The 102365-nt window shown below is 38.8% G+C and overlaps 4 protein-coding genes and 1 long non-coding RNA gene across 6 annotated transcripts; 2 read left to right on the forward strand and 3 right to left on the reverse strand.

Moving 5' to 3' along the window:
- The first annotated feature begins 6860 nt into the window (after positions 1–6860).
- On the forward strand, positions 6861–28490 carry glud1b (glutamate dehydrogenase 1b). The gene is made up of 13 exons (XM_053639879.1): positions 6861–7419; positions 11407–11487; positions 12189–12244; positions 12905–12968; positions 14641–14735; positions 18857–19036; positions 20118–20255; positions 20346–20483; positions 21669–21749; positions 21915–22038; positions 23302–23393; positions 24321–24383; positions 27459–28490. The coding sequence occupies exons 1-13, from the start codon at positions 7023–7025 to the stop codon at positions 27576–27578; spliced, it is 1629 nt and encodes a 542-aa protein (XP_053495854.1). The 5' UTR covers positions 6861–7022; the 3' UTR covers positions 27579–28490.
- Positions 28491–28577: 87 nt separating this feature from the next.
- Positions 28578–29711, reverse strand: LOC128616972 (uncharacterized). The gene is made up of 3 exons (XR_008387499.1): positions 29506–29711; positions 29061–29132; positions 28578–28837 (listed from the first exon to the last, which is right to left on the reverse strand). It is a non-coding gene; the product is annotated as an uncharacterized LOC128616972 (long non-coding RNA).
- A 4639-nt stretch (positions 29712–34350) lies between these two features.
- Positions 34351–42940, reverse strand: sncgb (synuclein, gamma b (breast cancer-specific protein 1)). 2 transcript variants are annotated; one of them, XM_053640562.1, is made up of 6 exons: positions 42515–42940; positions 38515–38556; positions 38292–38419; positions 37449–37466; positions 34885–34929; positions 34351–34794 (listed from the first exon to the last, which is right to left on the reverse strand). In XM_053640562.1, the coding sequence occupies exons 1-6, from the start codon at positions 42633–42635 to the stop codon at positions 34786–34788; spliced, it is 363 nt and encodes a 120-aa protein (XP_053496537.1). In that variant the 5' UTR covers positions 42636–42940; the 3' UTR covers positions 34351–34785. The 2 variants fall into 2 exon arrangements, with proteins under 2 accessions (XP_053496537.1, XP_053496538.1); XM_053640563.1 differs by lacking the exon at positions 37449–37466 and having other exon boundaries at positions 42515–42937.
- Positions 42941–48250: 5310 nt separating this feature from the next.
- Positions 48251–59381, forward strand: mmrn2b (multimerin 2b). Its single transcript, XM_053640444.1, has 6 exons — positions 48251–48507; positions 53388–53510; positions 54137–54243; positions 54710–54800; positions 55969–56377; positions 56499–59381. The coding sequence occupies exons 1-6, from the start codon at positions 48251–48253 to the stop codon at positions 57987–57989; spliced, it is 2478 nt and encodes an 825-aa protein (XP_053496419.1). The 3' UTR covers positions 57990–59381.
- bmpr1ab (bone morphogenetic protein receptor, type IAb) lies at positions 59369–99595 on the reverse strand. The gene is made up of 13 exons (XM_053639465.1): positions 99261–99595; positions 90538–90694; positions 81397–81610; positions 71599–71767; positions 71326–71428; positions 70836–70935; positions 69990–70086; positions 69650–69785; positions 69002–69194; positions 66315–66612; positions 66011–66186; positions 65501–65631; positions 59369–64805 (listed from the first exon to the last, which is right to left on the reverse strand). The coding sequence occupies exons 3-13, from the start codon at positions 81458–81460 to the stop codon at positions 64680–64682; spliced, it is 1593 nt and encodes a 530-aa protein (XP_053495440.1). The 5' UTR covers positions 81461–81610; positions 90538–90694; positions 99261–99595; the 3' UTR covers positions 59369–64679.
- Between the last annotated feature and the right edge of the window lie 2770 nt (positions 99596–102365).

Below are 102365 nucleotides of genomic sequence, written 5' to 3' on the forward strand. Positions count from 1 at the left end.
GTAGCTCATCATGTCTTTAATGCATTTGTATACAATACATGCAGATATAAACAGTTGCCCTACATAATAGAATTATAAATATTACCGAGATATTATTGCAGGCATGTCTGAACATTGGATTTTCATGATTTTGAGATATACTTAGCTAGTAGTACAGCTGAAAAATATTTATTGACATATAGGAGGCTCTTCCTTTACCTAATTACAGGGGTAGTATGTGTAGGAGAGTGGGTTTTTATATCATGATTCCATCCATAGATCCATCCATCCATCCATCTTCTATACCGCTTATCCTTTTCAGGGTCACGGGGAACCTGGAGCCTATCCCAGGGAGCATCGGGCACAAGGCAGGGTACACCCTGGACAGGGTGCCAATCCATCACAGGGCACACAATCACACACACATTCACACACCCATTCATACACTATGGACACTTTGGACATGCCAATCAACCTACCATGCATGTCTTTGGACTGGGGGAGGAAACCGGAGCACCTGGAGGAAACCCCCACAGCACGGGGAGAACATGCAAACTCCGCACACACAGAGCCACGGGAATCAAACCTGCTGTGAGGCGAACGTGCTAACCACTAAGCCACCGTGCGCCCTACATTATGATTCCTTCTGTTTTAACTAGAACCCCAGTCCCGGTTGAAGAGAAGCAGCCACATAGCATAATGCTGCCACCATGCTTCACTGTGGGTATGGTAATATTTGGGTGATAAGCTGTCTTGTTTTTGCACCAAGAATATCTTTTAGAATTTTGCCCCAAAAGTTCTACCTTGGTCTCATCAGACCATGACACATGGTTGGGGTGATTTAGGCAAGTTTAGATGTTTTGTTTTCCTGAAAAAGGGCTTCTGTCTAGCCACCATACCCCACAGCCCAGACATGTGAAGAATACAAAGATCGTTGCAGGGAGTGACCAGTACTTGCCACATGTTCCTGGAGCTCCTTTAATGTTGCTGTAGGTCTCTTGTAAGCATCCCTGATTAATTGTATTTATGTTTTTTGTTTTAAAGGGATGTCCCATTCTTGGTAATGTCATCATGGTGCCCCATTTTCTCCATGTTGTTGATGATGGCCTTCACATGGTCTTTTTTTTTTTCTTGCCTTCCCAACTCTATAAAATGTTTCTATTTGTTTTTTGTTGGTTGCTATATCACATTAAAGGTGAAAAAAAGATTTGACATGGTTTACCATGGTTGAATTTTTTTTACATCACAAAAACCTGCAATTTTAACAGGCATGTGTGGACTTTGTATATCCACTATATGCCCACAATACTCCTTTGCTGAGGTTTGATGAGTTGAGAGATGAGTGAAACAGTAACTAGCAAGTTTTTCAGAACTATAGACATACTGATCAAACCCATGATGCTTGCTGAAAGTATTTGTGTCAGCTTTATATATTTGTTCTTATTATCTCATTATTGATCTCCATGTGAATTGGTCAGTAGATTCACCCAACAGCCTACTGGTTATTGGTGAATAAACAGATCACTTGTTTTCATTGATTTTTGTGTTGAAGTCTGATATTAAACAAAGCAATACCTTTAGAATAACCTCAACAGCTAATCAAATTACCAGTCAATCAAGACAAAGGAGGATTTACACATGGAAGTTATATTTTTGCTTCTTAATGCCACAATTTTAATACTTTAAAATATATTTTAGCCTTTGGGTGACTAGTGTCCACTGTAAGAGGCTCAAGCAAACTGGTCAAGAGCTCTGGTGTGTTTGCTGTGGAAGAATATAACATGTGCCAAATGCCAACCGAGTGTCATATTTCTCTCTCTCTCTCTCTCTCTCTCTCTCTCTCGCTCTCTCTCTCTCTCAGTTAAACTTGTGTATTCATTTGTGTATCTGTATTAATAAGTTTCTTTGAGTGCTCTGTCACCTCAATAAGTATTTCCCTAAAATTCAGCTATGAATAAGTTTTAATAAGTCAAATTAAATTAAACCCTAAAAGTAAAATATGGAGATTTTATAAATTAGTTGATCTCCTGTATCAAATTCTGATTTCATGTTGATTAGGTTTTAATACTTTTCACACATATCATGCTTTTTGTATCCTGTATTGCCTCCTTGGCATTCCATATACAGAATGTACATTTCTTTTATTATTGTTTCAAATATGTCATGTTTTATATGAGATCTTTTTTAATATATAAGAAATAATGCAGCATAATTAATTTGTATTCACTCTAATAATGTACTGGCTATGGCTTAAGAGGCCATTAGTGCCTTGTAGGCTTACTGCAGAGTGCTGATTTTCCTCACACTGAGAATAGCAGCAAGTAGGACATTGTAATTAAACACTGCTGCCAAACAAACACTCTTCCCAGGAAATATATTGGTGAAAGCCTGTATTAAACATGTACAGAACTGAGTATTATTGTCTAGCCGAATCTTGCGTGTGGAGTGGGTCAAAGCATGGTAATTTACTGTCTCCCCACCTTCCCTCTCATCCAACCACATGGTGGGTGTTGTCTGTGTGTGAGCCAATGATGTGCTCACACTCCCTTCAGTGAAACATAACCATGATGAAACACACACGCAGTGACAGGCTACTGAACAGGAGGACAGAGTGGAGAGGAGAAAAAAAACAAGGCATACTGGGAACGTGTCCTTTATTACAGGCTGTACTTTATGACTGTTTTTTTTATGGTTGTACTTGATAAAAATAAAATAAAATAAAAAACAAAAACAAAAAAAAAACACATCAGGGTTTCTTTGCCATCAGATGAAGGTCCAGGGAATAAGTCAACTTATATAGTTGCATATTTTAAAATATTAAAATAAACATTATATATTATTGTAACCATTCTAGTATTGGTGACAATATATAAGGTTGACTGACCTTTTAAAGGGCAATCAGTGTGTATATATATGCAACATTTTTCCAATTTTTAATTGTTAACTTGAATCTGTGCACATTGTAGCCTGCCTCTCTCTCTCTCTCTCTCTCTCTCTCTCTCTCTCTCTCTCTCTATATATATATATATATATATAGAGAGAGAGAGAGAGAGAGAGAGAGAGAGAGATGTGTATGTATATATACAGGTCCCAGAGTTAAACCTAAACAGTTGCTCAAAATAACACAAGTTAACACTGGATAGTTTAGAGTCAATATTGGTGAGAAGGTTCTTTTCTAGTCCAAAAAATAATATCTTTAAGTGTTGGACATGTCTATGTTAACAATTTTTCTCTTTTATATGCACCAAATTGTAATAAGGAACAAAAAGTTTCACTAAAATGAAATTGGTGAACATGACATTAACCAGTAATATAATCTAATATTTGATTAACGTAGAGTGCAAATTTAGCACTTGACACTTTGGCACTGTAAGATCTCATTCTTATCTTGCACTTTGAGAGTCCATAGAAACCTGAGATCCTATCACTCCGGACAGAACCAGACTTTACAGGTCATCCCCACTGACTTGTGAAGCCGGCTGGTGCAGGAAAGAGTGTAACGCTGCGTTTCCCCAAGGTTGCTCTCTTACCTATCTTATCTGCTGGGCAGAGTCCATGCGGGCCAATTTAGGGTCAGTGCAAAAATCTGTGTAGTCAGCGTCAGCAAAATGCAATTCCTGTTTTCACTGTTCACTGAAAATATCGTTTGACTATGACAGCCTGATACAGAAGTCAGTCTGTCATTGGGTTTTATACTATAGAGCAAGGGTTCTCAACTTTTTTTTGTCAACTGAGCACCTTCAAGCTAAATTATTTGCCTTAAGCACCCCTTGAGATTTCAGGCAGGCTAACATTAAGTGAAACATTTACTTTGTGAAAACTTTTTAAGTCATATTTTTACTGATGTTTTAAGCTATGCAGCCTTCCTTGAAACATTCAACTGGTTTTGTGGACAGGTTTCCATGTTTTGTTTTCAAGCACGCTTCCCACTTAGGAATTTTTGTTGTCTCATTTTTGTGCTTCAGTGTTCCTCCTCTTGTGATATACTTTTACTGACAACATATTTGTCACTTTTCATAGATTGTAAGGCATTGTAAAGATGAAGATGTTTTTAGTCATGTAGAGTGTAATACCACGCTAACACTGTATTTTATGTTGAAATCTCACGTGCTAAGAACTATTATCCCATGACATGACCCATGAGTAATTCAATCAAATAGTATCACATTTTACTTATGAGGTTACAATAAAATGCTGGAACGAATTGTTCATTCCAGCATTCATTTAGTTTTAACTTATTATCAGTGTTATTATTATTATTATTATTATTAGTAGTAGTAGTAGTAGTAGTAGTAGTAGTAGTATTAACTAGTATATTATTAAAATTTTACTTAATGTGACATTGACATTGTCATCACTGTCTCGCAAACCCCCTGCAATGCCACCATGAACCCCTGCCTGAGAAACCCTGCGGTAGAGGATTCATTGCCCAGCTTAGTTATTAATATTTAATGTTAGTGTTATTGTGATCGTTAGGTTTGAATCGTTATAAAACATGCCGCTTTAGAGGTCTCCTTGAATGGAAGCATTGTACTGATTGACTTTGACAAACAGGTAATGGGTAAAGGTCTTGTCTGTCAAACAGAATTAAATCATTAACCACAAACTAATGAAGGAGAATGACTTACCAAGCAAGACAACCGTGAAACTTTCTATACAGGGCTTTTTGAATTTCTACATAATTTCTGAACCTGGGATGACATTCTGTTATCTATTTAAGAGGGGATTTTTGTGTCCACCAGCCACTATTGATTAGTAACAATAACACACACACACACACCTTTTCTTTTTCATTCAGAAAACTACAGCAGCACTACAGCAGGTCGTAGTGCCAAGTAGTGAAATACAATGGGATTTTGACATTCTTATCATGTAGAACATAAAATAGAGGTGTGCACGATTAGCCTTTCCTGCTGCAAAGCTTCAACATGCCTCAATGCTGATGCTCTTCCATGTATCTTTATTGACACTAGAGCAAATGTGCTTAACCTTGATTCATCTAAACCACCAACAAGACTTGTAACAGTGTCCTATAATAACCCAAGAATAAGAATAAATAAAGCATTCAGACACTCTGACAGAAGAATGGGTTCAATTCAATCAAGCAAGTACACCAATCAGCCATAACTTTAAAACCAGTGAGAGGTGAAGTGAATAACTCTGATTATCTTTTTACAAAAGCACCTGTTAAAGGATAGGATATATGTAACAGCATGTAACAGTCCGTTCTCAAATTGGTGTGTTGGAAACAGGAAAAATGTGCCAGCGTAAGGATCTGAGAGATTTTGACAAGGGCTAAATTGTGATGGTCAGAGTTTTTCCAAAATGTGTGGGGTGTTCCCAGTATGCAGTGGTTAGTACCTACCAAAAGTGGTCCAAGGAAGGACAACCAGTGAACCGGTGACAGGGTTATGGGCACCCAAGGCTCATTGATGCATATGGGGAGTGAAGGCTAGCCCGTCTGGTCTGATCTCACTGAAGAGCTGCTGTAGTACACATTGCTGAAAAAATTAATGCTTGTTATGATAGAAAGGTGTCAGAACACACAGTGCATTGCAGCTTGATGTGTGTGGTGCTGTGCAGCTCAGACCGGTCAGCATGCCAATGCCGACACCTATCCACCACCAAAAGCGCCTACAATGGGAACATAAGCATCAGAACTGGACAATGGAGCATGTTTTCTTTTACATCATGTGGAAGGCCGGGTGCGTGTATCACTTGCCATTTCCCTAATGGTAGTATCCTCTTTCAGCAGGATAATACACCCTACCACACTGCAAAAATTGTTCAGGAATGGTTTGAAGAACATGACAGAGTTCAAGGTGTTGACTTGGCCTCCAAATTCCCCAGATTTCAATCTGATTGATCGTCTCTGGGATGTGCTAGACAAACAAGTCCAATCCATTTAGGCCCCACCTCCCAACTTACAGGACTTAAAGGATCTGCTGTTAACGTCTTGGTTCCAGATAACACAGCACACCTTCAGAGGTGTTGTGGAGTCCATGCCTCGCCAGGTCAGAGGTGTTTTGGTGGCACAAGGAGGACCTACACAATATTAGGAAGATGGTTTTAATGTTAAAGCTAATCTGTGTATATTAAGCATGTATGAAAAATTTTAAAACAGGCAAAAACAGCAATCTCAGTTTGTGGCCACAACAAAATTTTTCAACAAAAAATATAAATAAATAAAATCAAATAAAAATAATCAACAGTGTAAATGTTTTATTTTATTTTATTTATTTATTTATTTTTACTGCATCCCCCTCCTTCCATCCCAGGACTACACATTATAACTCTGAAAATGACATGGTCAGACTGCTGAACTACACTACATGGCTGAAAGTTTGTGTACACCTGACTGTCACACCCATACCTGCTTTTAAACATCGTATTCCAGATTTAATCCCCTTTTCGCTGTTATAATAACCTCCACTCTTCTGGGAAGGCTTTCCACTAGATTTTGTAGTGTGGCTGTTGGGATGTGTCCTCATTCAGCCACAAGAGCATTAGTGAGTTCAGGCACTGATGTTTGGTGATGAGGTCTGGAGTGCAGTCAGCGTTCCAGTTCATCCCTAATGTGTTCCGTGGGGTTGAGGTTAGGATTCTGTGCAGGCCACTCGAATTCTTCCACACCAACCTTCTCCATGTCTTCATGGATCTCACTTTGTGCACAGGAGCATTGTCATGTCATGTCCTTTGTGGCAAAAGTTTTGGGAAGAACCACATATGGGTGTGATGTTCAGATGTCCACATACATTTAGCCATACAGTGTAGTGTATTGGGGAAGGTGCTCATCCCCTAGAGAAGCGCCCCCTAGTGCCCTTTGTGCCGAGTGCACTAGCTTTGCGCACTTCGCAGTGCCTTTTAAAGCGAGGGGGGATGGCACCAGGGCTGTCATTTCAATACTGAACGAAGCGCAGTGAAGAAGAGATCCCGCAGTCCTTGTTCACTTTCGTTTCCTTTGCAGACCTCTTTGTTATCCTTTTGTTTATTTTAATCTTCCATTAAAAAAATAAAAAAAATAACCGCTTTCCTTGGTCGAAATGTACCGGTATTTCGGAGAGCTTGTGAGCCGCGGAGCAGGCAGCGCTCTTGCGGCGGGGTGTGTGGAGGCAGCGATGCCGGCTTCATCATCTGTAATGCGGCTAAGGCACTATAGCGACGCCGCGGATAAAGAGGACGACCCCAACTTCTTCAGGATGGTGGAGGGCTTCTTTGACCGCGGCGCCGCCATCGTGGAGAACAAGCTAGTGGAGGACCTGAAGACGAGAGAGACACCGGAGCAGAAGAGACACCGAGTCCGGGGCATCCTGAAGATCATCAAGCCGTGCAACCACGTCCTCAGCGTGTCTTTCCCCATCAAGAGAGACAACGGAGAGTGGGAGGTTATCGAGGGCTACCGGGCACAGCACAGCCAACATAGAACTCCCTGCAAAGGAGGTATAATATGTTTGTTTGTTTCTTTCTTTACAAATACTTTCACATTTTCGCTGTTTTTCTTTACAATGAGTCAGGTTTGGTAGATAACCTCAAGTCTGGGAGCTAGCATACGCCTATAACGTTAGTTAGACAAATAAGTTTCAAATTGCTCCTCACACACTACATTCGAACACTACTTAGGGTATGACATAACGATTTGTACACCGTACATAGTGCACTCAACTTTCATTAAGGGTTAATCAGGACGCAGTCAGGGGCTCTTTGCTAGTTCCTGGGACTAGCGTGCTATTTTCAGGAGCTAGTCAAATAGCTTTAGTTTTAATTACTGTAATATTGTTCTCACCATTTGCACTAACTTAAATGTATACTTATAATATATTATATATAATATGCAGCATTCGTTGTATTGTATAATCTAATCTCATTTCATAATGTAATAAATCAGGGTCATGTTTATAAACTTGACTGTCATGGGACGTGGAGACATGGAGACAAGGACATGGAGTTGTCCTTATGGCATTGAAGAGCTACAAGACTGTTTCCCCAAATGCCTTAAACTTATTTAAAAAAGAAAAAAAATAATACCAATCAAATCAAGAACTCAATCCTATCCCTTTGTTAGAGGACACTTGGTTGGATCTGTGTGTGTGAGAGAGTGTGTGGGATTAATGTCTATATTACAGTGACTGAAATCAGGTATGGTAAAATTTGAATGGACAGAACACTGCTCCAAAGCACGTTAGCCGTCTGTAACTCCTCATGAATCCATCAACACAGTGCTCTTGTGTCCTTCAGACTCTATTAATAACTCCATAAGAAAGTATCTCAAAATACTGGAATAGAGAGGTGTGTAATACATGTTGCGCTGATGTTTAGGAACAGTGGTGCATTCCTGTGCTCGAGCATATGAGGTGTAGAAGGAAGAAGATCGCAATGGGTTATGGGTAAATTATGAGTTGAGGACGTGACGTAGTCTGTCCAGAGTGCGTTTTTGCGAGGGTGGGTTGGGGGAGGGTGGATCGTACTGGCCCAGGCACCCATATTTATTAGCTGCATGACACAAATGCATTTGTAACCACAGGGCCTCAGAGTTCCTGGGTGTCTGGCTCACGAGGGTGGTTGTTTCCATGTTCAGGGCAGGTCGTATTCAAGTTTTCCAGCTGGTGAATAAGACCTAAAGATTATTTTCCGGTTTGACCGTATCCAGGTTTCTGTAAAGCAGACTGTTAACAGCACAAGAGAAGCCAGACAGACCTGTAATACTGTTCGGCTATTGTATAAAATTAGCTATTCATTTTATTCCTATAATCCTTTAATTATACAGGTATTTGACTGACAGTGGCTCATTGTGGGTCTGCAAAAAGCAAAGCAAGCTTGCTGTGCAGTTATGTCTTCTGCAACAATGATATTGTAATGTCCTACATGTTGCTCAAGCATTTATTATCATGTAATCAGCAAATTTCTGGCCATGAGATAAGGACAAACAAGGAACAAAGTAAGGACTAGACAATATGACACTTATGATATGATATGATATGAAATATGCTTTTCTGAGGCTTTTATATCTGTGACCGACTCCATGATGTGAACATGACTTTCAGGTAAGTTGAGTGATTGTCCAGACTTGTGTTTAACCAGTGGATGGCAAGCAGAAGAGTCATTCCTCTCTCTCTCTCTCTCTCTCTCTCTCTCTCTCACACACACCCACCCATCAACCTCCCTCCCATGCTTTCTGTCTTCCAAAGTAGTTCTTTCTAAAATGCAGGGCATTGAAATCATTTCAGAGAAATTTGTTTGTAAATGTTGGATCTTGAATTAAATTGTATTGTTTTAGATCATTTTTCCTTCCCTGTGTTACAGTGCAGAACATTACTGGGGTTTGCATGTGTTTAAAATCTGAGTTAGTTAGTTACCGTTACATTTATATAGTGCTTTTCTAGACACTCAAAGCGCTTTACATAGTATGGGGTGGGGGAGGAAGGGGGATCGATCTCCTCAACCACCACTAGTGTGTAGCATCCACCTGGATGATTGGATGATGCGACGGAAGCCATAGTGCGCCAGAACACCCACCACACACCAGATATTAGTTGAGAGGAGAAGGTCACTGAAAGGCTGCATGTAGTGATTCCATTATACAGAATGAAAAAGCTTCATTGGGGTATGTGTACTGATGCCATAGCATGTCGGTCCTTTATTGCCGGTATTTTATTGAGGGTATAACACGATGTTTCACAGCTTCATTTCTATCTGAAATATAAGTTGCTGTCCTGTGTTGCACAGTGCTGACCTGCGAAATTGGATTTGATATAGCTGTCAGGATCTGCTCTCCACTGTAGTAGACGTTTATTACGATTTATGATGGATTTGCTTAGGAGAGTAGCTGCCACACACACACACACACACACACACACACACACACACACACATCCAGTACACTCACTCCTCAACCTGATTAAGTTGGCATCAAAGCAGATTTTATAGAGAGTATAAATGAAAATAAAAACTGAAATAAAGTTTTGTTGAAATCTATTTACGTCTGTTAAATGTTTTTAATCGCCTTAACCTTTAACCCTTTCTCGCAGTAGCTTGCTTGCCTTGGGAAAGCAAATTCCAAGTAAATGATATATTCTCTTTGTTGAACCTTCACATGCCACATCCTTTACCTTTTAAATTAAAGGGTTAATTTCCGAGCCAGAAACAAATGTAAAACAGAATGCCTTGAAAGCTTTAAATGAAGAAACTAGTCAGAGCTCTTGTATTTGTGAATTGTGGCTTTTCTAAAGCGTATTTTAAAATGTAATGTTTATTATAGCGCCAACACTTAAATATTACAAACCACCCCTTTAATTTTGGCCACATGAATGTGTCACATCGCAGGTTTTACCAGTTTGTTTAAATAAACTGCATGACGGATGTAGGAATGGGCGATATGGACTTAAAACTATATCACAATATTTTCGGGTATATATTGCGATAACGATATCAGTGATGATATAAATATAGTACCGTGCACCGTTGTTTTTGGCTGCAAGTGATAGCCGTGATCTTGAGAGCCTCAGAAACACAAACATTGATCTAAAAGTAAACTGATTTTCTGTAACCGAAACAGTTCCAGATTGTAGAGGTACAGTAGCTCCTCGTTTAGCGATAAACTCCTCCTCAGCTTCACGTCCGCCTTCCACCGTACTTGTTTTCGCTCGGGTCGCAGACCGTCGCACACAGAAACACGTCATCAACTAGGCTTTATCATTATTATCGCAGGAAGACAGGTATATCGCAAACGATAAGATATCGCCCATCCCTAGACAGATGTGGTGTGTACTGTGTAGTAATAAAGTTGTAGTATGCTATTTTTTGTCTGTATTGTGCAGACCTGCTGTAGCAGCCTTGGATGTGTGTCACTGATTATAATAATGAAGTCTGCTTCTCGAATTCATCCTGTACTGCGAGTGCTCCCACACTCTGCACAATAATTGTTTTTTGTATAATTGAATCGTTGTCGAATCATGACGTAAAGCTCTCAGTTTTCAGCATACCAGTATTCTGCATGGAGATCTGTTTCTATTCTCTTCCTCCTATTAGCCTCATTCAAAAGCATAAATGGCCGTAGTGATTTTCGTTTCTTTCTCTCTGTCATGACTGAGTTTGGCTTTTTACAAAGCAGCAAAATGTTAGTTGAGGACACAAGCGTGCTGCTTCATCACCAAAGACCTTGTCCAGTTCTCTCTATCAACACATAACCCATCTCTTTAACTATTCTGGGAGAATGATTTAGCACGGCAAGAACATTTTCATCAGTCTGATTACCGAGCTGATTGTAGCAATTACATGAAGCTGGTTTAATTGGAGTGAGATATTAGTCCAGTTATTAACAGTGATTAACTTTCATTTCCAGATGAAAGTAGCGAAAAGAGAATTCAGTCTTCTTCAGTTTCACCTTGATAATACTGGCTTTTCTGCATTTCTATTGTTGCGTTTTTGTAGGTATCCGGTACAGCCCAGATGTGTCTGTGGATGAAGTCAAAGCCTTGGCCTCGCTGATGACGTATAAATGTGCTGTTGTGGGTAAGTGGCTCTACAGTTTGTCCTGGACAAATCAGTAGTTTGGGCATCTCGGACAAGTAGATTTCATGTACAGGCTATTAGTTTTTTGTTTGTAGTTGCCTGACACAAAAGTAGGTTCAACATCTAGAGAAGGGGGGGAGCGTTCTCCTTACTGAAGTTCATAATAGTTCCCACCGCCTGTTGCATTATACACCTCAGCTGCAGCACAATCTATTTTATCAGTCTCGCCAGGATTTCGCGATTTTGCAATCACAGAAGTTAACGTAAAATCAAGCAAACTCCGCAATATTCCGAGGAGCTTGCAATTTTTCAAAATTACCACAGATTTTCTGCATATTTGGGCCGAGACGTGTCATGTGGCCCCATCACAACGTGCATTCAGCCAAAGCCCTCTTCGATACACCTGCGTCGAATATGAGAACAAGTAAAGGGGCTCATTTACCAACAAACATCACCGTGAAAGACCGTATAAAACGTATAACGTAAAACGTATAAAACGTTTTTGTGCAATTGTGACTTCACCAATTCAAGTGGTTTTCCACAAACAAAGCACAAAAAACTCATCATCACAAATTTCTTTAAAAATAGATGCAGTATATTCAAGCAGTAGTGGTTTTGTTATTGTGCCATGTTATTGTCTGTGTGTTATTAATGATTTAAAAGTATATAAGTATTTAAAAATGCTTGCAATTCTTCCCTAGATGTGCCATTTGGAGGTGCTAAAGCTGGAGTCAAAATCAACACCAAAAATTTCTCCGTAAGTACAACGCTCCAGGGAAATGCATAGTAACCAATGCATGAACGTCTGATCTCCAGGCAGCTTGCTCTCTACAATCTGAATTTATAACACAGATAGTCTTTTCTCCGATTTCATGTCCTGATTGTATTCCTGAATAAATGCCGCATGATTATTTAGGTGAACTCTGTGAACTTGTGTTTTTGTAGACGTGGATCTCTCTCTTTTTATAGACGTTATTGTTCCCACTTCTTTGACTTAATGGAGGCGATCAATACAGAGACAGAGGAAGCGCATTTAGACCTCTTCCTTGTCCTAAATGTACTTTCCAATAATCTCTCTTTAGATCCCTGTTCAGCCTCTGTTCTAAAATACAAGCAGATTAATTAGCTTTTTTGCTTTTTATTTAATTTGCATTTAATGAAATGTTGCACTCTGCTAGCTAAGCAGTCCTTATGCCCTCCAATGTGAAAGTGCTGATCAGCGCCAAAGCTGGAACAAACTAGCTGGGTTAATTTTTTGTATTTTTGGTTTATTTTTTATGTTTGACATGACATGCAAAGTGCAACCAATGTTCTTATATATTCATAATGCAATTTTTAATTTTAATAAAAACAATGATTTGTTTTTATAATTTGAATATGATTTCATTTGGCTAATTTGGTTGTTGATGCTGTGTAGGACAATGAGTTGGAGAAAATCACAAGAAGATTCACCATTGAGCTCGCCAAAAAGGGATTCATCGGTGAGTAGCATTCACACTGATAATGTTTGCTCTTTCTCAGACAAATGCTTTAGAAATCATTCAGCTCCCAGGTGGTGCCGAATCCATCCCAGTGCTTTTATTGCTTAGCAAATAAGTCATGTGTCCCTTTAAGCAAACCTTTTTTTGTTTGTAGAGCAAGCTTCATCCCTGATTAAAAAAATAAAATAAATAAAAAACCCTGCTCTCTGGTCCCTGATTATACTGAGATAAATGGTCATGGATGTATTACCAGAAACATACCCGAGGATGTATACTCTTACAATAACGCTACCTGTAATCCTGCCGTAGAAGTTACGTTCTTTTACGTCTTCTTGTTCTGGTCTGGAAGAGCTTTTCTCTCTGCATTTGTTCGGAAGTGACCTCCTGCTTCCCTCCTCCACCAGAGCTGTTTTTGGGATTGTGTTTATCTAGATGCCTCATCGGTGACCCCCGCCTATGACAGGTGGCAGTAGCAGAGTGAAGATTCGAGTGATGCAGAGATTAGAAACTCTCATACGATATCAAACTGAGCAGTAACCTGAGTGTAATTAATAAATTAGTAATCAGCCCTCCCACCAGACCCTTAAGGCTGAACAATTTAGCAATATATCAGCAATATCAGGGCTGGGCGATTATAACGATATAATATTGATATAGTGATATGATTACATGATACACTTTTCTGAGATATCGTTGGTATGGCAATGTATTTTTTAAAATGTTTTTAATAATTACAAATTAAATGGTACTGAATGGATGCCGTTGATTTGACATAATAAAAACAAATAATAATCCTCTTTGACTCTGTAGTCAGTAAAGAAAAGTACCATCAAAGTCAGTTTAATGTTGTTGTTTTTTTTGTTTTTGTTTACTACTGTTTTGCGGACAGTTTGTTAGCTAAATTATATTTGGTGATGCGCATCGTGTTGTAGAAATGTCCTCAGGTATCGTGATATGATATTTTGTCATTTCGCCCAACCCTAATCAATATCACGATTAAGATACTCTTCAGAGATATCTGAACTATCGGAGATATCTGTATTCTGAGCAATAATTTTGAGCCGACATGGTGATGTGTGATCTCTCCTTCTCTCCAGTCACATCCGTATATCAGCGACCATAGACTGCAACCTTATCCATGAAATATTGTCATTTTTGTAATAGTTATTAATTTTTGTCATTGCAATATACAGTAAGCTACAATTCCAAAATATGAGCACAGGAACTAAAGAAGAAATTTCACTGATACTGGCCTCAGATTGAGACTTTCGGTGGCGACACTTTTTAGTCTCGCTATATGTATATATACATATACTATGAACGCTTAATTACTTATTGTAGTGCCATGATTATGTTTAGTATTTATTCAGTGATTTACTTCTATATTATAAAGTTAAGCAATTTATATGAATGATTTCTACATCTTGTTGACTTAATTGAAGATATGAGTAGTAAGAGTTATAATTTAACCACAAATTAATTATTTCATCCTGCACAATGAAATTTGATATGCACTCATGTTGCCTTTGTTTGTGCTGCGAGTGTAACTCGTATACCATACCTGTTCACATGGTGTGTGTGTGTGTGTGTGTGTGTGCGTACACGTGCGTGCCACTCTTGGGTAGCTGTCAGGTTAATAAAACCTCTCACCTCCCTTTCTGTCTCCTCTCAGGACCGGGTATTGATGTCCCTGCCCCTGACATGAGCACCGGTGAGAGGGAGATGTCCTGGATCGCCGATACTTACGCCAACACTATTGCTCATACTGTAAGTCACTTTGCATAGAACAACTTCTATATTCACAGACTTTTGTGAATTTTCCTGATGTTGACCTTTTTGCACTTTTCCAACTTTAGAGCTTGCTGGGCAAGTGTTAGTTTGTAAAGTAGATGGCATTGTTCAGAATATATTAGAGCTGCAACAACTAATCGATAATAATCAATTATGAAAATCGTTGTCAACAAATCTCATTATCGATTAGCTGGTCTGCACGGCACGGGGTATATTTACTCACTACGTTACTTCTGTTCCTGAAAACACGCTTTGGAGAGTAACTACTACAGTTGTGTCCCAAATGAAGTACTATACACTTACACTATGCACTATGTACTCTACTGTCTAGTGTATGGATTTTAGAAAGGTAATATCGTCTGAAATGGAACACTAGCGGTTTTTTTACTAACCGGAAGTATAAGCCGCTTCCTAGTCGACGGCGCATGACGTCTAATGCACGTAACGTGACGCCGCTAGCTTTAGCCTAATACCCAGAGTCACCGACAATGACTTTCTTTGGTTTACTGTTTGTCAACGTTACTTTTTATAAAAAGTAATGCATAAATACTATTATATAATATAAACTTGTGCATTAGTTTATATCATATACAGTCCTAAATGAATAATATGTGTTCTGGTATGTGTCTGTGTGTATTGGGTTCGTTTCAGTCGTATATATTTGGACAAACAGTTGTGTAAAGTTTTAGTCTGAAGTTTATATTTGTAACACTAAGTTTGTAGATTTTATTTTAAATGAACAAAAAAATGGCACTGAAAGTTTGCCCCCCCATCCGATTAATCGAATAAATAAATAAATAAAATAATCGGCCAACTAATTGATTATGAAAATGATCGTGAGTTGCAGCCCTAGAATATATATATAGCAAGCCCTGCAAACAATAATGTCACCAGCTAACAGTGATTCAGATAAACGTTTGCCTACATGGGGAAGCTCTTTCACTCATATGTAGATATTAAAGCTAGCTTTGCCAGACAAGCTCTGTAATGTTAGCATCAGTAAGTGACAGCCACATAGATTTCTGTCTGAGTAAACAGACATTTAAAACGAGTCTCCATGAACACTCCAGCATGTGTTCACATTAAAATTTGTATTAGTGATTTGTCTGAAACATGAATACACCTACTGATAGAGAGCAGCAGCTGGCATGAATGAACTTACTCTCATCTGGAGTCACGCGATACAGTATTGACATTAGGGCATGAATACAACACAACATGCCAGCTTTTATATCCATCAACCAAATCAGATAAGATCATTTGAAGATAATGAGGCCATAATGAGGATATTTGATGAAAAATATCTGTAAGCCTGTTTCCAGAAATTTGTACTAGTGTCAATCTTAAAATTATTTTAGTGGAAGATCATGTTTATTTTAAGCCTGGGTCCTCTTTGTGTTTATATACAGAAGCAGATTATCTGAGAAATATTAATACTTATTTATTTTTTCTGTTTTTTTTTGCAGTTTTGTGTAAAAAAAAAAAAAAAAAAAATCTTTATGTATCAACATATGATATTCTTGCCACCCCTAATGTGACCTTTTTCTTAATTAAATCCTTTCTTTTTTCCATTTTCTCTCTCCATAGTCTGTTTTCAAGGAGGTTCTTGTTTTCAGGCTCTTATACAGGGTTCATGCACCAGCAGTGCTGTTGCCATGGCAGCTTGGGGGAAATGTTCTTTTTAAACATAGCACAATTTCCTTTTGGATGCGAAAACTGAAGCGTGCAGAAGAGCAACTGTAAGTGTTCCACAGCAGGATGCGTCTCTGTGCTTGGCTCGGCAGCAGAGAGGAGAAGAAACTGCTGGCGTTATTCTTTCGCTCTACTTGAATACAATGAAGCCAGCACAAGCAATTCGCTTGCATAATGTGCCACTTCATCTAATCCCTTTAGTGCAGAGATAGATTTCGTATTTCAACCGTTTATCCAGATATATCGTATGTATGAAGAGTTTTATTCACATTTGAGCCACCTGTATTGTGCACAGGATAAACATGCATTGCTTGTGCATGAAGTTAACTCAAATGAACAATAAGAGCCATTGTTCAGCTCGGCCTCTGAATAGGACGTGTCCCAGATACAATGTTGATGGTCCTTATGATTCTTTGTGATCTTTTGGGATTTTTAAAAGCCACATGATCCTTGCTTGTATATACAAAGCTTTCCAGGTTATTTTTAGCTTCTTTCAAAGAGCTGATTTCTGACTAGATTAGATCTGGGACATTAGATGGCTGTTGGCAGTGTTTCTGTTGAAGTGTTCCTTTATTTGAAATGGCAGAGAGACAGTGTGGTGCTGACCCACAGGTGAACAGTAAGTGATTAATGATTCTGTGGAAAGGATCTGAGTGGGCTGGACTTGATCCAGGTTTGAATGAGGACAGCTTTTAAAAAGACAGGTATGCGTGTTACCAGCCATGGTAGAGCAGGAAAAAAGAGTGAATAAATAGAATTATGGGTGGAGATATGACCAAAATATATCATGAGTGAAATTGCTAGCAAAACTGTATATAACAATGAATTGTCGGTTGAGGACAAAGAAGTAGAATTTGAAAAATGGCACAAAAATAGATTTTGACTTCCAATCAGCTGTGAGTAACTGTGGTCTGTATTAAAGTACTGACAAAACCTGTAATACTCTTAGTGTTTGGCATTACGATGTTGGGGAAGATTATTTTCGTATTTGGCCAGCTTGCAACAAATGAATGAATATGAATAACACCGCTAAAGAATAATGTATAAATTATAATATAATAATATTCATATATATGAGCCTCAGCTTACTGTATGAGAGCTAGCCCTGCTTTTAGTTGACTGTCTGTTACATTTGGCCTGTAGTGAAGGAATGTTTCTATGAGTGGAATGCCATTTAATTCTGTTAAAAAATGAAACTTTTAAAAATCATTTTTCAATATTTAATCAAAGAAAACTTGTATTCAAAAAAATGTATTAACCCATCTCGGGCAATCGTCGGCATGTTCTTTGCTGACAGCAGCTACATTTTGCTCTTAAATGAGTAAAATGGTTGAAAGTACCAGTGTGGAGATTTTTTTTAGCATAGAATTATCAAATGTACACTATGTCAACTAGCATCCATGCAAATGGCATGAAGATGGTAAGGACATTCTGATCATTTACTTGAAGGTAACTTTTAATGAGGAATGTATCTATCATTTGGGTAACAGGGTTGTACTTTCAAAATGGCCTCGTTGGTAAAGATCACTATAGTGAAAATAAAGGAAAACTTCCCATGATCTTCAGGAAATTTGTATGATGCAAATTCTTGTTGAACATGTGACCTGTGATATATTTGTGTTGTCATTGAACTTTGTGCTAAGTGAGTGTATGTTGTGGGACACAACTAAAATGGACATTTTTTCATAACCTATTATTGGTAACTCATGGAGAAGGATGTTTCAAACTCAAGCATGTTCAATTAATGCGAACAGTATCATTTTCGAAGTATTTTAATGATTAAATTTTTTAAGCTGAAGTGTTGTTCTAGTGGACGTGGAGCAGACAAACTACTTTTTTTTTTTTTTCTAAGTGCTGTAGGTTTTTATGAATATTTTAAGTTATTTATCTAAACACAAATACACATGTGATGTAGACACTTTATTTATGGTTAAAATGTCTCTTTTTTTTGCTTTACATACTTATTTGTGTGTATTTGATTTTACATTTTATTAAATGTAAAATCACCGAGACACAACTGGCACCCCAGTCATGGAACTGCTTGCATGGACTTCTGGGATTTTTAGTTCAGTCCTGGTCTTTGTGCTAAATCGTTTAACCGAGAGCCTGAGAGAAATCCACCATGGATTTCATCTGAGTGTTAGAAATGTGTCAGTTTTTAGCATGCCTGTGTGTATACCTCAATAACCACTTATCCAGCTACTCGGGTGTAGATGTTTCACTATGCCATGACAATTTTCCTCCACTGCAGTCTGCTTTTTTTCCCTCTTTATAGTAACATAATCTGAAGTACTCGTGTGCACAACAGTGAATTTGGTAGTACAATTTTTTTTTGTAATTGTACATGCTTTTTTTGTACTTATATAAAGTATATTAATGTGTATAGTGTGTTTATCTCTATAAAGGACATTAACGCTCATGCCTGCGTGACTGGGAAGCCCATCAGCCAGGGAGGAATCCATGGCAGAGTGTCAGCCACAGGGCGTGGCGTTTTTCACGGCATCGAGAACTTCATCAACGAGGCGTCCTACATGAGCAAGGTCGGACTGACACCAGGCTTCGCTGACAAGACCTTCATCGTCCAGGTACAGTGAGTGAAGGAAGGGTTTAACAGCAATGTGTATTGGTAGTTTAAAAAGAAAAGTCTGTTAATCACCCAAAGTGGTGCAATCCCTCATTAGATATAACTGTTAAAATAATAATAATAATTTTATTATAATTTCATTTCTATGTCTACAAACAGACATACACTAAATTAGAGTTCTGTGTTGAATTTATCATTGTTCCTGTAATGGTCACGGGAAACAGGAATAGAGATTTAAAGCTCAGCATCATGTGTAGCTCTCAGTTCCTTCTTGGTTCAGACATGCGGCTTCCTCTCATCTCTGCTCTCAGTGTAATCCTCTCGTCTCTGCTCTCAGAGAAGTGAAATCCAGCTGCTGTCTTTTCTCAAGATTAAGAATCAGAGTCAGAGAACAGTAGCAGACCGTGACCTTTTCACTTATCCACTGACATTTGTTCTTATTTGCATTAGAGATAAAGCTGCTGTGAACGGTGATGTGAAAGAGAAATCCCCTAACCGTACCTCTTTTTTTACACACTGACTTATCTGACGCTTTTCTGTAGGCATTAATGCCTTGTTGTATGAAATTCTGTTTGAGATTTTCTGTTACATTTACTGTTAGGCAGGACACGTACAGAAAAGGGATTGCAGGAGTGTATTAAAAGGACATGGTGAATAGTAATGTAGATTTCTGTACATGTAGCTAATGCTGTAACTTCCCTCTAAAGGACAAGTCCACTTTCTGGTGGACGCCCTTGCAATGATAATAATGATAATAATGCAATGATGATGATAAAATTATATCTGGGTGGTTGCTTTAACTCCTTGAGAACACATGGTGGCACTAGAGATCACTTACAAACTAGGCAAGTAGAAATGCTGATTCATTAGCAATACAGTATATTTCAGCTTCCCAGTAGTCTAATTCAAATAATAATACAGAGACTGATAATTAAGTCCTTTTTTTTCAGACGGTACATATTTATTTGATTTGTTTGATCTCCTGCTGCTTCTGAGCAGATTATTCATTTTCTTCTTCCTTTTACTAGCAATAGCAATAAAAATAGCGTACATGATTTAATGGAATTTCTTTTCTTTCATAGGGTTTCGGAAATGTTGGCTTGCACTCTATGCGTTACCTCCACCGTTACGGCGCTAAATGCGTGGGTGTTGCCGAGATTGACGGAAACATCTTTAATCCTAATGGCATCGACCCCAAGGAGCTGGAAGACTACAAACTGGTGAGCAAAGAAGAAATGTATAGTCCTAGGTCAGGCTCAACTGTGCCATCCAATACCATGCCAATGAGTGTCTGTCTGCTTCTCTCACAGCAACATGGCACTATTGTGGGCTTCCCTAATGCTCAGCCCTATGAGGGTAGCATCCTGGAGGCAGACTGTGACATCCTCATCCCAGCCGCGGGAGAGAAGCAGCTTACCCGGAAGAATGCTCCTAACATCAAAGCAAAGGTCAGAGCAAAGGTCACCAACAAACCCACTGCTTCGAAATCGCCACAATGTAAAGTCAAGCACATCCCATAGATAATTATCTCTACTGTTTATGCTTCAAAATCCTGTCCGGTTATGTAAATCTGTTCAGGTGAAAGGCTGGAAAGTTTAAGCATGGATTTGGTGGCTGTCTTTATCCAAGGTGTTTTTGGCTTGATAAATGTGACTGTCAGACCGTTCTACTCAGAATGCAGGCGTCGAGGGTAGCCTGTTTATCTAAATGTGATCTTCCCTGTGGGGATTTAATGAAAACCATTAATCCTGATGACACCTAGCATCTCATAACACATGACACAGAGGACTAATGGAGAATCACTACATTTAACTCTTCAAGAGTGGGTGTTGTAGCCAAAATTTTATATTGCAAACATTTTTTTTGCAACAAATAGTGGATAGTAGCAATATATATTAGTGTACGTTTTTTATTATTATTTTATTTTATTTTTTACAAACATAAGATATGACAATTGTTGGTTTTGAATTTTTTTTTTTAAGTGAGTCCTGTAAGATAAAGCAGATAAGATAAGAACTAAACCAGAGAACAAGAACAAATACAGTACTGTGAAAGTCTTTACATAGCTTGTCAGGAAGCTGGAGCTCAGGGTTAGCCATGATATGATGCCCCTACTGCCCTTGCTCGGTGGCAGCTTGGTGCTGCTGTGATTCAAACTCAAAATCTTGGATCTGTAGCCCAGAGCTTTAATCACCGAGCTACCTGGTCTTTACCACAAATGAGTCTGTCAGCAGTGCAAACAAAGCTCTTATTTCTTGATGTCCTATTAAAAGTCCCATATAAATCCATGTGGTAGTTCAACGTGATCTGCACTGCATGGTCAAAGTGGTATAATCCCAGTCATTTTGGTGGTGCGAATGTCAGCCTGTTTCGTACACCAAATATTGTGTAACTACTATTTGATCACAGGAACCATGTAATGATTGTATGTGCAGAAGTTTTGCGTTTTGTGTTACCTTTGTCGTTGTGCTCCACTGTGACAAAAAAGGTATTCAAATTATATCAGCTGCTAGAGACAATATTCAGTTTCTCATTTATACTGGTATAGCACCCATCAATATATAATGCTATCTGTAACACTGTATTTGTGCTTAGCTTAATACACACTTAACCTGTGTATTGCGATGGTTTAGATCATTGCTGAGGGAGCTAACGGACCCACCACACCCGACGCTGACAAGATCTTCTTGGAGAAGAACGTCATGGTCATCCCGGTAAGATTCTCCCCAAATGTACCTTCAAGTAAACACTGATGTTACTGCTGTATTATTTATGTTCACGAAACATTTCAAGTTCTTCCTCCATTGCGGTTAGCAAGTCAAAGGCTGTTTGACGTGAGTAAATAGTCATTGAACTTTGTGCTTCGGATCGAACTACAGGACATGTACCTGAATGCCGGTGGTGTGACCGTCTCCTACTTCGAGTGGCTGAAGAACCTGAACCATGTCAGTTATGGTCGTCTGACCTTCAAGTATGAGAGGGACTCCAACTACCACCTGCTGAGTGAGTTTTATACAAACTCCCGTCCTTACTACACTAAAACACAGTGTGCATCACCTCTGCTTTAATCACTGAAAACAAGAAGACACCTGCGTCCATCTCAGCACAATCAGTGTGTCTAAGGCAGACATTCAGCTCTCTTCTAATTACTGTTTGAAATAAGTCATTAACGAGGAGAAAAATAGGGGTTACTTCAATTACTCCTTGTACTGTATGTTGTCTGTAGTTTGAGCTGCTTCTTTCATTTGAATGTGTTTTTTAAGAGAGGAACAGCATAGGCTGTGGTGCTGGAATCAGAACAGATAGTGACATTGTTTACATTGGCTACAGTCATTTAAATCATTCATTCATCTTCATTAACTGCTCTTTGGAGCATCTTTGTTTATTAGTATCCCAGCAGTGCAGAGCTGAAAAAACAGATTCCGTCCTGCACAACATGTTCAGCATTCTCTCACGTTAGACTCTTTGTGTACACCTTTGTGACATCAGGGTGGTGCCTTATTCCCCGCAGCAACACGAACATTCCAACCTTATAAATGCCAAGTGCTTGTGCATTAAAACACAGACATGTATATTTTTTCCCTATCTCACTTTCTCATGTAAATCTTATAAACTCGTAGGAAACTGAAGGATGACCTTTGTCAGAGGAGCCTATTGTTCATTTTGATTATATGGATTTTTGTTTATTTATAGTCGCATAAACAGATAGAGGCGTATAGTATGTGTGACCATGATTAGATTCATGCCATGGTCTATTTTTCTGCCTATTGCCATGTATCATATTCTATTATATATTTGAAGGAATAAAAAATAATTTTTAGCAGAAATTAGAGAGTTGCATATCTGTGTCTCTGTTATTGTTGAAAATGATTTGGTGAGTCATTAAATAAGGGGGGCGGGGGGGAGCACTATTACTTTAAACTCTGATCTGCATAGTAAATCATATCACCTCGCTGTGGACTTGCTTGTAATTAAAATTTTTAAGAGTGTCCTGCGTAGGCTATGAGGAAATATTGTTACACGGAATTCATACAGCTTACAGGTACATGTGAATTTCATTGCCATTATCACAATGTTGATACACTTTATCATGCAAAAGCAATATCATAAAGCATATCTTCCTTCTTCTTGCCAGTGTGGGAATATTTTTAATACTCTCGGATTATCGCTGAATTACTGCTGCGTTACCTCCGTCGCGATCCTCCTGCAGCTGTTTTGCAGGAAACCACTCATCATTTAACTCATTCTTGCATTCCTGTCTTCCAGTGTCTGTGCAGGAAAGTCTTGAGAGGAAGTTTGGAAAGCAAGGTGGTCCCATCCCTGTGGTTCCCACTGCAGAATTCCAGGCTCGTGTAGCAGTGAGTATCAGTACTATGTTTGTGTGTTTGTGTGTCTGAAAACAACGTGGCACGTTAAGAGAATTATTAAATGCGAACCAAGTGTTAATGATGCTAATGAAAGTACAGAGAACAAGTGTGATATAAAAGTTTATATATTTTATATATATAAATAAAATATTGAAAAGAGGCAGGTTTTCTCACTGACAGATGATGTCTTACTGTGCAATTTGCACATCCACTCATTTTCATGACCCCCCCCCCCCACCCCCACCCCCCCCCTTTTTACTGTCTTATTACAGTATCTGATTGTTTCACAAATAATGGTCATGTCATGCGTGTCGTGCATGAGGATTGCATCCAGATGGAGATTATCCACAAAAATAAAAGTGCAAACAAACCCGATTCACTATGATTAAAAATCATATCTATCTGATTGCCTGAAGCATTTTAGGCATGTTATACAAGTGTAACTGCAGCTGTTTCTCCAAGCCACACTGAACAACAGAAAACCCGCCCATCAGGTGACACACATGACCTGTGAATGACATGCCTGACTAATTTGCATATTGACTTGAAATGCATTTCAGTCGGGCCAATCAGAGGTTGCTTGAAGTGTAAATGCATGTGGTTAAAATCTTTTCAGGATAAGATGTAAATGAGGTATAAGATTATTTCATTTTAATTTAGCTGCTTATTGAGTAAACATGGGTTAAATAATTTTGTGTATAGCAGTTTTCAACTGGCTGAAGGCTTTTAGCTATATATATAAGTCTTGAGGAAACTGTCTCACAATCATGCTTGTGAAATCCGTTCTATTCCATTATGTTTTAACGAACTACTAATGAACATGTAGCTGTTTTAGATGTCTCATTTACTTGATAAATGATTGAGTGCTGGTCTATTATATAGTATGCCGATCTAATATAGCTTTTCTGTAATGTGTAGGGTGCCTCTGAGAAGGACATTGTGCACTCTGGTCTTGCCTACACAATGGAGAGATCTGCAAGGGTAAGTTCCCCTTTACATTCATATATATGTGTGTGTGTGTGTGTGTGTGTGTGAGCAAAGAAGGCTGTGAAATACTCTGCTCTCATGGATATCAAACAGTTGCAAACACAACACATGTTTATCCCCCCAGAAATATATTTGTTAATTATAGGTGTACAACAGTTATTGGCACCCTTATGAATTCATATGAGAAAAATATATCTGAAGTATATTCTCATTGATCTTGAAAAAAAATTTTTTTTCAAAAAAATTTCACCTGGGTGACTAGGAACAGGAAATTGTTCAAGCTGTTTCACAGGGTTATAAATATGAGGTAACACATAAGCCAACTTCCCTTAGTCATTCATAACAATGGGTAAGAGCAAGTAATATAGCGGTGATGTGCGGCAAAAGGTTGTTGAGCTTCACAAAATGGGAAGCGGCTATAAGAAAATAGCACAAGCATTGAAAATGGCAATTTCCACCATCAGGGCAATAATTAAGAAGTTCCAGTCAACTGGAAATGTTATGAATCAACCTGGAATTGGACGTGTGTCTATATTGTCTCAATGCACTGTGAAGAGGATGGTTCGAGTAGCCAAAAAATCTCCAAGGATCACAGCTGGAGAATTGCAGAAGTTCGATGCATCAATGGCAATAAACACCAGAGGTGGTTTTGGAACACACAGAGAGGTAGCTGTATGGAAAAGTATCAACCGATATTAAATGAAAACCTGACTGCCTCTGCCAGAAAGCTTAAAATGGACCATGCTTGGGTCTTCCAGCTGGACAATGATCCAAAACATACATCAAAATAATTTTAAAAAATGGTTTACTGACCACAAAATCAAGATCCTGCCATGGCCATCCCCATCTCCTGACTTGCACCCCATAGAAAACCTGTGGGGTGAACTGAAGAGGAGAATCTACCAGTGTGTACCTCAAAATTTGAAGGATCTGGAGAGATTCTGTATGGAGGAATGGTCTCAGATCCCTTGCCATGTATTCTCCAACCTCATCAGGCATTATAGGAGAAAACTCAGAGCTGTTATCTTGGCAAAGGGAGGTAGCACAAAGTATTGACTAAAACTGTTATCCACCTATATTTAACAAAGATTTTTATATATATATATATATATATATATATATATATATATATATATATATATATATATATATATATATATATAAACCTGTTTTGTTTGCAATTGTTTGAGATTCATAAGAGCATTTTTGTGAATTGTTTTCATATAATTTTTCACAGCCTTCTTTGCTCATATTTACCAAGGGTGCCAATATTAGTGGAGGGCACTGTATGCTTTGTGACAGAAAGAGGAGAATTCACTGTATGTTTTTTCTACAGTACGTGCTTTCTTTGCTTTGACAAAGTGAAAATGTAATGATCATTAATAAATAATGCTAATATGAACCTGTGAAAAATGTAAAGGAGGTTTTAGCTCTGTTTATGCAACCTTAAACACATGATTAGAAAATGAGCTTGTATTCAGCAGTAATGGACGCTTGGCTGGGAAAAGCTGTTCAATGCCATTGCAGATGAATTCTGGCAACCAGCCAGTTTCCTAATATAGTAACATAATAGCCACTTTAGTAATGTAATGTGCTTGGTTAATGATGATTGTCATCGAGCCACTACCCCTACTGCAGGCTTGTATGAGTCTTCTTTGTGGAATGATAACTACAGTGTATACAAATGCTTCTGGGGCTTTTCATGCCCTTAATGTTGAGCTTGCTTTAGCAGTCTTCAGCATCTGTGACTAAATTGTCTACACTCCTGGGCAAAAAATAAGAATAAAAAATGGCACAAGCTGAAAATGGCAAAATATTAAGCTTTTAATGTTCTTGTCAACAAATCATTGGTCAAAATTAGCAAGAATGAAAGAACTCCTGAGAGCTCCTGTGCCACCATTTGCTCCTTACTTTTGCTGCAGTGAAGTGAAGAGCTAGAAACAGGGAAATTCACTTATATAGTCTTCTAGTATGCAAAGGTAAAATCATAATAATGATTAAAATGTTTGACATAAAATTCAAACTGACACATGTCTGGGTGTACAAAATTAAAATAAAGTAGAAATAAAATACAGTGGTGCTTGAAAGTTTGTGAACTTTCTCTGCCTAAATATGACCTAAACCATCAGATTTTCACACACGTCCTAAAAGTAGACTAGGAGAACCAGTTAAACAAATGAGACAAAAATATTATACTTGGTCATTTATTTATTGAGGAAAATGATCCAATATTACATATATGCGTGGCAAAAGTATGTGAACCTTTGTTTACAGTATCTGGTATGACCTCCTTGTGCAGTGATCACTGCAACTAAACATTTCCAGTAACTGTTGATCAGTCCTACACATCAGCTTGGAGGAATTTTAGTCCATTCCTCAGTGCAGAACAGCTTCAACTCTGGGATGTTGGTGAATTTCCTGACATGAACTGCTTACTTCAGGTCTTTCCACAACATTTCTATTGGATTAAGGTCAGGACATTGACTTGGCCATTTCAGAACATTACCTTTATTCTTCTTTAACCATTCTTTGGTAGAACTCTTGTATGCTTAAGATCGTCGTCTTACTGCATGACCCACTTTCCCTTGAGATTCGGTTCACGGACAGATATCCTGACATTTTCCTTTAGAATTCACTGGTATAATTCAGAATTCAGTGTTCCAGCAATGATGGTAAGTCGTCCAGACCCAGATGGAAAACAGGCCCAAATCATGATATTACCACCACCATGTTTCACAGATGGGATAACATTCTTATGCTGGAATGCAGTGTTTTCCTTTCTCATCCATCCACAAAAAATTTCCCCAGTAGCCCTCTGGCTTGTCCACGCTTTATCTATTTGTTTAATTCATGATTTCCTGATCAATGGTTTGTTGTTAAGACCATTAAAAGCTTAATATTTTGCCATTTTGGGTTTGGCACATGTTTTTGCCCAGGAGTGTACACTGATTAACCAGACTGTTGTAGTCTTTCAATTGGAAAGTCTTATTTTAATCAATGCGTTCTTAGTAGTTATTCAAGAAGAACTAATGATTTATAATTTTTTTTAATTCTTTCTGTCTTTAATAGCAAATTATGCGTACGGCCAACAAGTACAACCTGGGCTTGGACCTCAGGACAGCAGCTTACGTCAATGCCATTGAGAAGGTCTTCAAGGTGTACAGTGAGGCTGGCCTGACCTTCACATAAATCCTCAAACTCCCCTCTACTCGCTTATTCATTCTCTCTATACCGGCCTTAGACCAACCCTGTACCCCATTATACCACAGTCTTTTGTTATTTTCACTTTTGTCAGTTTACAATGACCCCTATAGTATCCCCACATTATTAAAGTAAATTAAATAAAATTTTAAATTACCCCACTCATACTTTGTCAAGTTTTTCCATATAGTTTGTTCTAATATAGCTATCATTTCTGTATACTCCTGTTCTGTATGACATGGAAACAAGCTGCTAGTTCTGTCATGGAGTATGTCATGCTACGATGTTATTCAGTTCAGTATATCACATTCGATGTGTTAGTTTTATACAAATTTGTCGTTAACTAATGTTTGCAGTATTGATTCTGCTTCCACTGTGCAAATGAAATGTATATCATTTTCATTCGCCAGCCCTCAAAACATGTTCATATTCGTTTATTCATATTGTTTGTTGGCCCAAAGCTTGTGACTCCACATTGAGTATTGAAAGAGAACACTAAAGATGCCTTAGACCTTAGAGCAGGAGTTTTATACTCGGAGGAATTCTGTCTGTATACAGTAGTTAAACCTTCATAAAATACCTCATAGGAAAAATCCATCCAACACACTGGTCGTGTTCAGCAGTTTGTCTTGGAGACGTGCTAAATCTTAAATCTTCAATTTAAATGAATATTAAATCCAGTGGATTTAGTGACACTCTAGAAAAGTGTGTGTGTGCGTGTGTGTGTGCGTGTCCGTCCGTGCGTGCGTGCGTGTGTGCGTGTCCGTGCGTGCGTGTGTGTGTGCACCTCATAGGGGAACAAAACCATTCATAACTCATCTACACCGTCATGTAGAACTTTGCTTTGGAAAATTTGTATTGCTTTTTTGTTGTTGTTGAGAATAAAGAAATTAAAACACATTTTTGTTCCATTGGTGTTTAATTTAACTTGTTATGCACAGGATGATAATAACAGGATAATAATCAGACAATTAATGTGCCTTTGTTCCATTACAACAGAAGCAGGATTTGTTTGTTTATGTCTGGTTTAGATAGCGAAAGTATTACAGAGATGATGTGTGTTCCGGGTTACAGGTGTGTGTGTACGGGACTGAAGGATAAATTTTCTTTGTGAGGAATTGCATTAGAAAAGATGCAACAAATGAATGCAAATCATTTCATCAGGCTCTTCCCAAAATTGAGTGCCTGATCTGCTGCGCTGTCAGCTGCTGCTTTGCCAATCGCACCGCTCACCATATCGCCAATACCTGTTGTACACATTGATCATAACAAAGATTTATTCCCACCCTCAAACACAATCTACCACCGCTTTAGTATGTTTTCTAAATGAGAATTGAGAAGCTTTTAAAGTGACTCTGTAATACAATTAACAAAGATAATGAATGCTAATACTAAACAGAGAGAGATTCTGTTTTGTTTTGTTTTTTCAATAAACAAATGAGAATATCGGCCAAAAAATAATATAATTACCTCCCGCCTGTTTCTTGTCCTTGTTTTTATCTCCTCCAATCGCCTCGCCAATTTTCTTTTTGGCAACCCCAGCTTTAAATGAAACAGATTTTAATATTACAAAGACTGTAATCCTATGAAATGAGCTTTGAGAAGCAGATACTGCGTAAACCTTCATGCAAACTTTTAGTAGCGTGCAAAATGGCTGTCATCTACAAATGTCATGGAACTGTAACATGTTTTGTAAGATTTTAATCAAAACAGAATAATGGGCAAATAAAAGTAGGAGTAATAATAATAATAATAATAATAATAATAATAGAGAACACATCTAATTGCATTACAAGTAGTATTTGTATAAATTATTTTATACAAAATATACATAATTATTTTATACAAAAATTTATTCACATCATGTTAGTAAATGTATTCATAAATATTTGTTTAAATGTTTTTACCAACTCACCTGCCTGATCGATGACCTTATTGACCTGTCCATCAATGCCGCCCTTGCCAAAGTCCATGTTGGTGAGTTTAGCCTTACTGTCAACAGGTGATAAGTCAGAGTGTTTTCGTGTGTGTTTGTATGTGTGTGTGTGTGTTAACCTGAGAACGGCATACTTTTTATAGAAACATAATTCCCAAACACACCCCTAAGAGCACAAAACACAACCACTCATAGTGGTTCAGCCTTCGCTACACACACACACACACACAGTATCCCCCATCCCTGTTTAATGGTAAATAGGTTGACACACATTCTCAGTATGGGTGGTTTTATGTTGAACAGGAATTGCAGGTTTTTCTTGAATGGGTAGTAATGCCCTTCTATGAGAATTCTGACTTGTAAAGCATCATTAAAAAGACGCCCAAAACAAACACACCCAAGGCCATTTCTAGGCATAGGCGAACTAGGCGGTCACCTAGGCTGCCACCAACTTGGGGGTGCCAATGAGTTCGCCAAAGCCCTTGTCTGACTCACCCACCCTTGACAAAGATATTACCAGGGGTGTATCCTCACCTGGGCATTTATTTAAAATCTTCAATCAGGTACCTGATTGCATGCCATTATCTGGTATCCCTGATGATAGTGGGTTCTGCTGTTAGGAAGAAAGATAGAGATGTAGAGAGCTGGGAACGTTAATGCTGTGGGAGTGGGGGTGGGGGTGGCACCAATAGGAATCTCGCTTAGGGCACCAAAATGCCCAGAAACGGCCCTGAACACACCTGATTAGAATCCAGTGATTATATACAGTTAGATATGCACTGCAGTGCACGTAATGTGGCAGTTGTAAATAGTGTAACATTAACTAAATAAACATAAAATGATCTAAATAGTAATTGATTATTGATGAATGATTTAGGTATCTCAAAAAGTCCTCAACTTATATCCTCTGACCTGATTTGTTGTGAACAGGACGGAGTATCTCTCATTGTGTTTGGCTCATTTTTCACACGATGTCTGGCATTTGTGTTTGGGGTGCGGTGTGCAATTATTTTGTTTTGATGTTGGTTTTCTTTATGGACTTTACTGTGGTTTAAAGATCCTGCACTACCAGGTTATAAAACAGCTTCACTGATTGCTAACAGAAGACTATTCTACTGTAGTCTGTTTCAAACCAACAGAAAACAAAACTTCTGATATATGTGAGTTTTTAGGTTTAGATTCAGCTCTTACACTGTGTGATTCTGCTGCACATTGCAACTGGAGGAGACAAGACAGGAGGAAAATATTATACATAGTGTATAGATAGCCAGTGGCTACTTTATCAAGGTAATCATAGTACGTTTTGCTGTGCCTAAAATATGAATTTCAAGTTGTAGTTAACTTCTTTGCAAGAGTCTTGGACAGCTGGATATAAAGTGAAGATAAGATTTAATAGGACATCTTAATACATGCTTAATACATGGCTTGGTAAGTAATAATGAACAGACATTAATTAGTAATTAATTGGCAGTCAAATTTTTTTCACCTATTTGCAGTAGACATTACTGATTTATTCTTATTTTCTGTCTCTTGATTTCCCTGTTTTCCAGCTTTCACTTTTAATGTTATTAGACAAAAACTAATATACTGTCATGTCAGCGGCAGAATCGGCATCAAACTCTGATTCCCAGAACACCTTGTGGCCTACAAACATGGCTGTTCGAGAGAACAACACCAAGCGCAAAAGATGACTGTCACGTTCCCGTTCACCTGATTACTGATTGCACTCACCTGGTGAAGTGCAGGATTACAAACCACACCCCTTACAAGCTACGCCCACAACAAGTACGGTTAGGGTTAAGGAAATTGACAAAATTCATGCGCCTATCTTCGAGTGAGCGTAGTGAGATTTGCTAGTAGGTGTTCCTTGTAATGAGCATGGTTTGTAGTCATGCAGGAGGCAGACAGACCCTTCTCCGTCTGGTTTCCATTATCCATTACCCTATATATACAGACCTTGGACAGTCAGTTAATTGCAAAGTAATGGTCAGTATATTCTAGCCTGACTTACCAAACCATATTTTCCATGTTGAGATATTGATTATATCATATTTCAGGTTTCTGGTTTCCTAATAAACATCTTTCTGCAATTGCTACCTGACATTTACAGTGTCTTTGATTATTTATAGGAAAAAAGTGTTGAGAAATAGTACTTAAGTGAAAGTGTAGATAATGTGTCAAAGTTGTAGTCAAAAGTGGAAGTATTCAGTGAAAAATATACTCGTGAAAGAGTACTTTTAAGATAATGTTATGTTTTTATGTGAAGTAACTTTTATTTACATATCTAAAACTCTGTAAGTTTGCTGGTTATATGCATGACTAATGCTATGTTGTTTGGTAATGCATTCAACAGAAGTAAAATATCTTGTAAATAACCTATACTTACCATTAACTAGAATGTGACGTGTGGCCTAGCTAAGTTCTCAGCTACTGGAATTGATGCTAGTCTAACCTGACATTAGCAAAGAAAACAGTCGAACAAATATAAATATAGAGAGTTAATGTTAGCAAATTAGTCAAACTTATCTCAGTGGAAGGCAAAGTTGGCGTCATTTTAAATGAGTCTTTGCTAACTTTAGCATATGGAACCATTTTATTGAGGTAAGGCCTTCATCCTCATGTTTCCGCACGTTGGTGGTTTATTCGTATTCAAACACACACGGATAGCTCTAGCATTAACTCCATTGTGTAGCATGAGAAGATCACAGATCTTGGTGACGAATTGGCACAATTCTTGATAGTTTTCTCTACATGAATAAACTTGACTAGAAGTTGTTTTTTTTTTATTGGAAATGTAATTATTTAAGAGTACAAGCATTCAATTTTGATAATACTCAAATAAAGTATAAATACAGCAAAATAATACCTAAGAATAGCAATGAAGTATTTTCCACCCATGGTTATTTCTCATTTTGGAGCTTAGAACTTCGACTTCTCTTGTTTTTCTAAAAAGAATGCAATTAAAATGTAATTATTTTGGATTGTATTACATGAAAAAGTAACTTGTCCTGATTTAAATATGTATGTAATAGGGCAGGTCATATACTGTACACGTAAAATATTTACTCACCTTTGAAACTCAGGTGCATTTTAAGTACATTAGTATTAACTCAAGTGTGCCCGCTTCTGCACCATCAGAGGCAAAAAAAAAAAAAAAAAAAGGCATTTGCTCCTGTTTTGGAGTGCTCGTGTTCAGCATTGAATTTATTTGTGATGTCACACACCACAGTAGTGCTTAATGGCTCATATGAAAGTAGACATCCAGGGCTTTAAGTATTTGACATTTTTCGTAGCTATTTCTTTTTTTTACCTAGCCTATAAGGTTTAAAACTTATCATTTTATTGTGGCAGTTATATACAGTGTTTTACTATATATAAAAAAAAAAAGCTTTAGTTGTGTCTGTTTTATCTTTGTACCAGTATTATTGTGGAGAGGTGTGCATTGCTCACCAGCAGCTAAACACAGAGTCATGATACTCTACACACAGAAACCCAAAGGTGTCCTGACGAATCTTGTAACAGACTTGCGGCGATAAAATAATTCATTTGTTTATACTGAACGAAAATGTCCAACAAATCGATTTCCCTTCCACTGGCGAAATGGAACGCCAGTGTACTGCGAGAAAGGGTTAAATGTTAAAAACATTTAACAGACGTAAATAGATTTCAACAAAACTTTATTTCAGTTTTTAATTTCATTTATACTCTCTATAAAATCAGCTTTTCTGCTTTGATGCCAACTTAATCAGGTTGGAGAGTGAGTTTACTGTGTGTGTGTGTGTGTGTGTGTGTGTGTGTGTGTGTGTGTGTGTGTGTGTACATGTGGGTCTGTGTGTGATTTTGTGTAATTTTAGGAAATGAGTGTGAGGAAAAACATCAGAATTTGTTTGCACATGTGTGATGATTAGATTGCTCATAAGGCAACATGCAGTCTTCAGGTTCCAGTGGCTTCAAACAAAGAACACACGGCGATATTCGAAACATTTTCCCTGCTAAAAGCCAACATAAGCGTACATAGACTGAGCTGGGACACACTGTCTGAGGGATTTCAGTTGGAGAGGGAATAAACAGAGATTGATAAATCAAATATCATCAAATATCGACACATCTTGGCATTCAGTTAATAAAACACAGTGCTAAAACATCATCACTGCAAAATGCTACAGAACAAACCATTGACAAACTCTGCAGTGGTAGAACTATTGCTTCACGTCACAGGCATTAGAAATCTCTGCTATGCTGACACACCGAATTCACAACATGCGCTGCAGGAAAATAAAAATTTAACCGAATGAGATGTTTTTTTTTTTTTTTTTTTTTTCTATTTTCCCTCCAGCTCGCATCATTTTTTTTTTCAGACACACACTGCTTCTTTTAAATAAATATCAATACTCACATCTCGATTTCTGCCTTTTCACAAATGTACAAAGACAAGCGAAGGAATAGATGCAAGTCTGCCAGTGCTACATAAAGACTAATCAAAATAGCGTTGTATTGAAATGTGGATAAATATCCCTTTATTTCTTTATAGAATTCTCTATACAATAAATCTGCTATTAGTGATCAAGCACACACCGAATCTGTCACTCAGTCTGAGCTAAAGGAATGTGATGTATCTGAGTGTACACACCTCACACAGCAACTTAGAGACAAAACAACTCCAAATATGACTGCGTTCATGAATTACAAGGACGCAACAATGATTATTACATGCTCTAATGGATGTCTTGAAAATGTCTTGCAAAACATCAACCATCTTTCACTCACATGTGATCATTCTCCTACAGGTTCACATCACTGACCTTATTTGTTTCAACTGCTTGTAAGAAAGATATGAGACTGTCAATTGTGATGTTTGTTCATTTAGATGAAGGCCTAGATGAAGGTTAAATCACATTTTTTGGGAGTCAAAACGCACCACAATAATTTTCACACAACTACACATAGCCAAGCATGATCTCCTCTTCATATTTGCCATTTAACGCAACATTGCTTGTGTATGAAATCTGTAACTGGATTCAGGGTGACAACACCAGGAAAACAGCATGACGACACCAACACTGGAGCTTTGAGGGAACGAGAGCATTATACAGAGCAAACGGGAGCCCAGGAAAGACATGTTCTGTTCTGGTTTTCCATACTGTCACAAAAAGAAATCTCAGAGGTGTGGGAAGTGTTGCTGGGATGAGAGGACAGGAGGGAGGAATCTGACGGGTTGTGTGTCTGAGAATGGAAAGGGTGTTGTTTCTGACTCCAGGCCTAATATCCCTGTTTGAAAGAGATTAAAAAAAAGATTTTTATTAGCATCATACTATGTGTGGGTGTTAGATAATGTTCAACTGTACTTGTGGAATTTACCTGGCCACCGTCTCCACCCTCCATCCCGCCCTGGGAGAAGTCTGCCTGAGGACACAAACAGATACACCCACGTTTGTCTTACTATCCTTGTGAGGACCTTCCACAGCTTATTAATGCTATTCTACACCTAAACCTATAACCTTAACCTTAACTCCAGTAACCAAAAAGAAACCTTATGACTCAAAATTTTATGGCATGCTGGGACAGTGGGTAGCATTGCCTCCTCAGAGCTCCAGGGTCCCCGGTTTGATCCTGTGCTTGGGTTACTGTGTGTGTGTGTTGAGTTCTGTGTATGTTCTCAATTCCTCTGAGTTTTCTGGTTTCCTTTCCTATCCCAAAAACCTACATATAGGTGGATTGGCTACACTAAATTGCCCCTGTGTGTGAATGAGTGTGTAAATTGTGTGTGTATGGTGCCCTAAGGTGGATTAGCACCTTATACAAGTATTCCTACCTCAAACCTGGGGAGAGGTTCTGGATATGCAACTGCAGCCAGGATAAAGTGGTTACAGATGAATAAATGAGGGTTTGTTTTGCAGCAAGAGTTTTGGGGGCAAGCTAAATGTCCCTACAATTTATCCAGCCCCCCCCCCCCCAGCCCCCCGCTCACTCTTGCTCTGTCTCTGCGGTGCAGCTAGACAGTTCTGCTGAGTCACTGATCCAGGAAAATGGATCCAGACGCCCATTTTCCATTCTCTTAAATCTCACACTGTCAATCTAACCCCTTTTCAATGCCTTATGTATTATACTACTTGCTCAGCATTTTGCAGGATGGCCTACATCACCATCATTTAACAGAAAAATTAAAAGCCTGTCAGACCTGCTGGATAGTTGGTCAAACGAAAAACACATCATCTCTAGAGCACTGATTTTTCTAAGGTATTTGAGTTTATCGATGCATTTTCCCCATGTATATTGCTGTACGTATCTGAAATATTTCCCTCTGTCATCAAACTACTGTGGAAATTTGCAAAGAAAATAAATAAATAAATAAATAAATAAATAAATTGTCTTGCACTCTGTTGTACCTATTTACAGAGTGGTTTTCACCCACCATCTTGGTTGGAACAGTACAGAATGATTACATTAAGATGTTTTGGAATATTTCAGCTTGGTTAGGTCCCACCACAGCAAATTTTAATGTTATTCATCATTTTAAAAATCACAAGCATATTTTATTGCCTCTGGTGGGTGCATCACAATCAGAGTGTCTACATTCTTATAACTGACACACGACACTTATTTTCTAATAAAACTCAAAGTTTAAGACGTTAATGTACTATATATCTGAAAGTGATAAAAAGTAAAAAAAAAAAAGTCCAAGTTAGGAGGGGGAACTAGTGAAAACAGTCCAGATTGTCACAGAAAGCAACAGTCTTTCTTGCCCATGTCCAGAACTGTATTTCAACGTATCTCACTGTCTGCTCAGTTCAGTGCAGGCATGCATTATGAATCTATTAGAGAAAATCAAGGCATTTACAGAAGCAAGTATTCATGCATCCACTATTCACTAAAATGATGTTTGCTTGTTTTTAACCTAGTTCCATCTTTGGTATTAATTGATTCATTTGCTGTATGTTAGCTAAATATACCTGCATTACCTAATGTTTGTTCCATCCATAAATGAAACTCTACACGAATGACCATAAAATAAAAGTCCACATGAATGATTAAAAAATTACATTTATGATCAATTAAAACCCAAATTTTTGGGTGTAAAGATCAGAACCAACTATTTTTTTTTTTATACATTATACCAATCAACTACAATAAACATGTTAATTAAGGTGTTAATTCATATCGGTTGTCGTGCACTTATTTGTGCATTAATAAATAGATAAATGTTTAAATCAGGCGCTTGTTATCTGTCTTCCAATGTTATAAAAAGTGTTACTTAAAGGTCTTTTTTTTTTTTTTTTTTTTAACAAACATTCCTGAGTGCATGTAAAAGGAACAAAACATATAGAGTGATTTATTTTCTGTGTTTATTCTATTGTTATGTGGCTTTGTGCAGATTAGACAGTGTGATATTGGGAGCAGTAAGCAATCTTATCTGGCAGATTAGCAGATAAAATGTTATTTCTGGATTCAAGCATCCTTGCATCTTAGTAATGAAGATAGAATTAATTCAGTGGAAGAAAATTGTGTGGTAAACACTAAAAAACAAAAAAAACAAAAACAAATGCACATTGATCTATATGTAGGTAGAAAACACAACCTGTGTAGTGTTAGTAGGATTTCTAGTTACTGGGTGTAATAGTAGTGATGGATTAAAGCACTGTTAGAAACTAAAAGGCAACACAATGTAAGATTTTGTTATACACCAGCCTCAAGGCTGCGTCTGCATATATACAAAAATAGAGATAGCATGAATTTGCTCTAGACAGTAAGACATGCATACATCAGTATGATGAGAAATATTATAAGCATAGGGTTATTATCTGTATGATATACATTAGCGCTGACATTCCTGCATTCTGCTTCATCCTCTATGTTAGCATACATGCTATGCATTCAGTAACCATACAGTTATGCGTCCCCTCCCAAACCCATAAAATTGGCACCTCATATACAGGTTCATCCTGTTATCAGCATGGACATAAAGACAGACAAAAAGGGTTAATCGCACATTTTTCAAAACACACGAGAAGAGAAACACCCCACTGGACCAGTTTTAGAAAACTGGATTAAGTGTTTTATTTCCTGCTTGGCACTTACTCATACACATTGTAAGTCTATAAAAATGGGTTCGAGTTACACTCTAGGTTAGTAAATACATACTTCTACTTACCAAACTGCTCATCTATGTCATTTTGTCATGTATAGTAGTACTAAGATAAAGCAACTTGTATGATAATCTTAAAATCGTGCCTCATATGAGTTTGATGAATAGAAATGAATAGCAAAACATCTTCAGAATTGTATAGAAGATATATCTAGTATGTACTTTAAAATAAGCAGCCTTGTTTTAAAGGTACCGTTTGCATTGTATAAAGGTGTTTCTAGACTTATAATAATGATATCATTTCAGAGGCATAATTTAACAGAAAAAAAAGAAAAGTTTCCTCATTTCAAGCTTCTTTTGACATTTTTTTTTCCAACCCTGAGCTCTACCCCTATACAGAATAGAGTTGCTCAGCTTCTAATAAATCAGCAACTAACAAGGCATACATAGGTTAGTTTTAACAGATGGGGTGGGGTCTAGTGGGAGGAAGAGAAAGGCTTATGGGTGGGTTCATTGAAATTGCAATTCACATTAAAGACAGCAGAGGGCTCTAAACATTATGAACTGCTCCTTAAACAAAACACTGCAGTTCAAGCAGGAAATAGAACTCATTTTGGGGAAAGTGTGTCATCTGCTGGAACTGAGAAGGAAAGCTGCTTGGTTCAGATTGACATGCACTTACTGGATTCACCAAGCCGGTTGATGCGGCCACGTTCTCCACTCCCTCCACAGTCTTCTGTCCCAAATCATTAGCATTCGCCACTGCTGCATCGCCAACTATGTTTGCCTGCTCTGTAGTCCTCTGTGTCACTGGTACAGGTACAAAGAGACAAAAGTTTGTTTATTTATTATCCTACCACAGTTATTTCACACAGTTAACCTACTACACTTATTGTTACTCTTACCTGTGTTGACACCTGATACAACTCCCTCCTTTGTCTTATTACCTGTGACACAAAAGACAACAATTACTGCCTCAAGGTTTGTTCAGACAAAGTAATATAATTACACTCATCTTGAACACCACTTTATCTGAAACATCTGCATGCCTGCTTATTCACGTAATTATAGAATCAGCCAATCATTTTGCAGTAGCACAGTACATAAAACCATGTAGATTGAGGTCAAGAGCTTCAGTTAATGGAGATCAGAATGGAGGAAAAAATGTAATCTCAGTGACTTTGACCATGGCATGGTTGTTGGTACTAGACGGGCTGGATTAAGTGTAAAATGCTGATCCCTGAGACTTTCAAGCACAATAGTCTCTAGTGTTTACATAAAATGGCATGAAAAACAACAAAACCATATAATTAGTAGCAGTTCTGCAGGCAGATCATTCTTGCTGATAAGCGAGGTCAGAGGAGAATGTTCAGACTGGTTTGAGCTAACGTGAAGGCTATGGTAGACCAAATAAGTCATCTTTGTGACCGTGTTGATCAGATAAGCATCTCAGAATGCATGTTGAACATTGAGGAAGATGGGCTACGACAGCAGAATACCACATTGGGGCACCATGTCAGTCATGAACAGGAATGTGAGGCTACAGTGGGCACAGACTCACCCAAACTGGACAGTTGAAGATTGGAAAAAGACCAAGCAATATTTTTTGAAACTTCAACATACAAACATATTTATGACTTTTACATTATCGAGTCAGTACAAAAACATTAGTTTTCCAGCACAAAATTAAATGTAAGAGACCACTTTTCAGACAAAAATACACAATGGATGCAAACTATGAACCAAATGCGACAGTCAAAGTCTCCAGAAGAACTGTGCAGATTCTCCAAGATGCTCAGTAAAACTTACCAGCTAATTTCTTCATAAAACTGCACAAATTATACCTGAGACTACTACTAGGGTTGTCAGAAACATATCATTTCATTATTTACGAAGGCATCTTTGCATTTCTTTGCATGCACCTAGGACTTTTGCACAGCCTAATTAATATATATATAGACATAAATACGGCATGTTAAATGTTCTTTTAAATAAATAAATAAAGGATTAGTAAAAGAAAGGTAAAGAAATCACACCTCTAAAATATGAAAATAAATGTTTCTGATGGAGTGATGTGTTACAATCAAAAAACCCACATATTTGTTTGCTACTGATGGCTGAAAAAGCATTCTGCCTGTTTACGTGACTGTCCACAGGCCTGCTTTCAGATGCATCCCTGCTGATTAAATGGCAGTTATATAACAGGCTCTAGGGAGGCTGAGAATATGGTTGTGAGGAGAGGGGAGGAGGAAAGATGGAGATGGATGGCAAGAGAGAGTGAGAGCGAGAGTGAGCGAGAGAGAGAGAGAGAGAGAGAGAGAGAGAAGAAAGAAATCTACCTCAAGGATCCAGATTCATGGAAAATACCAATAATAATGTCAGTAAGCTATTTATCTAATCACATTATTTGTTCAAGTATAATCAGCTGTAATAGGAAGAACCTGTGACCTTTAAGAAGCATGTGTTTCAAGACAGAAGCATCTGTTTTTGTTTTCTCTCACACCCAAATGTGATGGCATCTCTCTCTCTCTCTCTCTCTCTCTCTCTCTCTCAATATATATATATATATATATATATATATATATATATATATATATATATATATATATATAAGCACACTCAGTGCTTAGTAGGAGCCATGTGGTTCTGTCTGCCTGAGCAGGCCTGTGTGACAAGCGTCTGAATGTCTGCACCTTCTGCAGTTTCTATTCCTGTTATCCCTGAAAACTGCATCACACTGTCCTAGCCTGCATTTCCTCAGAAGCATGAGCAAGTTCTTTTTGGTTTTCCATATGCCTTAGCATCAAATGGGGGCACCGTGTTTATTTAACTGCTTTTTTAACCCTGCCACAGGAATGTTTCCATTTAACCATTATAAAAAGTTAGTCATGGTGAGATATTGTGAAAAGCACTGGATTCCTGGAACGTTAAAACAAGACTAACCTTTTAAGCTTCCATAGAAATCTAACTAAAACATATCACTTTACCATGTCATCGCTTGTTAGCCACCAAGTAATAGGACTGATTCAAACGTATATTAGTGTCACACATAAGCACATCCTTGTCTTTTTTTTTTTTAACTAAACAAAAAAAGATTTAACTCTAGAGTGTCTCAGAGAAGACAAAATCAACAGATAAGTAGAATATGTTAAAACACAGAGGAATGTGAGCAACAAATATGAAGGTAGTAACACACCTTAAATGGTTTGGGCCCCAGAGAGTTATTAAAATATTACGCCATGTACATTGGGCCATATCAGTGACAATCATGTTGTCCTGTTCTGACTCGTCCTTGGAGTGAATCAAATGGAGGCATTTTCTGCAGAGCTACAGAACTACATTTTATCCATTAGGTACTTCCCAGACGTGTGGTCTCATTCCTATCCTACATCATACAGAACTAAAGCTGGAACCTCGGGACCTGCAAATAATATCTACACAAATTTTGTTGTGATGAGTCAGTATACTGTTTTCCATATATTGTTCGATTATACAGCATAAGATTATAAATACAGGAGAAATGACCTTGGCGAGAGGAGTGGTGCAGTCCGGAAACAGAACACGCAGTCCTTTACTGCAGCGATTGGACATTAACGCTGATGCAGGCTGGTAAGCATGACTGATTTAATTGGATTAGTTCATTTCATCACAGAAGAGGTATAAATGAGCAATAAATCATTATCAGTTAAAGGTTTAAAAGCATTAACCTTAGGAGTATGTAAATATCATATCCTGGAATTAAACTATTGGGTATGTAATGCTTCCTGTTGCTTAGGTACAGGCGACAATCCCCTAATCCTGTTTATTGACTTTTTCAACATGCGCTAAGGCCACAGTGAAGATGTGGCAAAGACGTTCTTTGCATTTTTTTCTATTGCATTACGTTGCTGGGCTAATGAACATGTGGACACAGCTGGAGCTGCATGCCTGCCATACACCACACTGCATCTCTCATTCCTGCTTCCGTCTCTCTTTTAGTGGCGGTGAAGCTACTGAGCTCAAGCAGGCTAGCAAACCCTGCCGCAGAGGCATGCATGCACGCACGCACACACACACACATACACACGCATGCACACATTGGGTAGGGAGGAGACACAAAAGAGGAGGGGGGATGACTGCAGCAGTGCTAGGCTGATCTTTAGTTATCCACAGACAGGTATAGTGCTAGATGTTGCACAGAGGAATAATAATAATAATACATTTTTTAAAAAAGCATATCCCAGTCTCACAACTTTGTATCTTTGTATAAATGGATTTGACACACCGCATTCTGCAAAGTCCCAGTTAACAAATGTTATCATGCAACATTCCCAGTTAGATAACATGTAATATTATGGGAATATTAAGGTTAAAAACTGTCCTACAATTACGAATGCTGCAGATTTTTTTAGCCTATGAAAATATTTAGCACATTTTTGCATCACAAGTCACAAATCAGGAGCCTAATTTGCTACCTATAATTGTATCATTTGTATTAATTTTTCCTTTTGGCATTAAATCTGATCTTCAATTCGTTCCATCTGGTTGCATCTAAAGCCCGCTTGTCCTTTTCTTCTCCCTTGCACTGGCTCTGCGGTACCATAGCTCATCTGCCATTCTAATTTCCTCCAACCTACTGAGACATGCAGCAAATAAACCTGCATTATCATATTTAGCATCCCCATGAGATCCCTATCATACACATTCACATTACAGAATGAAGTCATTATTCACATGCCCTTTAACCCCACAGAGCAGAGACCACATCTGAGTCCTCTGCTTGGGTTCTTTTAAATAACAAGCAGATCACCACTGTATCACAGCGCTGCAGTGTGGTATACTACATCAGGACACATTATAATACTGCACCTGCAGCAGATAGACAAGCCAGCACTGCTCCGCTTTCTATCCCTCACCAGCACTCACCTACATACATGACGCCCTCTTTGGTCTTGAGAGCTGCTTCTTCGACGCCAGCTTTAGTCTTCTCTGCGGCAGCCACCATTCCCTCTTTGGCCATGGAAAATCCCTTCATTAGTACATCCATCCTGGATGCTGTGTATGGAGGCTGAGATGGAGCAGAGAGACAAAAAGTAGGGACAGCTCTCTGTGGTAATGTGTGTGTGAGTGTTTGTGAGTAAATAGAGCAGTACAGACGGGGAGAGAGAGAGAGAGAGAGGGAGAGAGAGAGAGACAGAGAGAGGATTATGGGGCGATTCTGTGCTCAAACAGAAACACACTGAGCCACCTTTGACGTAGAGATTGGTGTATTTAGCACGTGAGAGAAAGAGAGAGAGAGGGGGAAAGCGAGCGAGAGCAGGCAATCCAGGACTGGGTGCAGAGAGACAGAACCTGCTGGATGCTGCAGCGCATTTAAGTCAGGCTGGGGCTACAGACCACTCCCTCCCCCCATTCCACATACACACACGCACACACGTACACGTCAAATAAATTGATTGTGAGTGAAATACACTGATCTGAAGTAGGCACTTTTACACCACAGTTTTTAACATATCATTATCATTTCATCAAAACCTTTTTGTAAACATTATAAACTGGTTATTTCTTGTTGATTGTTTTGCCTGTTACATTTGTGCTTTATGTACTGTGACGTACCATCTCAGCAGTTTCACACTGCTTCTTAGTTGCTTAAGAGTGAAGGTGATTTTACTATCTGATTATACTTTACATAGTGAAACTATGCTGTGAAATTTCTTTAGGCTTCTATTAGTATTCTCCAAGCGTTTTTTTTTTGTTTTTTTTACCCCTTCTAACAAATACTGCTACAGATGATACATATGAAGAATCTCTAAAGGACAATATTCTGGAGGAAAATCCTCAGTGATGAAATGCAGCCATGTCTAAAACCTGACCAAAATCATAACAGTAGAAAACCTGACCACCAAAAAACAGCTGAATCACTCTGTTTTTATCCCGGGAAAGGATATGACTACACAGCAATATTTTTTATCCAGTGTGCTGTAGATTGCTGAATGTCCACCCTCTTGCTCACGGCTGATTGGTCCATGACGGATGAGTGGGTGGATTTGACGGAGGCAGAGGCAGTCTCTCAAGGCCTGTAAAATGGAGTGAGCCTTGATGACAGCAGATGGGATCTCTCTCCTTCTCCAGTGTTGGGCTTCCAGTCGGCCAGCTGGCTACCATTACCACCAGACACAGCATGAATAGGATAGCATCAAACACATGACGTAAAGCAGACAAAACATGAAGCATGTTTGTGCTCACTTCTGCAGTGGCTACAAACATGTTACAGACATAACACCCCATTACATGACAGAAATTCAGTGCTGTGTACTGCAAAACACCATGTCATTTAGTTAACAATATCTGACCATTATACGAGTAAAAACTCTTAGACAGTGCTTTTTACTGTCAATTAAACCATAAATACTGTATGTGACATGTATTCCATATGTCTCAGGTCGACATGTCTGTATTATAAATTCTTTATTCTAACATTTTGAGATACTGGATTTTTGATGTCCATGAGCTGTAAGCCGTAATCATCAAGATTAAAACAAAAAAAGGCCTGAAATATTTCACTTTATGTGTAATGTAATGTAATAATCTAGAATATTTGAAAGTTCCACTTTTTGAATTAAATTACGGGAAAAAAATGTACTTTTCCACGATATTCCATTTTTTTAAAATGCATCTGTATATATATATATATATATATATATATATATATATATATATATATATATATATATATATATATATATCTCGGCCTAGCTGAGAAGAGTCTTCTTGGTGAAGCTTCATCATGAAGCTATTTGAGAAGATAAGAGCATACAAGGGTTCAGGAATACTCTTTTTTTTTTTTTAAACACTTTTTATGACATTAAATTAGAGAATATTTCTTTAATGAAGCTAAACCCTTCTATTCTAGCAGGTGTGTCCAATCTTTTATCTGGTAGTGTATATTCATAATATTCATAATATGTTTTAAGCAATATTTTAGTTATCATATTCTCATATAAATACATTTGTAAAAGCTTTAGCATATAACACTATATTTTTTTTATTATCTTCATTTTGGTGATGTTTTTAGTTTCATTAGTTTTAGAAGTTTCATTACCACTATATGAAAATGCTTGGAAATACTGGTTAGTATATTGGACAGTGAAATACTGGTATACTTTTTGTGTAAAGACCATCCTTTTGAGCTCCCCCTCTCTGTCTCATGTAGAGTATATGTATGTTTTAGACCAGGTAAGCTTGAAGCACAGCTTTTTTTCTGTCTTGAAATTTCAAAAGAAATTCTAGGCTTGGCTTCTTAGTTTTCGGTCAAAAAAATCACGTGCAGCAACCGAGAGCCACTCATGGTTATGAGATCAGCATTCCCATTTTCAGAATGTATTTCAAATACAATTTTAATAATCAACTCTGAGAAATAAGCACAGAGCCACAATGAGGTGGGAATTTCTGTCTTTATACTTCAGTGATGCAGTTTTTGGATCTATTTGGATGGTTTCAATCCCACAGTGAAAATGGACTGAATCCAGGTAAATTAACATAGACAATATAGGCTCAAAGAATGAAGTTTGTCCAGGACAATTAAGAATTCTTACAGAACTATGACTGCACTATTTTCTCTCTGTCTGTCAGTCTGACACCACCAGTTCTCGTCTCTGCAAAGAAATCTCAGTTCCCAGGGAAAACTGTGTAGGATAGGAAATGACTAGCAAACCTCAGGGACCATATTCTATTCATGTGGCAATAATTAATGTTTTGCTCCATTTTCTTATGATTTAGTTTCTGCCAATTCCCACCAAATAGCTTTCCTACTGCATAAGAGTTACCAGTCTGAAAGGGTGAAGTCAGTGGGATTCCTCTGAGTTCTGAGAAGCTAGTGGTTACACTCATGCAAAGTTACATGGTAGCTGAGCATGCTTGATTGGGAGCACTAACTTTCCTATTCTGTATATACACTCACTGTCCACTTTAATAGGAATACCTGCACACCTGCTCATTTATGCAGTTATCTAATCAGCCAATTATGTGGCAGCAGCACGATGCATAAAATCATGCAGATGCAGGCCAAGAACTTCAGTTAATGTTCACATCTAGCATCAGAATTGGGAAATATTGTGATCTCTGTGACTAACTGTGGAATGGTTGTTGGTACCAGATGGGCTGGTTTGAGTATTTCAGAAACTGCTGATCTTCTGGGGTTTTCAAAAAGCAGTCTCTAGAGTTTATACAGAATGGTGCGAAAAACAAAAAATATGGAATCGGAGACACTTCTGTGGGTGGAAATGCCTTCAGAGTCACTCACCCAAGCTATACAGTTGAAGACTCGAAAAGACCAGGTCATTTAAAAAAAAAAAAAAAAAAAAATATATATATATATATATATATATATATATATATATATATATATATATATATATATATAATCTGCAGCAACTGTTCAGTTTGGGTGAGTCAGTGCCCATGATAACCTCATATTTCTGTTCTTGGCTGACAGGAGTGTGGCCTGACGTGGTCTTCTGCTATTGTGGCCCATCCACCTCAAGGTTTGAGGTGTTGTGCATTCTGAGATGCTTCTCTGCTCACCACAGCTGTAAAGAGTGCTTATTTTAGTTACTATAGACTTCCTGCCAGTTCAGACCAGTCTGGTCATTGTCCTCTGAGCTCTCTCATCAACCAGGCTTTTCCACCCACAGAACTGTCACTCACTAAATACTTTTTGTTTTTTTTTTTGCACTATTCTGTAGAGACTGTTATGTGTGAAAATCCCAGACAATCAGCAGATTCTGAAATACTCAAACCAGCCCATCCGGCACCAATAGCCACAGCATGGTTAAAGTCACAAAGATTACGTTTTTTCCCCACTCCCCATTCTGATGTTTGATGTGAACATTAACTGCAGCTATTGACCTGAATCGGCATGATTTTATGTATTGTGCTGCCGCCACGTGATTGACTGATTGGATAACTGCATGAATGAGCAGGTGTACAGGTGGTACACTCTTATTAAAGTAGAAGGTGAGTGTATACATTACAACACACTGGAAATTGGCTAGTGCTGCTCTGAATGAGCATGGCTATTCTCTCATGGATTCCCAGACACAGATGCCTGTAGCATCACTGGAATTTGAAGTTTTGATCAAAGTGAAGTTGTGACCGAAGTGCATGTGGAAGTGGGTAAACAGTGGGTAAACTCCTTTTTTAAATCTTTTTTTTAAATAGAGATGTGTGCAGGACTGTTAAAATTACTGTCATGTAGGTATTATGTTTGTTTGTATCTGGCTGTGTCCCAAAATATAAACAAAACTAATAGCCAAATTTAAACTACTGTGATCCTGACCAGGCAGTGACTAAGGATAAATGAATGAAATGCATCACTTCATATCTGAAGAAGAAACCTCCCACTCACATAACTTTTTGTTGTGTGTCATGGGATCTGAGTTGTAATTAACTCCTCTAGTCTCAACCCAATGAAAAGTGAACCTTTTTCGCAAACATTCTTAACCATAAATTAGTGTACCTCCTATTTGTATCTGTATTAAAAACATTTATTTTCATTCCAAATAATATAACATACTTGCTTACATCCCAACTCCAGACCACTGCACCACTTGATTACATTTTTTTAAAATGGCTCCCAAGTTTTCCATTCCAGGGACATAACACAAATAAAGGCTAAAATGGGATGCCACAGTGGTTATGAAATGTTAGGTCACTAAGGCTCTGCTCAGCAGACAGGAAGCTCTTGATCAGCGTGCAGGAAACAGTGAAGTTTTGACAGGGTCTGAGGCCAGCAGCACGCGTTTGTTGTCACAGCTGAGCCGCACATGATTGAATCACTCAGACGGACATTGAACCCGTGGCTCTGAGGAGCACCACACTGCAGATCTACACTGAAGCCTGCCTTTCTTCAACTTATCCACACAATTGGACCCTTCTCCCAGAGATTGTCATTATTCCAAACAGGGCAAGCCCTGCACAGCTGCTTCACTGGTGGGATGTTGTCTGTTCAGCTTGAGAAAGAGCAGCAGCTGATGTCTGCTAAAAGGGTCTAGGGTCAGTACTGAGAACAAGGCCTCCAGTGTGTGAGCATGCTCATTTATAATTGAGGACACAGCCGTGAAACCAGGCATTGGTCATGGTTCATTTTTAGCTCTTTAGCTCTGTGTGATGTTAAAAAACACCTGATGAAATGAAAATCTATTCTGAAAAATAACATAACAGACAGCAAAATACACTCAAAATTTAAACTCAACTGTTTTCCTACAGGTTAGAAAGCATATGAAGGGCACATGCGTGTGTGTGTGTGTGTGTGTGTGGCCGTACAAGCCCAAGCCCAGTATATATTTGACAACTAGCTTATTGCTCCAGCACCTTTAACCCTCTGAAGCAGGCAGCCTCTTTCCTTCAATTGTCTGAGGGTGTGATACTGTCAAGGGAGAGGAGGGGGTGAGAGAACAAGAGACAGGAAGTGGGAGCAGAGAGGGTGGGGACTGAGAAAGTTTTATGAAAATGCTTGAACTCTGAAAGAGAAAAGCACACAGATAGAAAGGCAGAGGGAAAGCTGTTCAAGGCTGTTCTCAGAAGCAAACCACAAACTGGAGAAAGATTTCCAGTGCCTTTTACCCAATGCTGCCTGTGTGTTTTTATGTAAGAGGCAGGAGGATGGACCTCACAGTGCTCATGTTGCTGCTGGCCATGCTGCTATGCTCATCCTGCTTAAGTGATCTGAGAGCCAGGGATCCAGATGTAGAGGAAAATGAAAAGGCAGGGCTGGAGAGCAGTTTTAGCACAGCTCACATTCCAGTATCTCTTGGATATGAGCATCTCAGCAGATCTGGACAACTGGATACTCAGCTGGAGACATCTCAGAACCCTTTGCCCTTCTTGAGAGAGAGTTCACACCAACCTGCACGCAGAGGGTAAGTAACTTATTACATCAACAATAATAATTAAAAAAAAACAAAAAACAAAAAACAGTATACACTGAGACCTGGAAAAAGTGAAATACCATACCAGACTATTGTTGCTTCTCAGTTCTCTAAGTAAAAATGATGCAGTTTATTACCCATAAAACTACAGACAACATGGCTAGTTAGAATGCCTCAGTTTGTTAGCTTGGACATTTTCCTACCATCAACTACTTCATATATTTAAATAACGTACAAATAATCTGTCCTGGTGCATTAATCACCTTATTTTATTGTTTAAAAGATAAAAGTTCAGGTTTAAAGTTTTGAGGTCCCATCTTTGTTGAGGTCATACTGTATAGAGTTATAGATTGTATAGATACACTGTCGGGAAGAAAAAAAAAGGTATTGCAGAGGTACAGTTTTGTTTCCCAAGGGACAATCAATATAAATCTCAAAAGGTACAACAGTGGACCTTAAAGTCAAATGATCTATTGTAATTGTGTTTTATGGGCATATGGGTTACTTTCTCTTTTAGCCACTTGCATCTTACATTCTCCCAAATTGTCTATTCTACTGTGAGGGGCAGTAAGTGTTCAGGCATTTTTGATTATGTTGCTTAATATTCCTTAAACTTACTTAAACTTCCAGTGCATATATCCACCTCAAATGTGCACCCAATAAACCATAAAACAAGTCTTTTCACTTTGTACTTATAAATATGAACAAAAAGTATGTATTCATGAAGAAATGAAATATTGCCAAAAAGTTGTATTTTTGTTTCATCTGACCAGAGTATATTGTACCAAAAGACCTCTGATTTGTGGTCACCAACCCTGTTCCTGGAGATCTACCTTCCCGAAGACTTTAGCTCCAACCATAATCGTGCCCACCTGACCATCTAAATCATCGCTTTAAGAAGTTCTTGATCAACTAAAACAGGTGTGGTAAATTTTGGTTGGAGATGAAACCTGCAGGAAGATAGATCTCAAGGAACAGGGTTGGTGAACACTGGTCTACATGCTTTCAATTATATGAAATCTGCCAGTACTATGCGATGAAAAACAGGCCCACACCATGATGCTTCCACCTCCAAACTTCACTGTTGGTATAGAGTTTTAATCGTGATGTGCAGTGCCATTTCTTCTCCAAACATGGTGTGTAGTATGACAGCCAAAAAGTTCAATTTAGCTCTCGTCTGACCAGACTACACTCTCCCAGTATTTCATAGGCTTGTCCAAATGAGTTGTAGCAAACTTTAAACGAGCTTCAACATGCCCTTTCTTTAGTAATGGAGTCTTGCAGGGTGAGCGTGAGCAGTGGAGTGTATTGCCTATTGTTTTCTCTGTGACGATGGTACCTGCTGCCTCCAAGTGTTTCTGAAGCTCTTTCTGAGTGGTCCTTGGCTCTTGGACTACTCTTTTGATTCCCTGGTCAGAAATCTTGCGAGGAGCTCCTGTGCATGGCCGGTTGATGATGGCGTGATGTTGCTTCCACTTGTGGATAATAGGCCCCAGTGGTGCTTACTGGAGGATTCAAAAGTTTTGAAAAACGTCTGTATCAGATTAAATCAATATGTTTTGCAACAATAAGGTTGTGAAGGTCTTGGGAGAGCTCTTTGCTTTTACTCATCATGAGATGTTTCTTGTGTGACACCTTGGTAATGAAAAGCCTTTTTATAGACCATCAATTTACTAACCCCACTGATATTAATTTGCACAGACAGGAGGTATAATTACTTACGGATTTCAGCTGGTTCCTTGACTTACCTTGCCTTGGAGAACTGCTTTTTTTTAACGTGTTCAATACTTTTTCCTGTGTCATTCCACTTTATTACACATAACTTCATTTATGGACTTTAATGTTGTGAATTCTTAATATTTCCAGATTTCTTGAATCACTACTGATGTCTGGTGAAAATTTCATGTGAATAACCTCATTGGAAATATATTTACTGAAAAAAATGTTGACGTGTTCAATACTTATTTCCCCCACTGTACACCTCTGTGCTCCTTTTTTAGCAGAGGAGTTTGCATGGAGTATAGGAAAGGAGATGATTGCAGTGCAATTCATTGCTAATTGTTGATCCTGCAACTCTTTTCAAGTGACTGCTGACTTCTCTCTTATCTTCCATTAGTCCAAGAGCATGAAATCTGAGTGTGTGTGAAATCTTGCATGGTGCACCTGTCCTGGGACGATCAGTGAACTTTCCACCTGCATAATACTGAACCAATTGTATTGACAGGGATGTTTAAGGTCTTTGCTATAGCTCTGTAGCTTTTTCATTTGATTGTTTTAAATAATATTTTCCCTGAGAAATTTAGGAAGCACCTTCACCATAATTCCTACTTGGTCCCAACCAACATCCCAACAGCTCTCAACATCTGTCATCTTTTATTATGACACAAGGTGCAATTTGCACAAGAACATTAATCATGCAGCATTTATGTCTAATACTGAACACCTTATCAGGAACACTTACTAATACTGGGTAGGGTCCCTCTTTGGTCTCAAAATAGCCTCAATTCTTCGAGGCATGTTTTCCACAAGATGGTAGAAACATTCCTTTGATATTCTGGTCCAGGTTGATATGATTGATATGATCACAATTCCTGGAGATTTTTGTGTGCACTTTCATGCTGCTAATCTCCCGTTCTACCACATCCCAAAGATGTTCTGGATTCAGATCCGGTGACTGGGAAGGCCACTGAATAACACTGAACTCATTGTCATGTTCATGAAACCAGTTTGAGACAATTTTTGCTTTTTGACATGGTGCATTATCATGCTAGAGGTAGCTGTTAGAAGATGGGTAAATTGCAGCCATGAAGGGATGCACACGGTCAGCAACACTACTCAAATATTCTGTGGTATTCAAGTGATGATTGATTGGTATTAATGGGTCCAAAGTGTGCCAACAAAACATTCCCCACACCATTACAGCACCTCCACCAGCCTGGACTGTTGACACGAGTAAGCCTGGGTCCCTGATTTCATGCTGTTGGTGCCAAATTCTGACCCTACAATCTCTGTGCCTCATCAGAAATTGAGATTCATCAGACCAGGCTATGTTTTTCCAGTCCAGTTTTAATGAGTCCGTGCTCACTGCAGCCTCAGCTCTCTGTGCTTGGCTGACAGGAGTAAAACCTGACATGGTCATCTCTTGTTGTAGACCATCCGCCTCCAGGTTCGACATGTTGTGCATTCTGAGATGCTTTTCTGTCCACCACAATTGTACAGAGTGGTTATCTGAGTTACTGTAGCCTCTCCATCAGCTCAAACCACTCCGGCCATTTTCCATTGCTCTCTCTTATCATAAGGCATTTCCATCCATAGAACTGCTGCTCACTGGATTTTTTTCTTTATTGCACCATTCTGAATAAACTCTACAGATTCCCAGGAGATCAGCAGTTAATGAAATACTCAAACCAGCCTGTCTGGCACCAACAATCATGCCTCAAAATAACTGAGATCACATCCCCCCCCCATTTTGATGGCCGATGTGAACATTACCCGAAGCTTCTGGCCCGTATCTGCATGAATTTATGTATTGCACTGCTGCCACATGATTGGCTGATTAGATAAGTGCATGAATGAGTAAGTGTACATGTGTTTCTAATAAAGTGTTCCGTGAGTGTATAAGGTATTCAGACACTATTCATTTTATATATTGATAGGGGAAAAAAGTATTCAGACACTATCAATATGTAAAATTAATAGTGTCTGAATACATTTTTCCCCTTTCAATTACATTTGTTAAACATATCTTCATTTATGTTCAATTCAATTCAACTTAATTTAGTTCAACTGAGGCATTGTCTGTGTATTTAGAAAAGTCAACAGATATTATGTAAATAAATTTGAAGTGGTTCTATTCACTGGAAGTATATTAAATTAAATTAAATTAAAGTTTAAATTGCAAAGACAAATGTGCCCAAATACTGTCAAATATCAAAAATATTTAATGCTGCTGTCAAAATTGCGACGGTGAATATGGCTGTTTCACAGGCATATCATGACCTCAAGTTGATGTGCTGCCATCAGTTAGAGCACATTCACCCAGTCAACAGAAAATATGATCAGAGGAAATGCTCTGCACTGGGGACACTAGGTGTAACTCAATCATCAGCAGGTAGAAGGAAAAAACAGTGTATTTGAGTCTGGACCAGCTTGAACCGGTTTGTGTGTGCAGACATGACTCACAAAGGAGGCTCTGAGGAAAATAAATAGGTAGTTAAAAAGAGATTAATTGATAAAGGCTAAGAGAGATGAAAGAAGGAGTAAAGATTAAAGAGAGATGAGATGAGAAACATGAGGTATGAGCAAATGGTGTTAGATAAAAGTATATAGCACACAAAGAGCAGGACAGTGAAGTCACCTGATAATATGATAATGATAGATGATAAGCCAATCCATTTCAAACCTTGCATGTGGAATGAGCAATTCATTATACCAAAGCACACAGCTCTAAAGTGCCAATTGGTGCTATACTTAAAAAAAAGGAAGTGATAGAGAATTAATATTAAATATTAATAGTACATTAAACATCTTTATTATAGGCATTAATATTTATCATAAATGTTGGCAGATCAAATTCAACATTACTTCAATGTTAGAACGATCTACTAGATAAGTAGCTCTCATCACTAATATACATGTTGGTGTAGAACAAAGAACCCTTATTTTTGGTTTTTAAAAGAGTGACACTACCTGGCTTAGAACTTAAAAGAGCCTATAGAAATAGAAACCAAGCCTCTCTACAGCATTTATTCATTCTCTCGCACTCATATAACTTATCTCTCATCATTCTTTTCTGTGTGTGCTTTAATCTTTTCATCATTTAACCCACATTTCCTCCTTTTTGTTTCTTTTATGGTGGTCTTTCCATCCAGAAACTGGTGTGCATTTGTTCATCAGCGTTTGGTAAGCGTGGCTGAGCTCAGTGGTGCTGAGGAGCATACAATGAAGACAGTGAACCCCTGCATTAATGGTGACCCTGACTGCCAAACATTAAAGTGAGTTACTTAATTCAGCCTTGTAAACTCTCATGTATAATTATTATCTCATGTTTATGCATCAGGCGTCATTTGTGTGTACATGCTAAAGATATTCAATCTCAGTTTTTCTCTTACCATAAATTTGGGTTGGTATGTCAGTTAGGGCATCTACTATGTTTGAATTAGAGGTCATTAAAAAAAAAAAATGATTACAGACAGATTTTTTTTTTTTTTAAGCTTTGCTTCACAATATCAGAATTCCAGTAGGTCAAATGTTAAGGAGTTGGAGGCATCAGCTATCAAAGTATGTATATTTACTTTTAAGAGAGTCCTACATCATCATGGCTTGAAATACTTTCACGCAAGGAAGAAGCCCCTACTCCAAGATGAAGATGAAGATGAAGACCTACCTTATGAAGGACAAAAATTGAACTGTTTGGCCATAACATTCAGCCTAGGGATGGCAGCATCATACTGTGGGGGACTGGTTAAGTAAATAAAAATGGAAAAAATTCTGCCTCTTATGGAAATAAGGCAGATACCCTAGTTGATATTACACAGGAAATTTAAGTGAAAACTTGAGTTTGAATGCCTTTAGCCTCCACAAAGCATACATGTAGCTTTAACTGTATGCTGATGCTTAGGCATCAGCTCTCTTCACAGCCTACATACAGACAGAAGCAGAAAACTATTACTGCACTGCACTGGAAGTGCTGCCCAGGCCATGAAGGCAACAACTGTCAGGAGACAGGTAAACACATTCTCACACATCCACAAACACCGTAAACCTTTTGATAATGTCAATAAAACTACACGCAAAAATATAGCCAGGTATGGGTAAAGACTGCAGAATATAGCCTGAAAAGTGTATTTTGCAGTTAGAAATTATTTATGTACCCTGTGTAGCAAGCAACAGAAATAGAACCCAGGCTATAAAATATACATTTCATTGCACACATTTGATGTAAAAGGCCACATCGATTAGCACTGGTTGGTACTGGTGTAAAATGGGGGTAGGAACACTATGGATTATGTCAGAGGTCTTAAGTCTTAATTTTAAGTGAAATTTCTTGTGGGTTCTCCTTGGATGAAAACCTGCAGCCACATTGACCCTTTGCAGATAAGATACAAGACCCCTACATTTTTTAATGAATTATTTATGCTTTATTTTGATTGTATTTCATTAAGCCCATGTACCACTTCTCGGTCATCCGCAGTGAGTCTGACAGGAGAAAGTCAGTCCAGTCAAGACCACACAGAAACAGCTCCAACAGAGGTTGCACAGGCTGATGACTCTGGCTCTGGCAAGTATTCTGAACTTGGTCTGGGCCTGAATGATCTCACTTTTGGCCCATTACCCATAATCAATCACACTACAGTCCTTGTTTACTTTTTCCAATGATGTCTGGTTCTGAGATATAGAAGAAGTTCGCAAAAAATATCTGGCTCTCTGATGGCCTTCAAGTGTCTTCAGACAGGAAATTGAGGGTGACCTTCTCTTCTGAGTAGGGAGGCTCAGTATTTCCATTGAACCCAAGTATAAGACAGACCGAAATTTGTTTAGTTAAAAAAAATCAATACAACAATTATAAAAATAAAACTTCCAGGTCATCTATTAAAACATTTCAGCTGTTAATACATATCTAGATCATGTGTGGACCCCAAATGGGTTTGAGTTATCACTATACTTATTGCTATACTTAACCTCACTGCTCAGCCATCAAAGTCCTCACATGATATAGAAATGTAGAGGTAGTGTAAATATGAATATTGACAGATGGTCAAAGGATATACAAATTGGTTATAAACCTCTTTGCCTTCTTCAAATCAGGTTTGGAATCCAAGATGGTCAAGACAACAAAACTGTGACTTCTGGTTCTGTCTAACTATTTTTCTGCTGTTTAGCTTTATGTTAGGATCTTGTTGTAGTATACACCCACATTTCATTTTAGAATTGAAGTTTCCATTTCTCATCCAAAAAACATAGAGGGATGGAAAATTTTGCACCGAACTGTAGATTTTCCCGGGATAGTCTCCAGAACCTCCATGACTAGGATTATGTCTTGACTGAAGATGAATGAATGCATCTTGGATCCCTAAACCAATGCAAGTGGTCACCAAATACATCATCTACTACAACTACTTTAATAATACATACAACCTCACCTGTAGATGGTTAACTGGAGACTGTATTCTGGAGGATACAGGTAGGGATAATCCTGTTTGTTTAGGGACAATCTTGTGCCTTGATGAGGGGGAAAAATACAGAATACAATCTTTTATTGAAGCTTATTCCTTTTTTGAATAAGAAGCAAGAGTGCCAGCATGTCTGTAACTTCTTTGTGATAATAATTTAGTACCTGTGGTAATAAATATTCAGACTAAAGGCAGATGTGGCTGAAGCTCTGGCTTTGTATCCTAGTATGATTAGGTGAAATGGTTCAGAGTATTAACATCAATGTTTTGTTTTAGGCAGTGGTGGAGATATTCCTCCTTCTTCTCTGCCTTTCACGGACTCCAGCAGCCTCTCGTCATTTCATCAAATATTTGCAGCAGTAATGACTCAACTTCAGCCAGTGCTGGATGGCTTTAATCGTACTTTGGAGAATTTGTCTAGAGAGGTGGAAGGTTTGTCCATAGATCTGAAGAATCTGAGGCATGAGCAAGAGAGCATGTCCAAAACTAGGCATGCCCATGAAGAAAAACGTGAGAAAGACTTGGAGGACAGCTTTGAACAGATGCAGCAGATATGGTCAGAGTTGGACTCACAACGAAAAGAGATAGAACAAATAATCCACTTGAAACAAGAACATCTGCTTCATAACATGACCAATCTAAAGAACAAAATTGACCACAAGATCAACATGAGTCATGAGGAAATACAGGTAACACTTTATTACCCAGTATTAAACAGCCTACCGATCAAAGTAAATTAAAAACCAAGGCTGCAAGAAATAGTAAAAGAATATTAGAGTGTATTTTAGTCTTCATTTGTTTGCCATTTAGGTGAGTTTGCAGTCTCTGAATAAGTCCATGGAGGAAATTCGACTTAATCATGGAAGGCTGCAGGAGACAACACAGGGAGAACATACTCTTTCAACTGATGCCAGTGAAAGCGAGTCACCATTGGAGACCAGTGTGTGGGAGGCCATCAGTAATCTGGACATGAAAGTGCTGAATAACACAATGGAGCTCAATCCCCTAACTGAAAACTCTAATCATTTGATTAATATAGTCCAGAAGCTGGACCATGGCTTAAGGAACTTGAGTCAAAGACTGGAGTATGTCAGCCACAACACAGAGGTCCATTTGGCACAGATTGGGTTTGAAGTAGAGGCAGCTAGATTGGCTACGCTGAAAACCGTTAATGAACTAGCTTCTAATCTCAGTACCCAAGAGAGAGATTTAAGAGAGATTCAACTGGATGTGGACAATATTTATCAGCTTATCCAAAATAATGAGCTTGCCACAGCAGGTGAGATTTGCAGTTGTAAAGAAATCAGTGATTCATTGGTTAGGTTGGAATCTGAGGTGGTTAATGTCACAAATGTCGCCAAAGAAAACCGGTATGCCCTGGAGGATGTCGAAGCAAAGAGGGGGCTTAGCCAGTGGGCCCCAGAAGTTGAAGATCTCAATCAAGGCTTGTGGAGTGTGAGAGAATCACTAGCATTTGAGCAAGTCAAGAGAAATACTCTTAACGACAACCTAACCCAGTTGAAAACCTCCCTCCTGGACAGCCAAAAGGAGATCACTGGGCTTAAAGGCCAATTTGTTGCTAAGGAAGCTGAAATCAGACATCTCTCTGCATCATTCACTTCTTTACTCAAGGATGCCATCCGCCACTCCGAAGTTCTTGAGGTGCTTTTAGGAGATGAGGTCATGGAGTTCTCAAGCCGGTCCAAAAGCCAACAGAAGGAGCTTGCTATTCCTGTACTGCTACAGAAAATGCTTCTGATGCAGGAAAAGATTGACAGTCATGAGAATAGCTTGACCTCTCTAACGAAGATCAGTACAGAGAAACCTCAAATGATCAATGATGACCCTGTAGCATTCACAGAGTGGAGTCTCACAAAAGACCTGGGGAGTAATGCTGAAGATCCTCTAGAGTCTTTAGCAGACATTTCCAAAAGGGAGGATGATGAGGACTACTCAGTTAGTGACTTCTGGAGCCTTGGGAAGGAAGTGGAGCAGCTCGCTAACAGACTAAGCATGCTGGAACAGCAACCATGCAACTGCACTGCTGCCCCTGGTGGTATTGTAATGGAACTGCAGAGAGATGTTATAACCCTGCAACAAACTCTGGAGGATCATTTAAGAACTTTCCAGAATTTATTCAGATATACAGAAGAGCTGGCTAGCTCCTCTGACAGTGTGAACTTGGACCAGCTGCAGACCATGATGAGGACAAGAGAGAGGAAGAGAAAGAAGGTACAAAATATGAAGAAAACGGGAGAGACAATCAGCATGCGCAGTAAAAGGCACATTGGAAAAAAGTAAGACCTCTCCTGCTGGCTATTAACACAGCATATAGGCTACTGTTAGATCATCAATAAAATAAAATCATTAAGCGGACACTCTGGCTAAAAGACCAATAACAATACTAAGTAGCTTGTAGACTTTATCAGTTCAGTCTAGAATAGTCACGTCAAATACTGCGAAAACAAGATGATGCTTCAGATGATGCTTCATTACACTCAAAAACTAACAGGAGGGCAGGAAAAATAAGCAGTCCTGTACTGCTGATGCTAGTTTAAAAATGGTACACACTCTTTAGGAAAACCCTCTCCAAGGGTTCTTCCCTTCGTAAAAAGGGTTCTACTTGGAAGCAATCAGTTGTGCAAAAGAACCCTGAGGGTCCCAGGGAGATGACAAATCAATCCCTTAACATGTAGAACCGTGGTGAGAGTCCTCATGATTTTATGACAGATTTGCATAATGTAAGCTAGGTATTTGTAGTGACAGAACATTTATGCAGCAATTACACAAAATTGTGAATTTTGCAAGTCTGGGGAAAAACTAATTTGTTCTGCAGAAGACTATAAAAAGATGATCAGTCACAGTCACACACACACACACACACACACACACACACACACACACACACACACACTATATGCTAGTTTAATGCTATAATGCCCTTGTAATCAAATTTTAGAAGACCACTAGGGCTGGATGGCATGATTTTATAACAATATCGCATTATATTAACATGAAACATTGTGGGTATAATCAAGTGTTGTTGCTTTTATAAATCCATGGTTGCTTACTGTAATAAGTATCGGATTAGGCATTATATTATGTTTATACCAACTGTTCAAGTTCTTTTTGAAAGTGTTACATTTCTAGTTCTCGTTAGTATTACATTTTTTGCCATACTGCTCACCATGCAAATCAGCTTTGGAAATGTAAGTAAAAATCTTATAACAGTCCTTTTCATACTCTATTTCATTCAACATACTTATATGGATATTGCTCTTCTGAGGCGTTCAACACGAGTGTCCGTCACAAGAAAAGTCCAAGATGTAGCAAGGTATTACTAAACCATGGCAGTGATTTTCAGGTCAGTAACAGGATTGTGTTATGTACCTCACACCTGACGTTAGACTAGGTCATTTCTGTCCCAACTGAAGCACGGCATAATTCCTGTGGCATCCCTCAGGCTGGGACAGGGAGGTAAGGTTTCTGAGACAAGCATGTCCCATGAAGCTTGTGATGGGTGAGGGACTCGCACCGGAGCTTGTGAAGGGAACACTGGTCCAAAGGAAGGTTATGAACATGACACAGTATGGACACAGAGTAAAGACATGACAGAGACCTAGTAGAAGTAACTAGCTATCCTTTAACGAATTATGCGAAACTGACAAAGATCACATTCCATTATTTTGTGTTGTACATGTTTGTATTCGAGTGCCCTCTTGTGGCCATTTTTAAAACGGCAAAAACACAGACAGGTCCTGCTGTTCAACCTTGCTGTGTTGCTGTGATGCTTCAAAGCTTCAATGACACTTTGTTAAACTGGCCAGTGGATACCATGAGGTCATAACAGACAGGTTAACACAAAAAGTGACTCTTTGATAGAGTAATTACTTTCTAGTAAAACATAGCCAAGATCGAATCAAGCAATAGAGGAAAAGAGCTACGTGTAGCAGTTTTGCCCAAAACATTTTAACTTGTCCCCAATGAAAGAAAAAACAAAACAAAACAAAAAAAACACTGCACATACACACTGGCTCTTACACCTTTACTCTGCACACTTCTCTAGAACTCAATTAAAAAATATATTGAATGGTAGCAATACTTGTATTGCTGTCTGCTTGATATATTGCTTTGCTTGTATTTGCTCATTTTTAAGTTGCTTTGAATAAAAGCCTCTGCTAAATGAATAAATGTAAATTTGATATATTATCTGCCATTGTCATTAATTAATTGTAGAAAAGCTTCAATCGGTTGATAAATTTCTTCTGGTTCATTATTTATACTGCTTATCTTCAACCACTATGTGCATTTTTAAAACAGTACATGGTTAAGGCTCTGGGTTACTGATCAGAAGGTCAGCTGTTTAAGCCTCAGCACCACCAAGCTGCCACTGTTGGGCCCTTGAGCAAGGCCCTTAAGCCTCGCTACTCCAGGGGCACCATATCACGGCTGACCCTGTGCTCCGACTCCAACTTCCTAACAAGCTGGGGTACACGAAGAAAAGAATTTCACTGTGTTGTAATGTACATTCCTGTGCACCCTATTTTGTTTAGTACAAGCTTTGTTAGAGATTTTTTCTTTAATGACTTCTACATTATCGAGTCAGTACATAAACATTTGAAATTCCCAAACATTAGTTTTCCAGCACAAAATGAAATGTTACAGAAAAATGTTTGTATGTCAGGAAAGAAAGCAGCATATTACGTAAGAGACACTTTTCAGACAAAAAACACAAAAATGAAGGCTGCTGGGTTTTGCTGCAAAAATAAGAAGCAAGTGCGACAGTCAAAATCTCCAGAAGAACCGTGACTGGTTCTGCAAGATGCTCAATAAAACTTACAGCTCATTTCCTTATAAAACTGCACTAATTGTACCCGTGACTAGTAATACATTTTTTAAAGCAAATGGTCATCACACCAAATATCGACTTTTTCATTTATTACAGTTTACTGCTCTCTCTAATATTTTTTAAAATGTAGAACCATTTAATTTCATTATATTTGAAGGCATCATTGCTCTACAGCATTTCTATGCATGTGCCTAAGACTACTGCACAGTGCTGTATATATGACAAAGGCTTCTTGTTCTTCTTGGCTAGCTAATTTTGAACAGAAAAATACAACTGCACCTTTTAACAGCTCCAATCAAATAAACCGTGCCAATAGTTCATGGTGATCATGGCACACGTCTTCGGTCTAACATCAATAATATTTCTGGTACATATTTGGTTAAAGAAACATCACTTATGTCTAGACTTAAGCATGATCTAAATAAGAGACCATGCTTCCCTTACCTTATTAGTAATTTCTTAACCTCATGATCTGCATAATTCAAGTACGGGGAGAAACAACCTTATTCAGTCAAAAGAATTACAAAGGGTTGCATACTAAAATATTATTTACTTTAAAATCGATACATTGGACAAATTCTATGTACAGAACAGCTTTTCTTGGTAAACATAAGGCACCCTTTTTTTAACCAGATGCTGTACAAAACAAATAAACGAACAAAAAAAAATAATTATACACAAGCTTCTTTTGCACACTGGACATACAAGACAAGGATAAAAATTCTGTAGTCAAATAATGATACAGATTAATTTCTACTGGCTACAACACATTTATTAATCAAGAACAAGGTAACGGGCATGTGCTGATGAACCGATTTTGAGTGCATAGGTGTTGAGCTTTAGTAATTACACAAAACAAGCTCTGATGCATATTAACACATGGACACTGTGGTGTATTTTGAAGGTCTGAGCATGGAATACAAATTAATTGCCAGAAACTGTGTTCCTATCTCAGATGGCACGGACATAGCAGTAAAGGGTTTTGGTGGGAATAACTAAACTCATTTAAAATCAATAGTTACATAAATTCAATTAACCAGGCTAAATATAGGTATGCAGATAATTAGCACAATGAATTTAATTTTGTGTGCAGAATTCATGTAATTACTGGAATCAGTATACTCTGTTTTCTGGAACAATTCTCAGGTTTCATTCATAAAGGTAATCATTTTTAAAACTAAAAAAGATGGATTATTTGTTGGTTTTAACTGTACAGTAAGAACGGAACATTAATTTAATGTCAAGCTGTTCTGTAATAATATGGAGTATGCCATTTTTAAAATGAGTATTTTCTTCTGGTTTTTTTTTTTTTTTTTTTACCACAATAGTTCATTCAACATGACATGATTTGAATAAATAACACATGCAGCTGTATTCTTCAATCCCATCTGGTATTTATGAGATTCTATAAGTAATCAGTCACATTAACCAAAACTCTTCAAAGTAAACTCATATGAATCCTATCTGGCATATATTAATGTGATTTATTGGCATGTTTAAAGCAGTGATGGTTTAGTGCTTTAGTTCAGATCATGAACACTGCCACTGTTGGGTCCATGAGCAAGGCCCTTAACCCTGTAAGTCAGTGTGGATAAAAGTGGCAGCCAAATGATGAAATGAGAATGTAAAATGTAATGTGGATGATGTGAGGCTACATGGCACTGCATCATAGTCAACCAAACCATGCTTGTTAGACAGAGTACAGTGCTCTCCACTAATATTGGCACCCTTGATATATATGAGCAAAAGAATGCTGTGAAAAATTGTCTTTTTTTGTTTAACCTTTTGATCTTGTGATAAAGAAAAAATTCACAAAAATACTCTGCTCTCATGGATATCAAACAATTTATCAAAAAATATTTGTTAAATATAGTACAACAATTATTGGCACGCCAATGAAATCATATGATAAAAATATATTTGAAGTATATTCCCATTGATATTTTAAATTTTTTAGTAGACCTGGTGACTAGGAACAGGAAATTGTTCAACCATGACTTCCTGTTTCACAGGGGTATAAATATGAGGCAACACATAGGCTAAATTCCCTTAGTTATTCATAAAGATGGGTTAGAGGAAGGAATATAGCTGTGATGTGCAGCAAAAGATTGTTGAGCTTCACAAAATGGGAAGTGGCTATAAGAAAATAGCACAAGCATTGAAAATGGCAATTTCCACCATCAGAGTAATAATTAAGAAGTTCCAGTCAACTGGAAATGTTATGAATTAATCTGGAATTGGACGTGTCTATATTGTCTCAGCGCACTGTTAAGAGGATGGTTCGAGTGGCCAAAAAATCTCCAAGGATCACAGCTGGAGAATTGCACAAGTTGTGTCTTGGGGTCAGAAAGTCTCCAAAACTACAATCTGAAGTCATCTACATCACCACAAGTTGTTTGGAAGGGTTTAAAAAAAAAAAGCCTCTACTCTCATCCAAAAACAAATTCAAGTGTCTTCAGTTTTCCAGACACTACTGGAACTTCAAATGGGATCGGGTTCTATGGTCAGATGAAACCAAAATAGAGCTTTTTGGCAATAAACACCAAAGGTGGTTTTGGCGCACACAGAGAAAAAGCACAGTGGAAAAGCACCTCATGTCCACGGTTAAATATGGTGGTGGCTCTTTCATGTTTTGCGGCTGTTTTTTTTGCCAGAGGAGCTAGACATTTTGTTAGGATACATGGCATCATGGACTCTATCAAATATCACCAGATATTAAATGAAAACCTGACTGCCTCTGCCAGAAAGCTTACAACAGGCCATGGTAAAATGGTTTACTGACCACAAAATCAAGGTCCTGCCATGGCCATCCCAGTCCACTGACTTGAAACCCATAGAAAACCTGTGCAGTGAACTGAAGCGGAGAGTCCACCAGCGTGGACCTCGAAATGTGAAGGATCTGGAGAGATTCTGTATGGAGGAACGGTCTCGGATCCCTTGCCATGAATTCTACAACTTCATCAGGCATTATAGGAGAAGACTCAGAACTGTTATCTTGGCAAAGGGAGGTAGCACAGAGTATTGACTAAAAGGGTGCCAATAATTGTTGCACACCTATATTTAACAAAGATTTTTTTTGATAAACCTGTGTTTTGTTTGCAATTGTTTGATATCCATGAGAGCAGAATATTTTTGTGAATTTCTTTTAACAAAACAGCAAAAGGTTCAACAATAAAGACAATTTTTCACAGCCTTCTTTGCTCATATTTACCAAGGGTGCCAATATAAGTGGAGGGGACTGTAGATGACTGACAGCCATTTATAAAGTGTAGAATGATTTCTGTATCATGGTGTGGAAAATTTGTGATTACACTGTCAGCCCCAGATGACCGCTTACACTGGTTATAGCTCAAAACGGCCCTGCCCCTATACTTCCATCCGCACCGAATACATCATCCAAATATTTTTGGACAACACATCAATATTAATTGGACAGATTTTTTAAAATAGAGAATGTGTAAGAAACTCTTCACGTGAGAATTTTTTTTTTAAATATCAATAACATTATTGATGAATAATATTTACTAATCGATAATAATATGAGAGAATATCATTTAAAATAACAGTTTGCTTTCCTTTGCACCTGTATTGTGTGCTGCACATAATCCGTATTCAGAGCAGTCATTTCGAGTCCGCATGGAAGAATACCTCCACTCTGATGCGTACATCTCTCCGGCTGCTGAGGGATGGAAGAACGATACTATATAGAGAATGAATCAGCCTTCTCCAAAACGGTCTTGTACTTCCGGATTTCCACTCCGTTGGTATGTGCTGCCATTTGCATCATGACACACAGAGCTTTCACAGAAAGCAATTTATTTGGCAGATCTCTGCTAATAGACTGTCTAAAGTAAAAGAGGATGGACGGTTGAAGTAGGGAAACAGCTAGATCACTCTACTTAGTTAGTGTTTAAGATCAAATAGACCCACACTAGGTCTGTCGACTTCTTTGAAGTGGTGACATGGCACTCCCAGTCCAGCAGAGGGTGCTACAGGGACACTGAGGGATTTCAGTGAAAGAGAAGTGCTCTGCTCTGTAGCACTCCGCTTCACATTTATGTTTGGGAACAATTCCTGGTTCAAAGGAGTTCACATTTCCACTCTGCCACAGAAGCACACAGTGTAATGTGTAGTGATGTACTTCATATTTTGATGTCTTGTGATTCCACCATTTTGGCAAGTGTTTTCTTTATTCTCAGAGCAGTGAGGCGAGACGCTGGGTTATGGGCCCAGCACTCGGACATCAGCTTCAGCATGGCTCTGAGACACTGTGGGGTGGGGGGTTGGGAAGGAAAAAAAAAAAAAAAAAAAAAAGACCATTCTGTAAGCAGGATCATGTTACCAAATTAAGCCTTAAAGTATCACTGAAAGTATATTGTTTCTGAATTATTCAGTAACTACTATAATCTATGAAGAAAATCCTATGTTGAATCCTAATAAAATGGCCCATAAATACTCTTCTACATCTTTCCCCATGAAGATGGAATTTAGAAACATGTCCTTCTACAATACAAAAAAAAAAGCTTAATACTGCTAACAATTGGCTAACTTGGCTAGCCTTCAGCTACTTGTAGTAAACAAGCCCCGGAAAGTTGATGCAATATTCTCAATGATTTATCTAACCATAGCCAAACCAGTCAAAATATCTCCTTTTTCAGCTAATTTGCTAACTAGTTAGCTTAACACACTTTCTCTGACTAAAGAGAAATTGTCCAATGCCCCCCAAATCCGACTAGAACTTGTATATCGCTCAGGATTGGTTTAAAGCTGTGGAGCCGATCTTAAGATATCACAAACTGAGCTCATACTCAACGTTTCCTGATTTAAAAAAATAAACAAATAAAATTGAAGTACACAAGCACCAACGTGTATAACTGTAACGATGAAATCGACAATTTAAAAGCCATATTTATGTTCATTGGTACTTTAATGAATTTATGAAAATAAAAATATAACTCATTACCTCGTCGCTGTTCCAGCGATTGGAGACCGTAGGCCGCATGCCCTTTACACACACGACTTCCCTCATGTCCTCGTAAGATGGATCTGAAGGAACTGCGTCCCAGTATGGTAACTGGTACTCTTCCACAATGCCTGCAGAAACAACAGAATCTAAATGGGGCTGATCTTTAGCCAGGACCATTCAATAACATGTTCAGGAATATAGACATAAAAATCATTAAGTCAACCTATGCTTTAGAACAGAGGTCACCAATCTTGCTCCTGGAGATCTACCTTCCTGAAGACTTTAGCTCCAACCATAACCATGCCCACCTGACCATCTAATCATTTCCTTAAGAAGTTCTTGATCAACTAAAACAAGTGTGTTCGACTTTTGATGGAGATGAAACCTGCAGGAAGGTAGATCTCTAGGAACAGGGTTGGAGACCACTGCTGTAGATGCTCATGTAGCATGTTCAATTCTCTAGAGACACAAGAGTGTAAAAGACAACAGATATATAGCACAACAGACCTCCTGTCACACATCGGCGGGCCATCTCCCAAACCACCAGGCCATAACTGTAAATGTCTGCCATGATGTAAGCCTGGAACTGATTCTTATTCATCGTCTCATCCAAAACCTCAGGGGCCATATACCTCCGTGTTCCCATCCGTGTACTCAGAGGGACGTCCACCTCATTAGTGTCACTGAGGGAAACAGGGTAAAGGTGTAAGAATCATTAAGCGTGCATTCAGGCATATGGAAAAACTAGGTGTCAGATACAACAGATATATACACACACGTGTGCATATTCAGAGAGGCTGTGCAGGTGTACCTGTTGTATTTAACAGCCAGACCCAGATCAGCGATGCAGCAAGTGCCGTTCTTCTTGATGAGGATGTTCTTGCTCTTCAGATCTCGGTGAGCGATGGCTGGTTTGCCTTGCGTGCCATAGATCTCAGTATGGAGGTGGCACAGACCACACGCTGCAGAGTAGGCCAGCTTCAGCAGAGCCTGAGTGTCCAGGGTGGTGAACTTCAGGTAGTCGTACAGAGAGCCGTTCTCATGGTAGTCGGTGATGAGGAAGAGCTGCGTGAAGGTTCCGGTGCCCTTAATGTCAGCTGCAATAAAACCTGAGGGAAACAGAGGAAAGCAGGTCCATAGTGTTAGTGCAGCACCACAGTGGTATAGCTATATATATTAATAAACTCAGACAATGTTATACTGATCATGGTACACTACACTGTGGTAATAAATAATACAATTAAGGCCCGGTCACACTGGGACGTTTTTTTTCAGCATGTTAAACCGTTTAAAGCCCCATGTCTAAATCAATGGTTGTCAATGGGAGTGTTCACACCCACGCGTTTTATGCAGGCCACCAAAGCGACAAATCTTTTTTTTTTTTTAATGTCGAGAGGTTCGTTTTGGGTTTTTTTTTTTTTTTGACGTGCCGCGTTAAAAACTGGCCAACAAATGAGATTCGCACTTTTGAGCATGTGCCCGGAGCCACTGAAGTTTTGCCGAGAAGTTTATTTATTTTTTTAAGCTTTACCATTTTGCTGAGAGAGAGAAAGCGAGTAACAGAATAAGACTCCGACACAATATGATGCTGCTGTCTTTTATATCTGAACACCAAGAAGTTTTTAATAAACGCTACAGCATCTACAAAAAAGGAGTTGTTGTTCTATTAAAACATCTTTACTAGCATCCACCATTTTGGTAAGAGAGTGAATAAATGACATACCCAAAATAAAATGCACACTGCTCGTGAATCCTTCTGGCTACACACACAAACAAGGAATCTTTGAAAGAGGACACAGAGTTAAAGACTCTAACTCAGACTGCTACCAACGTGTATATATGTGCGAATTATGTGACCAAGCGATCCATTTCGTTCTTTCAGTGTTGTTTTATATACACTAAATAGGATCATTTCTGTTTCTTTGGTCTCTTTCCCACAAATATTACACACCTCTGCGCAACAATAATCCGCTGACTGATTGATAGTTTATTGTATTTATTTTACACCTGGCATATACAGTAGGTGTGCATGCATATATTGAGACCTTCTTTGTTTGCACGGCTGTGAATACCGGCTGAATTCTGAATCTCACACACAAGCATATACGCTACTCATACTATTTCTATCAAATAAACATATAGCAGAAATAGTAAGAGCTGTATGACTATGTGATTTCGATTTCAGCCACTGTTTTGCTTCCTTCTTCTCAGTGACAAGAAGATGTGCAGTGTCAGCTTGTGTACCGGGTTATTTCTGCTCGTTTATAAGCGCCACCTACTGTCAGGGAATGAATTTGCACTTTTGTTCAGTGCATCGCCTCTGGCGTTTATGGGCCTACTGTGTGTCAAGCTGGTGAAGCCGTGTTCATTTTTAAAGATTACATTAAGTGATACACTGACAAGCCTTGACATTACTGGAGAGCCGAATGAAGTTTGAGACGTATATTTACAGATTTTGGTCGAGAAAACCGACAGGATGCCCTAATTCAGAGCTATTCAGTTGTGCCAGATCTAGACCTTGAAGAAATTTTAATTGATCCTTTGACCGATAAGAGCTATTTAAATGAAACATGGATTCTGTATACATTACGAGCTTTTAACCTTACAGACATTCGATCGTATGCTATTCATTTTTCAATGAGAGGAGCAGCGTGCTGTGTGGTAAGCGAGCTAGATCCCGAGGATCTTTCAAGGACCTGCTTGCCCACCATCAACTTAGCTATTAGGTTTGGCTAACATTTCCTGCTTTACTAGGAAATTTATAGGAAACTGAAACAAAAGATCTGCATATAATGTGGTTAAGATTTCTCAGATAATAAATGAATCACTATCAATGATGTAACATAGCTAGCTAACAACTTATGAGCCTGATGTTGCTCTATTATGTATTATTATTATATATATATATATATATATATATATATATATATATATATATATATATATATATCTATATATCTATATATCTATCTATATATATATATATATCTATATATCTATCTATATATATCTATCTATATATATATATATATCTATCTATATATATATATATCTATCTATATATATATATATATATATATATATATATCTCTCTCTATATATATATATATATATCTATATCTATATATCTATATCTATATCTATATATATATATATATATATATATATATATATATATATATATATATATATATAAAAAAATGTATGCAGGCTGCTATTTGAATATGGAAATGGCTGGGTGTGTCTTGCACACTCATGACACTTGATACAGTGCACTCATACATCACAACTCATGTTATATAAAGGGTTTCAGGCTTATATTTCTATAAAGCAAACTCACATATGAAAGGAAAGTTATTATATCTTTGGCCCCTCACCTGGTATTGGTTTTGTAATCTTGGACCCACTCTGAACTAATTAAGTAGCCCTGTCCTTATACTGATAGATAATAGTTAACTACACAGTGGTCAGAGGAAAACACACAGTGGTGTGACGTACCGAGAATGTTCTCATGTCTCATCAATACAGTCTGGTAGATTTCCGTCTCCCTGAACCAGCTGGTCTCCTCACGAGTGAAAAACACCTTTACTGCCACTTTCTCTCCTCTCCAGCGGCCGAGCCACACCTCACCATAGCGCCCCTTCCCAATCTGACGCACCATCTGGATCTGTTTAGCAATAGTGCGCTGCACCTGGACAGGAGGGGGGGACCATGAGCAGTTGAGCAGACCATCACAGCTCACACCTTTAAATAGGTTAATTTTCATAAGCTAAATAAACGGCAGATTTTTCATTTCCTACATTTTATTTTCCTAATTATGTGTGGCGGTACACATGCACTCAATAAGCTTTATTAGACTGGAGGCCAAGGTTACTCCATTCCCCAGTGAAATTTCATTTTGGTAAGTTTTCACTTAGGATTTCTTAAGTTAGGTAATTATGGTCATTGGCAATAAATGCAATAGATTGACTATAGATGGAGTTTGAACAATTAAACCAGAATTTAGGTGTAATGAGTTTCGTGTCTAGATCCTTTGTTTCGGACTGAGTAAATGTTTGAATAATGAAAAACATATGTACAACATGAGCAACAAAGCAGCCTGAAGCGAAATAAAGGGAACCGAGTTAGTCGATATTTTCTACGTACCAGCAGGGGGAGGCCTGATCCTGAGCCGGTGCTCGACTGGCTGATCAGGTCTTTCAGAGACTCGCCAACAGGAATGAAGGCCTCGTCCTGCTCCAGGTCTCTTTGGTAGCGTCTCCTCTCCGTCTGTAGCTTATACCTGAACACACACACAACCACTTAAATCAGTTCAACATTATCATGTAGTTTACTGAGTCGTTCAGTAATGACACACATTGTTATTTATCACTCAATCCCACATTCATACTTATTGAACATAATCAACAAGTGTTGCAGTGTGTTCTTCAGTGGGTGAATCTGTCCCCATTCTGTGAGAATGAGTGTGTCCTTATTCTTATCTTACCTGTAGTAGCACACAATGGTAATTGCGATGAGTGTGAAGCAGCACACGGTCACAGAGATCAAGAAGGCCAGCCAGTGGGCATTCACAAATAAGGGGTCTAGATTAAGAGAGAAAAAAAAGGGGGGGGGGGAAAACCCATTCAGATTCGAAGGAGGAAATTTATATATGTGGGCTTAAAACTGGTCACTTCAGACAGAGATCTCTAGGGTCAGAAATACATAACCATGGTCATTTTATTTTATGTCTAGATTGGATTTTTTATTTTACCAAGTATATTAAGAGTCAGCATCATATTAGCATTTACAGACAGATGACAAATTAATAGTGGCTCTGTAGGAAGCATTTTGACAGCATGGTCCGGGTCCATTTGTCCTCTCAGAGGGAAGAATTACTGTAAATCAGTACAAAGTTCTTCTGACTAGTCACCTTTATTCTATGATGAAGCATTGCTATCCTGAAGGGAGTGGGCTCTTCCAGGATGACTCCGCCCCCAATCATACGGCACTAGGGCTCACTGAATGGTTTGATAAGGATGAGACGTATGGAAAATCACATGCATATGATCTCAACCTAACTGAACACTAAATTAGGGATTGATATCATTTGGAAGAATGGTGATCGTCTCTCCAGTAGTTTCAGAGACTTGGAGAATCTGTGAAGCCTTTCTGGCAAAACGCTGTGGTGGTGGTGTTTTCTTTAATCTGTCACCAATCATTACTCTGGGTTTCAATGTTTTTCCAAGTGCACCGTAGTCGATTCATAAAAGCCTTGCGGTCAAGATAGCAATAAAGTATTGATTCGAGTCGTGTCGGATCGATCTTATTTGAGCTTTGAGCTCAGGTTTACCTTGGATAACAGGAGGTGGGAGAGTAGGCTGCAAGTCTCTGTTACAGAAGTTTGTGGAACAGCACTCTATCGTCCTCCTCATCTGAGCGTTGGGAGAATCCTGTCACAAAACAATCGTCAATATCCAAAAACACTAAAGTTCATTGTTAAGGTTTAGTAAATTTACAATTGGACGTATTGCCGTTTAAAAAAAAAAATCTTTAAAGGATGACATCATGTATATTGTTCAGAAATGTGTGACCTTGATGCAGATCATAATTAATAAAATTCATATATAATAAAATCTGAAATAATTATATATATATATATATATATATATATATATATATATATATATATATATATATATATATATATATATATATATATAAAATATCTCTCTAAGGTATATATATTATACTCGTATATATAAAATGTACATATATCTATGTACATTTTCCAAAAGAGGAAAATGTACATTTTCATGTACATACACTGTGCACGGGTTTACCTTGCACTGGAAGTGGGAACCTTCATATTTCATACATCCAGATGTGAGAACAGCTTCACCATGCTCGTCTTCCTCGATGATGGCAAAGCACTGCCCGTTGGTCCTAATCACACACACACACACACACACACACACACACACACACACACACACACACATTACTCACAGGTCGAACATGTTTAATGGCTTTGAGGTGTTATGCACTGATGACAGACAGGAAGAGAAGAGCGCTTATGCTTAGTTTAAGGCCAGTGGAGTAAGATGGTGACTCACTCGCAGGTGCTGTTGGTGGCGTCCTCTGGGCAGTGGCCTGAGCAGTAACAGCTGAGGAATCGCGCAGCGTCTTCCGGTGCCACGGTGGAGCCGTCCTCTGCCTGAGATTTTTTTGGCTCTCCATGTTTCACTCCCGTGCCGTGGAGCACGTAGTCTGGATTCTGCCCACCTATGAGTGAACACAGTCAAGCTGTTGATTTAAAAAAAAAAAAAATTGGAAGAAGGTTGTACTCTTAAGTTTATGGATTAAATTAGCCTTGAAATCAAACCATTTAGGTTTTTAAATGGTTAAATCGTGGGGTTTGAGTCAAACTTGGGAGCATGGTACTAAACTGCCGTTTTTTTCTATTTAAAACAGACGTTTTCAGCACTTCTGTAAAAACACTGACTTGCTACATACGAACTCCGGTTCAACGGCTTGAAAAGACCACGTCTGAAATGCAAACTATTCGAGGACGATGCCACGTTATGCAAAGAACCCGTGTGGTATGTGCACCATCCGGTAATAAACAAAACTGAGGTTGTTATGGTACATTTTGACACGTTTGGCTATTGTTAAATAAACTACTAAGAGGACAGCATAAATCAAGACCAGCAATAAAATCCCAGTCATGTTGTGATAAACGAAAGCTAGTTTACCCATTGTCACTAGTCAGTTAAACAAAATCATTACTAATAATGGTAACGGACAGGTTTGGCTGTTGAATATCCATCCACCCATCCATCCATCTTCCATACAGCTTATCCTACACAGGGTCACGGAGAGCCTGGAGCCTATCCCAGGGAACTCGGGTCACAATGCAGGGGACACCATGTACGAGGTGCCAACCCATTGCAGGACACAATCGCACACACATTTCACACTACCATACACACACACACACACACACACCAGAAAATTTGGAAATGCCAATCAGCCTACAACACGTCTTTGGACTGGGGAGGAAACCACAGTACCAGGACAACAAACAGGCTTACAGCTAAGCTACCGTGCGTCCCAGCTGCTGAATACGATATTCCAAATTGAAACGAAGGTACTGAAATCTTACGTGTCTACCGGAAAAAAGTGCAAGCTTATTTACTAGCAAGTAGCTATTGGATAGCTAAAATCCATAACAATATGGATACCAGACTAATTTGGATGGCAAGTGGCAATATTTATGTATACTCAGTTATTTTACTGAGACTAGAGGTGTAAAGTTGAGTTATTTCTAGTATATTCAAAAGAAATGTATTATACATGTATTTTAGGCACAACATTTATAAATCACCTAAACTAATCTGTTGGCATGACACCAATTCCAGCTCATCACGTTTATTATATATATGAGAATGCAGCTCTTTATTTTGTCTGATTGTGTACCTGGTTTTTGCTTTTTTTGTATGCATGGTTTTCACTGATCACGACTGAATGCTACGATTAACCTTCAGACTAAACTAGCGAAATTGATCGTCACAGTAGATTTACTGACGGACTCGTGTTGCCTAACTACAGAGTTGACTCATTACTGACTGAAGCTCCTCTTTAAGGAAACGATCCCAAATACACACACACACACACACACACACACCTTCTATTGTGAGATCTTCCAAAAGCAAACCGGTAGATAAGTCAAACGTGGGGTGTCAAAAGTATAGTTAAGACAGGAAAGATAAGGAGGAGATTGCATAAAAGTGCTGTTAGCTAAGGAGCTAGTCATTAGCTCCTTAATTAACAAACAATCTACATTCCCTCTGCAGTTAACCAGCAACATAGATTTTTCCCCAGATAGTGAAGCTTATATATATATATATATATATATATATATATATATATATATATATATATATATATATATATATATATATATATATATATATATATATTTCAATTACAGTGGGTAAAATCAGCTTTATCTACATACATGGCAGGCGGTACACCATGACCAAAACAGGCTCTCAGACTGTGAGTAAGAGACGGTGATAAAGATTGAAGCAGGGACAGAGGCAAGGCAGAGTCATGGATGTCTGAGAACTGTAACCCGATCTGTGTGTGTGTGTGTGTGTGTGTGTGTGTGTGTGTGTGTGTGTGTGTCTTAGACAAGCAGTGTGCATACTCCCCAAGCACAAAGCCTCCTGTGTTGAGATCTGTGGTTCCTCTTAAAGTCACGGTGCTTCTACACAGCCTGCAGGTCCAGACAGGCCTTCTGGAGGCCTTGTCTCCGTCAAAATAAGCCCACGCTAACGTTTACTCAAACGCCACATTCCTCCCCTAGAGTCCCGCTTCAGTGCCGCACACCTCAACACTCACATTGACAGAAGATGAGAGAGCTATGAAATCACCTTATAAATCATAGCCACAAGTTTCCCCTTGTGGAATTACAGGAATGGGGGGGCAGACTTAGCGTACATACTGTAGGCAGATCCAGTCATGTATCAGTACAGATAGCAGGCAGTGACACCTCTACATCTAACAGACTGGGTGGAGTCAAGCTCGCTGATATACAGCATGCGATCTCTTCAGCTGTGTGGAGCCAGGCAGTCAGAACGCTTTCAACTCCAACACTGATATCAGCCGGGTGAGGGGTATAGGGGGAGCAATGAAATGACCAAACACATTGATATGACAGAAAGGGGGAAGGGCGGAGGACTGCTAGGGGTTTACTTGCTCATTGCTAAATAGGAAATGACCTCCGTGTCCCAAGGCTTTTGTTCTTCACTACACTCAGCATCTCATGTTCCAAAAACCAACAAGTCCGTGATACAGCACCGAGGACCTAACGCCCGCCTTCAACCGAAGAGAACATGACATGACGCCGTGTTCAAATGGAACTCAAAAAAACATGTGCTCTGACACGTGAAAGTGATCATGCATTACACTCGCAGCGCGACTGGTTAAATTTAAAAAAAAAAATTATTTTCTCCTAAATGATTAGGAGAAAAGAAAAAACATTCTTTTAGCAGCATTTAAAAGGCCTGTGTGTTCTCTCCCACACAGACACACACACAGTGTGGTGTTTGAAAGCCTTTCCAGACATTTGCTGGGTGCCAGGGATATAAAATATAAATCCTTTGCTTATGTGTCAGGGTTTGATTTTTACAGTTGAGAAATGTTCGTTTGATGCCGCGGTGGAAAGCGTCCCTCAGCCCCTCCATTAAGCTGAGCATAAAATACACATGTTGAAAGCGTTTAATTTTACATCTTTGATCAGTTCGCAGTTTAGGCCAGGCGCCGCCGCTGTTAAACAGAGCTCTGAACGATAATGGAGGAGGAAGCCGGTAATGTAAACACTGCTTGATGGAAAGAAAAAAAATAAAACGTCTTCCTGCGAGGTGAGAGTCCACACTCTGGAGTCCCTCAGAGAACACGCTCACAGAGGCCTGTTTTTTGTCGTCCTCCCCTCCCAGTTTTGCTCTCCCTCTCTGCAAGGGAGCACTAAATTTAAAGAAAGGAATGCGAGTGGTGGGGCCATGATACAGGCTACCTTTTAAGCGAATGCGTAAAAACCCGGTCCAATCTGTCATGATGTGTTCGGGTTACCTACGGTGATCGCTACAAAACTGCAAAAAAGAAAATTGGAAACATATAAGGCACAGGTTAGGCTGCACATTAGTCTCTAAATCAGAGCACATGAAGCTTGGCAAGTGAGGGACCTTGACAGCTCAAATTACTGCACCAACAGAGCCAGCCTCCAAACCCTATCCAATCTGCTCGCTTTCTCTGCTACTCCCTTGAAAAAAGAGCTGCAGTGTCTCCCTGCTTCTAACATGTGTGCTTAATTCTGGCTGGCCGTCACAGCGGAGTCTGAGGTCTGGCAGTGCTCAGGCAGTAATGACTCCCTCAGACCACATTCTCCCAGCCTGCAGACTGCTCTTAAAGAGACAGCAGCCATAAACGCACCCCAGTTCGGTCGCCATCGCTCTCGAAAGATGGCGAAAAGCACACGTTCAACACTTGAGAAAGAAATTAGGAGCGATGTGGAGGAATCCAGTGAAGTCTAACCACCCGGTGTATGCAGTTATCATGCAGTTTCTTTGTGTCCGATAGGAGCTACATTGAACAAATTTTTTTGCAGTTTGCAAAAGCTCTGGATCATCTGGGGTTTAACCCTCATAAACATGAGGGCAGTGCAGGCGACTTGGAGAGGCCGGTGCAAAGGTCAAAAGAGCCCAGAGCAAGATGTGAGCTGGGATATGCTGAGAATGCAGACGCAAAGCAGTGAAACTTCACACCCTGATAAACAGGATATCCCAGCTGGCTTGCAGTGGTTGTCTGAGAAACATGGCAGTGTGATTAATTCATCCAAACCACAGTACATACCATGAACAAAATGATCAGAATTAACTATGTGGAGAATTAAATAAATAAATAAATAAATAAATAAATCTTTACTATAAAAGTAGTAACACTTTTTAAAAAATTTTTTTTTTTAGCAAACTGAGTTTCTCAGAACCACAGGAAAGTCTGAGCAGGAAATGATGCAAGACCTCAGCCAAGTCTCTCGAAGTCTATAATCAAGGCACAGCTCATTCTTACTGCGCCTCGACAACCAAGCTGCAGAGAAATACAAATCCTCCACTACAACAAGGCCAAGGTCAGAGTATTGGTTCTCTAAAATACATCAAAACAAGCAAAAAGCAAGCCACAATCTGCTAAATAAGGGAAGTGCAATTTTGTAGTAGTTAAGTCAGAGGTCCTGGTTGCATGATGCATTGTGCAAAATCTAGTCCAGTTCAGTATCTACCACACAAAATCTGCCTTACGCTTTCTAGAACAGCTCTGTGACTATGCCCATTGAAAGTCTGTGATGATTAAACAAAAGCAGACCAAACTCCAAATTGGTTAGTTAACACTAGCATGGCTTAACAATAAATCACAGCGCCTGTAATGGTCAGGGGTTTTCAAGACATGGCCTCGGGTTTCAGAAGAAAGTCTCCAACACTTAATAATCCTTTGCTAATAAAGGACTAGCTTGTTAAAAGGGAATTTGGGGGGGGGGCAAGCGCCTGCCTGAGACAGACTCATAAAGTGGACTGGATTCATTAAAAGTGTGTTTCTAATGGGTTGTGAGACACCTCCTGAACCAACCTCCCCACAAGCATGCGGCGTTTCGTACAGCCGTGTCTTATTACACACAGGCACACAAACAATAGCTGGGCCTTGTTAAGCTCTTTCTGTCAGCATATGAGTATCATTTCCGGGAGAGCAGCGGGTATTTTGTCTGCTTAGTTGAGAATAATGACCATCATGCAGCGTAATACAGGAAATGGTTAACGTGTTGGGGAAACGCAGATCACCAACAATAGACTCAAAAAGCTTCCTGTAGTATGGCCTGGGCGGCTGGCCCAACACAGGAGCGAGGGATGGAGGGAGGGATGAACGAGCGCTCACAGGACAGGAGCGATCAAGAGGGGTTCGCGGGGGGAAAAAAAAAAAACAACAGCAGGGTTAGCACCGCAGAGCAATCCCGAGCCATCCAAGTATTAAATGAGGGCTGTGCTAAACAGATGACTGAAAGGAGAGAGAGTAAAATAGTGAAAGTGGTGAGCCACAGCAGACTTGCAATTCTTAGCATACGGCCCGTGTCATTTTACTGCACTGGGCCTCAATACAAATAAAAATGGCTTCATTTGGTCAGTGCGCGTGTTTAACCTTAGTTAGTCTAAACGTAGGCTCCATTTCAAAAACTTCTTAAAAATGTCACTAAAACATACTATATGAACACTGCATACATCATCAGTATGAGCATTTCTTTTTTCTGTTTGTGCAAAAGATACAAAATAAAGCGGAAAAACACGTCACCATTCAGCAGAATTTCACAACCCTGACCCCACCCCCTCCTCATAAAAACTCCCTCTTTGCTGTTTAAAATGAACCTCTGCAGTGACCGAGGTGGTTGCCCTTTGTTTTAATGGCTCTGGCCATATTTTCGGTTTATGAGCACAAAGGAATGGCTTCCAGTGTCTGTTTCTGCACCCATCCCAGGGTAGAGATAGAAATAGCAACACGAAGGATATATTTTAGGCTGACTGTGACCACTCCACACAGTCACATGACTTGAGACAGCACAGCGGACTGGTCACACAGGAACACTGAACCAAAATAAAAATCGACGGCAATTTCATGACGGGAAAACACTTGGCTTGCTTGAAGAGCTACAGAAGGAAATCCAACAACAAAACCTTATCACAAAGACATCTGACCTGCATGTGACCCTGTGTGTGAATTAGAAGTATTTTAAACACAACTAACAATACTGAGAGACATGATTTAGTCATTTCAACTTCAAAGCAAAGCAGACTGATCAAATCTACTCTAGTCCTACTGATGTTTTCCTGTGGCTAAGAATAGACACTGTTTAAGACTGCAGGAAATTGTAGCCAAAAATAGAGGGGCCTTCAGAAACAAACACGCCTAAAAATCCCAATATGACTTGGTTATATTAATGACTTCAGAATACAAATAAATGACTAGCAAACTGCATATACTAGCAAAATATCATTGAGTTAATACTGCATTTAACACCAGTCATTTCCATTAAAATCTTACGAACAAAAACTTCAGTAGTCACCAACCCTCTTCCTGGAGATCTACCTTCCTGCAGGTTTCATCTCCAACCAAAATCTAACACACCCGTTTTAATTGATCTAAGAAGACCTTCTTAAGTCAATTATTTATGGCTGCAACAACTAATCAATCAAATCGACAATTAAAATAATCGACAACGAATTTGATAATGGATTAGTTGGGTCTGTGGCGTCACTGTAGATAACCCCGTCAGTGACGTCACTCCACAATGGTGAAAAACGCATTTCTATGAATAAAACACATCTGAAAACAGCGGCGGTCACAGAGCGAGCTGCTGGGGGGAAACGTGCACGATCCAGGTCGTCCAAAATATGAGTGTTTTATATTAAGCGCTTCAAACAAATTTGTAAGTGTATTAACGTGGCTTGTCGTGTCAGATGCTGTGACAGACACGTGTAGTGTTTAATGGGTTCCAGACACGTTTTCTTCAGCACAGAAGTTACCTTTTTACCTTTATATCCTTATCTGTAAACGTTAGAATATCACGCTAGTATTTCCATTTTACATAAAGACAGCAAGTGAGTCTCCATTAAAATTCACTGACTGAGCTCGAGTCCACACATTCGCGTCATCAAACAGCGCAAAATGATGTTATAACATGTAACTGTATAGAAATGTAAGAAGTGTCATATTTACAGAATAAAGTAACGTTACTGTGTTCAGATGAGTGAACTGAGAGTGTTACTACAGAACATTCAACCTCTTACCAGTTAACACTTAGTTTCTGCTTTTGTTTTTCTTTTCTTTTTTTTAAAAATCATTTTTAATATAGTGATTTAACTTCTGCTTTCAAGCTTGTGGACAATAAATTGTTTTTTATTTTTAAAATGTTAACATTTTTAAAAAATCCTTTGCATAATGTATAACATAGCCCACATAGATATATTCAATACCTTTTTCATAGCCTTCAATTTGCACAATGTTTGAAGTGTTTTTATACAGAAAATAAAAATTGGCTTTTTAATCCAACTAATCAATTAATTGAAAAATAATCATCAGATTAATCGATTATCAAAATAATCAGTAGTTGCAGCTCTACAATGATTAGATGGTCAGGAAGGCATTATTATGGTTGGAGTTAAAGTCTTCAAGAAGGTAGATCTCCAGGAACAGGGTTGGTGACCACTGTTTTATATTAAAAATGAAGAGGCTACTATAAGTTAGCTGTGTCTTCTGCCAAGAGTAGATTATCTCTGCTTAAGAGCCTAGTCAAACAATGTTCCTATTAAAGTGCTTTTAATGATAACGCACCATGTTATCTGCAGAAATACAATCAGCCCAATTCACCTTTTCACAATCTGCTACATCTACAGATATGTGTCAGTTCCAACCCCCAACGACCACAAACAAACAAAGAGTGCTTTGCTATACATCTAACCACACTATTTGCTTCACACACAAAGTTCCAACCCCATCTAATGACTGCCAAACACCAAACCTTTTATGAACAGCCAAATGGTCCTCTTTGGGATAGCAATGGCTCATTCACACCTTACCAGTGGGGGATAAAAGATGTGGATTCTCACGTTACAACTTGGAGGCCACAGATTTGGTTTGTTATTTGTCATGCAAGATGTGAATAGGTACAACTTTCTTAAACAGAGTAAAGATATATTTTTTATTATCTACTCATCCTGCCTACATTTCCTTTATATTATTAACTGTTTCTCCTATTAGAAATCATCATAATCACTGTAGAAACGCCCAGGCACTATCATTTCTCTGCCAATTTATACAATTAAATGTAACAAAAAACAAATGTGGAGGTCAATAACAGGTTTATGACAAACACATTAAATGCAGGGGATATTATGATCAGAGTTGGGTATAATGTATTACAAAGTAATTCTAATGACTTTTTCTGATAATGCAGTAATGTAACTTTATATTTTAAATGTATGTAATTTGGTTACAGTTACTGATGTCAATAAAATTGCGTTACTTGCATTACAAATGTATTGTTAAGAAAACTTTATAAAGTAAAATGTATTTTTAAAATAAACCTGTTTTGCGCGACTGCCAGGGGCGTAACCTGGCCTGGGCAAGATTTTTTCTTTAGCCCTGAATAATTCACCAGTTGGAGCGGCTTGTCACTACGTAACTGAACGTCACTAAAGGAAGACGGCGGTGATGTAATTTTATAACTTCAGTGAACGGAGGCGAGACCAATCAGACAGGGTTTACAGGAAAATATGTGGAAACACTCGTGTCTTATTGGCCGACAGCTCTCGATTCTGCCAAACGCTAGCTCATAGTCAGTGTGAGGAAAAATGGATATATGGCAATTATATTTATTTATTTTTAAACAAGTAAAGGGGTCGAAAGTGCAACAGTAAAATCCTCTGATGCTGAGCAGGAAAACAAGGTGTGTAAATGTCTATGAGTTCCTGTTTACGTGATCTGTGAACATGATATGAGCAGAGCATAAGGAAAGATGATGCACTTTGCACGGCACTGTAGCAACTAAACCCATACAGTGTTCGCTTAGTTGTGCTTCCCCTTAGCTAGCGGCACCAAACTAGCCTAGTTAGAAAAGTTTTATATTTTATCGGTCAGGTAATCGTACAAACAGTGACAACACCCGAAGCAAGCTTTGTGATAAATCCAACTTTTTCTGATCATGTCATACATTGACACGCGCTAAAATTACTGAAAGAACTACGAGTTTCACTTTGTAGTGTATTTTTGTAGGTTTGATAGATTTTGAAAGTAACCTGAAACTAAAGTAATCGGATCACTGAACGTAAAAAATAATGTAATCAAATTACAATTTTAAAGTAGTAATCTGAAGTGGATTACATTTTTTTTTGAGTAACTTACCCAACATTGATTATGATATACTATCAGTGTTGTGATTAATTATGTCACAATACAAGGCTCTATATATATATATATATATATATATATATATATATATATATATATATATATATATACACATATATATATATATATATATATATACACACACACACACACACACACACACACACACACACACACACACACACCCCCACACACATACATATACATATACACACACACACACACACACACACACACACACACACACACACACACACACAGTATAAAAGGGTTGTATTGTGATATATTTTTGTCACATCACTCGCCCTTTAGAAAAACTAATCTTTTTTAAAATAAAAGTTACAAAATAGTCCTGACAGCTTCAGATGAGGGAGCTGGTCCTCTTACGGAACTTCCAGTCTTACCTTCTGATTGACTGATGAGAAGGAAGACTCCAAACACTGCAAAGAAGACCCTGATTGTCTTCATTGTGCCAGTTAAAGGATGAGAGGCAGCAGATGGTTCGGTGCTGTAGAGTGATGGTGTGGAGGGACACGTCTCAGGATACAGACAGCAGGACAGCAAGACAGAGTGGTGAGGACTTCAAAGCCTAATCATGGATTCCTCCTGGTTAAAACCCTGCAAAATTCAGAGAGCACAACTCATTTGTCAGGCCAGTGACAAGCACCCTGTGATTACGTGGGATAAACAAGACATCTTTTGTAAAAGTTATGCAAATTAATTTGTCTTTACTCTATATATATATATAAATATTTTTATATGACTCTTTTTTAACCTTAGCGGTTCCAAAGCACTTTACACTGGTTCTCATTCCCCCATTCACACACACACACCATAGGTAGCAGAGCTGCCATGCAAGGCACTAACTTGCCATCGGGAGCAACTTGGGGTTCAGTGTCTTGCCCAAGGACACTTCGGCATGTGGAGTCATGTGGGCCAGGAATTGAAGCGCCAACCCTATGATTAGTGGACAACCCGCTTGACCCCAGAGCTGGCATTGGTTCCTAGACCGAGTTGTTATCATCATCATCATCATCAACAACTAATAATAATAATAATAATAATAATAATAATAATAATCATAATAATAATGTGTCTGCTCCCTCCTAGATCATGCATGTCTCTGTGCAATTAGTGGGTCCCCATGGCTGCTTAGGGCTCAGGGGAGCCATAGGGGGCTGGTTTCTGTCACTTTTCATTAGACCAGGGGGGACAAAGAGCCCCGACCTGTGCCCTACTTTTCACACTTCCAAGGTAAGGGCAAACTAAAGGAGGGGCTCTGGCTGCTCAAGGGGACCCTTTAAAATTCTTCCTCCTCCCAGAGGGAACAAGAGGCATAGCTATAGCTTGGCCTCCAGGCAGACACCAGCAATAAACCATTCACAATTCGACTGGCTTACCAAACACAGAAGCAGCTTCAGTAACAACATACATAATTACAGGCTTCTTGTTTAAAATGCAAAAGACTTGCAAAGCCCTTTAGAAGGGAACCCAAAAAACATCCAGATTTTTCACGATTATCTTAGTCCAGTTGTTTCGATTTAGTACTTCTACTCATTTCTAGGAATGACCTGGATGATGGAGAACATTTGGTTATGAAAATTCACATGCTAATCTTTTGAAAATTGCAAACAATCCAAAGCAGCAGGGTTCTTTAAGGTTTGAGGCACATGTTAGTAAAGGGACAAAAAGGATAAGCGTCTGGTGGACTGGTGAGCATGAGATGGCTTGAGATGAGTTTGTGGGTCTACGAGAGAAGACATAACAGTCGCACAAGGCCGCCTGACACTCATAATTCCATCAGTAAACAAGTACTTTCTCTACACACAGTCAGTGCTCAACACACAAGCCACCTGCTGGACTCCACAACAATCTCTTCCCACTCCAAAACCTTCAGACTGAGACAAAGAATAACAGATGCTGCCAGGATATTTTACCCATATAAATTCTCAGCTTGAGCATTCACTTCACTTCAACTTCCCTGACGTGACTTGACACGGGTTAATATAATTAACTACACAACACTGTCCCTTAGAAGCAGGTCTGGGTAATAAACCATGATTTTGATAGCTATTGCTACAATTATTCAAATTTTAGTTAGGAAAAACTAAATGGTTTTATTGCACTTTATAGATGCAAAGAAGAACACTGACCTCCCGGTTGTTGTTGTTTTTTTTTCTTCAAAAGTATAAATCCACATCAAAGTAGCACTAATAAGTAAACCACCAGAGCATGCATCCAAATTCAACATGTAAAAAATGAATGGGGAATGTGTGATTAACCACCAGTAGTTTATCTAACCTCCCCAGTATTGCAGTTATGCACAAGTTATTTATCTACTTTCATTAGAAAACCTCTGTTCTTTACTTTGGCCTTACATGTATAAAAAGAGACACACAGATGTGTGTGGCCATCATATAGAATCACTGCCCCTTATAACAAAGCACTGAGGCATGTGAAGGGGATTCTGGGAAGGAGTTCCCACAATCGTCAATCACACACATTTTTTAAAAAGTTGGGGGGGGGGGGGGGGGGGGGGGATCACTCTGGAGACAAAAATCTGAGAAGAAGGGTGGAAGGGGGCAAATTTTTGCCCAAGGTACCAAAAATAATCTTGAAATGTTGCTTTTTTTTGGACTATAACTCGGAGACGAGAAGATCCAAACAGACTGAACTTTACGACTTCAGTTTTGACATAGTGGGTACTAAGTAGTGCTCGGTGATGTCTAAAAACGATTACAATATTCTTTTTTTCAGTGGAAATTACAACACTACATACAAGCTTATTCTTGGGGTGCCACGATCGTTCATGACAGATGGAAATCCCAGGCAAAGAAGTAAACTAAGAAGAAATGCAGAAATACAACGTTAAAATATTTGTTTGGTCATATTTGATTAGTCATGAATTTAAATCAACAGTTTTCATTTGATTTTAGAATAATCAATTTTATTTTTGATAATTCTTACAAAGCCTCATAAATAAAATGCTTTTACAATATAAAATACATCCTGTTTTCTTTCTCATATACAATTCAGTTCATGAGGAATTGAAGCTGTTTGCTGCAGTCCGTAATTTATCTGTAGCACCAACATCTAGATTCAGAATACAATAATAATCTGGTAAACTGCTGCTAAGGTAGCTATTCTTAGTAAAAAAAAAAAAAAATAAAATAAAAAATATTTGGGGTAATATTAGACTATTTCAAAGCGGTTTAACAGTTCGGCTTTAGGTTTTTTTTTTCCCCATGTCTTCCTTTGCAAAGTAAGCAATATTTTCTTCTGTCAAAGATTAGACATTGAATATTGCCAATTACATCATCCTATCTCCCAGTCCAAGCATAAATGACATCAGAGTACTATGAGCACTTGAGTGAAATAAAAATAATAAAAAACTTGGAGTGAAAGAGGAGCACTACAATATCTATTATATAATTTAATAAAAGTCTACTTTGAGAAGCATTGCATTAGGGGCATTGTATGCAGAATCGGTAGAAAATGGGTGCATTTGCAAATCATGCAGGTTACTGGATGGTATATGCAAACTCCCTTATCTTGACACTGCTTATTTAAAATTCAGTGCGTATATGATGTGCAACCGGTCTGGTAATCATGTGCTTTTAGATGTAAAAGCACTGCTTGTTTTTTTTTTTTTTTTGCACTAGTCTGAAAATATAAAATTTATAGCATGTTATCTGTATTTGTAATATGACTGAAAAGGCTAAACAGCAGAATATAACTCAGTAAGTATTAAAGCTACTGTAAGATGGACATGCAGGTATATCCAACCTGTCCTAATCATTTCTACAAAATCACTTACAACTAGTGACAAGTCTTCTTCATTAACACCTATATCTACACACACTTTCCTCTCAATCTGGCTCTGCTGCCTGCCTCATAAACGGACTGAATGTGAGAGCAAACATGGTATATGTGGCCTGCGTATGTGTGTTGGCATGTGTTCCCTCTTGGGGCCCCCCCTTGCAGGCAGTGCCGTGCCTCGGCTGCCTCTCAAGGATTCGGGAAGAGCAGACTTCCCGGCTCCACTAACATTGTTTGCTTGGCTGCTCCTGTGCCTCATTCCAGGCTGGATTAGCATAAGAATAATGAGCACTCCTCCTTCCAGTCCTCCTGTTACACTCCTCCTCTTCTCTGGTCCTCCTTCTCCTCCTCCTCCCTTTTCCCTCCTTCATCTATCATTCCCTGCTGGCTGTAACCCCTCTAAAACCTCAGTCAAGTTCAGCTGCTGGCGACACACTGGCTCTCTCACATCCACAGCGTGTCTTTGGTTATATCTGAGACTTATCAGAATGTTTGTACATCCCTCCAGAGACAGAGATCACACTGCGGCTGAGAACTGTGATGGGAATCACCTGAATATCAAAATATTTACGTTAGAATGTTGGGTCACATTAGGTCTGCGGTGTTGGAATAAATGAAGAACTTGCAGTCAGTTAATTCCAGAACTATTAGCACCCTTTAAGAAAACAGGGAACAATTACTCAATAGAACTGAATGACAAATCTATTAATATTTTACAATTTAAAAAAAAAAGAAAAAAAGGGTCGTCTCAGAACCAGTTTGCAGAACCAGCCACGGTTCTTCTGGAGACTTTGACTGTCACACTTGCTTCTTATTTTTGCAGCAAAACCCAGCAGCCTTCACTGTCTGAAAAGTGTCTCTTACGTAATCTGCTGCTTTCTTTACCGACACAAACATTCTTCTGTAACATTTCATTTTGTACTGGAAAACTAAGGTTTTGAATTCTAAACTGTTTTTCGTATTGACTCAATCATGTAGAAGTCAAAGTAAAAATCTGTAACAAAGTTTGCACTAAGCAAAATAGGGTGCCTAAGACTTTTGCACAGTGCTGTACATTCTCTGAAGTATACAGTGCAGTACAATCGAAGAATAAAATATTTAGCAAAAACATTTTACTATGTTTGCCCAGGTCCCATTTTCCCAAGGCTGCACACATGGGGAAAAAAAAAATCCCTGTCATCAATCACCACAAGATATAGTGGTGGACCCCAGGTAAGTCACATTCTAGGAATTACAAACTGTACTTGGGGCTGTAAAACTATTACACACCAGATATCAAGTTGTTTCTAAAGGTTGCATCAAGAAGTCCTTCATAACTTAATTACACACACACACACACACACACACACACACACACACACACACAGCACTGTTTTGTCCGTTTTCCTTCAGATTGTCAAGAACGGACATAAAAATCTCCAAGAACAAATAAAAATATCTAGTTAAACTTAAAATAAAATATCTTTGTTCTCTGGAGCCTCCAATAAAAGCAAAAAAAAAAAAAAAAAACAAATAAAAAGATCAGTGAAATTTATATAATAAATAAATAAACACACACATACGTGTATACACGTATACACGTACACACACACACACACACACACACACACACACACACACATATATATATATATATATATATTCCAGAGAGGCTCAGTCCAAATCTTTATGAATAATTATAATAATAATAATAATAATAATAATAATAATAATAATAATAATAATAATAATAATGTGTTTTAAACCAACCCCATTCCAACTTAGACTGGTCCAAGAGTCTAGACAAAACTCTAAACTGTGCAGTCTGTTCTCAGACATTTCCTCATTTCAAGAAGCAGACATACACATCGTTATGGACTCTGCAGATGCTCACTGTCCGTTCTAGTAGCCTTTGTCACGTTCCTTTTCTGTCAGGTGTTTAGAGATCACTTCCTCAGCTGTGTGCGCTAATATTGCTCTCAGGGATTTCTTCTGCTGAAGTAGTTTAATATGAACAAGCTGACATCATTTGTAGTAAAAACATTCCTAATACAATGTGTGAATGTGTGGCTGAGACTAGAACCTCCAGTCTGATCTCCAGCAGTTCCTGGGAAACTTGTGCAAAGACTATTGTGGATTCACTGGCTAGAGAGTCTCAGCCCAGCCTGTAATTACTCCATGCAGCTGAAAATAAGTCAGAGCTTTAGAAGGCCCACATGCTCCGACACATTCCAAGAAAAAACAAACAACTGCGCTATCTGGACAAGGCTCAAGTCATCACACACAGGATCACACATAAGGTCGTAAGGCTACATAAGACTAATGGCCATTATCGAAAGGGACAACTGGCCAACATCCATGTTTCAGTTCTGCAGACCTGAAAACTCTTGAATTCGACAGTGTATTTTCCCACACTGGTACAAAACAACTGCCAACAGAACACAACCCAGGCATCTGTACGATCAATAACAACACTTTAGAAGTTTGGCCCTGTAAATCATTTGGAATACTCAATCCAGAACAACATTGCAAAACATTCTGAAAAGGTCAGAAGAAACTTTACAACAATGGTTTTTCATGAACGCATATGTGCTGACAGAAACTTTCGGGAGAGTCTCGCTGTCCGGATCAGCTGCTTATCATTACTGGAACGCCACATCTCTGAGGACTGCATACGCCATAACCAAAGGCATTCCTCTCCAGTGGTCTGTTTTACTTCAGAGCACACTTTTCTGTACCTGGGAAAGATCAACCCTTCTCCATAATGTGGGCCCTTTTAACGAGAGCGAATTCCTGCCTGCCAAGTCACTGATTCGAACAAATACAGACCTGCGAAAGCTGTTCTGATAAAGCATTCAGGGGAAACAACGTCCTCTTTCACATGCAGTACCCGTGAATATGAAGAAACATGTCGTATGGCTCATTAGTGGATGTAAAAACATTGAGCGCAGTGTTTAAGTGGTGCAAGTTGAAAGACAGGATGCCGTATTAACCAAGGCACAAAAATGTACTTCGTGCAGGATGTCCGAGTGACTCTGCCACTCTAAGCAAAAAGGCCTTAATGGATTCACGAGGAGGTTCTTCTCTTACAGATCACTTTCACAATTTGTGCTGCCACACTGTCTGTACAGCCACTCTTCCATGGGCTTACAAATCTAGATGTCTGCCACACAGTGTTTAAAAGCATCCTTTTTTTCCCACCCTGGCCTTATCCATACAGACCGAGGAGACATGCTGTGTTACCGTTGGAGATCTGTTTTCTTATCGCTGGATCGGGGGGGGCATTTGTTTTGCTTTTTCCTGTGAAACTGAGCTCAGCTGGTGCCGCTGTTCGCGCCACTCGTTTTCACAAGGCACTTGAGCCCGACAATGCTGGGGAGAGGCATTTTCCATTACCTGCTTGTGCATTCCAGGGGGGACAAATGATAAAAGAGGCCTTATCTTGTGTAGCAAACCTTCCTTCTTGCAAAGTCTTTCCTGCTTTGAAGAGCAAAACATACATTCTTATACATGGGTGTAAACCACAGCTAGCACCAAGAAGCAAAAGGATGCTTCTGGTATCCCTCCCCTCCCCAGGTCACTAATCTTGACCTGTTTTCCATGTTTCTTCTGAAAACATGCGGTTCTGTTTCAGTTCCTAAATACTGAATCTGGTCTGGATCCATGAATCTCTTATATCCAGGATGGCATCATTTAATCACCATGACAGCTTAGGCACCTCGAAAATATTACTAAAACATCAATAGAGCAGTTAGACATGATGAATAATGTCTATATATATTGTGTATATTAATTCATTCACCTTTTGCAACTGTTTTGTCCTCGTCATGGTGGATCCTGAACCAATCCCAGCCCAGAAACACTGGGTGTGGAGTAGGAATACAGAACTACAGATCACATTTATACCCAATGTTTTTTAGATACAGGAGAAAACTGGAGGAAACCCATACAGTCAATAACCCATTTTCAGGAGCCAACCAGGAACCGTTAAGCATCAACAATTCCCACTGCACCATCGTGCCACCCAGTGCTCTGGATAGACACTACGGATTTGGCTTTGCATGGCAATACATGTTCTCATAGCCATTATAAAGCATCCAAACTTATATCTATGCTGGTTCAACGTATAATCCGATTGTGTAATGCTTCGGCTCGATAACTGCTGGAAATGCAGGTTGACTCTTAAAGAAGCTAGCTAATTCCCTGGAACCAGCATCACATGTGGAAAGACGTAGGGTCACAGGTCTACAGGCACCCCAAAGCTTGCACGCTAGTCACACAGCACATTTGCATAACGCAAGTACTGCAAAGACCAACACGTCAATATTGATTAACAAACAATATATTGTACATCCCTAATAGCTATCCATGTATTAAACAGTTACACTTTTTTTCATGAAAATGTTTTTAGGTCGTTAAAAAAAGCTGACAGTCCGTTCTTTCTTTTTTTTTTTTTGAAGGGTGGTGCCTTTTAGAAAGTGCTGCAAAAATACTAAGCAGTTGCAATTTTACAGCTTTAAGCCAAGCCCGTCTAATTGAAGCGACGGGAGAGCTGTAAAAGTGCAGATTTTACGCGTGTTCTCAAGCCGTCAGCCTCCTCAACGCCACATTGTCTTCAAAGACCAAACATGACGTCTGGTTTGTTTGATCCTACGGGCACAGTTCCACTGAAGCTCTGCCTGCCTCCATGATTTCATGCTCATGTTTAACAGCAGTGGGCAGAGCTGATAACTATATGACAGTGAGGGACTCGTATTAAAGAACTGATCGATTTAAGTACAAACAATAGAAGACATTTTTCCTCCATATGCGTATATAAACCTGAGAATCTCCAGGGATCAAATTTCCCCATTTCAGCTTTCTGTGTGTGGTCTGTGCAACACCGTGGACTCCGTGAAGCTGCACGAGAAAGTTTTACGAGCGTGTGGAAATGACTGGAAGTGTGTCTACGGCTTATGAATGCAGAAGTGTAAGGCGGCACGGCAGCCTGTTTGTGCTGCAACCACAGTAACAGCGAGGCTGGAGAAACACACTGGAAAACTTCTGAACTGCCCACAGGCGAGGACCCTGTTTAAAGTCTGGCAGATCACACAGCCTCGTTCAGCTCCACATCCTTTGCAAACATGTGGCTGCAATTGAGTGGAACAGCCCCTCCCCCAGGTCGCCATCTCACCAGTGCCGTGTAAACATCTCTGGGCCGCGCAGCTCGCTAAACCGCGCTCGATATGGCCCTGAATGATCCACTTCTCTAAGCCAAACCTAAACTTTCACTCGGAGCCAATCAAAACTAAGGACTTTAGTGGCAGTCATTCTGAGCAGAGTGACTCTATTCTGCTCAGCGCAGAGGTGCGTGCGTAAACACACATTCATGTGATTGAGAGGTGCGCCATTAACGTGCAGTCGAGTGGGGGGAGGCAGGCTGCATGGTGATGTGGCCTCTGACAGACCAATCAGGCTCAGATAATCAGGGGACAGGAAACCCACTGATTGCTGAGGTCAAAATACACTCAGGGCAACACAAAGGTAAGAAAAAAATTGGAACAGTCAGAAAGTGGGGTTTCAAATAAAGGAGGACATACATGTCAGAGTTTTAAGTTTACAGACTGATGCATCATCATCAAAAACCAGAATGTAAATCATTCTATTTTACAATACAACACACATTAGCTTAAAGCAAAATGCAATGCTAAAATCTAGCTACATTCTGCACGTCTCTCTGAATAAATATAAGAGATGACAGATCCTACCTGAGCAGGGAGCCAGTGCAGCAAGGCATGATGTTTCAGACAGCACGGCCTGGCCAGATTCATGAGTGTTGAAGGACAAGGCGTCCCACCTTGAGGGAATTTCCAGACTACTTTCAAGGAGCAGCAGCACCAATGTGCACACAATCCCTCAACGGAGCTGCAAAGATGGTTCGGAAAGATAAACAAACAGTTAAGAAAATATGTACTGAAAGAGAACTATGATATAAGCTAGTTAAAATCATGGTCATTAGCAATATTGTAGAAATGACAGCAATAAAATAATTAATATAAAGATTAAAATGATACAATACAGAGATAAAAAGTTTAATTAAAAAATCTATATTAACAAATACCTTTAAAAATACTTCAAAAAGATTCACAAAATTGTTTTTGCTGAAATATGTGTAAAGATGGTTAACCAAAAAAAGTGCTGACATTAGTAAAACACACAGATAACCTTTAAGAGCCCTTGTACATTGGAAATAAAACACCAAGCACTAATAGCCAGCAAAAGGTTTCGTGATCCACCTTCAGCATTTGCTGATGTTTCTGATTTACACTGGAGCTCAGCCACATAGACGGGGAAACACGAGAGACAGGTTTCGGTTTACAGAATATCGAGTTAGAGGCTGTGCTCATAGTTGCACCCGGTCAATGCACAGATACACAGCTTGGATTCAGACTAAAGGCTGCTTGGCACTATAACCGCTACTCTGTTATGAACATTCACTTTGTTGAGGCATATAATGGGCTCCTCAAAACTGCAATTTAGAATTTTAATGCAACATTACTACCCGCGTTAATGCCAACCCACTTTCTCATTCCTCTCAAAACAAACCAGACACTGAAACTGCGTTAGGACTGAATGCTGCTGTCCTCAATCAAGACAAGGACAGCAGCCAGCTTTCTGAAGCGCTCTGGAACCAAGCTACACGTGCTCACGTGGAATTTTGCATGGTTTATTTTTTACTTCAATGAGTAGGCCACCCAGCAGAAACCGTTCGATGTTCCAACTAAATCTTTAGTCATCTAATGCGCCGTTCTAATATGCAAGTTACGCCCACACAGACCCAGATGATCAGCAGAAACTGCACTTCGGCGATATCAACCACAGAAGAACATCGTTTACTCGTTAACAGTGGACTGAACATTACAGGGTTTCTGACACGTTTAAGCGTTTAACTGAGAGAAGAAAGATGAGTGACAGCTGAAGGAAGCACAAGTCAAATATTTTAAGATGCCCTCGGCACAGTTAATACCGATGGGTTTAGTAAATCCAACAGAAAAGCATGTGGGTGTATGAAAAGCAGCTGGGGCAAATGCGATCAAAGTGGACGATCAACCATATCTAATTGAAATTAAAGCCCATGAAATGAGAAGGCTAGTGAGGCTTATAGGGGTGCTCTCTGTGTGGAAACACTGGTGGGAGGCCACCGACATCTCATCCTGTGTGAAACAGAATTTCCATTAGACACTACTATAAGACTTCTTCCATCTTTAACAGAAAGGTAAGATTTAGAAAGATGGTACTGTCCAGTGTTATTAATAAGCTCATTATTAAGTACCTGCTTATTCTCAAACCAGAAGGTGTGTGTTCATTTTCTAGAACTCTGCCGCTCTGGTCAAAGTTCCAGCTGGAACATAAATGATTTATATGAATGGGCTCATACGAATACATTATCGTTTCTATAGTAACAGCTCATACATGGGGACTTGTTTGGTGGATGCGCCACGTAATCAACGACTAATAAACAGATAAGGCGTGCTGTTATTAACCAAAGAAAATCTTGTAATTGCCGATATGGTGAAGTTAACTCAATAAAGAGAAATTTTTTTAATTTTTTTTTTTTTTTTTAAAACATTTATGAAAGGAGTCTCGGGTGTCTGCCATGGTAAAGGAGTTTTCACCTTTGGACTCCTCTGGAACATCACTTATTAACAAGAAAGAGAATGAAAGAGAGGCTGGTGAGAGAACAATCGGTTAGTGATGCTATAACATAAGTGATAGCATTGGGAACTCCTCTATTCTGTGGATGTTCCATAACATTAAACTAAACTATAGACATTTAAAAGCATGACGTGTCGTTCATTAATCGGTCCTTCCAGGATTTTGCGATCGCAGAAATTTATGCAAAATCAAGGAAACACCGCAATATTCTGAAGAGCCTGCAATTTTTTGCCAAGATGCACCATGTGACATCACAACGAACTTTCAGTCAAAGCTGAAGAGGTTTGATTGAAGTCAAACCTTTTCAATTCACATGCATCAACCATGAGTACAGCTAAAAAGATCTCATTTACCAACAAACATCACTGCGAAAGACCATGCAAAACAATTTTGTGCCATTCAAGTAGTTTTCCTAAAAAAAAAAAATAATTTAAAAAAAAAAGCACAAAAAAAATTATCACAAATTTAAAAAAAAAAAAAAAGTTGCAGAAAAATCTAAAATTTTTGGCTGCAGCAATCAGGGGGAAAAAAACCCTGCAAAATCCAGTATGGACTGATTAATACATTAAAAATGGTAGTGGTTGGCAAATTGGAATGGTATATGAGATATAACACACTTTGGTTCACACTGTTAAAGGAAAATAATCCACTTTGGAGTGGTAACAGTTACTCTGCTTCATGTTGGGCCATATCACACCACCCTTGCATGGATTATTGTCCTATAACAGAACAGCCCATTGTGTGTTATTCCTTACTTAACGACTTGTGGTTCTTGGACTTGAGCTAACCTACATACATTTAAACCAGAGTTCTGATGACCGAGTAGTGTTGGTTTTTATTGTTACTGGTTTTAAAACAGTCTCAACCAGACCAAAAACACAAACCTCATCTAAATTACACTAGGTGACAACTTCATGTTATAAATGCTTTTTGGCCCAGGACTGGCTCAAATATATTCATAAAACCGTCCGAGTCTTAAGATGCCGGCGAGGCCATAAAGAGATAAAGCAGGAAGGATGAAAGGTGTTAATAATGAACCTGTTTGTCTTATGAGCTGCCTTTATCAGAGTAATGCTAGTTTACGATCTAAAGTATAGTACCTATTCATATTCACAGAGCTTTCTAGGAAGGAATTTCCCCAAACAGCAGCTGAACTAAAAGGTTTGCAAAGCTTAAATGCGATCGTATCATGGAACGTTTTAATGCCAAGTGTCAAAGATGACTTTGTGATGTGAGTAAAAGTTGGCCTGCTTGTTTAGCAGCATTTTGCTTGTTACATGAGCTAATTTGTATCAGAACTGCCCAGTTTTTTCGCATCTGTTAATTTTTAAAGCGAAGACACACAGTCAATTGTCTATCAACGTTCTACTAAATAAATGTCCAAGGAGACTAAAATGGCCTGAGGAGTACTGGATTCACATCTCCTGTTAGGGACTAGTGTAGCAAGGTGCTATTTTTTTTATTTTTTTGTTTGTTTCTTTGGTTTTACCGTGTGTGGACATACAGTATGTTAAATGGTATAAAGTACAGTAAGTGACACTTTAAAAAAACAAAAACAAAAAAAAGCTCACTACACATGGTACATGTCATCAAAATCTGTAAAATTCATTGAATTTAACATCCTTGTGTGGCGCAGCACGTTTATGTAGATAAACATCTACCTTAGCTGGCTTCACTGAGACGATGAGAGACAATACTTTGCACCAGCTGAGAAACATCTGGGAAATAACTGTTGTACAGCTTTCAGACAATCCACAGTGAGCATGTCTTGATGACTTAGTGCAACAAACAAAATCCACACTGGAACTCGAAGCAGATGGGGTTCCCATTTTTTTTCTTCATATGGAAAGGGACAGACTAGCAGATGGACTAAACAAGGATAGACCAGGTACAGAATGTCATGCTACCACTGATTGTTGGGAGCCCTTTCTCAGATTAAGAAGCTTTAGCATGTCCCCGGCTTTAGCATGTCACAGCACCTTCTGCTATTGTAAGATAGCCAAATGGGACTGTAGCCCCTTAATTACAATACAAATGAACAGTGAATACAGAGTCCCCAAACCAGACATTCAATATGCGCAAACAGTCAATATGCCAACATTATTCATTGACACTTTTGGCTCTGGTGCGCTCACTGGCAATCCTGATCTACAGCTGGATTTCTGTAAAACTTCCTTCTAACAATGTTCTATTGTTAAACCACTACATGAGTAAAACTGAACTGAACAGACTGACATTCTGTACATGCAGTGAAACCCAACTATTGATCAAGACATATCAGAACAAATGGTTGGCCTTTAGTCTTCACCAAATTTACTTTAAAAAATAAATAAATAAATAAATAAATAAAAACAAGTATTTGAAACGCTTTACTCTCCAAACAAACCCAAATATCTGCTCTAATTTGCATTCAAGGGGATTTAATCCAAAGCACAAGCCTTCCACATTTATCTACTGGCACTTCATCCATTTTCATAAGCATTTATCCTTTATTTACGATGATTTCTTGCTTCTTTGGTTGAATTCTGCTACACGCATAACAACTAATTAATGACTTACTGAGCTTTCAGTTGTACTTCTGCAGTAGCGTGAACACAAAGTGCACCAAGATTGAGTTGTACTCTTCATACATGACTTATTACAGCTCTGAATGCTGAAACATAAATATGCCTCATGCCTGACACTCTGTGCAATTAATAAGCAAGTTGACATCCAACACCCAAAAAAAAAAAAGCTTCAACTAAGAGCTCAAACACATTTTTAGATTTGCTAAGATAACAGGCATTTCAAGTGCTAAGGGGTTTCATAAGGAAACAGCAAAGACCACCTGAAGGCCACCGAGGTGGAGCACAACTAGCAACACTAGTCCTGTATGACGTTAGTGTAGGCTAGACCACGGGGGTTGGTATTGGAGTCCAAGCACGGCTCAGAACGAATGTGTGTACCTCTATGTGCTCCAGCTCCCATTAAACAACCCAATTCCTTTGTTCATGAAATAAAGTACTGCTGAAACAAAGGTTTGTGACTGAAATGTCCTTTAGTGGGCATGAATAGAGAGACTGCTGATGAAAATGCAAAGTGAATGCAAAGAGACTTAGCTTATTCTGTGACAGTTTATAGCTACCATCTCAATAGAATGACCGTTAAAAACACTTAGCGTGAAAAGAGAAACAGACGAGCACAGGAAATCAAATACCTGGACTAAACCATTACATCAACCAGGCAATTGAGGCAATGACAAAGTAACACTGTAAGACTAGTCTTACTACTCTGGGAATAATCTGAATAAAACCATGAAAACAAAGCAATGCTATTGAATTTAACAGCCCTCCTTTCTCTCACTCTTTTTTTTTTTTTTTACCTTCTCTTCTATCCTCAGAGCTCCTGAAAAGAGGTGTTCTTCGGTTGCCAGACCCACACAAGTCATTTGTAGACTGAGCGCTCATTAAGATCTGCCGATAACATTCAGCGAGAAAAAAAGTGGCCGAGCCAGGAAGTGCATGCCTGTCTATGCAGTAAAAAGGGAAGTAAACAGGTAGGCTATTGCTGCGACGAGCGATAAGATCGCTCCAGACACTGTTTCAGCCTACATTCATTGCAGTTACTGAAGCCCTCCTTTGGCTTTTCAAAACCACGTCTTATGTCAGCCAAGGGCATATTACAAAGGAAAAGCTCTGAAAGTGGACGGTGAACAAACACACACACACACCAGGCTACATCTTACTACCAACAATATATTACCAAGTGGTTAACTGAAGTAAGTTGGAGTAAGTAAAACAGCTTAACCAGACTACTGGTAGATTATAGACAGCTCTGTTTAAAGTGAGGCTGAGAAACTAGCATATTGCTTTCTCCTGTCCTTCAGCTCATAGCACAGTGGGGCAGTAACCCGATTCTTGTGCTTGCCTCCAATACCCCCACCCCCAAACCAGCACCACAATTGTCCTGGTGAAAGCTTGAGGGGTCGGAAAAGAGCCTCCGTGAGTTAAACAGGCAAGACAAAATTGCCTAACAAATTCAGACAGATGTTTCTAGAAAACTGGCAGCAAATTTGAGCACTTCCTTAGGAAAAAAAATAATACATCATGCAATTTACAAACATCAACAAAAAGCTGTTAAGAGCAACAAGTCTGAACTTCTGAACTACAATCCTACTTGAGGGCAAATCACATGTGTCTGAAACAGAGATGTTGCCTGCAATCTATCTACCCACGAGTTCCCTAGATATAACAGCACACCACCACCAACCTTAAAAGCGCATGAGAACCTTTCAACTTTTCACGGAAGAAAACAGTTTCACATCACAGAGTGATTGAAACTATTACCGAGAAAAACACCACAGAAGAACTGGATCAAAATCTAGATCAAACAAAACCTCAGCACTCTTTCAGTCATCTAAATCAGCGGCTTTTGCATTTATTAACGAGTTCATAGCCGGTTTGACTCCAATAAATCATTCAGAGGATCACTTTACACATTTGACGAATGCGTCTAATAATATCTGAATTGTTCATAAAATAAACCTGAGGCTGTATGTGGATATTTTCCCCCTACTTTTAAAGATGCTGCAAAAGGTAGAAGAACCCCTGATCTAAATTTAAATCAGAGCAAACTGAAGAGATTGGAGGAGGAGGAAGAATTCACATTATTAACCCTGGGACAGTTGCTATTCTCTTCACACACAATGATGCCCCCCATTAGTGATAATTATCTGGAGCGCAGACTACTTCACAATCTTAACCACGCACGCACTGTGGTGATAAAACCTTCAAAGAGACGCCACAACAAGAAGGCGAGAGTTAAAGCCACAGTACAAATACAATATGATAGAAACAGCACACACACACACACCTAAAGACCCAGATACACTCCTCAGTCACGAAGCACAGACATACTACATTTACCTGAAACTTTCCCTCAGACACTAGTAAGAATCTGCATATTAAACTGACACATAAAAAATGGCTTGATGTTTCCAGTGACAAACACTTACAACTAATCTGATTAGCTAGAAGCTTATAAAAATAAATAAATAAATAAATAAATAAATAAAAGCAACTTCCACAGTTAAGTAGCTTAAAAATACCCAATGTTTACTTGTGTGTCTATTCATATTCACTGCACTGAGACAGGGAGAATAAACCACAAGCACTAAAGTCTCTGCCCATTTGTGTTTCTTAAGACTGGCACAGAAAGAAAAACCGTTTTTCTTAGCAAAGCCAAGATGCGAGCACAGCCCACTGCAAGCTTCTAATTTTCTCCTCAGTGTTTTTCTCCATTTTCCTGGAGCACGAGAAGTCCCATACCGCCCTACCCATGACACAGGACCTTGATTCTCGAGAACTTTATCATGAATACATACACACACACACACACACACACACACACACACGTGTGTATATATATATATATATATATATATATATATATATATATATATACACACACACACACACACACACACACACACATATATATACATATACACACACAGGGAATAATCTGAACACACACAGGAAGCCCTTGAAGCTGACCACTTTAAAGGGCAAGACTGCACTTTCTAATCAGCAGCGTACAAACACAGGAGGGTGGCTACGATGTCCTTAGGGCCATGTCGGTACATGCGGAGTTCAATGCAATTCATTGCAATTTTATTTGTATAGCACTTTTTACAATGGACATTGTCTCAAAGCAGCTTTACAGAAACATATAAACACAGGATACAGATTTTAAGTGTGTGAATTTATCCCTAATAAGCAAGCCTGTGGCGAGGAAAAACTCCCTAAGATGATATGAGGAAGAAACCTTGAGAGGAACCAGACTCAGAAGGGAACCTGGCCTCATCTGGGTAACTGCTGGTGGACGTCTAGGTGATGACAAAGACGTAAAGACGAGATCAGAATCTTAGCTCTGGGAGTATAGATTAACAAACAAATATTTCTAATTAACAAAGTCTTATTTCTCAGTGTTATTTTCAGGGTTAATAACTAAATTCTCATTGATCACTGATCAGCTCCATCTATCTCTCTCTCTCTCTCACACACACACACACAGCTCTGGATATAAACCCACAAATAAACCCAATTTTGGCTCCTTTAAATTAAGCAAAGCAGTATCTAATGTAGGCCCAGGCCCAAGTTTTCTACACAGGGAAGGAGTGTGCCTAGTTAGGATACACATTAGGTCTACATGGTATGTTTCCACGGTGCAGGTTGGAACTTGTAACACAAAACCAGATGCATCTCTCTCTCTCTCTCTCTCTCACACACACACACACACTTAAAACGATTAAAAAAAAACCCACTAGAAACATTTTTAAAAAACAACAGGTTTATGCAGAGAACTGAATCAAATAAGCTTTTACTTACAGTATGTGATGGTTCAAGTGCATTCATAAAGAAAACCCCACTGAAGGAAAAAAAGATAGCAGTGTAGACAGGCTACGTGCCAATCCGCACACTCACCTACTACTTAGTGTGGAAATAAAATAGTACGCTGCCTTTAGCTTGCCCTAGACAGCACGCGCACTAGTCTGTTTAGGACGCTAGTAGTCTACTAACTGTAGAGCGCATCGACTTTAAATGCCTTCAAACTGCACCCACAAATAAAAATAAATAAATAAATAAATAAATAAAGCGCCATTTAAAGTCATAAGACAGATTTTAACCATGAGCACGTTGTATCTTTATAATATTCATTTTATTTATTTTTATAACAAATCACCCCCAGAAAGCAAAAAAGAAATCCCAACCAAACACCCGGAATCCCCACTTACCTATTTAACAAATTCACACCAACATTTAAAACATCCTTACAAAACAGGTAGAGGAGAACTGGGTAATGGTAGTCTCAAGGCAAAAGGTCGTAGAAATGTCCCGAAATATGAATTAAAAGCGGATTTATCCAGTACATGTGGGTGTGAAAGCGAGGCTCGGAGTCTCCAGCGTTGTTTTTATGTTACTAGTAACCGGAGTCAGATACATTCCGCTCGTGCAGCTCGGTGCTGAGCAATCCTCCAATCAGCGCACAGCAGAGGGGTGTGGAAGGCCAAAGGGACCACAAGGTCTACAAAAACAACTACATATGTCACTTTTTAACTGCACTGTACGGTACCGCTCGACTCGACTCTGCTCGCTTTTTGGGGGTTTTCCACTGTGGATAGTACCTGGTACCTGGTACTTTTTAGGTAACACCTCTGTCAAAGTTCTGAGCGAGCCGAGATGATACTAAATGTGAGCCGCGCGCTGAGGGAGTAGGGAGTACTCCTTAACAAGTGGTTCTGTATTGTGCCTGAATAAATGTGTGTCATTTAATACATACTTTGCATATGGTAATATTCTATTCATTAAAAATTATGTATCATTTATATCATTACAGATAAAATTACAACGAAGGTTTCTGTCTTAGATTTTTATTTTTTGATTCGCTTGTAAATACCTGATTTCCAAACACTCCTGTCGCGGCTGAATCTAACTTAGTTATATCGAGCATTACGTAGGTTCTAGAACGCCATTATTTTACATCCTTAATAGGGTCCATGTTCAGTGATCAGGAAAGGCATTTGGAATACAGGCTGATTGTGTATTTGAACAGGACTTCGATAATACAACATTATTCCTGCGTGAAGGCGAGTGGAAGATGGCACCCACGCTGAGGCGGCCAGAACAGAGTCCATGACGTCAAAATTAATCATTTTGCTCCGTCCACTGCCACTTCTGTTCATCTCTCTTTTTTGGTCCCTGTATTCCTTTTTAAAAAATTTTTAAGGTTGTTGAACACTTGAATGGCAGAATGGCTAAATCATCAGGTGGTCATTGCCCCTGCTATCTTCTCATATACGCTTTTTTCTGATGCTACTTTCCAATTTGTCTTGAATTTCTCTGATCGACCAGATGACAAGGAGAGCTTTGGTCTTTTCTATCGACCACTGTTGAACCGACATGTTTAATTTTGGTTTCTAATGTTTACCACAACTCCAAAAAAAGCTTTTAAAAATGGCACCTTTCAAACTGCGGTCTGTAGTGAAAGCTCCGCCTACTGATGTCACAGGTTCCCTTGTTCGATACCAGCAAGGTTTCAGGGCTGGTTCAGCTCCAGGAATTGGGCACCAGGGTTTTTTTGTGTGGAAAAGCGCAGCACGGTTCGAGATTGGGCTCCAGCCCTGTGTGGAAAAGGGCTAGTAGTGATCCACAAGGTGAGGAAGCATGGCTTTATCCCAAACTAGTGCTTTAAACGCCATCTCGTGGACATCTTGATTAGTGGTATTTAATTTTGAATGAAAAATTCAAACTTATACCGTAAATTAAGCATGCTTATGTCAAGTTATGATTATATGCTTATAATTTGTGTATAGCAGTTGAACAATAGTTAAATATAATAGATTTGACAACTGCTGACAATCATTAGTAACTACCTAGTCGTCGTTGCCCCCCCCCCAAAAAAAATTATCTTTACATTCACACTGTTAACTCAGTAGAGCTCTATGTAAGCCTGTAACTATTTTTATTCTTTTGACAGAAAATGTATTTTGAGAACACAGCCTAGAAAAATTCCTGTATACACTTTCCCTCATTTTCTGCCACCTTCAGGACTATGTATTTCTACAGCACAATCTGCAAATGTTTACATCCTTTGTTTCAAAGGTGATGGCATTACATGCAAGTTCAAAACGAAATGGATTGGGGGAGGGATGTCAAATTGATCACAGTAATATTATTACTGTTATAATATTATATCAAAACTGACTCATTCTGTACAGTGAGGTCTAGTTGCATTACTGGCATCCTGGGCATGTTCAGTAATGATACTGCCTCTCTTACTTCATTTATATTTGCCTTTAATCCTTTCCCCCGTCTCTTAGAAGTAGACAACAAAAGCTAAATACATATAATTTAAGCTTACAGTTTACTTTTCTATTATAGCTATTGCATTACAACTTTCCATTCAACTCAACCCTCATGAAATATTGCGTTATTCTACGATATCTTTGTGGACTTTAAAAGGTAAACCATTTATTTGTTTGTTTTTAATAGGATCTGCAGGTGTAGCAGTCACACATTATGGCCCATAGGATTCGTCCAAATTGATCACATGACGTAGAAGTCACTAACAATGGCTACAATTACACCGCTTGTCTTATATAGATATGAGTCTTAAAGCCCGGAAATTAGTTAGCATTTTTGCAATTCCAGTTCCATCGTCCCGAAGTCACTTGAACAGGTTTTTGATTAAATGCCTGAAATAAGGTCTGTGGTTAACACAAGCTCAGGATATTTTCACGTTTTATTCTACGACATAAAATACATCAGTAATACCCAACTCGTGATTTTGTTACACTTTTAAGTGTCTTGAAAAAGGCGGTTGCTAACAAGTGGCTAAATGGGCCTACAGACATTTTCTGGGAAATTAAACGTCATCACGCCGAATAGGAAAACTTGTTGTGTTTATACTCGCACTCTTGTAAACTATCCCAACTCAAACTTTCCAACTTGTAGATTTATCAATTTATAGTAGGGATAGGGAAATGAAGCCTCATAAAACACTGAGGCTTTCCTCTTGACTGTACCGTGCAAAGATTCAAAGCTTCGAGAGTGTCGAAAACAGCGCCATCTGGTGGTTAGTAAAATTACAGCAGCCAAAAGCCTGTGGAAGAAGCTCCGTCTATATGAAGCAGCCACTACACACACACTTCATAGATAGTTTCAATGTTATGTGCACAAATAAAAGCCCAACACGCGTGTGTGCGTGCGTGCGTGCGTGCGTGTGTGTGTGTGTGTGTGTGTGTGTGTGTGTGTGTTGAATTTCTGCCTGCTAAATTTATTTACCCATTAAACTGTGGCAATAAATTCCAGTATGAACTAATATAATTCAGAATGATGTA

This window comes from Ictalurus furcatus, chromosome 13 (genome assembly GCF_023375685.1).
Source record: "Ictalurus furcatus strain D&B chromosome 13, Billie_1.0, whole genome shotgun sequence".
In the NCBI taxonomy this organism is placed as follows: domain Eukaryota; kingdom Metazoa; phylum Chordata; class Actinopteri; order Siluriformes; family Ictaluridae; genus Ictalurus; species Ictalurus furcatus.

Bases quoted from the DNA above. Each gene is read 5' to 3' on its own strand.
- glud1b (XM_053639879.1), top strand. From the start codon at position 7,023: ATGTACCGGTATTTCGGAGAGCTTGTGAGCCGCGGAGCAGGCAGCGCT. The intron at 14,736-18,856 runs GTAAGTCACTTT...ATCTCTATAAAG, and splicing joins CCAACACTATTGCTCATACT to GACATTAACGCTCATGCCTG. The intron at 24,384-27,458 runs GTAAGTTCCCCT...TGTCTTTAATAG, and splicing joins CAATGGAGAGATCTGCAAGG to CAAATTATGCGTACGGCCAA.
- sncgb (XM_053640562.1), bottom strand. From the start codon at position 42,635: ATGGATGTACTAATGAAGGGATTTTCCATGGCCAAAGAGGGAATGGTG. The intron at 38,557-42,514 runs GTGAGTGCTGGT...TTTGTGTCACAG, and splicing joins AGAGGGCGTCATGTATGTAG to GTAATAAGACAAAGGAGGGA. The intron at 38,420-38,514 runs GTAAGAGTAACA...TACCTGTACCAG, and splicing joins TGTATCAGGTGTCAACACAG to TGACACAGAGGACTACAGAG.
- mmrn2b (XM_053640444.1), top strand. From the start codon at position 48,251: ATGGACCTCACAGTGCTCATGTTGCTGCTGGCCATGCTGCTATGCTCA. The intron at 48,508-53,387 runs GTAAGTAACTTA...CTTTCCATCCAG, and splicing joins CACCAACCTGCACGCAGAGG to AAACTGGTGTGCATTTGTTC. The intron at 56,378-56,498 runs GTAACACTTTAT...TTTGCCATTTAG, and splicing joins TGAGTCATGAGGAAATACAG to GTGAGTTTGCAGTCTCTGAA.
- bmpr1ab (XM_053639465.1), bottom strand. From the start codon at position 81,460: ATGAAGACAATCAGGGTCTTCTTTGCAGTGTTTGGAGTCTTCCTTCTC. The intron at 70,936-71,325 runs GTAAACCCGTGC...GTTTTGTGACAG, and splicing joins GTTCCCACTTCCAGTGCAAG to GATTCTCCCAACGCTCAGAT. The intron at 66,187-66,314 runs GTACACCTGCAC...TGTTTCCCTCAG, and splicing joins CTGGCTGTTAAATACAACAG to TGACACTAATGAGGTGGACG.